Source organism: Oncorhynchus clarkii, chromosome 17 (genome assembly GCF_045791955.1).
Source record: "Oncorhynchus clarkii lewisi isolate Uvic-CL-2024 chromosome 17, UVic_Ocla_1.0, whole genome shotgun sequence".
Taxonomy (NCBI): domain Eukaryota; kingdom Metazoa; phylum Chordata; class Actinopteri; order Salmoniformes; family Salmonidae; genus Oncorhynchus; species Oncorhynchus clarkii.
This window is the reverse complement of record NC_092163.1, coordinates 16,570,680-16,714,858: the sequence shown is the minus strand read 5'-3', so window position 1 is coordinate 16,714,858 and position 144,179 is coordinate 16,570,680. Positions and strand designations below refer to the sequence as shown.

The 144,179-nt window shown below is 44.4% G+C and overlaps 2 protein-coding genes across 6 annotated transcripts; both read right to left on the bottom strand.

Moving 5' to 3' along the window:
• Positions 1 to 37,410: 37,410 nt before the first annotated feature.
• LOC139370355 (septin-9-like) lies at positions 37,411 to 125,550 on the bottom strand. 5 transcript variants are annotated; one of them, XM_071109780.1, is made up of 11 exons: positions 125,200 to 125,550; positions 85,125 to 85,778; positions 54,319 to 54,495; positions 51,667 to 51,795; positions 51,461 to 51,542; positions 51,221 to 51,358; positions 43,150 to 43,267; positions 41,077 to 41,172; positions 40,829 to 40,925; positions 39,080 to 39,131; positions 37,411 to 38,944 (listed from the first exon to the last, which is right to left on the bottom strand). In XM_071109780.1, exons 1-11 carry the CDS (start codon positions 125,222 to 125,224, stop codon positions 38,767 to 38,769), a joined length of 1,746 nt encoding a protein of 581 aa, XP_070965881.1. In that variant the 5' UTR covers positions 125,225 to 125,550; the 3' UTR covers positions 37,411 to 38,766. The 5 variants fall into 5 exon arrangements, with proteins under 5 accessions (XP_070965881.1, XP_070965883.1, XP_070965880.1 ...); XM_071109782.1 differs by lacking the exon at positions 125,200 to 125,550 and adding an exon at positions 103,011 to 103,095; XM_071109779.1 differs by lacking the exon at positions 125,200 to 125,550 and adding an exon at positions 93,982 to 94,212.
• Positions 125,551 to 140,307: 14,757 nt separating this feature from the next.
• LOC139370350 (uncharacterized) lies at positions 140,308 to 143,535 on the bottom strand. The gene is made up of 4 exons (XM_071109776.1): positions 143,459 to 143,535; positions 143,001 to 143,336; positions 142,503 to 142,681; positions 140,308 to 142,248 (listed from the first exon to the last, which is right to left on the bottom strand). Exons 1-4 carry the CDS (start codon positions 143,526 to 143,528, stop codon positions 142,087 to 142,089), a joined length of 747 nt encoding a protein of 248 aa, XP_070965877.1. The 5' UTR covers positions 143,529 to 143,535; the 3' UTR covers positions 140,308 to 142,086.
• Between the last annotated feature and the right edge of the window lie 644 nt (positions 143,536 to 144,179).

Genomic DNA, 144,179 nt, shown 5'->3' with positions numbered 1-144,179 from the left:
AATCAGAGACAGCTGTTTATCGTTGTCTCTGATTGGGGATCATATTTAGGTAGCCATTTCCTCATTTGTGTTGTGGGATCTTGTCTATGTATAGTTGCCTTAGTGTACATCAGTAGCTTAACGTTTTGTTAGGTGAGTTTCAGTTTATTAAAATTATGTGGAACTCTACTCAAGCTGCGCCTTGGTCTCATCATTATGACGAACGTGACAACACTAAATTAGTATTTGGTAGCGTTGCCTTTAAATTGTTTAACTTGGGTCAAATGTTTCAGGTAACCTTCCACAAGCTTCCCACAATAAATTGGGTGAATTTTGGCCCATTCCTCCTGACAGAGCTGGTGTAACTGAGTCAGGTTTGTAGGCCTCCTTGATCGCACACACTTTTTCAGTTCTGCCCACACATTTTTTATGGGATTGAGGTCAGGGCTTTGTGATGGCCACTCCAATACCTTGACTTTGTTGTCCTTAAGCCATTTTGCCACAACTTTGGAAGTATGCTTGGCGTCATTGTCCACTTAGAAGACCCATTTACGACAAAGCTTTAACTTCCTGACGGATGTCTTGATGTTGCTTCAATATATCCACATAATTTCCCTTCTTCATGATGCCATCTATTTTGTGAAGTGCACCAGTCCCTCCTGCAGCAAAGCACCCCCACAACATGATGCTGCCACCCCCGTGCTTCACGATTGAGAAGGTGTTCTTCGGCTTGCAAGCCTCCCCCTTTTCCTCCAAACATAACGATGGTCATTATGGTCAAATAGTTCTATTTTTGTTTCATCAGACCAGAGGACATTTCTGCAAAAAGTACAAATCTTTGTCCCCATGTGCAGCTGCAAACCATAGTCTGGCTTTTCTATTGCGGTTTTGGAGCAGTGGTTTCTTCCTTGTTGAATGGCATTTTAGGTTATGTCGATATAGGATTAGTTTTACTGTGGATATAGATACTTTTGTACCTGTTTCCTCCAGCATCTTCACAAGGTCCTTTGATGTTGTTCTGGGATTGATTTGCACTTTTCACACCAAAGTACGTTCATCTCTAGGAGACAGGACGTATCTCCTTCCTGAGCGGTATGACGGCTGCGTAGTCCCATGGTGTTTATACTTGCATACTATTGTTTGTACAGATGAACGTGGTACCTTCAGGCATTTGGAAATTGCTCCCAAGGATGAACCAGACTTGTGGTCTACAATTTTCTTTCTGAGGTCTTGGCTGATTTATTTATTTATTTTCCCATGATGTCAAGTAAAGAGGCACTGAGTTTGAAGGTAGGCCTTGAAATACATCCACAGGTACACCTCCAATTGACTCAAATGATGTCAATTAGCCCATCAGAAGCTTCTAAAGCAATGACATCATTTTCTAAGCTGTTTAAAGGCACAGTCAACTTAGTGTATGTAAACTTCTGACCCACTGGAACTGTGATACAGTGAATTCTAAGTGAAATAACCTGTCTGTAAACAATTGTTGGAAAAAGGACTTGTGTCATGCACAAAGTAGATGTCCTCACCAACTTGCCAAAGTTTGTTAACAAGAAATTTGCGGAGTGGTTGAAAAACAAGTTTTCATGACTACAACCTCCAATAAAATGACTTGTCAAGTCATTTTATGTAATTACTTGAACTTCAATATGGACTACTGTATAATTATTATCCAATATTCATTCATGCATATGAACAATTTCCTAAAACACAATAAAAAAGGTAAACCATTGAAGATGTTTGTGTCCATTCAGCCAAGAAAAAATACAGTTGTGCTCTTTTTATGAAACGTGTGTGTGTGTGTGTGTGCATGCATTTTCTCTGTGTGTTGTGTGCATGCATTTTCTCTGTGTGTTGTATGCATGCATTTTCTGTGTGTGTGTGTGTGTGTCACGTGTGTAGGTGCGAATTTGCACATGTGTGTGCATGCATTTTCTCTGTGTGTTTGCGCGTTTGTGTGTGTATGTCACATGTGTGCATTCACAGAACACGCATGGTGTATTCATATTGTGGGAAAGCTGAGCGTGAGAAAGAGTGCAGACACAGCAGACGATGCAACGGAGAGGGACACCCTGGCGAGGGACACCCGGTAATGGGATAAGTGGTGGTTTGCAAACTTGTCAACTAGACTGTGAACGCAGTGTTAAGTATGCAAATGAGATGCCAGCCAGTGCCCCGGCATGGCCCGTCTAACCTATCACTGTGACAAACACGTGTGTGTGAGAGAGAGAGAGAGAGAGAGAGAGAGAGAGAGAAATAATGAGTGTGTGTGTGTGAGAAAGGGTGTGTGTGAGAGTGAGTGTGTGTCACAGTGAGGGTTAACATACAGTAACATACTATAAGGGAAAGAGAGGTTTGGTCTTGATTGTCTGGGGTTGTGCCAAGAAAGGTTGAAGGTCAGTTCCATTTCAATTCAGTTCAGTTAAGAGATTAATTGAAAATGTATCTTCAATGAGGTTATTTTCCATGTTTGAATTGAAATTTCAATTCACCTCCTGTATAGTGAGATTGAATTGGAATTGACGCCAACCTAACCCTGGTATCCAGTCAAAGATTATAATGGAAATACATTCAACCAACAATGACCTCGTTCCATAGAAATTGAGTTTTATGAATAACGTATGTCTGACTGTCTGGGTAGTGCTGCAGCTGTCCAAGTTCTCCTGACTTCACAATGAGATGCACTATTCACTCGTGAGTATTGTACAGAAGCTCACCATCGCCACATCTCCATGCTATACAAAACCAAACCGTTCCCACAGTGTATCGTAGCCTTCAGTCACACGCTTGTGATATTTCACCTCATCCAAAATGTATAAAAACCCAGGCAAGCCCAGGATATTCAAATCTTACGACTTTGAGGATTCTCCTCTGGAAATATAATGCAGCCCTGAGGCAGCTCTGATTGTAGGCTAAAATGGCTGAATAGGAGAGGCAATTCAAGGCGGATGTGTTTTAAGATGCCATCCACATACTCCCTCTATATCCCTCCTAAATCACAGGCAATCTTGGCAGTGCTTTGTTTTTTTGTTCTGTGTTTGCATAATCAAAAGCCTTGGCCCAATGACGTCGTTGTGGCTGTTCTGCATTGTGTCCATGTGTTGTGTTGATGGGTTGTGTTGGCAGGTGTTGTGTTGTTGTGTGAAGCCTGGTATCACAGTGCAATATTACTCGGTGAGCCAATTTGCCCAGTGTCTTTTTGATCTGCCAACCTTACAGCAGGGGAGTTTGTTTGTCCCTTTGTCTGTAAACAAAAAAGACGGAAAGGGGAAATTGAAGGCGAGTGACTGAAAAAGAAAAGTATGAAAGAAAGGAACGGCTTCCTGATGAAATGGCCGCGACTCTTTTGAAGGAAAGTCAGGGGCCCTTAAGGTTCAGGAGGAAAAACCTGAATTCTCCTCCTCCTCCTCCTCCGACACATCTTTCTTTGTCCTTTCAGCCCTCTCCAACCCCCTCCTCCATCCTTCCCCTCTCCTCCACCTCCTACCCACCCCCCCCCTTTCTAATTTTCCCGAGGACTGAGGAGCCTGGCACATGACATTGATTTCCATCAGCGCTTGGAAATAACCTCCGCCTGCAGTTGCTGGGGCAACCTGCATTTACCTTTTTGCGTTTTTGCATAATGCTGCAAGTTTTCCATCAGCATCGGAGAGGGAGGCTGAGGCCGGGACTCATAATAAAACGACTAGTCGGGATGACAAATGTGCTCAGGTGGGGCTCGATGTGATGGCAGGGCTGGGGGGAGAAGGGATGGATGAGTGAAGGGGGCAAAGAGAGAAATAGAAACAGATGGGCAGGAGCAGGGGCGCCACAGCAGCTCTCTATTCTGTCATAAGCTGTGTGTGTGTGTGTGTGTGTGTGTGTGTGTGTGTGTGTGTGTGTGTGTGTGTGTGTGTGTGTGTGTGTGTGTGTGTGGGGGGATACGGGGGTTACTGATGGCCTTCCATCTGATTCCGGGGCCGAGAGGGAGGAATAATAAAACACCAGAGCTCTGACACCAATGGACTGCAGCTTCCTAATTAACTCTATATAAGACAAGAGGCAGAGAGACAGAGACTGACAGTGAGAGACAGCGCGCGCACGCGCGAGAGAGACAGCACGCGAGAGAGAGAGAGGCAGCACACGCGCAAGAGAGGGAGAGACAGCGCGCGGGCGCGAAAGAGAGAGACAACGCGCGGGCGCGAGAGAGAGAGACAGCGCGCAGGTGCAAGAGAGAGAGAGACAGCGCTCGCGAGAGAGAGAGACAGCGCGCGGGCGCGAGAGAGAGAGACAGCGCGCGGGCGCGAGAGAGAGAGACAGCGCGCGGGCGCGAGAGAGAGAGACAGCGCGCGGGCACGAGAGAGAGACAGTGCGCATGAGAGAGAGAGACAGCGCGAGAGAGAGAGAGACAGCACGAGAGTGAGAGACAGCACGAGAGAGAGAGAGAGAGAGAGACGTGGCGCGCGTGGGTACGATAGAGAGGCGGGTGCGAGAGAGAGACAGCGCGCGGGTGCGAGAGAGGCAGCGCGCGGGTGCGCGAGAGAGAGACAGCACGCGGGCGCGAGAGAGAGAGAGACAGCACGCGGGCTCGAGAGAGAGAGACTACCACCATCATCATCATTAAACTGCTATAATTACCATCATCATCAGGGTCACGATAGAGAGAGACAGCGCGTGGGCGCGAGAGAGAGAGACAGCGCGCGGGCGCGAGAGAGACAGCAAGTGGGAGCGCAAGAGAGAGAGACAGCACGCGCGAGAGAGAGACAGTGCGCGAGAGAGAGAGACAGCGCGTGAGAGAGAGAGACAGCGTGCGAGAGAGAGAGAGACAGCGCGAGAGAGAGAGCATGGGTACAATAGAGAGGCGGGTGCGAGAGAGAGACAGCGCACGGGTGCGAGAGAGACAGCGCAAGGGCGCGAGAGAGGCAGCGCGCGGGCACGAAAGAGAGAGAGACAGCACGCGGGCGAGAGAGAGAGACTACCACCTTCATCATTAAACTGCTATAATTACCATCATCATCAGGGTCGCGAGAGAGAGAGACAGCGCGTGGGCGCGAGAGAGAGAGACAGCGCGTGGGCGCGAGAGAGAGAGACAGCGAGCGAGCGGGCGCGAGAGAGACAGCGAGCGAGCGGGCGCGAGAGAGAGAGTCAGCGAGCGGGCGCGAGAGAGAGAGAGACAGCGAGCGGGCGCGAGAGAGACAGAGAGCGGGCGTGCGAGAGAGAGAGAGAGACAGCGAGCGGGCGCGAGAGAGAGAGAGACAGCACGCGGGCGAGAGAGAGAGACAGCGAGTGGGCGCGCGAGAGAGAGACAGCACGTGGGCAAGAGAGAGAGACAGCGCGCGGGCGCGCGAGAGAGAGAGACAGCGTGCGGACGCGAGAGAGAGAGAGAGAGACAGCGAGCGGGCGCGCAAGAGAGAGAGACAGCGAGCGGGCGCGATAAAGAGAGAGACAGCGAGAGAGACATCGTGCGGGCGCGAGAGAGAGAGAGAGAGACAGCGCGCGCGAGAGAGAGACAGCGAGCGGGCACGAGAGAGAGACAGCGAGCGGGCGCGAGAGAGAGAGACAGCGCGCGGGCGCGAGAGACAGCGTGCGGGCGCGAGAGAGAGAGACAGCTCGCGGGCGCGAGAGAGAGAGACAGAGAGCGGGCACGAGAGAGAGAGAGACAGCGTGCAGGAGCGAGAGAGAGAGACAGCAAGCGGGTGCGAGAGAGAGAGAGACAGGGCGGAGGAGAGAGAGACAGCGCGAGGGCGCGAGAGAGAGACAGTGTGCGAGAGTGAGTGAGAGGGCGCGAGAGAGAGACAGGGCGCGAGAGAGCGAAGGTAACTTACTTATGATTATACTTATTATTACTATTATTGTTATTACTATTATGGTTGTTTATCATTCCAAATAGTAGTGGTATGGGTAGTAGGGTAATGATAGCAGTTTAATGATGATGATGGTAGTAGTAGTAGTAGTAGTAATGATGATGGTAGTTGTAGTAGTAATGATGATGGTAGTTGTAGTACTGGTGTAATGGTGAAGATGACAGTTATTTAGTTATAAGTTAGTTATAGTTTCATTTTCCATGTTTAGCTTTTTATATTTATTACATTTTACTATATTGTTGTTATTTTTGTATTTAATTTTGTATTATTATTTATAACCATTTTATATTTTTATTTGTTAATGTTTATCATTTTCTTACCATGTATATTGTATACACTGTTGCTTTGGCAATATTGACACAATGTTTTTTCATGCCAATAAAGCAGCTTGAATTTGAAAAAAGATTTGAGCGAGAGAGCTGGGGGGGGGAGACAGGGTTTGTGATGGGATTAAAACAAGGGCGCCAGTACTGTACCTCTTCACGTCATCCCAACACTAACCACCACATCTCATCTTACACGTCCCTTCAACTCTCTGGGGCTTGAGTACACGATGTTCCTCCTCTGAGGGACAGCCTGCAGTAGCACTGGCTACTGTTGTTGTGTGTTTGTGGTGCCCAGGTCATCTGCAGTGACGAGTGACCTGAGTCTACTCTGGGGTTGATTACATCCATATGCTGTTGTTGGTCATGTCATACATTGGTCCAGTGTGGGGGGTGGGTTGTGGTGGCGGAAGGGTACGCGTGTGTGTGTGTGTGACAGGGACAGTGGGTGGGTGGGGGGGGGGGGGGGGGGGGGGGCATAATGTGGTCAATGAGCCAGCGGAGTGTCAGCCAGGAGGGCTAGTGGCGGTTCGCTCGAGACATCCTGAGAAATCCCTTGACTTCTTCACCTTGTATCAACACCCCAGTCAAAGTGCAGCCAGGGAGAAAATTAATTTCTTATTACCTGATTATATTATTAGGTTTGGCTTGGAGTGTCTGTTAAATATTCCACATCAGCGTTTCATCAGCAGCAGGGCAGGCAGACCAGGGCTGAGGCTGGGAGGGGAGGGCTGTAATCACCTGAGCAGTCCCCATGAATATAAAGACTGGCGTTGGCAATATGCTGGCAGAAAGTCATTATCTAGAGCACTATTCCCTCTATTCTACACTCGGCAGGTAAACGTACACACACACGCACACGCACACACACACACACACACACATATCAATGCCCATTCTTTCACAATGGGTCCGGTAAGTTCCGCTCATGCATTTAGGCGCACACGCCCACACGGACACACTCCCACACAGACACACACCCACACGGACACACACCCACACGGACACACACCTACACGGACACACACCTACACGGACACACACCTACACGGACACACACCCACACGGACACAGACCCACACGGACACACACCCACACACACCCACACCGACACACACCCACATGGACACAGACCCACACGGACACAGACCCACACGGACACACACCCACACGGACACAGACCCACACGGACACACACCCACACGGACACAGACCCACACGAGCCGTGGGCTTTCTTTAAAATAAACTTGAGCTGACTGGATACATCAAGCCAGCCCTTAGTCCTCTCTTCGTTCTTTCATTCCCCCGCGCCTCTCCTCCAAACAGCGGGGGTTAAAGACATGTGCCTCTGAGCCCCCCCCCCCCCCCACCCACCAAGATGCTTGCCAACATTCAACAAACACACCACCCTCATGAGCCATTAGATGGGAGGAAAATGAAAAATGATATTTTTAAGACCGCCCCTGGCAGCAACAACCCAACAAAATAAATAATTAAATATACACAGCACAAGAAAGATGGACATTTCTAGCCTTAAATCAAATCTTAGGTTATGTGCCCATGGCTCAAAATAGACTCATAAGAGCTTTAAGGGAGGTAGGGTAAACAAAATGGATCATTACCAAATTCACGAGGTCCAGAAATCCCAAACGTGAGTCTGTATCTTCCTACAGGGCAATGTTATTATTTTTCTCTACCGGGCAACAAATCAGTGTGCTCAGTGACCAAGTCTCGGGAAAAGGGTACATTTGCATACAGTCCATAAGGAAGCGAAAATCTGATCATATAAATGTAAATAAGGTGAGCTTGACTTGTATTTTCCTTGAAAAAAACAGTGATAAGATGAGTGAGAGAGGGGTGGATGGGCTCAGAGCGGGCTGATGAATCAGAAAATGCATTAGTGTCAGAAATAAATTAGCTTCAGCCCATGGTGAGGGTAAACAGGCAGGAGGGTGAAATACTACAGATATACATCAGGGGGCAGTGTAGCAACACTATCAGCAGAGCAATAGCCTATAAGCATGAGCACGGTCAATAAATGAATCCCTGACAAAACATAGGCTGTGAACTCTTAAAATGAATAACAACCTGTCCATTGTCCCCCAAATAAACTGCATTCACAGATTTTGCTCAAAAAATTAAAATTGACGCAGCAATTTGCTTCAGTTTCACAAAAAGAAAAAGAGTTGTACCGTGCATTCCTGATGTGACTGCCCAGAGAAAAACATCAACCTTCGGAGAAAACGAAAGGACACAGCCTGAAGCACCGCTGCCCATCTTAGATGGCAAGAAACACAAATACAATCTGTGTGGATGCCAACCCGATCCATCCGTAAAACTGCCTATTTCATTGACATGACTTTCACGGCACCATTTCCTCTGGTTTTTGTCCTTGGTCTATGTGGCCACCCTTGGCTTGCACCTGCCCACCCCTTACCAACCCCCTACTCCCATCTCAATACAAACAGCCTTGATAGGGTTGTCTCCCTACTTTCATCATTTGTGATTTATTATGCACCCCCCGCCCCCCCCCCCCCCCATCCTTAACACATTCCACTCGAGCTGGCTGCATGCCAACAGTCCCACCCTCCTACCCTCACCCACCCCTATGGCCTCACAGTGTACACACCCACCCATACATCACCCACGTCCCCGTAGGGGGCCCATACAACACCCCCTTAGCCCTCAGGGACGGCAAAGAGGACAAACTGAGGAAGACAACACACTCCGTGTCAAGTGTTGACGATACATGAGGAGAAAGCAAGCTCTGCTTGACTTGGCTCAAGGACGGTGAAGCGAAAGCCGCACATTTCACCTGCCAGTGTAACCGAACCTGAGACGTTGCAAAGCGTCTCTGACGTCACAGAACCACTGCATTCTTGCGTCCGTCTGCGATTTCACTCTCAATTTGTCTTGCTATCGTCACACATCACATTACTACAGTGTTAGCTTTACCCTCCAACCAATGAGCCAGTGTGGTCCATTACCCCCCAAAGCAGGCCCTGGGCAGCTCTTTTGTTCCACTCTTTTAGCTCCCTGTTTCCATCTGAAAACAGCAAACACTCACAACATTCACTAAGCTAAACAACCCTCCAGCTCCCTAGAGATGCAGCATGCCTCATCCTTGCTTCCTGTGTGTGTGGTGCCAAGTTTAATCAAATATGCAGCTGTCTTTTAATCAAAACTAGGCTAATTTGTATACAGGCAGGGCGGGGGCGGCAGCCCCTCCTCTCCGAAGTCCATCTGAGGGCTGGCTACGAGCCAGGAGATGGAAGCCCAGGGAGTGTCCTGACGTGGTTATGAATGCCGGTAATGAGGTGTGTGTGTGTGCATATGTGTGTGTTTGTCGATGGGTGATGGAGGGGGTGATAACGTGGCTGGAAACAAGCAAAATCAGAATTAAGCAAACGAACAGATGGACGATGGGGCATTAACATAGATCAACAACAAACAGGGGTACGGAACTCTCAGCCCGTTCGGGGAGCGGGGCTTTCAAGGGTAAAATGTTCAGAATAAGGGGGCGACTGGGTGTCTGTTGGGGGGGGGGGGGGGGGGGGGGGGGGGGGGGGTCCCGCCGCCACCGGACAAACCCGGGGTGTCGAAAACCACCCAAAACACAGATTTTCAAGCGGCTTATTAACAAACAGCGAGGGACAGAAAAACAAAGCATTCATGCATGCTTTAAATGCGATGCCATTAACAATCCCGCAATTAATTAGCGACAAATTACCTTGTGTTGATTATTTGCGTCGGGAGGGGGGAGAGGAGCGGGCGTGGCTGGCGATCTTTTGTTTTGGTGGCGATCGTTTGTTTAGGCTTGAATGGGCTGTTTTTCACAGACGACGAGGATGGGGAGTAGTGTCGACAGACTGACTAGACGGACTTCTCCTGTGCTGCGTGTCTGAACCTCTGGAAGAGAGACCGAGGATGAGACTCACTGAGGAGGATGTGGGTTAGAAAAGAGAAGGAAATTCTCTCTGGTGCAATATTACCAATACAGGCAGTGTATCAGCCTATCAACTATGCCTAGCAACGACATAGCAAGCAATCAGTACGACTACATGCAGAGTGATTGTAGAGGCACCAGACAGTCAGCACTGTGACTGTATGTACGCCATCTTCCCTCTCTACCACCCAAACAATGCTTCCTCTATATGACGACACGTCTGTGTATATACCATGATAGGATTCAGAAGTGAACCGTCTCGGTGCCAAACGACCATGGCGCCATGCCACATTAAAGCAATATGTTGTGAATACGGTGTGGCTGGCAGTCTGGCACGCAAGGATGCGGTATATGAGTCCCTATAGATCGAACCCCCTGTTACACTTGGCATGAGTACCAACGTTGACTCAGCACTGGAGGAAAAAGGTGTGGTTTGGTCAGTTCCCCTTTGATGAATGCCACCCTCAGCTCAACATTTGTGCTCAAGACGCCATCCCTCACTCTCCCATAGCATAGTTTCTCATGACAGACTGACTGTTAACATAAAAGGTTAACAAAATCAAGATTTAGTTCTGGGTTACCCAAGATTACCCATTGCATTTATTGAGTAACACCACTATCAATGTCAATGCTTTATTTATGACAAAGAAATCATTGCATTCCCAAAGCAACAATATTGAACTATCCGACTAACTCCCATCCACTACAAAAGGCACAGATAGTCAACCACAGACCACACACCCTGTCAAAAAATAACTGAAACCCTATTGAAACCCTGCCAAATGTGCATGTCGACGTCTGCTGCCCCCAGCCTCCAGCTTATGTACATTAGACTGTGTGACTGTCTCATTAATGCAGACCACCCAGTGATTCTCAGTGTACCACAGCGTGTTGACTCCCCTGGTGCCGGGTAACAAACAACACTGGAACTGCAGCAACACGGGGGCATCACCCTGACACATACGCAGCTGAGGAGACACACACATCACACACACACACACCCACACACCGCCAGAGAGAACTGTCTGGGAGACAAGACTAGGGCTCCCTTGAGCGCTATAAGCTCAATGGGGTTTCTCGCGCTGTCTGACAAGGGTCGCAGATACATGGTGTAAAAACAAACCAATCTACAGCTGTTTGATTACTAACTAACAAGTATGGCGCTACACTGCCCAGCCGCTCGCAAAACACAAACACATAGACACACACACACACACACACACAAACACTCCATTGAGTCTCTGCGCCTGAAAAGGTTCACTGAATGGCAAATTAATTTAATTACACAGTGACACAAAAGCGGTGCTTTGGCAAATATAAAGGTAGGGGAGGAGGGAGTGTGTGTTCGGGAACAGAGTGAACACTCTGCTGCCATGGATCTGAGAGCAGCACATCTCTCTCCCTCTCCGTCTCTAAGGGATACGCCGGCGGCACCGTGCTGGAAAGAGTGTGAGATAATGAGCTGCTCTTTACCTGGCAGTGGCAGACAGAGCAAAATCCAAAACCTACTAGCCAGAGGAAAGGGTGTGAGAGAGGGATAGAGAGCGCCCACCCGGCTGGATGGTTCAGGGAAAAAAGGTGAGAGAAAGAGCCAAGGTGGGCGCCATTTTGAGTGCCGCCCGACCCCGACGTCTCGCCATTTTACAAGAGAAGGGGTATGAAAAGTCCCTGACCCACACACACTTCTAAACAAAAGCATTTGCATACCAACACAATAAGCGTCGCTCTTCACTGCCAAGAGGACTCCGTTAATTAGCCAACAGACAACTTGCGTTGAGTACAGAGCGTTTTCAAGGCATCCTTTAACGATGGTTGGGGAGTGGTTGAGATAACTACTAAGTTATTCTGCGTTCATAACAAGTGGGGAACTCACTGTAAACTGGGCGCAACGAGTTGTGTGCGTTCACGTGCTTTGAACTCGTTGAGAATGCCATTTGGCTAATGGCAAACAAGCTCTGTCAACTAAAAAGAAAAAGTACAGCTTTTGTGCTCATGAACAATTTATAGAGTACAAATACACTATAAATAGATAGCCATTTATTTCATAAATAATGTTTTGTTGTTCCATTTAACTGCTGAAAATGCTGTTATCAAGGTCATTTCCTTAGTCGGTGACGTCAGAGCTCAGAATGTGGGAGAAGTTGGAGCTCAGAGAGGAGACAAGTTTACCACTAGTAATTACGAGTTGGGGGGGCATTTGCTCATATCTGCGAATTTACGAGATGTTATAAACACAGCATTAGGTACCATCCTAGTATATGTACCACTATATCTACATCATGGCAGGTGTCATTCGTATATACAACATTTACACAGCCAGCACACCTTATTAACATGAACACAGTTGTGTATAACCCATCACCCACCTCTTATACCCTAGTGGTAGTCAGCATCAATGTCAGTAGAGCCTAGATGACTAGGCGTCTTCAATGTTCAGGCAGGTCTTCCAAAACTAGTCTGGGGAGGCAGGGAAAGGCATAGAGTGAAAGTGTGAGATAGACTGACCTATTCAACTGAACAGCTAGTAAAACATGCCAACGTGGATTGAGGGAAGATGACAGGAGAGGTATGAATGAGTGTACCCAGCGTTGCGTGAACAAGGTGTGATTCGTGAAGCTCCGGTTTGAAGCGTTGTTATGGCCTGTCGTGAGCTAGTTGCTATTTTCCCACTCTACCTGTCTGGCCTTGAAAATTGAAGAGTTGTCAGAACAGCAATTCTACTAGGCTACTGTAAAATTAATAAATTCGTTCTAAAAAACAAAAAGTAGCCTAATGTCTTCTGTTATAGCCCAGGCTCACACTTGTTTGCCTTGGAACATTTTGGAATAACTTTGTAGTTTCTCTATTGTAGTTTATTATCCAACATTGTTTATTAGGCCCATAAAGGCAAATACATTGACCACCTTCCAATCCTAGAATAGTTCCATTAATTATATTCCCCAAAGACTGATGTTTACTTGCAACGGTACAACTACATCATCACCAAACTAAAGATATTTAGAAGTTTCATTGCAATTCGGTAGGCATATTTTACCCACATCATTCCACTTCCAGTATCATATTGTTTGATTGTTTTGTAAATACCTTGTAATTTAGTTCTCCTCATTATAACTTTGAAAAAAATAATCCGCCATGACAATAAAACCCAAACTTCAATGGTAAAGCTTTGGTAAATAGCCTTTCTGGTAGTTTTCGAAATTAACTGTGTTTCGCAACGATTCAGAAGTGCCAAATTGCGTATGAGGAAATGGGCTTTTGTGATTGGTTGAGTCAGATGGATAATTGGCAATCAAGAGAGAATAAGTGTAAACAAGAAAATAGTCTATTTCTTTGAGATACATTAAGATGCATCTTTGATACGCTATCATACCATAAATTACACAACAATAAACATTGTATTACCTATCGTCATTTTTTTATGTTACGTAAGCTACATTGCTGAATGAATAGTACTCTTGGTTTTGACCTCTGTCCATGAGTTTTTGGCGGAGTGAAGAATTGTGTTTGGCAGAATGGCACATTTATGACTTAGGAATAAATGTTTAGTAGGGAAGATAAGGGAGTTAAACATCGACTACACCGGGAATGCAAAACTGTCCGGGAACTAAATATTACAAGCGGTGTATGTAGGCTACATATTACTGAGGTCCTATTCTGTATCATGTCCAAAAATACAGAATGTAAATCTAGATTCATACAATTCCCTATGAATAAATGGGAGACAGAGTATGAGGGCAAGGAGATACTGATAAATATAACCAAATGGGGTCTACATAGGTTTTCCTTGCCTGGCTACCCAGACGCAATGGCTATGCCAACGGATGTTAGTTACTTCTCCATAGCGAAAGAGCGAGCAGAAGAATTCCAGGAGAACAACGGGCGTATTTAGAAGCTGGTAGCCTATGAGCATCATCTAACTCAATTAAAAGTGAGTACATGAAGGGCATAAACAGAAAGGACATGTATTTGGTTTACAGAAGAGAAAGCACATAGGGAGAAAACAGGTGTGTTCCCTACACCCAAATCTAGCTAAAAACAACACAATAATATATTATAATTATAATATTATAATAACAACATAACAGTAAATGTAAAATGCACTGTCACAAATATGACATTAGTATATTGGTATAGACAGGATCGTTTGGCAAGAGGTCTTACATTTCTGAAAACACAATGGAAAAAAGACAAAGGGATTTCAAAGCATCTCCACACTGCATTGCTATTTTACTGGACAGTGCAGATGAGTCAACATTTACAAAGAACCTAAACCCTAATATCTAGACAACACCATACAGCACAACATGGACATAGACCAGGTCTTTCAAGATGAACTAAATGTGCTATACTTAGATAGCTGGTCTGTACACATCTGTATGCTATAATACTGTGGCATCCCATTTCCCTAGGGGACATCTTGCACTGTTTACCCAACAGCTCTGACCGACAACGACCTACACTAGAACTTCCAGCTAACAGAAACTATGTTTAGCAGTTGATCATGTAAAAATGGTTATACAACTTGATATTGGTATGTACAGTCTGTCACGTCAGCCAGTGATGATGGGGAGATGTCGGAGGAGGCTCAGTGTGAGTGGATGTGTGTGTGTGTCACGTGGTGTTTGCATGTTTGGGTGTGTGTGTGTGTGTGTGTGTGTGTGTGTCACATTAGTTGCCAGCCGTTAAAGATATGGGTTGTTCCACAAAATGAGTCCCTTTTGCATCCCTTTGATATTTAAAGTAGAAATGTTGCATAAATTAAAAAAGCCTGTTTAAATGACTGAAATAAAATTATATTTTTTTTTATATGAATAAGACTTGATTAAGTGCCAAAATTCAGCATCTTGACATGTATCTCTGTGCATGCTCTGTGATTTCTAGTAAGATTTTAACCCCAACAGTTTTCAAGTGTTCACCATCATTGCAAAGCCCTAGTTTTTTTGTTGCTTTGACAGAGTCATTTCTAAAGAGTATTATGTATTTCATGTGATTAAGTGATTCATTTTAAGGGGAAGAAATTAAGAAAACATGTTCCTCGTTTTAAGTTGAACCCTGTTACGTGAACTGAACTCTCATTTTAATGATGAAACTATTATATTTTTTATTCAAAGAAACATGAAAATAAATAAACTGAGCGGGTCGAGCACAATACGTACGTACACCTTATTACCCATATATAGACAGGCAAAAAATGTTTTAACAATAAAAAATACAAATGTGAAGCTTGCATTGAATTGCCCCTCCCTGTTGCACACGCGCTTCCATTCCCCTGTTAGAAAGTGATTTATGAATAATTTAAGATTAAATAGTCAATCCTGTTACCGTCAACCCTGTTATAATAGGTACTTACTACAGTCATTTTTTTTATTTAACCTTTTGAGATGGGGAAAACGTGCATTTTTTATTAAGTTGAACATGTGCTCTTTATGACAGAATGTTAAAATTAGGTCAAATAAAACTCTTCAAGTCACACTACCCAAAAAAGGGTCTCATTTTGTGGAACAACCCATATGTGCATGTGTGTGTTTCTGGGGTGGTTAGACGTCTACATCTCATGGGTCAGAACTGTGCTGCCACCCCGTTGGCCTGATGTGGGTTGACCAGTGTGTTGGGTGGCTGGCCATTGGGCTGGGCGTTGGGCTGGGCGTTGGTCAAATCAAATCAAATGTATTTATATAGCCCTTTGTACATCAGCTGATATCTCAAAGTGCTGTACAGAAACCCAGCCTAAAACCCCAAACAGCAAGCAATGCAGGTGTAGAAGCACGGTGCTTAGGAAAAACTCCCTAGAAAGGCCAAAACCTAGGAAGAAACCTAGAGAGGAACCAGGCTATGTGGGGTGGCCAGTCCTCTTCTGGCTGTGCCGGGTGGAGATTATAACAGAACATGGCCAAGATGTTCAAATGTTCATAAATGACCAGCATGGTCCAATAATAATAAGGCAGAACAGTTGAAACTGGAGCAGCAGCACGGCCAGGTGGACTGGGGACAGCAAGGAGTCATCATGTCAGGTAGTTAGTCCTGAGGCATGGTCCTAGGGCTCAGGTCCTCTGAGAGAGAGAAAGAAAGAGAGAAAGATAGAATTAGAGAGAGCACACTTAAATTCACACAGGACACCGAATAGGACAGGAGAAGTACTCCAGATATAACAAACTGACCCTAGCCCCCCGACACAAACTACTGCAGCTTAAATACTGGAGGCTGAGACAGGAGGGGTCAGGAGACACTGTGGCCCCATCCGAGGACACAAGGCCTAACAGGAAGGATATAACCCCACCCACTTTGCCAAAGCACAGCCCCCACACCACTGGAGGGATATCTTCAACCACCAACTTACCATCCTGAGACAAGGCTGAGTATAGCCCACAAAGATCTCCGCCACGGCACAACCCAGACATGGGGGGGGGGGTCAACCCAGACAGGATGACCACATCAGTGACTCAACCCACTCAGGTGACGCACCCCTCCCAGGGACGGTATGAGAGAGCCCCAGTAAGCCAGTGACTCAGCCCCTGTAATAGGGTTAGAGGCAGAGAATCCCAGTGGAAAGAGGGGAACCGGCCAGGCAGAGACAGCAAGGGCGGTTCGTTGCTCCAGAGCCTTTCCGTTCACCTTCCCACTCCTGGGCCAGACTACACTCAATCATATGACCCACTGAAGAGATGAGTCTTCAGTAAAGACTTAAAGGTTGAGACCGAGTTTGCGTCTCTGACATGAGTAGGCAGACCGTTCCATAAAAATGGAGCTCTATAGGAGAAAGCCCTGCCTCCAGCTGTTTGCTTAGAAATTCTAGGAACAATTAGGAGGCCTGCGTCTTGTGACCATAGCGTACGTGTAGGTATGTACGGCAGGACCAATCAGAGAGATAGGTAGGAGCAAGCCCATGTAATGCTTTGTAGGTTAGCAGTAAAACCTTGAAATCAGCCCTTGCTTTGACAGGAAGCCAGTGTAGGGAGGCTAGCACTGGAGTAATATGATCAAATTTTTTGGTTCTAGTCAGGATTCTAGCAGCCGTATTTAGCACTAACTGAAGTTTATTTAGTGCTTTATCCGGGTAGACAGAAAGTAGAGCATTGCAGTAGTCTAACCTAGAAGTGACAAAAGCATGGATTAATTTTTCTGCATTTTTGGACAGAAAGTTTCAGATTTTTGCAATGTTACGTAGATGGAAAAAACTGTCCTTGAAATGGTCTTGATATGTTCTTCAAAAGAGAGATCATGGTCCAGAGTAACGCCGAGGTCCTTCACAGTTTTATTTGAGACAACTGTACAACCATTAAGACTAATTGTCAGATTCAACAGAAGATCTCTTTGTTTCTTGGGACCTAGAACAAGCATCTCTGTTTTGTCCGAGTTTAAAAGTAGAAAGTTTGCAGCCATCCACTTCCTTATGTCTGAAACACATGCTTCTAGCGAGGGCAATTTTGGGGCTTCACCATGTTTCATTGAAATGTACAGCTGTGTGTCATCCGCATAGCAGTGAAAGTTAACATTATGTTTTCGAATGACATCCCCAAGAGGTAAAATATATAGTGAAAACAATAGTGGTCCTAAAACGGAACCTTGAGGAACACGGAAATGTATAGTTGATTTGTCAGAGGACAAACCATTCACAAAGACAGGTCTCGTTTAGCCTGCGGACACGGTACACCTCGTAGTGGATGCTACTGGCGATGTCCTTGATGTTCTGCATGTGGGTCCTTACAGAGAGGAAACACAGAGGGGATTTAGTGATAAATGTTACCTAGAGAAACATCAACCCAAGGACGGACCAGCCATTATATCGAAATTATAATTTTAAGCATGTTTTGAGGATATAAAGTGCTTGCCTAAATTTACGTTGTTTACAAAGGTTGGAGTAAAACAATCTTATATTTAGGGTTCTGATGAGGTACAACAGTTGAACTAAGCTCATGAGGCATTCATAAGTTATATTCTCGAAGAACCAATTGGTATATACATTAAGTATTAAGCAACTGCAGATTGCCCCTTTAATAATACACGTTTACCTTTTTAGATAATACTTTCTGAACGCACATAAAATACTAACACCCCTTGACCTTTCCCTATGACAGCTGCTGGGCACGTCTACGCCTCTCTCTTCCTCTCACTTGCTCCCTCCATACATCCCTCTCCCACTGCCTGGCCAGGGGGCAACCACATTTCTCACATCACATGCTCCCACAAACATACCTTTGTCTTAAGTTCAATTAAAGTCCATGTGTGTTTTAACCCCATAGAGTCTAAGCCTTGGGGCAAAACAAATAGTAAAAAATGTCATCACAAGGAAGTATGTTTTGAAGCGTCTGTCCTATATTTGTACCCATATTTATCCCCTTTTCGGGGCACAAAATGACTTCCATACACAGACGACTCTTGTGAAGCTTGTGGGTGTCGTAGAGAAAAACAACATGTACGTGTCCGTGAGTCTCAGCTTTCGATAGTGGGGTCGTAATAGTTTGTAGCTCAAAGCGTTCAGATTCTACAGACCGAAGTTGGCACAGTCAGTACAGACTTCAGATGAGTCCCAGGAAGCTAGTGGGGGGTCATGGAGAGTGGGGATCGTGGAGCAAAAAATGCCCAAACTCTGAACACTGCAGACCTTTTAGTGAGAAAAATACATTTTTCGGGATGTCTCCTGGTCTGACAAACACCGCTGCAATTCTGACACCTTCCAGCGCAGATGCGGAAGGATGATTGAGAAGCTAATGTCTAGCTTGAATAGAAAGATTTGTATTCTTATGCTAATTAGAGGAGCTTCAATCGACTATGGGGTAGGAGACCTTGACAGTTCCAGAACAGGACCTAAGTACTAGAACTCTAGAAAGCTATGTATGCTAAGTTCTGGTTGGTTTGTCCTTTGAACAGACCTAACAGCAAGAGGTCCAGAATAATATAGTTGTTCTATACAAGTATGGAGTGATGAAAGGAGCATTCACCAAGAGCCAAGAGGGGCCCTGGAGGGGCCAGGTGCAATCTGGGAAGAAGATAGTCGGCCCTCCAGTGAAAAGGAGCTGTGACATTCCCCCCCCCCCCTCTCTCTCTCTTTTCAGACCTCCTCCTCCTGTTTGTTCATCACCTCCATCCCCCCTATTCCCCCCAGTGGTGAGTCATGGACGCTCACTTGATATGACCCCCAACTTGGCAGTAAGAATGATTAAGGCAGTCCAAAAAACATAAACACTATGATAGTTTGTGTGTGCGAGTGCACGCATGCTCTCAACTACAGTATTGTCTGTCCACACCAGTGTCTGTCATAGACATTCAAACCAGTAGATAGTGATAGCGCTGACGTCATCCACGTATTCCTATGGAAAACTCCCGATGGCGCATGAAGCCGGAAATATTCTAATTTGAAGGGCACCATATTGCTGAATGGGACTGAATGACACCAAATAAAAATCCGCTAAGGATCATGGTGAAAGTGACCGTAACTAGCAGAGGAACATGGTCGATGTAGTCATTTTCATCCTGCCTGAGAGAGTCAACCGTAATGTCTACAGCACGAGGGCGCAAGCCTCCTCGTAGCCTGCCGGCTCGTGATTGGACTGTGTCAGCACGTGGTCCTTAGTGGGCAAATGTAGTAGTCAGAATGGATCACTATTTGAAATATGCATCTCGATTGGTAAAATAATTCACAGTGGGAATCGAACTTGATCATAATAAACACATATTAGAGCCCAAAACGACGATTGCATTTTTTTGGTGTGTGGTTGGGGGGGGGGGGGGTCGCCCTAGCAATTGTAATTTACATAGGACAAACCAAGGTTTGGCACCGCTAGGTTGCTGTGCAGTAGCCGACCAGCAGAGCTCATGACATCACATTCCAGACCGGACGTGGCAGGCCTGGTGTCTGTGCACAATTTCCCCCATTATGACCCGGATTCAGAAGATTCGGTAAATCGTCCTCCTCGCGTCTATTACTCCTAAATCTGTTTAGTCAAAGACAGACCAGAGAAACGTGGATATGAGTCAGACAACAGATGTTTAAATCAGTTGGCTGGGATTGAAACAGGTACTGGCAGTAGTAACATGCATGGTTGATCCACTGTACTGTGCAGTCCAATCAGGCAATGGCAAATCTGCTTCAGCCCATTTGACATGATTAGTATGACAGGGATAGTAATGGTTGTGTGTGTGTGTGTGTGTTGAATTACCTTCTATGGCTACCCACTTTGTTTGTGCCCAGAATAATCTTTCCATTGACCAGGTACTACTACTGGTTGCTCCCCACCACAGCAAATGGGATCATCTCCTGACGACACACAACACAGGGTTTATAATGAATCCATGTGTCGGTCGGTCGGTCGGTCGTGTGTGTGTGTGTGTGTGTGTATTTACAACGCTGTAAACGCACCCTGATTTTCTCATTGATCCATCTGGTCATCAGAATCCTCGTCAAACTCTTTCTGAGGGTAGACGTCGATCCCGTTGGCTCGCAGCTCTTCCCTGATCTGCACACACACAGAAACACATCAGAATCTAACACCAGGTTTGCACGGTTTCATCAATGTACTGTAGAACAGCAGTCAGGGCTAAAAAATGGTTTCCACCTCATGTCATCTACCAAGCCATCTAGTCCTGGAGGTGGAGGAGTGTGTGTCCTGCCCAGTACAACAACATCACACACCAAAGCCTTTCACTCACCACCAGAGGAAAGACCAGGGAAGGGAGGCTTTGTCACATCATAACAATTCTTCAAGCAGATCTCCAGATACCCTGATTGTTTGGACCAGTAGAAGGTCATCATGATTGAAACGATAAATATACAAGTATGAAATGATTGACTACACACTGTTCGCTCACTCGGATTCCACCATAAATACTCCATGTTGTTAAGGCTGGTGTGGACCTTAAACAATCTATATCATGTTCTCTAACATGGAGACTTACTGTGGAGGTTAACAACCATTAAACAAATATACAGTCAGACACAAAATGGCCGCCTTCTTTACAATGACGAACACAGACAGGCTTCTTCTGCCAGCAGTGATGGCCTTTAAATGAATGACCGTTCCGCTCACAATTACTACTTTGACAGTTTCCACTTGGTCGATGATCAAACAGATTTTCTACATTACTCTGTTTATACTTCTTGGAAAGTCTAAACTTGTAACTTTAACTTTCTCAGCCTTAGGCCTACATTATAGGATGAAATGTAAACTGACTACATTTTTTAAAGCTATAACAGAGCACGCACGTTGACATGCATACAAAGGGAACAAAATAGCTTTTTATTCTGGTTTTGCCATCTGTGTCCAACAGTGTGTGATGGCCTGTTGGACACAGATGGCAAAACCAGAAAAAAAAGCTATGTTGTTCCCTTTGTATGCATGTCAACTGCTACAGGGAGCAGAAAACTAGAAAGAAACATCAAGAAAAATGTAAGATCACAATCCCAGGGTCGTACATTGCCCAGCCCATGCAGCCAACCAAAACAAGCTGGTTACAAGCCCCAGAGCTTCCATCTCGCTCTGCCTTGTTCTCATTGGCCGTTGTCGGGGGAACGGTAGCCAAGTCGCCCAATGTGTATCCTCCTCCAGAATTAATAAAGCTGTCACAGGATGCCAGAGAGTGGAGACTAGCGTCCCTGGAGAGAGGGAATGTGCATGTACATGTGCATGTCCTTTTCTTCTTTGTGTGTGTGTGTGTACATGTTCATTTTCTTCTCCCAGGCTGACCACTGGCCAACAGAAACAGAGCGGGGTGCAGAGGCCTCTTTAAACTGAGCCAAGCAGGTAGTTTAGGCCTGTGTATCCTGGTATGGTGCAGAGTTAAAGTGACAGGAAGCAAAAGTAGCATTTGGGAATTCCATTGAATTCTAAATCATTTAAACTTCCATTTAAATCAGCAGAGGGCCTCTAGTCTCTATAACATAAGCATGAGTCAGTCATCAACATCAAGGGTTATGCATTCCATTATGGAGGAGTAGGTACTAGACAGCCTCTACCAAGTAGTTACTAGACAGCCTCTACCAAGTAGCTACTAGACAGCCTGCTACAGTACACTGGCATCTGTGCAGACGTCAGCTGCCTCGGTTTACAGAAAGCTGGAATACTGTAAATAAATCACTTCTTAAAATGCTCCTTTCTAGCTAAAAACATCCGTTAAGTGTTCCAAGGTTTCATACCACTACTCCTCAGACTGGGCAGAGCACAGTAGTTTATCCAGATGGCTGCTGTTTGTAATGCCTGGCTTCGCTTCATACCGGCCTGTGTGTGATCTTACCCTCTCGTTATCCTGTGTGTGTGCACGCGGGTGGCGTGTGTGTGATCTTACCCTCGTTACCCTGCTGTAAAAGCCTAATGTCAGCCATGTCAGGTTGTTGTAGTGCAAAAGGGACTAGTTTAAAAGCAAATCAACACATCAATGTCATAGGCTTTTTGTGTACACACACGTGCCTGTATACACACACACACACACACACACACACACACACACACACACACACACACCGTACCGTCTGTTTGAAGAAGTCCCTCTCCTCCAGGGTGAGTGTGTCTGCCTTGGCGATGACAGGGACTATGTTGACCACTTTACTCAGACGACTCATAAACTCCACATCCAGGGGCCTCAGACTGGAGAGAGACAACATGGAGGGAGAGAGATAAGGGGGAGGAGAGAAAGATGGAGAAGGAGAGAAAGATGTTAAGATATTTTCTGATTGGTAGGTTATATTGTAATGCAGCACTGTGGTATAATTGAAAGCATGTCCAAGACGTTTATTCAACCACAAAGGACATTTCTTTTGAGACGTTTGATAAAGCAGTTGTGGGGCAATGAATGTCACATCCACTGAAGACTTTTCAGTCATGGATGATATGAGACAGATGTACCACTAGGGGGCAATGATGGTCCATTGTCATTGATCAGAAAATAATAGACGATGTGATTTTGCAGCAGTGTGCCAGTATAACCCTCATTCTCAAATTTACAAGACGAATCATAACCTCTTTCCAAGGTTAAACACAAAATGGTTAAGAACTGAAACTGATAAGCCTGGAAACAGATAATGGTCCTCAAGATTTGTCATGGATGGCAGTTTTAGGAGGTAAAATGTGGGGATAATGCAATTGAATACATACATACTAGATCTAGAGACATTGTCCTCAACTGACCACTCACACAAAGCTTGTACATCATACTCACAAGTTGTCAAGTCTTAGAGCTTCTCTACTATATCCTATAAACCTTCTCTCTTCCCCATCTCATCTCTTTCTATCCTGTATACACTCTCCTATCAGAGGAGAATGCATGAGAATGCTCAGGCTAGCCTGGCAGTGGCTCTGGCTGTTCCATATGGAGTATGTCTAGAGTCTGAAACACATTTACACATTCATTTATTCAACATAAAAAAAATGTGAATATCTCCAAACCACCATTTTTGATGATTTTAAGACATATCGTTTGGAACAATGCACTACAAGTACATCACATTTACAGAGTGGGCTCTCTGCTCATTCTGAATTTCTTATCAAATGTATGAGCACCACCAACACAGGGAACGGTAAATGGATTCCAAAAGAAACTCCCTTTGCTGGTGAGTTGCTGAATGTGCAATCCTAAAGGTGGGCTGTGATTGGTTAATGACCTATAATGTTAATTTCTGTGTATAAAATGGGTCGTACCAGAGAGCCCACTCTGGAAATGTGATGTGCATGAAGACTATAGTGTTCCACACAATATGTCTAAAATTAAGGGAAAAACAGATAATTGAGATATTCATAGATTCAATGAACAAATGTATATTTCAGAATATAAACATACTAAACATACTAAACATACATAGAACACTATAAGAAGTATAATGACTCCAAGATGCCTGTATCATGTGAAATATTACTAGGTCTTTAAGAGTTTATTCGGAAGATAACAGCTCTATAAACACTCTTTCGTGGTGCCCTGACTTTAGTTAATTACATTTACATGATTAGCTCAATCAGGTAATATTAATTACAGAGAAAGGATTTTATAGAATAGCATGTCATATCACTTAATCCGGCAAAGCCAAAGACACGACACACTCATAGTCTTGTGTATTTATCGCAAACTGCTCAAGCTAGTAAAAGGAAACCTTGAAGCAAATTGCTGACACTAAACCAAGGACTAATCAATTCAATTAATGAATATTCAGAGTAGTGTCTACCATCAAAAAAAATATATTCTGCTTGGGATTTCTCTATTATGGACATAATGGCACCAAAGCATGGAGCTATCCAAGACACATGGGTTAATTCCCAAATGGCATCCTATTCCCTATGTAGTTCACTACTTTTGACCAGAGACATAGGGGCCCTGCTCAAAAGCAGTGCACTACAAGGAAAAGGGTGTCATTTGGAATGCACATATGGCTTTGGCATCGTGTCTATGTAATTGATTAGAGGCCCTTGTTTCAAACATTAACCGACAGACGATATTCCATTTGTGAAAGCAATGAATAAGGAGGGAAGAAAAAAACTGAGAATGAAGAAGGGGGAGTATTTGGGTTTTGGGGAGAATTGTTTTAATAGTTCCAGAAGCTTCTTAAGTCTAGACCATGAACCAGGTTCCACCGGCAGTAAGATCTATATTGCTTAAAGAACACCAGAACACCAGGATTGAGAGTTATACCCTCATATTGCCCTAAAGAGCAGCATTGGCTACTCAACACATTATTTTAGTGTCTCTCCCCTCATCGCCTGTCATGCCATCTGTTTTTGCTGAGACAGTGTTTTGTGTCGTGTTGTTCCTATTCATGTGCCTCAACACCAGGAAGGCCCAACCACCACTCACCCATGTCCACACTGCACCAAAATATGTGGCTCCCGGCTCAACCAAGACCCAAAAATAGAATATCCACAAATATTAGACCCTACGGGCATGAGTGAGACTACCCAGGGTGCACTCAAGGACACTTTAATCCCTGTTAAATGAATCTAACAAACTGCAGACGTGAGTAAAGGGAACATTTGCTAAATCACTAGCAGAGCGGCATGAGGCAATGTGGTTGGTATTGCTGAGACATTAAGAGTGGGTTTCTATACAAACGTTATTCAAAATTAAACAAATAGCCACCACTTGGGTGTTTAATCTGAATATATTCGCTGCTAGTTACTCACTAAATTAACCGTGATGATTCACAAGCATGCTGACGTTTTAAGGTTTAATTTTCCACTGCTGAAATCACAAGAAATAGCACATTTTAAACATTAAAATGGTTTTGTCTCCATTCCTAGTCATTGTTAGGCACCTCACACACTATTCCCACCTGAACATGTACAAACTGATTCTAAATGCTTTGTCATATACATTGTCTCAGTCTCCCCATCACTCCCTGCCTAATGTTTTCTAGACTGGGTACTATAGTCTACAAAAGTATCTGCAGTCAAAAGGAGTCTTTGTGAAACTTGATTCCTAAAGCGATACCTCAGTGTCTCTGTGGACAGAATGAGTTCCACATGTGGTCGAAAGAGAGAGGGAAGGGGGAAGAGGATAGTGTAGGAGTGAAGAGGGAGGGGAGGAGAGGAGAGGGAGGGGGAAGTTTAGAGGAAGTGGTGAGGAGCATCTAATTTGTAAAAATGTTTGCAGTATTAAAACTAAAACTTTTTCAATTGCACAGGAAATGAAGTTCTTCTCTTTCTTGTGATGCAAGTGTCGAGACGATGTGTTAAAGCCCAGGTAAAGAAACGGAAAGACAATATTAGATTTTTTCGTCGACTTTATTCAACTTTTTTTGTATTTCATTGAGTGTGTTTGACAGGTCATGACAAACATTTCTGCGGTCATAACGTTAACGTGAAAACAACTACAGGCACAAGCAAAAGTATGAAAGAGTCGTAGTAGTAAAATGAAAACAATCAATCCATCAAGATTGAAGTGACAATTGGATTTTGCTCCCCTCAAATGCAGGAAATAAATGGCTGAAACAGGTGGGAATGCACATTGCTTGTATAAGATTTATGGCATATTTCATTGTAGCATATATAGGAACATTTGAGGATATCGTTCAAAATTCCCTGATCCGTGACTTGGAGGTGGGAGAGGGTATTTGTGACAAGGGTGCCCTCTACCCAACTCTATGGTCGCGTGAGTAATGAGGGCACTCATAGCAGGTGTGGCCTCTATATTACTCTATGGACAGGAATTTATAAGGGATGATCCGAACTTCCTCACACTCGTGTGAGTAGGGGAATGTGGCGAGATGTCTCTCATAATATCAGAGAACCGTGGTTACGCAAGTAACCCTAAATTCTTTTTAAATTATTTGTTTTGACATCTCATAGTGGGATATAACCAACTCCCATATCACACATGCTCTCTGGAGCCAGGGAGTCTCCATTCCCTTTAATGGAAATTCCCTCTGGACAAAACATCTGCTCCTATGTTCAGTACATGAGTCGGGCGTAGGGGCAGTACTGTAGGTGTGCTCTGCTCCACAGAAAAATCCTGACAGATAATCTAAGAGTAGGGAGTGAGTGCCATCCAGGCGCATAATGTACTCCACTACAGTCGTATTGTCCGTTCTGATCAAAACGTGCTAATTCTGAAGGGAGGGTAAAAAATGTTTCAGTGAAAGAAGCACCATCAGCAATTTGAGGTCATTTATGTGAGCAATGCGGATTAGTGGGGTCCATACTCTGTTTATTACATTTCCCTTGAGAACTGCGCCCAAGTCTGTGAGTGACGCATCTGTCCTCACCACTTTCCTCGTTCCCACGACCCCTAGGGGAGTGCCCAGTGTTGCCAACTTAGCGACTTTGTTGCTATATTTAGCGAGATATCTAGCAACACATTTTCAAAAAAGTGACTAGCAACAAATCTAGTGACTTTTTCTGGTGTTATTGGAGACTCTGACGTGAAAGCATGTATCGTTCTTACTCTTCTCAACGAGCCCGGATAAAGGAGGAGGGTTGGAATTGTGAGATTTAAAAAAAAAGTTCATTTGTAGTTCTAAGCATATTTAGGATATTTTTTACTCACTTTTTGTCTCTCCCATTACGTTATTCCTCTCTCCTATAGCATCCATCACAATTACATGGCCAATTATGAAAATTATGTGATGACGTCATTTAGCGACTTCTAGGACAGCCAATAGCTACTTTCCTTACTGCGGAGTTGGCAACACTGGGAGTGGCAGAAACGAAGATCGAGGGGCTCTTCCAGTGACTGGGAGCTGAGAGACATGCGGATGTCACCTCTATCCGGCGATTGACAAACAACAGGCAAAACCCTCAGTAGGCTGAGTGGTACTACTGAGATGGTGGATGCCATCAAACCCAGCACTTGGAGGCACGTCTCGAACATGACCGATGCGAGGCGATGCAGTCTTCCGAGAGTGTTGCCCGATAAGGGAGAGTACCCAGAATTATGCCAAGGTATTCTATTCTCTGTGTTGGCATACTTCCCAGTCAAAACAGTTCGCACATATGACAATTTGACGTTTTGGTGTTCTGCATCATTCGGCAGGGGTTTTTCCTGGCATGTTCGAGCACACAACCATTTCTCTTGAGGCAAGCCAAAGTTTGGTAGCCGAAGTCTACGCCCCTTCGTTGGTGATTGGTCAACAGTAGGGATTCTTCAATTAAGTGTTTGTCATTCAACGACAGAGGACTAGTTGCCATGCACATTTTGTCACTTGCAAACATCTTAAAACCTCTGCAAAAACTTCAAAATGAATGACATATTTCTTGACTTATCTTTGATTAATTCTAACTATTTTTAGGAAGTGTTACTACATGTTATTCTACATGGCGAGGGACAAACAGTAATATTGCTGTTTTTTTAAGGAAATGTCTATCTATTTAAGGGAATATGCGAGGCACAAATCGAATCTCCTTTTCATTGTATTTTCAACCGGTGTATGTGGATGCCTGGATACAGCAGAGGCTTTTTTTACTGAGGAAATAAAAAGAGTGAATGCATAAAAATGGGTCGCTGCACAAAGGGAAGGGTTTTAGGAGCACAGATGTGCCCCTCCCTCATAGTGGGGTGAACTGTTGGTTGCCCCGCTCTGCCGTGTACCCCTAGGTTGGGCGCCCATTCCCTGCAGGGGAATCAAATGAGCCGGACATCAACACGGCTGCAGGGAAGGACGTTTTCCCCACTGTCAGCCCATTAGGGGATCCGAGCTGTGGGGTCCAAGACCAATGTGTCGCTGGGGGCTTCTCGCAGAAAGTTTCTCTCTCTGGCATGAAGCCTTGCCTTCTGGAGGGGTTGGCCGGGTAACCACGATTCCCAGATCTACAGAGTTCGCACTTCTGCCGAATGATGGCGACAGGTGGTCTAAACAGTCCTTTCAGCATGACAGGAACGTGAAGGAAATGTATTTTCTCCTTGTCCGTTAGCCACAGGCCTCTCTCCCCTACCACTGCAAGGCTCATGGCACAACCACAGGCTTGAATGGCACAACCTGGAGGCTCGGAAGTGTCGTCTATGAAGACACCGATCTCTTCCCAAAGCTTTGGATTAGGATTGCCAATCGATAGGAGATTATGCATCTCCAGCATCAAATCGGCCTGGTAAGCCAGTAGTAGGGATGTAACGTTCAACACCCGTGAAGAATGTGCAGCAAACACATTTTAGTAGATAGATGCGGAGAAGCGGTTCGTCTTAACAGGGAGAGAAGTGTACATCTTTGACAAGGTACTGGGGTTGAAGTGGTTGGTCAGTGACTGCTCAACCACCGGTGGATTGTCCTTGACGTTCATTTTGGCCAAAAGTCTGGTTTGGACATTGCTAGTCAAATCAAATGTATTTATATAGCCCTTTGTACATCAGCTGATATCTCAAAGTGCTGTACAGAAACCCAGCCTAAAACCCCAAACAGCAAGCAATGCAGGTGTAGAAGCACGGTGGTTAGGAAAAACTCCCTAGAAAGGCCAAAACCTAGGAAGAAACCTAGAGAGGAACCAGGCTATGTGGGGTGGCCAGTCCTCTTCTGGCTGTGCCGGGGGGAGATTATAACAGAACATGGCCAAGATGTTCAAATGTTCATAAATGACCAGCATGGTCAAGAAATAATAATCACAGTAGTTGTCGAGGGTGCAACAAGTCAGCACCTCAGGAGTAAATGTCAGTTGGCTTTTCATAGCCGATCATTCAGAGTATCTCTACCGTTCCTGTTGTCTCTAGAGAGTTGAAAACAGCAGGTCTGGGACAGGTAGCACGTCCGGTGAACAGGTCAGGGTTCCATAGCCACAGGCAGAACAGTTGAAACTGGAGCAGCAGCACAGCCAGGTGGACTGGGGACAGCAAGGAGTCATCAGGCCAGGTAGTCCTGAGGCATGGTCCTAGGGCTCAGGTCCTCTGAGAGAGAAAAAGAAAGAAAGAGAGAAAGAGAGAGAGAATTAGAGAGAGCATACTTAAATTCACACAGGACACCGGATAAGAGAGGAGAAGTACTCCAGATATAACAGACTGACCCTAGCCCCCTGACACAAACTACTGCAGCATAAATACTGGAGGCTGAGACAGAAGGGGTCAGGAGACACTGTGGCCCCATCCGATGATACCCCCGGACAGGGCCAAACAGGAAGGATATAACCCCACCCACTTTGCCAAAGCACAGCCCCCACACCACTAGAGGGATATCTTCAACCACCAACTTACCATCCTGAGACAAGGCCGAGTATAGCCCACAAAGATCTCCGCCACGGCACAACCCAAGGGGGGGCACCAACCCAGACAGGAAGATCACGTCAGTGACTAAACCTACTCAAGTGACGCACTCCTCCTAGGGACAGCATGAAAGAGCACCAGTAAGCCAGTGACTCAGCCCCTGTAATAGGGTTAGAGGCAGAGAATACCAGTGGAGAGAGGGGAACCGGCCAGGCAGAGACAGCAAGGGTGGTTCGTTGCTCCAGAGCCTTTCCGTTCACCTTCACACTCCTGGGCCAGACTACACTCAATCATATGACCCACTGAAGAGATGAGCCTTCAGTAAAGACTTAAAGGTTGAGACCGAGTCTACGTCTCTCACATGGGTAGGCAGACCATTCCATAAAAATTGAGCTCTATAGGAGAAAGCCCTGCCTCCAGCTGTTTGCTTAGAAATTCTAGGGACAATTAGGAGACCTGCGTCTTGTGACTACGTATGTACGGCAGGACCAAATCAGAAAGATAGGTAGGAGCAAGCCCATGTAATGCTTTGTAGGTTAGCAGTAAAACCTTGAAATCAACCCTTGCCTTAACAGGAAGCCAGTGTAGGGAGGCAAGCACTGGAGTAATATGATCACATTTTTGGTTCTAGTCATTCTAGCAGCCATATTTAGCACTAACTGAAGTTTATTTAGTGCTTTATCCGGGTAGCCAGAAAGTAAAGCAATGCAGTAGTCTAACCTAGAAGTAACAAAAGCATGGATACATTTTTCTGCATAATTTTTGGACAGAAAGTTTCTGATTTTTGCAATGTTACGGAGATGGAAAAAAGCTGTTCTTGAAACAGTCTTGATATGTTCGTAAAAAGGGAGATCAGGGTCCAGAGTAACACCGAGGTCCTTCACAGTTTTTTTTTTTTGAGACGACTGTACAACCATCAAGAATAATTGTCAGATTCAACAGAAGATCTCTTTGTTTCTTGGGACCTAAAACAAACATCTGTTTTGTCTGGGTTTAAAAGTAGAAAGTTTGCAGCCATCCACTTCCTTATATCTGAAACACAGGCTTCTAGCGAGGGCAGTTTTGGGGCTTCACCATGTTTCATTGAAATGTACAGCCGTGTGTCATCCGCATAGCAGTGAAAGTTAACATTATGTTTTTGAATGACATCCCCAAGAGGTAAAATATATTGTGAAAACAATAGTGGTCCTAGAACGGAACCTTGAGGAACACAGAAATTTACAGTTGATTTGTCAGAGGATAAACCATTCATAGAGACAAACTGATATCTTTCCGACAGATAAGATCTAAACCAGGCCAGAACTTGTCCGTGTAGACCAATTTGGGTTTTCAATCTCTCCAAAAGAATGTGGTGATCGATGATATCAAAAGCAGCACTAAGGTCTAGGACCACGAGGACAGATGCATATCCTCGGTCTGACGCCATTAAAAGGTCATTTACCACCTTCACAAGTGCAGTCTCAGTGATATGATGGGGTCTAAAACCAGACTGAAGCATTTCGTATACATTGTTTGTCTTCAGGAAGGCAGCGAGTTGCTGCGCAACAGCTTTTTGTAAAATGTTTGAGAGGAATGGAAGATTCGATATAGGCCGATAGTTTTTTATATTTTCTGGGTCAAGGTTTGGCTTTTTCAAGAGAGGCTTTATTACTGCCACTTTTAGTGAGTTTGGTACACATAAACAGAAGTTTATTATGTTCAACATAGGAGGGCCAAGCACATGAAGCAGCTCTTTCAGTAGTTTAGTTGGAATTGGGTCCAGTATGCAGCTTGAAGGTTTAGAGGCCATGATTATTTTCATCATTGTGTCAAAAGACATAGTACTAAAACACTTGAGTGTCTCTCTTGATCCTAGGTCCTGGCAGAGTTGTGCAGACTCAGAAAACTCAAAGGTTTTCAAAACTGCATTTGGCTTCAGCCATGCACGCTGAGAGGAGTTGTTTTCCTGGGACGGTCCTAGAGGGAAGTTCAACTCCTGTCGTACCAGTCCCTTGCTGATGCCACCCCCCATGGGTTCAGGCCACTCAATATGCTGCCCGTTTGCTGACATCAATGAGTGAATATCTCATCCGCCATCGATGCCCAGCTAAGCTAGCAGGTTCCATGGCTCCAAAAAACAGCTGAAAAAGTGAAACGTAACTAGCGTTCATCACTTGGGTTAGTAGCCTAGCTAGCTAAGACAGTGCTGTCCAGAAAAGCTAATCCTTTAACAATGTGAATGTAGCTAGCGTTCGCCACGAGGGTTAGTAGCCTAGCTAGTTAGCTTCCTTTGGCTAACTTTGTGCTATGTTGGTCTTGCAACAAACGAAAGCGTGGCTCTTGACCAATAAGCAGTGACGCTAGGATGGCCGGTCTAATCAATGCCGATTAAGGGTCAAACTAACAGAGAACAAACTAGTAATTCTACCCTTCCAAGTAGAAAAGCTAGTCGTAGGATAGCTAGCCTTGCAGCGAGCTAGCCAGGTTACCTAAGCATGGCAGCTAAGCTAGCCAAGTCTCCGCAGTTAGTCGTGTGATGCTAGTTACAAAAGGAAGACAAAGGAAGAAAGGCACTGAGGCAAATTATTACTCGAAAATGTCACCCAACACAAAAGACGTGAGCTAATAAGGTTACGCCACCAAGTGCAGGGCTAACGGCACATGAACAGTTAAACAGGAAAAAGTATAAAGTCGTGCTCAGGAGAGCCAAGTAGAACTCTTCTGTGAGGAAGAGGGGAGAATGAGAAGAGGGAAGGTGAGTGGCTCTTTGGTATGAGGGCTCCCTCATTCTCCACTTGACCGGTCTGATTAGTACTTCAAGCTACTTATGTCGAAACAAATAATTGAAAGAGAACCCGTGTGCGTCTTTGACATTTAAGTCACATTTATCATGTAGAAGAGGATAAGAATAGAACTCCCTCACCATTGTTGTTCATAGGCCAAAGAGCTACAGTATATTTTCCTCTCATCCAACAAATGTAAACAGAGTTTGCATGGAGTTAAACTAGAATTTTCAAAACAACATTGGCATTGAGTAGAACAGGTTAGTCAGATGACATGAAAATAGAGCTCTTTGGCCACGCACGCCAGTTGTGGGTTTGGCATCGAAATGAGAATGCATGAACAGAAATGAATCCCATACCTACTTTAAAAAATAGTGGTGAAATGTATTGAACCTTTATTTTATCAGGGAGTCATACTGAGACCAAGGCTTTTTTTATTTTTTATTTTTTTACAGATGAGCCCTGAATTACATCAATTACAGAAAATCAATATAAATACGAAATGCAAGAAGGAAACCAGGTCATAAAAAATAAACACATTCATCGGTAAAAATGTCCTCAGTCAGCTTTCTGACTTGCCCTAGAGGAGGAAAAACATCAAATGTAAGAACATTTTCAAGATTGTTCCAGAAATAAGGTAAGAAAACTAAAAGCTGATTTACCTAACTCAGTAGAGAGCAGAGGATTTTCCAGAGTTAGCCATCCCCGAGACTGAGTGTTGGCTTTATAAATGAAAACATAGCAATGCATCAACCTACATGTTTGGGCCATTAGGCTTCCACTGGTCCTGGGACCCTTGTTAAGGTCAACAGCATAGTGAACTTTACCCAGTACCAGGACATTTTAGCCAAAAAGCTGGTTGCCTCTGCCAGGAGGCTGAAACTTGGCCACAACTGGCTCGTCCTGCATGACAATAACCCCAAGCACACATCAAAATCCACTTAGAAATTGTTAAATTGGCCACAAATCAACATTTTGAAATGGCCGTCTCAGTCTCTGGACTTGAAAACTTTTGAAAGCCTGTGGTTTGAATAAAGAGGGCAGTCCATAAGTGCAGACGAATTATATATTTTTTATTTTACCTTTATTTAACTAGGCAAGTCAGTTAAGAGCAAATTCTTATTTTCAATGACAGCCTAGGAACACTGGGTTAACTGCCTTGTTCAGGGGCAGAACAACATATTTTTTTACCTTGTCAGCTCGGGGATTCAATCTTGCAACCAGGGGTTAATTAGCTATAGCTCTGGACGGACAGACACGCACATACACAATCTTCCTAGTTCATACATGATAGCAATGAGAGAAACGAATACCTTTTGACCTTGCCCAGATAGGTCTTCATTGACTTGGTGTCATGAGATGCCACCCTTATTTTAAACATTTCCCAATCACTGTTTGTAATGGTTTAGGATCTCCTCAGAACCACTATAACATATAGTATATATACAAGACACAATCCCGCAGGGCTCCTATACAAACACACTATATGTGTGTGTACGTGCATGTGTGGGCATTCTCTCTTCTCTACCAGCATCACCACACAAACATAAATACATGGCTAGCAGTACCGGTGCATCAAGTCTGACACCAACAGGCTCATAAACAGCTTCTATCCCCAAGCTTTAACCAACAGAATGAATTTACCCTATTTTTTCACTGACTCTACACACTCACACATTTATACCGACTCCACACACACACCTGACATTAAAAGTTGAAACTTAAAACACTGAGTGATGTCTAAGCTGGGAAGGAAGACTCAAGGTTTTTCAACATGCTCTTTGTAGCGTCAATCACTTCTCAGTGTGTTCTCATCCTCCTAGATCCATCTGCTGGCTCAGGCTCTGCACACTCTTGGATTGCATCCTACCTGGCAGGTCGCTCCTAGGTGACGTGGAGAGGATCTGTGTCTGCACCACATGTCTGCACCACATGCGCTCACTACCGGTGTCCCCCAGGGCTCAGTTCTAGGCCCTCTCCTCTAAACACCAAATCACTTGGCTCCATCATATCCTCACAGTTGCACCTATCAACTACTTTTCTCCTTCCCACCCCTTCTGACAGGTGGCGACATGCATCTCTGAGTGCCTGGCAGACATCTCAGCTTGGAAGTCAGCCCACCACCTCAAGCTCAACAAGAAGGAGCTGCTCTTCCTCCGGCGGGGAAGGCCTGCCAGATCCAAGAGCTCTCCATCACTGTTGACGCCATGGGGTCCCCCTCCCAGAGTTCAAAGAACCTTGGCGTGACCATGGACAACAATCTGTCATTCTCAGCTCTTCTCTGTCCTGGCACCCCAATGGTGGAACGAGCTTCCACCTAACGTCAGGAAAGCAGAGGGCCTGCCCATCTTCCGAAAACGTCTGAAACCCTACTTCTTCAAATTGTATTTGTTACTTGCGCTGAATACAACAGTGTAGACTTCACTGTGAAACGCTTACTTATGACCCCTTTCTCAAAAACGCAGAGTTAAAAATAAACATTTGCTCAATAAAAAAGGAAATAGTAACAACAAAATAACAACAATGAGTAGTTACTCAGACGTAACGCCGTTCCCTAGCTGTTCCCTAGCCGTTCCCTAGCTGTTCCCTAGCCGTTCCCTAGCCGTTCCCTAGCTGTTCCCTAGCCGTTCCCTAGCCGTTCCCTAGCCGTTCCCTAGCCGTTCCCTAGCTGTTCCCTAGCTGTTCCCTAGCCGTTCCCTAGCCTAGGGCTCTCCACGGGGACACACTTAACTCATACACCAACCAGGGTGCCCCAACTGGGGATTTTATTTGGCCTCCCAAGTTTGTTGTTGGACATAAGACTAAAAACACCAGCAAATCAGCTCCAAGTGATTTTAATTCAGGAAATGTTTTACGAAGTAGTCCCACAAATAACACTGTAAAATAGATACATGCAATCGTATACAAACGTAAGCAAGGTTTGAAACATTATAACGTTTTAGTCAAATATTATATCCGTTTGGACTTCTTGCCGTCAGTTTGCAGTCGACAAATTATTTGTAATAATGTTCTGCCCCCCCCCCCCCCCCCCCCCGACCATCCACTCAAAAAAAGTATAATTGGCCCAAGGCTGAATCTAGTTGATGATCCCGGTCAGACACATATGCGGGCGCCTACACACCCACACAAGAAGCACATGCACAATTTAAAAAAGGCAATGTTGTAAGACACTGGGTTTATGAGTCCCTATTCTGTGTGTGTGAAAGGCACATATTTGGTGGTGGCTTTTAATTGGCCCTTTTGAGCTGTTGATGTTCTCTTAATGAGAGTCTGCTAGAGCTTGTCAACATTAATGGGCATCATTACTCCACCATCTCTCTCTGCCTGACAGCTTTCTTATATCTACTGAAGGATGCATGCCACTACGTGTAGTGTGTACCAATCTCAGGGGCACTCGGGGTAATGGTTCCCCAATGGGGTTCCATGCTAGTACTCGAAAAACAAACTGGAGTGTGTGTGTGTCTACGTGCATATTAAATGCCACTCACCCACAACCATGTCTAAGAAGAGTCCAACTTTAGCCACAGGACTAAACACTCATACTCCAACACAAAACATTGAATGAAATGACTGACACCATCTTTCACCTACTAAAATTGAAAATTGATCCCTTGGGGATCTGCAAACCGAGTCAACAACCTGCTAAAATGCAAGATTCCAGATCCCCGAGGGTTCAAACCGAGCCAACAACCTGCTAAAATGGAAGATTCCAGATCCCCGAGGGATCAAACAAAGCCAACAACCTGCAGAGAACAGTAAATCACACAGAGCAGTTTACAAAACACATCCGCTCCCTAGCGTCGCATCAATCTGAAGATATATATTCAACCCGTCATGCCTTCCAATAGCCATTCATTTTGTTTGGATTCAGACTGTTGCATTCCCCAGAAGAACATTTGGTGAACAATGATGGGAAGCTGTAAAGTGGAGTGTGTGTAGCTGGCTGCAATGTGTGTTGTGGGTGTGTGTGTCACTAGGAGGTGACGTCCAACTGCAGTTGTTCTCAAACCTCTCCTCAGGATCCCCCAGACATTTTACCATTTTCTTGTAGCCCTGAACTAACTCACCTGATTTACCCAGTCAAGGGCTTGATGAATAGTCAACAAGTTGAAATCAGGGGTGCCAGCTGTGGGACGGCTGGGCGTCCCCGAGGAGAGGTTTGAGAACCCCTTCAGGCAGCCTCGCTGAAAACTGAGAGACAGGATACAAATAGGCACTAATGATGATATTAAAGTTCAATCTATAGCCATCCCGCCCCTGGATACCACAACAGTGCCAGTCAGCTTCCCCTGTGCAATCTGCTGGGTTATGTGACATCTGTGTTCTCCAAGAGCACACTTACTGTATTCCCAGCCCTGAACATTCAACTGTCTATGGGAACGTTTCCCAAACTTGGTCCTGGGGACTCTAAGGGGTACACGTTTTGGTTTATGCCCTAGCACCACACAGCTGATTAACATAATCAAAGCTTGATGATGAGTTCATTATTTGAATCAGCTGTGTAGTGCCAAGGCAAAAACCAAAACGTGTACCATTAGAGTCACAAGGACTGAGTTTGGGAATCGCTAGTCTATGGGCCCTTGGCCATGAGCTTGTAGACATGAAAAAACATTGGCATCTGAAGATCCAATCACCTGACTAAAACGGACCAGTGAAAATATGACTACACATTCTAAATTTAGCTCATGCAGAGGACCCTAATTTGATGTAAAAACCCCTCCAATACACACTGTATTTACCTCAATTCACCCACAGATTGTTTGAAATAACTTTATGACTTTGCAAAGACACTTTATGACACTAAAACCCAAACTTTGATGGCAAACACTACATAAAGGGTATCCTTTTTTCACACAGTTTCAGACATGCCAAATTACATGCCCAAAGGGACTTTTGTGATTGGTTAAGAGAGGAGTCACCTGCACAGGTGAAATGGATTGGCAATCAAGACAATTGTGAACAATAAAAATATCAATCTTTATTTATTTGACATAGCATATCAAAGATAAACCATACTCTCATCATACTATAACAAATTACACAATAACTATACAACAGTAAACATTGTATTACCTTTTGTAATTGTTTATGTTACGTAAGCTACATTGCTGAATGAATAGTACTCTTGGTTTTGACCTCTGTCCATGAGTTTTTGGCGGAGTGAAGAATTGTGTTTGGCAGAATGGCACATTTATGACTTTTTGGAATAAATGTTTAGTAGGGAAGATAAGGGAGTCAAACATCGACTACACCGGGAATGCAAAACTGTCAGGTTACTAAATATTATTACAAGCGGTGTATGTAGGCTACATATTCAACCTACCTGTAGTCATATTCTGTATCATGTCCAAAAAGACAATGTAAATCTAGATTCATAGAATTCTCTATAAATACACGGGAGACAATGCATGATTGCAAGAAAAATACAACCAAAGCGGATCTCTGTAGATTTTCCATCCTCTCGGAGAACAACGGGAGTGTGTAGGTCGACTGGTAGGCTATATGAATATCTAACTCAATTATAAAGTGAATACATAACAAGCATAAATATCTATTTATAAATCAATTCTATATATTTGGCTTCTCTTTAAAACAGAAAGGACATTTATTTGGTTTAGAGAAAGTTCGGAGAGCATAGGGATGTCTGTTCCCTGCATCCAGACAACAACACAATAACATTATAACACAACAGTAAATGTAAAATGCACTGTATGAATGAACATTATACGGTTAACAAGATACAACATTGGCATAGACAGGATGGTTTGGTAAGAGGTCTGAAACATATGAAAACGCAACAGAAAAAGACAAAAGGGATTTCAAAGCTGCTCCACACTGCATTGCTGCTTTTCGGGGCAGTGCAGATGTGTCCAAAAATATACAAAGAACCTAAACCCTACCTCCTAATATCTCCAATATCTAGACAACACAACCCAAACATAGAACAGGTCATTCCGACCAGTTATTTATAGTTGAGCTAATTGATGTGCTATACTTCGATAGCTGGTCTGTACACATCTGTATGCTATAATACTGTGGCATCCCATCTCCCTAGGGGACATCTTGTACTGTTTACCCAACAGCTCTGACCTTGGCAGTTGATCATGTATGAATCATTATATACTTGATATTGGAATACAGTTTGGAGTGTGTACAGTCCATGTCAGCCAGTTAGGATGGGTGTGTGTGTCACGTGGTGTGTTTGCATGTGGTGTGTCACAGTTGCCAGCCATTAAAGATATATATATATATATATATATATATATATATATATATATGTGTGTGTGTGTATTTGTCTGCAGATGGTCAGACATCTACATCTCATGGGTCAGGACTTGGTGCTGTGCTGCCACCCCGTTGGCCTGCTGTGGGTTGACCAGTGTGTTGGGTGGCTGGGCGTTGGGCTGGGCGTTGGTCTCGTTTAGCCTGCGGACACGGTACACCTCGTAGTGGATGCTACTGGTGATGTCCTTGATGTTCTGCATGTGGGTCCTTACAGAGAGGAAACACAGATGAAGATTTAGTGAGAGAAACATCGACATTACCCAGAGAAACATCAAGCGTCATCAAAAACACTGGTCAAACACAGTCAGTTTCACCATCACTTAAAACACAGTTAATATTCACCTGATGAGAAGGTCTCGCAGGTAGGCAAACTCACAGTGTGCAATGTTCTCAACTGCAAAAAGAGAGTAAAGAAAATGAAATTGCATTCTATGGGATAAACAGCAAGTGTTTTCTGTTTACAGTTACTCAAATAATATACAATAGCCACGTAGCATATATTTTGTGTATCAGGGTGTGCATATCAAGTTAAATGCCATGTGCTATTCTACACTGTCACAAGATGGGAGTGTTGCGCCAAAGACAGGTCAAGGACGCCCATTTATCTTGACATCTGCAGCAATTATCTTAAATAAAGGTTACACCTTCCACTACAAGCAATTTAATCCATCTCAGCAAGTCAGATTGTTTAACTAACTCTCCACGACAATTTGCTGGAGTCTAGAAAGGGTCCAACATGTTTGAACGATCGATTATGTCAAGTACACAAAATGAAAAAGGAGCGTTATTTATGTGAAATCGCAGCACAGGAAATTAAATTCCATTTCATCCCTCTTAGGGAGGGGCGGGGGAGAAGAGGGTGCCGCTGTGTGACCACCACAGTCTGTGGGTGTACTGATTCACGTGGTGGTAAAAACCAGGCTGGTTTTTAAATGTTTCTCTGGCTAACACTTTCCTCCACCTATTACAAACAGGGGAGTAACACAAGAACACACAGAGACAGACACGTTGTATATGTAGCTGTATAGGTACCAGCCCTCTAGATAAGTATGACTTATGGAATGAGGAGGGGGAGAAAGAATTTGATAATGAGGTTGATAATGAGAAAGAGAATGACATTGGGGCAGTGGTAGAGGAAAAAAGAGAACGTAAGAGATGACAGAAAGAAAGAGGCGAGAGAGAAAGTGAGAACGAGTAAGACTATCAGCGAGAGAGAGAAAGAAAAGAGGAGGAGAGAGAGAAGGAGAACGAGGAGAAAGAGGTCCTTGCTATGAGAACCCTGGGCCCACAGGACTCCCTCCTCTTGTGGCCTAATTTATGATAGCAGTGCAGACAGGTCCTTCAGCTCCCTCCCTCCCTCCCTCCCTCCCTCCCTCCCTCCCTCCCTCGCTGGCTCGAGTCAATGTTCCCTCAGCCAGGGGACAACCACATCTCACTCTTATCACACCCGTGCTCCGACAAACACACCTTTGTCTTAGAGTTAAATTACAGTCCATGGGTGTTTTAAGAACACCTTGACAGTTCCAGAACAGGACCCAAGTACTAGAACTCTAGAAAGCTATGTATGCTAAGCTCTGGTTGGTTGGTCCTTTGAACAGACCTAACAGCAAGAGGTCCAGATTAAGATATCTGTTCTACAGCCATCTGTCGACAAGTGTGGAGTGATGAGAGGCGCATTCACCAAGAGCCAAGAGGGGCCCTGGAGGGGCCAGGTGCAATCTGGGAAGAAGACAGTCGGCCCTCCAGTAAAAAGGAGCTGTGACATTCCTCTCTTCCACCCCCCCTCTCTCTTTCTCTCTAGACCTCCTCCGGTCTGTCCTCCACACATCACCTTTCCCCCCACTGTGTTATGGATGCAGACGGCTCAGTAAATCCTCCATGGGTCTGTGACTTAGAAATGTCTTGAGTCACAGACCAGAGAAACGTGGATATGAGAAACACTCGCTCATAGTCACACAAGACTCAAATCAGTTGGCTGGGATTTAAACATGTGCTGGCAGCAGTAACGTGCATGGTTTCGCCAACATCTGCTTCAACCCATTTACATGACTAGTTTGACAGGGAGAGTAATGGTTGTGTGTGTTGAATTACCTTCTATGGTTCCCCACTTAGTTTTTCTGCCCAGAAGCCTCTTTCCATTGACCTGGTACTCCTGGTTGCTCCCCACCACAGCAAATGGGATCATTTCCTGAACACACACACAGTTTAAGACCAACAATTGCTTTGTAATGAATCCATGCGTCAGTGTGTGTGTGTGTGTGTGTGTGTGTGTGTGTGTGTGTGTGTGTGTGTGTGTGTGTGTGTGATTCTGCATGCCTATACACACATTGTATACCCACCCTGATCTTATCATTGATCATCCTGTCATCAGCATCCTCGTCAAACTCTTTCTGAGGGTAGACGTCGATCCCGTTGGCTCGCAGCTCTTCCCTGATCTGCACACACACAGAAACACATCAGAATCTAACACCAGGTTTGCACCGTTTCATCAATGTACTGTAGAACAGCAGTCAGGGCTAAACAATGGCCGTTTCCACCTCATGTCATCTACCAAGTCATCTAGTCCTGGAGGTGGAGGAGTGTGTGTCCTGCCCAGTACAACAACATCACACACCAAAGCCTTTCACTCACCACCAGAGGAAAGACCAGGCCAGGGAGGCTGAGACTTGTATCACATCAGAATCCATCAAAAGTAAGTAAGCAAGCCTACTCATTCTTATAACTTAACTTTCACTGGCTAACCTCCAACAATAACAACATAAATGATTCATGCAGATAGCCAGATTGTTAGACCAGTATGAGGTCACCGTGACTGAAAATATAACAGAATAGGAAAGGACTGACTACAATTCTAGAGTAGCTCACTCCGAGTCCACCGTAAACACTGCTACGGCTGGTGTTGACGTTAAATGGTCATTTAATGTTCCCTGACATTGAGAGTTAATGTGGAGGTTAACCACTATTACACAAATATACAGCCAGACACTCAGGTTTACAAAATGGCCACCTTTCTTCTATGTCTTTATAATGACTGGAACACAGACAAGAGACAGAGTGAGAATGACGGGCTTCTTCTGCCAGCAGTGATGGCCTTTAAATGAATGACCGTTCCGCTCACAATTACTACTTTGACAGTTTCCACTTGGTCGATGACGAACAGGTTTTCTACATTTCTCGGTTTATACTTCTTGGAAAGTTTAAACTTGTAACTTTCTCAGCCTTGGGCCTATATTATAAGCCTACAACAGTCGAGGGAACGTGACCAGAGCACACACACGAACGCCCGCAACGAACTGTGGACACAGAGGGTAAAACAATAAAAAGCTATTTTGTTCCCTTTGCATGCATGTCAACTGCTGCAGGGAACAGAGAACAAGAAAGAAACGTTTAAAAAAAACATTAAGATCACAATCCCAGGGTCGTACATTGCCCAGCCCATGCAGCCAACCAAAACAAGCTGGTTACAAGCCCCAGAGCTTCCATCTCGCCCGCCCTTGTTCTCATTGGCCGTTGTCGGGGAAAACGGTAGCCAAGTTGCCCAGCGTGTTTCCTCCTCCAGAATTAATAAAGATCTGTCGCAGGACGCCAGAGAGGGGGAGACGAGCGTCCCTTGATGTGTGTGCGCGCGCGCAGGCATGTTATTTTGTTCTCCCAGGCTGATCACTGGCCAACAAACACACACTGGAACAGAGGGGGGTGCAGAGGCCTTTTTAACTAAGCCAAGCAGGTCGTATAGGCCAGTGTAATCTGGTATGGTGCAACTTTCAAGAGACCGCAGGAAGAGAAAGCAGCAACAGTGAATTCCATCGAATTCTAAATCAGTAGAGATGGCCTCTATACCATAGACATGAGTTATCAACAGAAAGGGCTGTGCTTTCGTTCATGGAGGAGTGGCTACTAGACAGCCTCTGCCGAGCAGCTACTAGACAGCCTCTGCCGAGTGTTGCATAAACCTTACTCTAAACTCCTTATCTGAGGTCCTGTGTGGTTTCTCCATCTCCTGTACCCAGTAGCGTATTGCTAATAAGAGACTAGCCTGCTACAGTACACTGGCATCTGTGCAGACATCAGCTGCCTCGGAGGTTTATAGAAAGCTGGAATACTGTAAATAAATCACTTCTTAAAATGCTCCTTTCTGGCTAAAAACATCCGTTAAGTGTTCCAAGGTTTCATACCACTACTCCTCAGACTGGGCAGAGTACAGTAGTTTATCCAGATGGCTGCTGTTTGTAATGCCTGGCATCGCTTCATACCGGCCTGTGTGTGATCTTACCCTCTCGTTACCCTGTGTGTGTGCACGCGGGTGGCGTGTGTGTGATCTTACCCTCGTTACCCTCGTTACACATCAATGTCATAGGCTTTTTGTGTACACACACGTGCCTGTATACACACACACACACACACACACACACCGTCTGTTTGAAGAAGTCCCTCTCCTCCAGGGTGAGTGTGTCTGCCTTGGCGATGACAGGGACTATGTTGACCACTTTACTCAGACGACTCATAAACTCCACATCCAGGGGCCTCAGACTGGAGAGAGACAACATGGAGGGAGAGAGACAACATGGAGGGAGAGAGGGGAGGAGGAGAGAGATGTTAATAAGATTACTCTTAAAGTTAAGGAGATATTTTCTGATCAAATCAAATTTTATTGGTCACATGCGCCAAATACCTTACAGTGAAATGCTTACTTATAAGCCCTAAACCAACAATAATTTAAGTTAAGATTTTTTTTACTTAAATAGAAAATAAAAGTAACAAACAATTAAACATCAGCAGTAAAATAACAATAACGAGGCTACATACAGTTGAAGTCGGATGTGTACATACGAGTTTTAATGACTCCAACCTAAGTGTTTTTCAACCACTCCACAAATTTCTTGTTAACAAACTATAGTTTCGGCAAGTCTGTTAGGACAACTACTTTGTGCATGACAAGTCATTTTTCCAACAATTGTTTACACACAGATTATTTCACTGTATCACAATTCCAGTGGGTCAGAAGTTTCCATACAAATGTTGACTGACTGTGCCTTTCAACAGCTTGGAAAATTCCAGAAAATTATGTCATGGCTCTAGAAGCTTCTGATAGGCTAATTGACCTAATTTGAGTCAATTGGAGGTGTACTTGTGGATGATTTCAAGGTCTACCTTCAAACTCTGTGCCTCTTTGCTTGACATCATGGGAAAATCAAAAGAAATCAGCCAAGACCTCCAAAAGAAAATTGTAGACCTCCACAAGTCTGGTTCATCCTTGGGAGCAATTTCCAAACACCTGAAGGTACCACGTTGATCTGTACAAAGAATAGTACACACAAGTATAAACACCATGGAACCACGCAGCCGTCACACTGCTCAGGAAGGAGAAGCGTTGTCTCCTAGAGATGAATGTACTTTGGTGCGAGAAGTGCAAATCAATCCCAGAACAGCAGCAAAGCCTTGTGAAGATGGAGGAAAAGAGTACAAAAGTATCTATATCCACAGTAAAACGAGTCCTATAACGACATAACCTGAAAGGCCGCTCAGCAAGGAAGAAGCCACTGCTTCAAAACCGCCATAAAAAGCCAGACTATGATTTGCAACTGCACATGGGGATAAAGATCGTACTATTTGGAGAAATGTCCTCTGGTCTTATGAAACAAAAATAGAAATGTTTGGCCATAATGACCATTGTTATATTTGGAGGGAAAAGAGTGAGGCTTGCAAGCTGAAGAACACCATCCCAACCGTGAAGCACGGTGGTGGCAACATCATGTTTATGGGGGGGCTTTGCTACAGGAAGGGCTGGCGCACTTCACAAAATAGATGGCGTCATGAGAAAGGAAAATTATGTGGATATATTGAAGCAACATCTCAAGATATCAGTCAGGAAGTTAAAGCTTGGTCAGAATGAGTCTTCCAAAGGGACAATGACCCCAAGCATACTTCCAAAGTTGTGGCAAAATGACTTAAGGACAACAAAGTCAAGGTATTGGAGTGGCCATCACAAAGCCCTGACCTCAATCCTATATAAAATGTGTGGGCAGTACTGAAAAAGTGTGTGCAAGCAAGGAGGCCTACAAACCTGACTCAGTTACACCAGATCTGTTAGGAGGAATGGGCCAAAATTCACCCAACTTATTGTGGGAAGATTGTAGATAGCTACCTGAAATGTTTGACCCAACAATTTAAAGGCAATGCTACCAAATACTAATTGAGTGTATGTAAACTTCTGACCCACTGGGAAAGTGATGAAAGAAATAAAAGATGAAATAAGTAATTATTTCTACCATTAATCTGACATGTCACATTCTTAAAATAAAGTGGTGATCCTAACTGACCTAAAACAGGGAATTGTTACTAGGATTAAATGTCAGGAATTGTGAAAAACTGAGTTTACACGTATTTGGCTAAGGTGTACATACATTTCCGACTTCAACTGTACACGGGGTACCAGTACGGAGTCAATGTGCGGGGACACCGGTTAGTCGAGGTAATATGTACATGTTGGTAGAGTTAAAGTGACCATGCATAGATAATGAACAGAGAGTAGCAGCAGCGTAAAAGAGGGGTCTGGGTAGCCCTTTGAATAGCTGTTCAGGAGTCTTATGGCTTGGGGGTGGAAGTTGTTAAGAAACCTTTTGGACCTAGATTTGGCGCTCCGGTACCGCTTGCCGTGCGGTAGCAGAGAGAACAGTCTATGACTAGGGTGGCTAGCATCTTTGACCATTTTTAGGGCCTTCCTCTGACACCGCCTGGTACAGAGGTCCAAGATGGCGGGAAGCTTGGCCCCACGCACTACCCTCTGTAATGCCTTGTGGTCCGAGGCCGAGCGGTTGCCATACCATGCAGCGGATGCAACCAGTCAGGATGTTCTCGATGGTGCAGCTTTTGAGGATCTGAGGACCCATGCCAAATCTTTTCAGTCTCCTGAGGGGGACTAGGCTTTGTCGTGCCCTCTTCATGACTGTCTTGGTGTGCTTGGACCATGATAGTTTGTTGGTGATGTGGACACCAAGGAACTTGAAGCTCTCAACCTGCTCCACTGCAGCCCCGTTGATGAGAATGGGGGCATGCTCGGTCCTCCTTTTCCTGTAGTCCACAATCATCTCCTTTGTCTTGATCATGTTGCGGGAGAGGTTGTTGTCCTGGCACCACACGGCCACGTCTCTGACCTTCTCCCTATAGGCGGTTTCATCGTTGTTGGTGATCAGGCCTATCACTGTTGTGTCATAGGCAAACTTGATGGTATTGGAGTCGTGCCTGGCCATGCAGTCATGAGTGAACAGGGAGTAAGTACAGGAGGGGACTGAGCACGCACCAATGAGGTGCCATGCTGATCCATGTTGAGGATCAGCATGGCGTATGTGTTGTTACCTACTCTTACCACCTGGCAGAATCATGTCAGGAAGTCCAGGTTCCAGTTGCAGAGGGAGGTGTTTAGTCCCAGGGTCCTTAGCTTAGTGATGAGCTTTGAGGGCACTATGGTGTTGAACTCTGAGCTGTAGTCAATGAATAGCATTCTCACATAGGGGTTCCTTTGTCCAGGTGAGAAAGAGCAGTGTGGAGTGCAATAGATATTTGGTCCTCTGTGGATCTGTTGGGGCGGTATCGAAATTGGGGAGAGTCTAGGGTTTCTGGGATAATGGTGTTGATGTGAGCCATGACCAGCCTTTCAAAGCACTTCATGGCTACATACATGAGTGCTACAGGTCGGTAGTCATTTAGGCAGGTTACCTTAGTGTTGGGCACAGGGACTATTGTGGTCTGCTTGAAACATGTTGGTATTACAGACTCAGTCAGGGACATGTTGAAAATGTCAGTGAAGACACTTGCAAGTTGGTCATCGCATGCTCGGAGTTCACGTCCTGGTAATCCATCTGGTCCTGCGGCCTTGTGAACGTTCACCTGTTTAAAGGTCTTACATCGGCTTTGGAGAGCGTGGTCACACAGTCGTCTGGAACACTGATGCTCTCATGCATGCTTCAGTGTTACTTGCCTCGAAGCGAGCATAGAAGAAATTTAGCTCGTTTGGTAGGCTCGTGTCACTGGGCAGCTCGCGGCTGTGCTTCCCTTTGTAGTCTGTAATAGTTTGCAAGCCCTACCACATCCAACGAGCGTCAGAGCCGGTGCAGTACGATTCAACCCTAGTCCTGTATTGATGTTTTGCCTGTTTGATGGTTCTTTGGAGTGCATAGCGGGATTTCTTATAAGCTTCCGGGTTAGAGTCCCACTCCTTGAAAGCGGCAGCTCTACCCTTTAGCTCAGTGTGGATGTTGCCTGTAATCCATGGCTTCTGGTTGGGGTATGTACGTAGTCACTGTGGGAACAACATCATCAATGCACTTATTGATGAAGCCAGTGACTGATGTGATGCGCTCAGAAGGATCCCGGAACACATTCCAGTCTGTGCTAGTAAAACAGTCCTGTAGCTTAACTTGGTAGGTTATATTGTAATGCAGCACTGTGGTATAATTGAAAGCATGTCCAAAACGTTTATTCAAAGTATTTTCAGTCATGGATGATATGAGACAGATATACCACTAGGGGGCAATGATGGTCCATTGTCTATTATTTTCTGATCAATGACAAGGTAATTGTGCAGCAGTGTGCCAGTATAACCCTAATTCTCAAATTTAAAATACGAATCACAACCTCTTTCCAAGGTTAAACACAAAATGGTTAAGAACTGAAACTGATATAAGCCTGGAAACAGGTAATGGTCCTCAAGATTTTCGTCATGGGGGGCAGTTTTAGGGGGTAAAATGTGGGTATAATGCAATTGAATACATATCTAGATCTAAAGACATTGTCCTCAACTGACCACTCACACAAAGCTTGTACATCCTACTCCCAAGTTGTCAAGTCTTAGAGCATCTCTACTATCTCCTATAAACCTTCTCTCTTCCCCATCTCATCTCTTTCTATCCTGTATAAACTCTCCTATCTGCGCTCTGAGGAGAATGAATGAGAATGTTCAGGCTATAGCTAACCTGGCAGGTCCTCTGGTTGTTCCGTACGTCTAGATTCTGAAATACACATTTTCACATTCATTTATTCAAAATTGAAAATATGAATATATTGATGTTGTTCATTTTAAGACAATACTCTCTACAAGTACATCACATTTACAGAGTGGGCTCTCTGCTCATTCTGAATTTCTGATAATAGTATGAGCAGCACCATAGCTGGCCTGGCAGTACCTCCTCCTCCTTTCTATAGGCTCCCTCTCTTTTCAGTCTCTCTCTTTATGGTATCACCACTCCCTGCTTGGCTGGGAGGTTGTTCCCCTCTCCAGCTCCTCCTTATGGTCTCCTCTCCCCTCCAATTATCCCAGCCATGATGGGTCACCCTGGATCAAAGACCTGGAGCAGCTGGATTATAGAGGGGCCCCCTCAGGAGAGGGGAGAGACATGCACACGGAACGGGGCAGGAACAGAGAACACTACGCGTGTCAATACACGTCATACTACATGCCAAGGGTGTCCGAGAGAGACCCACGTGACATGGTAAGAGAGAGAGAGAGCGCGAGGAGCGAGAAAGGGGGAGAGGAGGAGAGCGACAGACACAGAGAGACAGCACGACAGACACAGAGAGAACACCACTTAATGGAAAGAAAGAAAGAGGAAGAGTGTGAGAGAGAGAGCTCCCATAGGTCATAGCCCTGCTGCAGCTCTCCTTGGCTCCGCCTATAATTTGATCTCCTGTCCCCTCAGGAACCGTGACCTCAGCTTTGTGGACTGTAAGTCAGACACACACAGGGTTTCATGTGCATCAGGGTTATGTAGGTCTACTGTACACAGATCAGTGAATACATACGGTTGATGTTTGACTATGAAGATGTTCACACGCCTCTGAACAAATCGATGAGACTGAGGTTCACTGCACATGTGAATCACATATCAAGTCAACAGACACGCACATACCACAGATAGACATGCACATGTGAATCACATATCAAGTCAACAGACACGCACATACCACAGATAGACATGCACATGTGCACGCACAATACAGCTATACTCCAGTTCAATTATCAACAAAAAAAGGTCAGCACACACAATGCCCGCCTACACGCTAAACATATGCACTGTACATATTTATGCACACAGAGATGCCATATGCTCTAATTCTCCACTTCAAAAAGGGGAAATAGTCAACTTGGTAGCTGTGTCTGCAGAGGGAGGGCTGAGCTGTCAGTTTAAATTCTCTGAGAACTGTTCTGTGGTCAAAATGGAAGCAACCACGTAGAGGAAGGGGGGGGGGGGGGGGGGGGTGACCGCACTGTAGACTGCTCTCTTCCCTCCTCTTTCTCTGATGTCTTTAAAACCACCTCGCGGGTCAAGAGAGTCCAAGTGCAACATTGCCTGGCGTAACCGTGGGATACCCTGGTAGTTCTCAAAGAAAGCATCCTTCATGAGGTAACAAGAAGACAGCCTTGAGGGAAAGAGTGTGGTCAACCATTCAGTCAACGGCTGCTAGGCAGTCAAGACTGCATCCGCTTCCATTTGCTACAGGTGCGACATAAATGGCATCCTATTCCCTATATTGTGTACTACTTTTGGCCATAGCCCACAGAGCATAGGGTGCCATTTGGGACGTATCCTACATCTATTGAAAACCAGTCTAGCTACTAAATGAAACCCTGAAGCAAATTGCTGACACTTAAAGTACTCCAACTAACCCAGGGTCTAATACCTTCAAATTGCAGTCAAGAAGTTTGACAATAAAAAGAGCCACAACCATTGGGCTATAAAACTTGATGTCTCTGCTATTATTTGGTGATATGAGATACCAGTATTACTGAATATTCAGCGTAGTGTCTATTACGGACATAATGGCACCAAAGCATGGAGCTATCCAAACGGCATCCTATTCCCTATGTAGTTCACTACTTTTGACCAGAGACATAGGGGCGCTGGTCAACAGTAGTGGACTAAAATAGGTAATAGGGTGTCATTTGTTACGCAGCCATGGCCTTGGCATGGTGTGTTAGTAATTGGTTACAGGCCCTTGTTGCAGACCTCAAGTCATTTGTGAAAGGAATGAAGAGGAGAGAAGAACGGGAGTTGGGAGAATAGTTTGAGTCTAGACCATGAGCCAGGTTCAACCCACAGGGTTTCATCCTTAGATTGTCCTGTAGAGGAGCATTGGCTACTCAACACATTATTATTGTGTCTCTCCCCCATCCCCTGTCGTCCCATCTGCTTTTGCTGACTGTGTGTGTGTGTGTGTGTGTGTGTGTGTGTGTGTGTGTGTGTGTGTGTGTGTGTGTGTGTGTGTGTGTGTGTGTGTGTGTGTGCTCGTGTTTTATGCATCCCTATGCCTGTTGCTTGTGTTCTCTAGCCCAGTGCCAGGTTGTAGCTTCAGCCCCACAGTGAGTGGTGGTGAGTGGAGGGATAGGACATCCTCTTTGTGCTCCTGCTCTGAAGTCTCCTGGTGGCAGTTAATAAGATCCTACTTCCTGCTCCCCCTGTTTCCAGGCCTGATTAAGAGGTCCCTAGAGGGGACAGGTGCTTGGAAGTTTCCAGGAGAGCCTGTTTGGGGGAGGGGGGATGCACTCGAGGTCAAGCGGGTGAGAGAGGGAGGGGATTGGCAGGGGAAGTGAGTCATTTTAGCTTTTGGGACGAGAGAACGAGGGAAAAAGCTTTGGCTCGTGCTTTGCGAAAGAGGGTCTGGACAATGCACTGACTGTAGAGCTGCCACATAGACAGACACACACACACACACACACTGCAGCTGTGGTGTCATAAGGAGGAGGTGAGGGAGTGTGTCAAACAGTGGGATACACACACGCAATACACTCCATAGAATAACTAGTGGACAACTGTTGAGCTACAGGTCAAGGAAATGATGTGGGCGGATGGAAGAGACAATTGTGAGCCAGTAGATGGAGTCCTGATATGTGCTCAGACAGTGTGTATGTGTATACACACACACATATATATATATATATGCAAGTCCACCCAGGGTGCCCACACAGACACTTTCATCCCTGTTAAATGACTAAAACTGCAGACGTAAAGGAGTATTATTAAACCTTTATTTAACTAGCCAAGTCCGGTTACAAGTCCAACGCTCTAACCACCTGTCGCCTTGAAAAATGAAACAACTAGCCACCACCTGGGTGTTTAAAACTATTCTGTTAGTAATGCATACACGTCTAGAAGACTGTCAGAATCTTTACATGCTCAGAGACAGACTGAAGCCACTTAACCATTTCTCTGGATTGGGTACTGTAGTTTTCCAAGACAGTGGGTACTATAGTTTTCCAAGACAGTGGGTACTATAGCGTCTGCAGTCAAAGGAGTCTTTGTGAAACCTGATTCCCAAAGCGATACCTCTGAGTCTCGGTGGACAAGATGACTTCTATAAGTGGTCGAAAGAAAAGGAGGGTAGTCTAGAGGAAGTGGTGAAGTCCCAGACAAACAGAGTGTGTGTGTGTGTGTGTGTGTGTGTGTGTGTGTGTGTGTGAGAGAAAGAGTGAGTGAGTCCATAACTCACCAGTGTCCAGTAGGTGGTATGAAGTACATGCAGCAGTGAACCCGTGAGTCTGGGATTCTCTTCTTCCTGTCGATGTTGATCTCCTCCTGCAGGTACTGCTCATACTGGTCGTTGATGAACTTCATGATTGGCTGCCAGCTGTTGGGGGGGGGCACATGGGAAATGGATTTCAGAGACAGGCGACGACGACACAGTCATTCACTCTGCGGTAGGGATAATTAAAAAAAAACTACAACTCACCAGTTCTCGTTGTTGATGTGGTCCCCAAAGCCGGGAGTGTCGATTACCGTTAGTTTCATCCTCACGCCCTTCTCTTCGATGTCTAGACAGAGACACAGGAGATATCCATGACATGTATACTGCATACCATACATATTACACAAATACATATTATAATGTATACTGCATACCACAGATCCGTTTGTATGTATGTGTGTGTGTGTTACCGTGACTGATGGACTTGATCTCGATGGTCTTGGGAATCCTCTCCTCGGGGGTGGACACCACCGACTTCCTGCTGACCTTAGACTTGAACAGGGTGTTCATCAGGGTCGACTTCCCCAGACCACTCTGACCTGTTAAAGACCAACACGGGGTGAACTATAGGTCTAGACACACACAAAAACAGAGGGGCTTATCTTCAACCATGAGGCTCTTCTAACCTGTCGTGAATGTACAATAGTTTTCCTGACTCCGAACAGAGACCCTACACACAAGTCATATGACAGACCGAGCTAGACAAAGAGTGTGTCCTCATGCACTCACTGACTATGACAACAGCATGGCAGCTGTCGGGCCATTCCAGCCTGCTGTCGGGCCATTCCAGCCTGCTGTCGGGCCATTCCAGCCTGCTGTCGGGCCATTCCAGCCTGCTGTCGGGCCACAGAGGACAGATGGACCAGCCACACACACTCCTCACCAAGACCCTGAAAAGGACTGGCCACCGCTCAGAACCTGGTTCCTCTCTAGGTTTCTTCCTAGGTTCCTGCCTTTCTAGGGAGTTGTTCCTAGCCACTGTGCTTCTACATCTGCATTGCTTGCTGTTGGGGGTTTTAGTCTGTGTTTCTGTTTAAGCACTTTGTGACATCTGCTGATGTAAGAAGAGCTTTATAGATACATTTGATTGATTCCTCTACCTCCCCATAGGCATCCATTAGCAGCAGTCCTGACAGTGGGCATCGGCAGCACAGCTGTGCCAGCTTAATTAGCCTTTATGCATAGGGGACACTGCTGCGGTCTAAGGGGCTTTAGGGCTGGGATTAGGGTAATACATCTCACAGAGGGGCCTTCAGAGATTGGAGTCTGATTACATCTCCACTGACCTTCCTCACAATGCCTTTAGAGAGGGACAGAGACTACTGCTGCTGTGTCAAACTCTGTCCTGGGGCTCCTTATGGGTGCACGTTTAGGTTCTTGCCCTAGCACATCACAGCCGATTGAAAAAAATCTAAGTTTGATGATGAGTTGGCCATTTGAATCAGCTGTGTAGTGCCAGGGCAAAAAACCCAGAGGGGGCCTCAGGACCGAGTTTAGGAAAGACGGTCATAGAGGATAGCCAAAATGGCCAATCCAAAACCAAATCAGAGTTAGGGGCTTGTACAGTAGTAAAACGACTTCACATCAAGTTTGACCCTGGATACTGTAGGTCATTGGATCAACTATACCCCTGTAAAAAGGACAACCTTATAAAATGTCTTCTTTATCTTAATCATCAGGACTTGGACAGATCCTATATGTACAGATAGGGATGCATCAACAACAACACTACCCTCTATTCTAACCTGGCCTTTATCATGCGAGTCATGTCTCTCACACCAATAGCGACTATAGCATGTAAGCGCACAATTGCACAACATAACCTGGGCTCATGAACACAACTATCATTCACTACAAGTCTGCCTTTCTCCAACGTTCCGACTCCACTTCAAGTGGGCACATTCGTCTGACGTCTCTGATGGAGCGCTGGCTGAATGCTGCCCTTTGCCGAAAACAACTATGAGGGTTGTGATGCATGTCAGTGACGGCGTGCCAACAAGGAAAAGATACAGCCTAGTCAGAGATTATGAAAGTCTGGCGTACTTTTTATTTCATTGAATTGATCTTCCTACATGATAGCAATGAGAGAAAATGAATACTTTTTGACCTTGCCCAGATACGTTTTCTTTGACTTGGTACCATGAGATGCCACCTTTATTTTAAACAAACACATTCCAATGGTTTAGGATCTCCTCAGAACCACTATGACAGCTAGTATGTATACAAAACACACTCCTGCAGGGAGTACTGTGTGTTCTACTCTACCACCGTCCCCCACTGACTGCCACCAAACACAAAAAGAGACATCTAAGCTGGAAGAGAGACTCGAGGTCCTTCAACATGCTCTTTGTAGCTTTCAATCACTTCTCAGCGTGGTGGTAAAGTACAGGTAACTGCCATAGTGTGTTGCTCCACCACGAGCTGCCAGAACAGCTTCAATGTGCCTTGGTATCGATTCTACAAGTGACTGGAACTCTATTGCAGGGATGCAACACTGTTCTTCCACGAGACATTCAATAATTTGGCGTTTTGTTGATGGCAGTGGAAAACGCAGTCTCAGGCACTGCTCCAGGATCTCCCATAAGTGTTCAATAGGGTTGAGATCTGAGATCCGGTGACTCGCGAGCTGTGGTGAGCTGAGGGCAGGGAAGTGTTTGCTAGAGCCTGTCAACGTTAATGGGCATCATTACTCCACCATCTCTCTCTGCCTGACTACTTTCTTATATCTAGTGAAGGATGCATGCCACTATGTGTAGTGTGTACCAATCTCAGGGGCACTTGGGGTAAGGGTTCCCCAATGGGGTTCCACGCTAGTTAGTCCTGGAAGATCAAGCACTCACTCCAGGCTCATTTCCAAATGACAGCGTGACTTTGAAAACATTTAAATAGAGTGTATAGAAAAGAAAGTGTGTCTCGCTCTCTCTGGGGATGGGTGGATGTAACAGAGGATGTGTGTGTGTGTGTGTGTGTGTGTTCATGCGTGTTTAAAACCAGTCACTCACATCCATGATCTCAAAAGGGTGTGTGTTGCATGCGTGTGTTCACTGTTCAACACCACTCACCGACGATCATGATGTTGAGCTCAAAGCCCTGTTTCATGGCCTTCCTCCTCATCTGCTCCAGGATGGCATCGATGCCCACGTAGCTGAAGTCGCCAGCGGCATGTGACGCTCCCTTGGCAGGGGGTTGCGGATGTGGTGGGGCGGACATGTTGCTGTGGCTCGGATTGACCTCTGACCCTGATGATGAGAGAGAGAGAGATCAGTGTTCAGCATTGAACATTTTAAATAGGAGCGTTCCATGCTGACAAACATTCTGATGAATATTTTCCATCCTACTCGTCACAAATGTTCGCTGAATTCCAGCTGTACTGAACGCAAACTACACCGGACAAATGTAAGTTATCAGACTGATTCTACACAACAGTGGTGGCATGTTTGAGGAATAATGGATGCTATGCTTCAGCAGTATCAACACGGATATCACAGTTAACAACCCCACCTCACACAATAAGTCACTCTAACAAGAGTCCAACTGTAGCCACAGGACAAGACACTCATACACCGACACAAAACATTACATGAAGTGACTCAGAATCCCCCCCCCCCCCCCGTCTAAAGGAGACAAACACAGATCCCTGTGGAATTAAACTGAGCGAGGCAGCCAACAACCTATAGAGACTTTAACCCAATAAATTACACATAGAAAAGCAGACAAAACACATCCGCTCCCTACATCAACTAAATCTGAAGATGTACGTGCGTGTCTTACAATAACCATTCATTTTACTGTGTTATGGTGAACAATGGTGGCAAGCTGCAGCTGTAAAGTGGATGTAGTTCTCACAATATTTCAAACTACCTAAAAAAAAGGTACACAGACTCGTGTTGTAGAATAGTAGCAGTTTCAAGTTACAACCCATTTGAGTGAGTGACTGGGAAACAGGTAGATGAAAAGTACAGTCTACGCTGACGTAGACCTAAAATAGTCCAAAGTTGCTGAAGAGAAGGTGTGACTGCCAATTGTAGCAAGGCTAACTGCCAAAGCAGTGTCTGGACGAGCCTACTAAACAGACAACAAGCTGCTTTCACCTGTCGCATGTGCACACACACGTTAGCCCTGCAGGGGTGGGAGGAGATAGTTGGGTGTGATATTCCTTTGACAGCGTGCTGTGGTATCATATACTGCTCAAGGTTTTAAGACACTCCAAACCACAGACAGAGACATATCACAGCCGCCAAAAATAGCTGTGAATGAATTCAAACATGCAAGCAGAAGATCCACAGACAAACTTCAAGACGAATGTACACGCTGTTAACACGGACCACTATGAACGTGCTTCCAGATACGGGGAACTGTGGCTGTCGTTTCCAGTGCTTTACATTCTAGTTGTGTGTCCATACAGTACACTCACAGTAGGAGAGAAAGTAGAACTCCCTTTTGGAGTTTGACAACGTCCGCTCTGGCTGTCTGTGACACGTCATTCTGACCCCCCTGCTCCTGTAGCTGTGTGTGCATGTTGAGCTGATGAATATGGATGAGTATCAACAGCCACGTCTGTCTTTACAGTGAAACCTTCACCGCAGTCTCTGGGTTTCCTGTTCATCACACTCGCATCCACATCGTCTCGCTTTAGCTGGCTGGGCCTGATGATTTAAGTGTTGCGTTTTGCTCCACCTTGCACACGGGAAGTCATTGTTATTTCCTGTCCATGTCTGATAACGGCAGTAGGGAGCCCATACAACATGCTGCCTCAGATCTGACACTAAGTTCAATGGCACGTATAGAAACTTCTCCAATGGCTTTCTACACAATACGGAACCATTTTGTGGAACCACTACAGAAGGAGCTTTCTTTTATTTGGACTAGGAAGGCCCAGACTTTCCACAAGGAGGCCCTGGGAAAAGAGCTGCAAATAAACTTTTAATAAACACAGTGTTCCCAACTGGTCTATCGGAGCTAGAATTTCAGGGCCGAACCAGGACCCTCGTCCAGTGACTACCACACACGGATACATCACCTATAAAGGAACCAATATACACAGGCAGTTAGGAAAGCTAAGGCTAGCTTTTTCAAACAGAAATTTGCATCCCGTAGCACACACTCAAAAAAAGTTCTGGGACACTGTAAAGTCCATGGAGAATAAGAGCACCTCCTCCCAGCTGCCCACTGCACTGAGGCTAGGAAACACTGTCACCAATGATAAAGCCACTATAATTGAGAATTTCAATAAGCATTTTTCTACGGCTGGCCATGCTTTCCACCTGGCTACCCCTACCCCGGTCAACAGCCCTGCACCCCCCACAGCAACTCGCCCAAACCTTCCCCACTTCTCCTTCACCCAAATCCAGATAGCCGATGTTCTGAAAGAGCTGCAAAATTTGGACCACTACAAATCAGCAGGGCTAGACAATCTGGAGCCTCTCTTCCTAAAGTCATCTGCCGAAATTGTTGCAACCCCTATTACTAGCTTGTTCAACCTCTTTCGTATCGTCTGAGATCCCCAAAGATTGGAAAACTGCTGCGGTCATCCCCCTCTTCAAAGGGGGAGACACTCTAGACCCAAACTGCTACAGACCTAAATCTATCCTACCCTGCCTTTCTATGGTCTTCTAAAACCAAGTTAAACAGATCACCGACCATTTCGAATCCCACCGTACCTTCTCCACTATGCAATCTGGTTTCAGAACTGGTCATGGGTGCACCTCAGCCACGCTGAAGGTCCTAAATGATATCATAACCGTAATGGATAAGAGACATTACTGTGCAGCCGTATTCATCGACCTGGCCAAGGCTTTCGACTAAGTCAATCACCTCATTCTTATCAGCAGATTCAACAGCCTTGGTTTCTCAATTGACTGCCTCGCCTGGTTCACCAACTACTTCTCAGACAGAGTTCAGTGTGTCAAATTGGAGGGCCTGTTGTCCGGACCTCTGGCAGTCTCTATGGGGGTGCTACAGGGTTCAATTCTCAGGCCGACTCTCTTCTCTGTATACATCAATTATGTCGCTCTTGCTGCTGGTGATTCTCTGATTCACCTCAATGCCATACAACTCTCCTTCTGTGGCCTCCAACTGCAAGTACAATTAAATGCACGCTCTTCAACCGATCGCTGCCCGCACCTGCCCGCCTGTCCAGCATCACTACTCTGGACAGTTCTGACCTAGAATATGTGGACAACTACAAATACCTAGGTATCTGGTTAGACTGTAAACTCTCCTTCCAGACTCACATTAAGCATCTCCAATCCAAAATTAAATCTAGAATTGGCTTCCTATTTTGCAACAAAGCATCCTTCACTCATGCTGCCAAACATACCCTCGTAAAACTGACGATCCTACCGATCCTCGACGATGTCATTTACAAAATAGCCTCCAAAACTCTACTCAACAAATTGGATGCAGTCTATCACAGTGCCATCCGTTTTGTCACCAAAGCCCCATATACTACCCATCAGTGCGACCTGTACGCTCTCGTTGGCTGGCCCTCGCTTCATACTCGTCGCCAAACCCACTGGCTCCATGTCATCTATAAGTCTTTGCTCGGTAAAGCCCCGCCTTATCTCAGCTCACTGGTGACCATAGCAGCACCTGCCTGTAGCACTCGCTCCAGCAGGTATATTTCACTGGTCAACCCCAAAGCCAATTCCTCCTTTGGTCGCCTTTCCTTCCAGTTCTCTGCTGCCAATGACTGGAACGAACTGCAAAAATCACTGAAGCTGGAGACTCATATCTCTATCACTAACTTTAAGCACCAGCTGTCAGAGCAGCTCACAGATCACTGCACCTGTACATAGCCCATCTGTAAACAGCCCATCTACCTACCTCATCCACATACTGTATTTATATTGCTCTTTTGCACCCCCAGTATCACTACTTGCACATTCATCTTCTGCACATCTATCACTCCAGTGTTTAATTGCTATATTGCAATTACTTCGCCACCATGACCTATTTATTGCCTTACCTCCCTTGTCTTACCTTATTTGCACACAATGTATATAGACTATGTTTGTTTATTCCTTGTGTATTCCATGTTGCTTTATCTATGCCAGGTCGCAGTTGTAAATGAGAACTTGTTCTCAACTAACCTACCTGGTTAAATAAAGGTGAAATTAATACAAATAATAATAATTTAAAAAAACATACTTCTAAACCCTCACCCCAGAATGAATATCTGAAACTGTAAATCTCTGAACTGAATGTCCTTTTCTCCTCCACTAATAGTCAGATTGAGACACCACAATAGAAGAGAATGGGTAGGTGGTGCCGGTTGAGTTGGACCACACCTTCACTTGCCAGTATCTGTGTGGAGCTGCAGTCTCAACCTTCAGTTTCCCAGACCCTGTGATGATAGATGGAGGCTAAGATACCACAGAGCGGCTTGGCTGAAACGTCCTGGGAACATGAACTTTATAGAAGAAAAATCCTCTTTACCGTCATCGATCAACGCACATCACCGTCAGAGTATTGGGTTTTGTTTTTGTATTCCCTCAACCGGCAAAGCACTCAACTTCTTTATGCGCCTTCATTAAGCTCACATTAAACATTCGATCAAATGGGGAAATGTGAACCCGTTGGTTGGTTGAAACCGCATTAGTCCCTACTGTATGTAAGAGCAGATGTGCTGTGCTGCTATTCCTGTTGAACAGACAATCCCCTGTAGTGGGAATAAGATGTAGAAGTACACACAAAGTGCTAATTTGATGTTAAAGGGGGAGGGAAAGCATGACACAATGGCATGTACAGGGCCTTTGTTGATGTTGTGGTGTCATGTGCCTACCTACCTGCCTGCCTGCGTGCATGCAGCATATCACCCTGCATCCCATTACTGGTTTGCCTCTGAAGCTAAGTAGGGTTGGTCCTGGTCGGGAGACCAGATGCTGTTGGAAGTGATGTTGGAGGGCCAGTAGGAGGCACCATTCCCTCTGGTCCCAACAAAAATAAATATCCCAATGCCCCAGGGCAGTGATTGGGGACATTGTCCTGTGTACGGTGCCGCCTTAAATAAATAATAGGTTAAATAAAATGAAACATTTCAGATGGGACGTTAAATGGATGTCCTGACTTTCTGTGGTCATGGCACATAAGAGTAGGGGTGTTAACCCCGATGTCCTGGCTAAGTTCCCAATCTGGCCCTCATACCATCATGGCCATCTAATCATCCCTAGCTTCCAATTGGCTCATTTATCCCCCCCATAACTATTCCCCAGGTCATTGCTATAAATTAGATGTGTTCAGTCAACTTATCTGGTAAAATAAGGGTTAACAAAAAATAAAAAATAACAAAAAAAAAAGAGTACGGACCCTACTGTGCAGGAAGCAGCCTCTCTAAGAGGCAGGACACAAACCAGCACTAATGACATATTAAGGGTCTATAAGCCATCCCATGCCTGGGTACCACAATGCCAGCTCCCCCTGTGCCATCTGGTGGGTAACGTCTGGGTTCTCTAAGAATAGAGACCACACACACACAGAGCAAGGAGAAAAAAGGGTGCTGATGGCAGTGGCTTAACCGGACTGGGAATCTGCTGTCTGAATTCTCTGTTCCGGCTGGACTGGCACAACAGACGAGAACCATCAGTTTCCCTCTCCTCAACAGTGACCACTGATCAAATCTTATTGGTCACATACACATGCTGTTGCGGGTGTAGTGAAACATTTCACCTTCCTCATAATTTATGAGCTACAAGAAAAACATTGGTGTTTGAAGATCCAATAGAAAGCCTTGCCTTCTTTTTATGAGTCAGAATAGCAGACAGGCATAAACATGTTTTATACAGAGCTCTGGTAGCCTTTGAAGCCTGCTGGGTCTCTGGCTGATTCACCGGATTAAAAAACTGACCAGTGAAACTATGACATTCTAAACTTAGCTCACGCTAAATTACCCTAATTTGATGTGAAGCCCTCTCCAATACACGTTGCATCCAAACTGAAGACGAAGGGCCCCTGAGCCCCCAAAAAAGCAGCTGTTGCTTATTCAAAATAAATAAGTTATTTGACCTGTAAAAACACCTAGCTGACCCCAGAATAAATCCCTCAAACACAACAAACTTCCACTTTCTTAACCCTTTCCAACTGACTACCATTCACAGTGTTTACCAGAACTCTGGGGTTGAAAAAAAGGCTAACTGACATTTCTGACTTGAGTGTGAAAAGAGATTTAAGTATTAAGGGAAAGAATGTGGAGCTTTGCAGAATGGATATAGTGGAGTTTAAAGGTTCAGTCCATCCTCATTTTCCTTGCATGCATGGATTAATTAATGGATGTATGGATATGACCCTAACAGCTGCTGATTCCAGACTACACACCCAGATTTGCTCCAGAACCACCTCTGTTTCATCTAAACACTGGTTCGTTACTCATCCTAGATCAATGGGGACCATGTGGACAATCATCCTAGATCAATGGGGACCATGTGGACAATCATCCTAGATCAATGGGGACCATGTGGACACTCATCCTAGATCAATGGGGACCATGTGGACACTCATCGTAGATCAATGGGGACCATGTGGACACTCATCGTAGATCAATGGGGACCATGTGGACACTCATCCTAGATCAATTGGGACCATGTGGACACTCATCCTAGATCAATTGTGACCATGTGGACACTCATCCTAGATCAATTGGGACCATGTGGACACCCATCCTAGATCAATTTGGACCATGTGGACACCCATCCTAGATCAATGTGGACCTTGGTCAAATGGGGAGGATTCTATTTAAAAAGACATGAACGAACAAGGGTGGATATAAGATGTTTATATGTTCAATTATCTTGTGTAACGAAGCGGTTGAGATCTGAATGTTGAAAGCTAAATTATGCTACACGGTATGATCGGGACTGCATTGGTGGCGGTTATGGTATGGGATAGTACCAGTGTCTGCGTGCCACATCTAACCTCTCTACTGTCATGTATAATGAATGTTAATACGGGCTCATACAGAGATATGTATATCTGTGTTCTCTAGTAAGGATTGCTCACAAGCTACATTTTCCAACCGCATATGTTAGGTTTCAGGCTCTGTGGTAGATTCACGGTTTCCTGTTTGTCGGTAGAGGCACAACGGAAGAGGCCTAGACGAGAGAGCGAAAGAGACATCAATGAGAAATGAGTCAACTCATACGCCACCTGAAGACTATAAAAATCAACGTGTTTAAAAAAATAAAATAAAAAAACAAGCACTGCTGATTCATTTCAAATGACAACTACACTGACCATTTCCTTCAAAATAATCCCCCAGTTTCCCTGTTAATCATGCCAGCTGACAGCAGTGCTGCACTAGTACTACTATAGCGTATCAAACCATCTTAAAAAGCACAGCCACCACATTCCCCACTCCCCTCAAGAGTTGGGGTCAATTCCAATTCACTTCAGTCAGTAAACTGAAATTCCAATTCTCCTCGTTGAAAAGCAATCCCCTTACCCTACATGCACCCTGTGCCCACCCGGTGCTCCTGGCCAGCCAACACGGCGTTCCCAAAGGAATGTGTTCTCTCAGGAATCTCTCCCACATCCCATTCGGATACAATCTGCCCACAGTCTGCACCGGAGGATCATTTACATGCACCCATTACCAAATATTGTTCTGCTTTCATTCTGCCGTTCAAACATTCATAATATCCGGCCCGTCCTGACCCAAATACAACATTCAAGGAGTGTAATTCATACTATGAATTTCATTCAAAACTTGTTTGTAGAGTTATGAAGCAATGGGTTGGTTGATTGCGGAGCGATGTGTTTTCGGTTTGTTTTGGTTTCTATATATTAAATATAATACAATACAATACAATTCGGCGAGACCTTGTTCAAAACGTGTTAAAAACCCATAGAAGACTCCAGAACTTTTCCAATTAAACCTCAACCTCTTTAGTTGCCTTTCTGTTATGAATTATACAACAGTGATTTTTTTCCTTCTCCGTTCTTTGAGGCAAATCCAACCTTTGATGATACCAGAACTCTGGATACCACAGAGAAGGGAAACATGGATGAGAGAGACCATGACAATGATTCATCTCCTGCACGACGTCTAATTTGGCCTGATGTTGGGCCATGATGTTTGAATTGTGTGGCCAATGATTAAGCTGGTCCATCCGGGACTGGTCTGTGGGAGAGAAAGAGAGAGCGCTCTTATCCAGGACCACATGTCTCTTCACAAGACAACAGGCCATAAAGAATGAGAACTCCACAGCACCAGTCATCCAATCCACTTTGAAGGTCTCTGGACTTCTGAGGAGATCACAACAGTTAAGCTGCTTCCTCATAACTGGTGCAACACACATTGTGACAGATTCTATTTGCATGGCTCAGATAAGAGACAGTATATGCCTTCTCTACAACCCTTTAGCACATGGATGCCAAGGATGTCTTTGGGAAGAAGCCTAGGCATCATCCGCTTCTTGGTCACACACCGTTACCGATCCGCTTAACACGGTCTGCTCTTTTAAAGTCCCAGTAGCCTGGTCCCAGATCTGCTTGTTCTGTCTTGCCAACTCCATGTGTGTCAATGTCACACCAGGACTTGGAGTTGGCAAAACAGCACAAACAGATCTGGGACCAGGCTAGGGTCTCTGCCCTGTACCGACCAAATGGTCTGATTCTCTCTCTCTCCCCCTCTGTCTCTCTTATTCACCCCACCCCCCCCCCCCCCCTCTCTTTTACAGGATATTACATTTCCATAGCTTTGGCGGCTGTCTCTCTCGCTCTCTCGAGGAGGAAGCAATCGTTAAGTTGTATGCCTTCTGCTGTCTTGAGCAGATATGTGGATGGTAGGATTACATGGGGCAGTGTGGGAGAGGGCTGACGGACAGGCACGGCAGGATGGCACCGGATCCTACTATTGGACATATTGCAGTAGTCACTACTGCCCTAAGAGCAACTCCTCCTCTGTATAGCTTACTGTACAAGACACGCATGCAAGAGGCATTGTAGACTAAATAGAGAGAGAGAGTATTGTAAAGTAATTTACAAAGTTCAATCAGAAAGGCTGGTCTGAATGCAGCCTAACACAATTCACTCGTTTTCCTATTATTCGGTATAGGGAATGAATACAAAACGTATCATCATCAGCATGGCGTTTTGTTCTGCTCTTCCTATTAGTCATGTGTGGAATGTCATTCACCTTACAGCCTATAAGCACGGCCCAAAAACTTGCTGTTTAACCTTAGCCTCACTCTTGCAAATATCACTTTCCTCTCTCTGAACCAAGGGGTGTAAATCTTGGGGTGTATTTATGTCAACTTACCCATGTTCTCTCACTTCCTGTTTTTCAGCAACAGTTTGACTACCACCCACCTCCCCACCACCACCACCACCACCACCAGCTATAATAACCTTCAGGTCTGTCATTGGAACTCATTTCTGGGTTCGATGCCAGCTGCACAGCAAAGGGCTACCGCTCAACAACTACATCATACCAGTCATCCAACAGATTCCCATTCAGAGTGACACACAGAAGCATCCAGGGTCAATGCCCTGCTCAAGGGAACATTGACCGATCTACCACCAGGCCGAAAAACGTGAACTCGATCCCTTCACAGTTCCCCAATAGCTGTCCCTCAACCCATCGAGACCCGTCCCACAGCCCCCCCCCCCCCCCCCCCCACCAAAAAAACAAAAACATTCCCTACCCCCAAGAACTCCACCAACCAAGAGAATGAACTAAAGAGAAAAAAGACAGAAAACAGCAATCAACAATGCAAAAAAATACAACAAAATAATACATTTAAAACAAAGGACATCAAGGACAAAGAACATCTTAACAGCAATGTCAACTGTATATGTTTGTGTGGATGTCTGGCACTATTACATATATGTGTGTGTTCTTGTAAGCGTTTATTTTAATGAGAGTGTGTGTATATGGATGTGTACAAACACCTGCACGGCATCAGCCTCAGGCAAACTGGCATTAGCTTAAAAAAAACATTCAAACGTTCTTGTAATTATGTTAGAAAAATGTTTTTACTTTTATCTCCCACACAACAACTCCACTCCCACCTAACAACCCTCAGCCCATCCCATCTATCTCTGCTGGCCACCCACTTCGGGTTCCTACGCAACATATATCTTTCAACTATGCAGTGATGTTTAACGTACAATTTCAATCTATATAACCGAATAGAATCCACAAATTGTGAGTTGAAGATAAATACTTTTACTAAGAGAATTAGTATATTAGTAATTGACTGACCTGGTCTCTCCAGATCTCCTAACAGTACTATTTATAGGGTCAATTTTAGATCAATGCTATGCATTTTCAGCCATTCCTGAACCTGAGACCAGAAACAGGCTACCTGAGGGCAATACCAAAAGAAATGGTTTATTGATTCTGTATCCTCACAACAAAATCTGCAGAGCTTCGGTGATTTTATGCCCCAAATATTCAACATTTTGTTGGTGGCAAGAATTCTATATAATAATTTAGCTGAAATTCAAGATTTTGTGCTTCTTGCGTTTTTATATACACCCTCTACCATGGAATCGGTACATCAAAAATCTATTTCCAACTATTTTGCAATCTGTATGGCACAGTTGTCAACATCCTGGTCCTCAAATGAAACTGGTCTACTTTCCTATATGCTATTTTTATTCCTCTGCCAGTTTTGATCCTTTATATTGGGCAGACAGACCAGTTCCCTAACTCCTTCCGTTGCCACGTGCCTCCTCCATTTTTGGGGTAATGCTGTAATCAATTGGTTGTACTCTTGGATTGAGCAGACCTTCCCATGCAATTCTCATAACTCCATGAAATACATAACTATATCATTCCAATTTACAATATCATTTAAAAACAAAATACCCTTTTCAAACATATTTTCCATAAATACAGGTATTTTATCAACCAGCACATTTGAGTTCAGCCATAATATTTGTTGTAATATTTGTTCTCTCTTGTCAGGGGGATGAAATTGAAATTGTAGCCAGCTCTGCAATGCTTGTTTGAAAAAGATACTTTGAAAAAAGTATCATTTTCAATTAATCGAAAATGAGACATTGCGATCTGCACAAAAGGCAAAAAGGCCATTTTAAAAAAAATGGATGAGCTTTTCTTAGTAATCTACTTGAGAACCATTTAGGGTTTTAGAGAGAGGTTTAGTGCTTTTATATTTAGTAATCTCAACCCACACAATTCATATTCATTATATAAATAGACACGTTTTATTTTGCCTGGTTTAGCGTCCCAGATAAAGCAAAATATATTTTGCTCATGATTTGAAAAACGAATCATCAGGAGTATGCAGCGCCATAAGTGAGTAAACTGAGATATGACTAAGGAGTTAAATCAGGGCAATTTTTCCATAAATAGACAGGTATTTACCTCTCCATGGTTGCAGGATCTTGTCTATTTTTTCAAGTTCTCTGTTGAAAATCATTGTGGAGAGTTTATATCTTTTGTGATATGAATACCGAATATGTCTACTTCACCACCATCCCATTTTCTAGGTAAACTGCAGGGTCATGTAAAAGTTGTATTTAAAAAAAAAAGATCCAATACTTAATATTGTACACTTACCATAACTAGGTTTTAGTCCAGAGAGCACAGAAAAGTTATCTAGCTTGCGGACTTAATATAACATTTGAGTCATCGGCATACATGGACACCTTTGTTTTTAAGCCTTAGATTTCTAATCCTCTAATGTTGTTATTGGATCTGATTTTAATAGCTAGCATTTTGATGGCCATAACAAATAGATATGGTGACAGCGGGCACCCTTGTTTAACTCTTCTTGACAATTCAAAACTCAGATGTAGTCATAATTTACTATTTTACACCTGGGGTTGCCATACATTATTTTCCCCCATTTTATAAGAGAATTACCGAAAGTGAAAAAAATCCAGGCTTACAATATCAAATGCCTTTTCAAAATCCGCTATGAATACCATTCCTGGCTTCTTATGTTTCATGATGTTCTATTATTTCTAGAATTTGTTGTATATTATCTCTAATGTATCACCCATGTAAAAAAAGTCTGATCAGGATGAACAATGAGTGTTATACATTTCGCTAGTATTTTTGCATCACAACATTGAAGTGTAAGGGGCCTCCAGATTTTTAGATACACTGGGTCTTTATATTTTCCATTCCATTCCTTTAATAATATAAAAATCAGACCTTCCTGCTGAGTACCTGACAGACTACCATTTCTATAGGAATAGTTAAAACAATCTAAGAATGGAGCTTTTAGTATATAAAAAAATACTTGATATACCTCTACCTGTATGCCATCAAGCCCTGGTGGTTTTTCCAGACTGAAAGGATTTAATAGCCTCAAAAAGTTCTTCCTCTGTAATTTGGTCTCATCCTCTTCCACTGATCTTTCTATACATTTGTTCATTTTCCATGTTTTACATTCCTTTGGAAAAAAATCCTTATGATAATCTTCATTCAGTGGGAGAGGATGAGACGGAATAGAGAACATCTGCCTAAAATAATTAGCTTCCTCTTAAAATATAATTCAGACAATCATAGATGACTCAGTCTTCAGTAACGAGTTTCTGCAAATTATTTTTGTTAGCGTTCCTGTATTGGAGATTCAGGAAGAATTTTGTGCATTTTTCTCCATATTCCATCCAGTTTGCTTTATTTTTGTAATAGATTACATTAGATCGTTCTTGAATACGTTCCTCAAGTTATTTTTGTTTCCTCTAACTTATTTTGTATCTCTGAAGTATCATTTTTATTGCTATTTACCTGTACTATTAGTTTAGGGATTTCCCTTCTTAGTCTCGTCTCTAAAGCCAGACACTTATTTTATTATTGGATGAATGACCCCTGAAGGTACATTTAAAAGTATCCCAAACAATAAGGGGATTTGCTGAACGTATATTACACTGGAAAAATTCAGTTATACATTATTGTCTTAGTTAAAAATAAGTTGTCCTCCAGTAAAGTTGGATTAAATTACCCCAAACTATTTAATAACATTCCATATTGCATTCTGTCTCTGCTGTTCAATCAGTGAGACATGTACTTGATTGAACTTGGGTATCAAGAAACATTCCGATTGTAAGGTAGGAGATTATCTGGTCACTTCTCCTGTTTGGTTAAACCCATGCTGGGTACTGTAAAAGTCCTCAAGCAGAAAAAAGTGGAGAGCAATGCTGGACATCCTGTTTCCCAAGAGGACCAAGTCAAGTACAGTGTTTCAAGTTGTATTTGTCATATGTACAGGATAAACAGGGTACACACACCGTCCAACAAAAAGGCTTATTTTCAGGTTCCTTCGGCAACGCAATAATAACAACTAATACAATATAAAAAATAAAGTAAATGGCTCAGTAGAATAGAACAAACATTTTAGCATTAAGCATAATACAGGAAGGGTGAATTATGTGATCTGTGTGATTGAGATAAATAGGCAATGTTTCGGTTGGTAAACACCTGGGGGTCAATGGAAGGCTGAAACAGTCCGTAGAGATGAGGCTAGGTACACTAGGGGGATATACGTAACTGTTCTGTAGTGTACATCCAAGAGGATATCCCACTCACTCAATCTCCCATCCGTCCTTTGAACCAAAGAGAACCAGCTGATTAAGAAGGTCAACGTGCCGCTTTACTGCAATAACACCATAGCATGCGATAGTGTGCTTGAAGAATAGAACGGTGGACAGCACACACGCTTCAGATTAAGGTGGGTGAAGAATGCTACCGGCTCACTTCATCTTTCACTCCTGCCGTCACTCGTCGTCCCCTGAGAATGTGACCTTTGGCCCTGCGCGGCCCAAAGCAGATTGTGTTAAAAGACAGCTTTCCACACGGGAACTTCTGGAACACAAACGATAATGACCTGCCCCCTTTACCCACCAGAGACAGTGGCAGAGAGTGAGAGAGAGAGGGATGGAGGGAGACAATAGAGAGGGCATGAGAGGCGAGGCAGGCCCATGCTGTAAATACAGCGAGTGAGAAAAATGGAGAGAAGGAAACAAAGTTGAGGAAAATATAAGGGGAGGCCCATGCTACAAAGACAAGGTGAAAGACGGAGAGCAAGAGAGAGAGCGAGAGAAAGCGTCAACTAGAGATGGAGTATATGAGAAAGGAGAGAAAGGCCCAGCAGAAGTGCAGCCATTATTGTGCTGTTGAGTGCCATGGCGGACACTGTGTGAGAACCAGCTGCTTTAAGTCATATACCTACCACAACACTATAAAACCCTACAGGCCTCTGAGAAAGAGGGAAGACAGACTGAAAGGAACCCAGCCACAGAGTCATCCAGAGCAGCATTATAGGGAACTGGTGTATGGCAGACACACAACCATGAAGTGGGAAGTTGGGTGGTTTAAAATAATATTGTATCCCCACTGAAAACTGTTACTCTTCCTTATAAGAGGAAAATGTAATTACGTTCAGAGTGGAGCAATGAGACGATAAGGTGCCCTGAGACAAGGCCTGAGAAGACACGGTGGGGAATATTTTTCCAAGATATTCGTTTCATTTCATGCTGCAATTAGCTACACATAAAAATGTGTTTCCAATTAGTTTTATTAGCCAGCTGCCCCCTTTATATTTCCACACATTTTGTTATTGGAAGATATGCAATTATGATCACTCCCATTGCCAACAACAACCACAGAAGTCAAATTAATATTCCTTCAAGCGTTAATAAGGGGCTTAAATAGACTTAAGAAAAAAGGGTTTACAGATGTCTGGACATGAATCAAGTTGTTTGCTCATATCTCCTAAGTAGTGTGTTCTACAGGGCCAGAAACATTGATCTAATTTCCCTGTTAACGACCTGACCGTGTTCCACTACGTAAGAGTCATCACACAACAGGGTTCAAACAGACTGTTGGCTGTACCCTTCAGGCAGCACAAACAGAGGCGGCCAGCAAAGAGGACGTACGGGAATCGAAGGAAGAAATCCTGCTACACCAGAGCTAGACCTAATAGTCTCCAATTCTGATCTAGAGAGAGCACTGAGGAATTAATGACGGCTGCAATGACTGGCTAGCTAATGTCAAGCTAAGGTTACACATAACCCAGAAGCTATTCCTCTAAAAAAAATAATAATAATCATTCGGACTGATACTTTGACACTGTAAATGGAGTCAATAGATAGCAGGCATGTGTTGTTGACGAACACCGCGCCAACGAGGACCATGTGTACTTCATCACCTGGTACTGTTAAAAACAATCATGACGGACGTCCTATCATGTCGTTGTCATCATGACTCTGTGTAGCGGTCACAAGGCAGGGGGGGGGGGGGCATAGCCTGCTGTGCACATGCTGCCACAGGCCCCTCGCTGTCTCGCCCTGCACACCAACAACTGTCGCCCATAGCAGGAAATGACATGTTTGCCGTTCCTCCCTATCTTGTCCTCCTTCCACCCACCTCTCACATACACTAACAGTAGTGTTAACCTCGCAGTGGGGTCTGGAGGATGGACTCCTCTGTCATTGGATGAGAAAAGGAGAGGCTGTTTAAGAACACGATTCATTGTGGTGTTTATGGCATAACAGGCCACAGATCCACCTCTTAAGAGCTCTCTACCCCCAGGATAGTCACCCGAACAGGGTCTGGCTCACTAGAGGGAAAACATGACCTATTTATTTTAATAGAGTGAAATGGGACAGATTTTTTGGCTTTCCCGTTGTAAAGTGTTTAGCCACGTTCATTCCTGCCACCTTGCCTGAATAGTAACGAAAGCATGAAACAATGGCGGACGTATTAGCGAAAGGTTACACTGTAATCACAATGCAACTACTCCCTTGTGGGCTAATGTAGCTAATTAACGGTTGGTTTATTGTGTTGATGGCTAATAACTGTAGCGGCTAGCCTGGAAGCTGTAAACACATTACAGCTTAATAGGTTTTAATGTTAGGTCAGTGTCTCCTACTCTAAAGCGTCGGTGAAAGAATGAATGATGGACTAAAGACATGGAACAGGGTTGGTTATGTTCCCTCTTGACACTGCAGAAATACGTATTCGAGGTTTCTGTATTCCTATTTGTTGGTTGAGTTTACATATCAACAAGGTGTTATGACATTGGCCATGCTTGCAGATAGTGGGAGATGTGGAACGTAAATTCTTCCGGGTCTGATATTGACACGCAAGCGGTAGGTCACGTTCTGAAATAGAATATTCTACTTTCATATTTACAATGTGTACCTATGTACCTGTCCTGATGTGTATACACACTGAGTATACAAAACATTATGAGCACCTGCTCCTTCCATGACAGACTGACCAGGTGAAAGCTATGACCCATTTTTGATGTAACTTGCTAAATCCACATCAAATCAGTGTAGATGAAGAAGAGACCGGTTAAACGTGGATTTTTAAGCCTTGAGACAGTTGAGACATGGATTGTGTATGTGTGCCTTTCAGAGTGTGAATGGGCAAAGACCATGAAAATCTAAGTGCCTTTGAACAGCATATGGTAGTAGGTGCCAGGCACACCCAGTTTGTGTCAAGAACTGCAACGCTGCTGTTTTTTTTTTCAGGAATGGTCTACCACCCCAAGGACATCCAGCCAATTTGGCACCTGTGGGAAGCATTGGAGTCAACATGGGCCAGCATCCCTTGTGGAACGCTTTCAACACTTCGTAGAGTCCATGCCCCAACGAATTGAGGCTGTTCCGAGTGCAAAAGTGTGTGACCTCAGTGTCACTCCTTGGCCATATAGGGATATAGTGTGGCTGACACCAAGGCAAGGACATCTAGAACATCTGACTACATGCTACACTGCTGCGTCTTGTTCTACTGTCTTCAATGATAGTTGTCCATTGGTGGATTGTGTACAATACAACCTGTTAAAGGCTGGGTAAAATGGAGGTCATGTGACCAAAGCTGGAACTACTGCAAATGGAAGCAATATGGCTGATATTTTAACAGCAGAAACAGGGAACGGAACATGGTCAGTCACATAAGGTGGGGCACAAACATGGTTCTTTCTTTCTTGAGGAGGCAAGTGAAGCGGAGGGGCTGGGTTGGAAGGAATGGAAAAGTCTCATGCAGAAAATGTGTCCTGACGCTTCAACTCACCTTGAACTTGCTACAGCAATCCACCAGAGAGCAGATGCATGGGGTTGCCAAAATTAAATCATGTCGAAAAGTTGGCCTCTACATCTTACTTACTAATCCACTGTAATGTATCAAAGTCAAGCTAAAACAATCCCTGATGGGATAAAAAAAAAAAGAGGGAACTGAAGAAAAAAAGAGAAACATACCAGGGACCTTAAAAACACAGGGAGCAATTAAGACTAACATGATTGGTCAATAAATACTCCCCCCATCCATTTTAGCAGATTGATTATTCAATCTGAATGGAGCCGAGCAGACAAAGGAAAGAGGGAGAAGACAGTGGGGGATGAGAAACAGAGGGGGTAACCTAAAGGAGGGGGAGCAGTAACCCCCCCCCCCCCCAGAAAGCACAATGGAACAAGAGAAAGACAGATAGAAAAAGGTCTGGTCTGAATATTGACACCTTTCCAATCCCTGACAAATACAGCTGTCACACACTACACGCTTCAGCTCCAAAACCCAGTCCAGACAGGACACCTGGCAAACTAACTTTGACAAACACACACTCGCACGCATTCAACTACCCCTCTTTCCCTTTCTATCACTCCTCCAGCTTCTCTACAGAAGGAAATCACACACGGTCAGAGAAACAAGAAGCCGTAGCATGTTATGAATGAACAGAAAACCAGAGACACTCACCCCAGCCTCACTTTCTCTCTTCCTCCTCTCTTTCCTCTCAACCACCCTGATTTCTGCTCCAGCTGGGCAGGCTCTGCTTCTGCTCCCAGGCCCCGCCCCCACAGCCTGGTCACATGACCCACCACTCTACACCCCAGCCAGGCGGCCAGCAGCAGGCATGCCACACCCCTCATTCAGGGAGAGTTGAATGGGGAGCATTGTGAATGTGCTGGACACAGCCAGTGTGTGTGTATATATGTGTGTGTGTGTGTGTGTGTGTGGGGGGGGGGTGTTTGTCAGGAAAAGTGAGTTTGTGTAAGAGGTGGAAACGGAAATATTAAACAGAACATGTGTGACAGTTTGCACGTGCTTGAAAAGGAAATATATGTTTTTGTAACAAATGTGTATTCAGTGAAGGGGTGTGTATGTGTGTTGATTTCTATCTGTCCCTTCCCTCCCAGGGCAGTGTGTCTCTCCCTGTGTGTGTGTGTGTGTGTGTGTGTGTGTGTGTGTGTGTGTGTGTGTGTGTGTGTGTGTGTGTGTGTGTGTGTGTGTGTGTGTGTGTGTGGGGGTGTGTTTGTACTGTGAGGAGGACACTGGGTCATCTCTCCTCCTGGCTCCTTCTCCTCCTGGGCTACAATGAGTCTCCATCCATCACATTAATGCCTGCCTCTCACAGCCCCATGACTAAAGGAATACGTCCCAGATAACAAATGAATGCCATCCCATAGAGTCATCAGACTCAGCATGAAACATTCTATGGGAAACAGCTCTGTCGACTTTAATTCGAAACATTATGAACTGTCGAAGAGTACAATGTGTGATTTCCTTTTGGTCTCATACGTTCACTTGTTGCATGCGATAACTGCTTGGTTTTTCATCATGTACATCTACATACACTGAAATGAATTAGTGTGGTATTTTCATAGCTCCATTCACTTGTTGTGTAGGGCTATCCATGTGTGGAATTGTGTCTATCGGAAATCTGCATTCACACAATAAAAGACACAATCCTTTCAACGCTGAAACAACACGCCTCTTTCTTATCCGATTGCTGGAGTTAAGAGATCATTTGTTTTATCTCAAGCGGGTGGAAAGATGGAAAGAGAAACATCTCAGTACTGCACTTATCCAACAAGCTCCCCCCTCCCCCCCCCCCCCCCCCCCCACACACACATTTGCAAGCTGATGCGAGGCCCAAGAGATGTTGTTTTCTCATATTCAGCACAAACGCCTACCTTCCTGTCATGGTTTCGGTGGTTTGTGTATGTATTGGACCACATGGTTTGTGCACCTGGCCCTATTGGCATCCGGTCTCAGTGAGAGATAGATATGAGAGAGTATGTTGTCTTCTACTGAACTAATACAGATCATCACCTGCATGCTCTTCGGTTGAGGCTGTGTCTGTTTATTCTCCCAAGAAAATACTCATATTGAAGCTAGGCAGTTGCATGTGGTTTCTGATTCAATGTAGGGCAGGTTCTGCAGTATGCACTGATTTGTCCATGATTTGTTCATCCGCAGCGTAAAACACTGCAGCACAAACGTTGTTTGTTTGTTTGTTTGTTTGCTTTCCCTTGTCTTGTGAGAACCCAGAGATCATGTGACTGAATCAATGACCGCCATGCATTTAGTTAGTTCTGTGGAAAAGCAGCTAGTTCGGGATAATCGCCCTGTCATAATGGGCAAATTCTAATTGGAACTCAAGCTTTGCTCATTGACTGAGTCTATTTCAGTGCTCCAATTCATTGCAAAATAACTAAGTCACCGGCCCATAGAAATAGACGCCCTAGAACAGCCATCCTTCGATTACTAGTGTTCGCTCATGACCATAGCAACTGATCCGAGTCCAGCTCTTCAGCCCTTCAGCTAATAGACCTCAGAATACCTTTTTGGCAAAGAGAAGCTCTGTGGGTGAGAGATCACATTGACTTCCGTCCTTATCTTGATTACATGCCACGATAACGAGATGAGACCCTGGAGCCACTTCCTTGTTTTGCAGTTGCAAACAAACATTTGAATTATTGTGCCAGAACCTTATTAAATGACCCAGCTCTTAAGCGGCTGTTGCTCCGCTGGCTGAACATTTCTCCAGAGCTTTGTTTGTCATTCTGTTTGTTTTGTCATTTACCCCACTTCTGGAGGCCATTTTGAGGCCAGATTCGTATAATCACATCAAACTGTGTGGGCCGAACAGGCAACTGGAGACCCATGCAGGCACAGCCCCAGAGGCGAGCTCTCTGATTGGACTAGAGGTCAGGTCTGATTGGAGGAGGCCCACACAGTGATTAGAACACATGGAGCTGATTAACCAAGTCACCTCAATGACTCAGCAGAGAGAGTGACTCACACAGACATACAGCCTCCCACCCAGAGAGATGGAAGAAGGGATGAAGAAGGGATAAAGAAGGACAGCGGAGGAGGAGGGAGAGAACATCTGGCCAAGCTTATCTGGGAAGGAGAGAAACAAGCGACTTCCTGTTGAGCTGTAGCCGAGGCTGCTCTGCTCCCCTGTGATACAGATGGAGACCGCATGTGAGGATGCATGCAACCAGATGAAAACAGCTGAGGCCTGGGTGCATCTCTCTAGTCCAAAGTGGCTTCCTCTCCTTGTCTCCTTCTCTCCGTCCACACTTATCTGAGGGAACCGGATAAGTGACAGCAAATTCCCACTAGGATTAGATCAGTGTAGGTGAAGGAAAGCAGACGGAGAGAGGTAGCCCCTTTACACTATTGACATGAACCCATAATCTCATGGCACCACATAGGAGACATAGTATAGGCAGAAAAAGGCCAGTTTGGAGTTCATTTTAGGGACAGACTTATTCCTGACTGTGTGAACAGAACAGGATAAACTCTGACCTTGGTCACATGGTCAGGAAAATCCCTAGCCCTACTTGTTCTTCTCTCGCTACCCTGAAGACATGACGTTCGTGCAGTCCATTTCTAATCCTCCTCCATATACACACACTGTATTACTTCCTCGGGGACTGTGCTGCACTCCAGCAACGCTACACGATCCCTCCAACTCTGCTCCTGACTCACCTCAGACCTCAGCTTGTATGTTGCTCTTCAAGGTTACAATAACCCTGGCCTTGTTTGCTTTCATCTGCACACACACACACACACACACACACACGCACACACACACACACACACACACACACACACACACACACACACACACACACACACACACACACACACACACACACACACACACACACACACACACACACACACACACACACTTTTGAAAGACACATGCGCCTGTTGTTTGAACAGCGGCCGCAAAGTAGATAAACTGTTGGAATTTGTGGTCAGAGGTTTGTTTAAGCCAAGGTGTTTATCTAGTGGCTTGTTTCCCCTCAGTTTTATAGTGTTAGGATACTTCCCAGCTGTGTTACTTAACAGAGCCAAATAACCCCCATATAGATAGATACATACACTACCGTTCAAAAGTTTGGGATCACTTAGAAATGTCCTTGTTAGTGAAAGAAAGGCACATTTTTTTGTCCATTAAAATAACATCAAATTGATCAGAAATACAGTGTAGACATTGTTAATGTTGTAAATGACTATTGTAACTGGAAACGGCAGATTTTTAATGGAATATCTACATAGGCGTACAGAGGCCCATTATCAGCAAGCCTGTGTTCCAATGGCACGTTATGTTAGCTAATCCAGGTTTATCATTTTAAAAAGCTAATTGATCATTAGAAAACCCTTTTGCAATTATGTTAGCACGGCTGAAAACTGTTGTCCTGATTTAAAGAAGCAATAAAACTGGCCTTTAGATGAGTTGAGTATCTGGAGCATCAGCATGTGTGGGTTCGATTACAGGGTCAAAATGGCCAGAAACAAAAAAAAATATTCTGAAACTTGTTAGTCTATTCTTGAAATTAAGGCTATTCCATGCTAGAAATTGCCAAGAAACTGTAGATCTCGTACAACGCTGTGTACTACTCCTTTCACAGAACAGCGCAAACTGGCCCTAACCAGAATAGAAAGAGGAGTGGAAGACCCCGGTGCACAATTGAGCAAGAGGACAAGTACATTAGAGTGTCTAGTTTGAGAAACAGACGTCTCACAAGTCCTCAACTGGCAGCTTCATTAAATAGTACCCGCAAAACACCAGTCTCAACGTCAACAGTGAAGAGGCGACTCCTGGATGCTGGCCTTCTAGGCAGAGTTCCTCTGTCCAGTGTCTGTGTTCTTTTGCCCATCTTAATCTTTTCTTTTTATTGGCCAGTCTGAGATATGGCGTTTTCTTTGCAACTCTGCCTAGAAGGCCAACCTTAACAAAGTCTACACTGTATTTCTGATCAATTTGATGTTATTTTAATGGACAAAACATTTTTTTGAAAGAAAAGCACAAGGACATTTCTAAGTGACCCCAAACTTTTGAACGGCTAATAAAAGGCCCAGGCCTTGTTTGCTTTCATCTGCACACACACACACACACACACACACACACACACACACACACACACACACACACACACACACACACACACACACACACACACACACACACACACACACACACACACACACACACACACAGTAGATAGAGAGAGCTAGAGAGTGAGAGAGAGCGAGCTGTTGAGTCTGCTATACTGCAAGGCTAGCATGTACAAGGATTCCATCAAACCCACATTATAAGCATGCAGACTCAGACATAACACATACTGTGTATATGCACAAACTATTCAACTCCACTATCGACACAAGGAAATTCTTAGTGATACATAACTCAACTGTGGACATGGAGCCTTAACGCAACATACAAGAGTAGCACGAAACTGCACAGATGACAAAACAACACTTCAAGGAGAGAGAAATCAATGCAGACCCTATGCGGCCTCACCTCATCTAAACTGAGGTTTTAGGGGGAGGAGAGGAACTTATTAAAAAGTATCTTGGGATGTCCCTGAATCCCTTTCCATTTACTCAGCGTCTAAAGTAGAGTTACACAACATGTAGCCCTGATTGGCCTTAATAGAAACCAGTTGTCTCAGTCACACCAGTTGCAACAGCCCTCCCCCTTCCTTCACCAAGTTTGCATCCCAAATGACACCCTATTCCCTACATAGTGCACTACTTTTGACCAGAACCCTATGGACCCTGGTCAAAAGTAGTGCACCATGTAGGGAATAGGTTACCAACAGCCATACTCACAGAGGACCTCCATCTCAGGGTTAATGTGCATCTCTGCACCACATGCAGCCATGTCTTCCAATCGCAGTCCCAGTCGAAGCATCACAGAACAGACTATTCCGACGTGGAAGTACAAAAAAAATCCTCAATAAAATTCCCAACTGCTTCCCAAACCTAAACTCTTCACTGTGACAGCTGGGAGTGACTGGGAGCGCTTGAGATCTAATGCCCTATTTCTGTAACTCTCCCTCTTCCCGATGTTCCCAACTCAACGTTTCTTACCCGGAGCCTCAAGACTGAACAATAAACAGAGCTCCACGGATCGGATTGGCCTTCCGGGGGAATCCCTGCCCCTAATTCCAGCTGGAATTCTAGGGGGAGTCAGATGACTCAGCTTGGAATGGAGGAGAAGAAAGAGAGGAAGACGGGACTCTGATTACATACTTTCTCTCTGTGCGGTCGTTCCAGAAAACTTCCCAGAGTTATGAGGATAATTATCCATAATAGAAACCTTGCCATGTGCTGAACTGGGAGAGACACAGAGAGAGAGAGCTTATCAGTGTTACAGTAAATTAATACCAAAAGATCTAGTCATAACATAAGTTGTCAAAGTTTTTTCCAATTACAGCTTTACTGTAAGTTGGATGATTTAAATGGTGTAGCCTGTTTCTAAAAGATATATCAGTACAGTCTAGAAAGGGAGAACAGGACTAACCGTAGACGTGTGTACTACTGTACTCAAAACAGCCTCTACTTTGTCGGCAATTCAATGACTTTACTTAGCTAACCAACACTGCATACTGTCAGAGGCAGTACCGTTGCCCTTTCCCCTACATCTTCAGCTGCTCTTGTTTGTTCCGTCTTCTCTCCCCTGTGTCTCATCACTGAGTACAAAGGTGAAAGTTCACCCAGAGTTCCTCTGAACTTTAGCTAAATTGAAAAAGCTAGCTACGTCCACAGGATAATGACTCCCAATGTAGCGGTGTTAGCTGTGCTTAGGCAATAGAGGACTAGCCGTTCGCCATGGAGGTGAGAAGCCAGTCAGGCAACTAAGCAGTGTGTGTATGTGCGCGTGCGTGTTCGTGTGCGTGCTAACCCAGTGTTGTTTGATCTAGGGCTGTTCAGAGGGGATTAGGGTTTAAGTCTAGTCATAATATGACCCCTGTCAAACACACCTCGAGGTACTGTGCCGTGCGCCAATGGGTGCGATGATGACTCCATTATGAAGAGTGGTCTCATTCACCTCAATGTAAAGTGAGCATCAGCTAGGAAGTAGTTGCCGTGGCGATTATCAGCATGGGGCACCAGCCTGTTTAACTGACACCATGTTGGCCCTACAGTACTTCCATTACTTCCTGAGGAAATTGGTTGAATGACAGATCACATCAAACAAACCTGGAGGGGCCTATACGACCAAATCAATGAGATCTGTCAGTGAGACACTTATTTAACATGGATTCATGTCTTTGTGTTTTACGTTTTTTAAATAATTGAAGATGAGTAAACGATTGATCATAAAAAGTAACTGGTTTCCACTTCTATTGAACGTCTAAGGATCAATAACTCCTTGCAGTACTGTGTCCCCCCCCCAATGGCTGATAAAATTAGGATCACAGAACATAGACTTGAATGGGGATGCCCGTTCTAGTAATTATATTTCTATGGTGGCTGATGACTATTATTATGGTACCTCCTTAGGAGAGGTCCAGCAGGGAGAGGTGGTGTACTGACCCCACACATACCCTGCCCAGCCCCCCCATCTGCCCCCTGCCCAGCCTAGCAGATGGCACAATAGCGGTACGTATTGGCCATCTGTCCAGTGCCCACTCACAATTTGTGTGCACACACACTCACACTCACTCAATCTCTGGCCACACAGCAACGACCGCTGGTTACTGCCCAAGACAAGACCTATACATGACGTCAATATCTGGGAACATCGTATTGTTAAGGTGAAAAAGAGAGTAATTACAGCAAAAACACCATTATCATTCCAAACATGGCCCTTATCAGCCAGAGAATGAGGGAAACCTCATTAGCAGAGGATGTTGAGAGCTGAGGCACTGACCCAAAGTGGACCTTCTCTTTGTTAACCAGCTGTACAGTTGGCAAAAAGGAGAAATACTGAGCTCATCCTGGTCAGCCCGTAGCAGCTGGGTGCAGTTTATAAGCAGGACCAGACAGGACCAGACAGTACCAGACAGACACCTCTTCAAGATAAACCAGAATAAACGAGATAAAAGACTGTGGTAGAGGCAGGGGAGGGTCCAGACACTGGTAGTGATGATAGTTTTTGGCTGGTGGTCAGTGGGTCAGGAAAAGGTCCTGGCCCTACCTATTTTGTACGGTTGTGACTAGTGTCAGGCCAGCTTGACCAGCATTCAGAGAACTCACTGAGGAAGACAAGGGTGGGGACTGGGAGATAGTGGCTCAGGGAGACTGGAAATAGGAGGAAGGGGGAACTGGGGTTGCTTTAGTGGAGTGTATGGGCGTGTGTGTGTGCTGCATGGGAACCTTCTTTAACCCCTGATTTCCACCAGGCGGAGCAGAGTAAACAGAAGCTTCCGGAAACCTTATCTGGGGGACCCTGTCTGGTTTCCACTTCTCTCAGCTCAGCTCTACCCTCAGGGGAAGCGCTCAATACACACAGGCAGACACAGGCTTTCCACTGACCCAGTCAGAGTCCACAGCCTCCAAAACACGTTCAATCACATCAGGAATAAATCCTACAAAACACAAGCAGACACATTCATTCAGTTTTTATAGAACAATGTGTGAGTGAGAGAAGAGAAAGGCGGGAGAGAATGAAAGAAACAGAGTAGATAAGAGAATAAGAGATTACTTAAGAGTACTTAAAAATACACCTTTAATTACTGTCTACATGCCCTCAGCAATGTCCTATATAAGATGCAAGCATTACCTGCAAGCCAGGTCCCATAGCTATCTCCCCTAAGTCATACCCTAACCCTACACTCCACCTGTCATACTGCACCTCCTGCTGGCCACTCTGAGCTCTGCGCCCACAGACAACATCATGAGCAAACGCTGCTATCCCTCAGGGGAGCTGAAAGTGAGTGGCCAACACTGCAGTCTAATGACCTCAGTCTGTGGTTTTCCTAGCCCGCTAACGCTAACCCTGAGAGGTTTGGAACCTGTAAACAGTTTAACATGAGCCATGATGATACGCTCTGGCAGACAGCCTCCTCTACTCAATTCAATTTCAATTTAAGGGGCTTTATTGGCATGGGAAACATATGTTAACATTGCCAAAGCAAGTGAAGTAGATAAACAAAAGTGAACTAAACAATAGAAATTAAGGGTAAACATTACACTCACAGAAGTTCCAAAAGAGTAGACATTTCAGACATCTCTCTCTCTCTCGCTCTCATAATGACACAGCAGGTCATGCTGAGTGCAATTAAACTGTGAGACGCCTGACCACTGTCTGAGGGGGTGTGTGTGTGCGTACGTGCATGTGTGTGTGTGTGTGTCATAGTCCTTCCTTGTCATCAAGATGTGTTAAGAACACCCAATAAGCATCATTTCCAGTTCAGTATCTGCCTGGTTAAAATGAGTGGGGCCTCCTTTCTCTCCTCGTACCATAGTGACTTGGTGAATGACTTCATGAATACCCTGCGAGCGAGAGAGAGGCATCTCTTGCTATGATGGATACCAGGGGCGTATTCATTACGCCCGATTCTGTTGCAACATTTCTTTTAAGCGGGAAGCAAACGAGACGGGACCGAACTGAATTAGTCCAATAGAAACTATAGTTTTGCTCCGTTTGCTTCCGTTTGGTTCTTAAACGGTAAACGGTTTCCGTAATGAATACACCACAGGCCCTGCTGTCAAGAGCTGCTTTACTACAGCGACTTTACCTGAGATACCAATCGGAGTGCTTCAACTAAGACTAAGAAGCTGGAGAAGGTTTAAAACCACATAGCGCTGTAGGTCATTCTAGTTCCACATATGTGACAAGGCATGGAATGACATGGGGAAGGGGAAACTGAATACAGTACATTAGAATCCTAGGGAATTAGTGAGGTAAAGGTAAAGATTCTTACTTTGGGAATGTTGACACTCGATTTCACAGTACAGGCCCAGTGTGTGTGTGTGTGTGTCAGAGACTAACTAGCGCGATGTTAGCCAGATGGGAATGGCGGTCCCCCTATTCCCTAAACGTTCCTCTTGGGGGGTCCACTGCTAATCATGTTAATCAGCCTGGGATCTCCCTACCCTTCTGTCTCTCTCACTGTGTGTGTGTGTGTGTGTGTGTGTGTGTGTGTGTGTGTGTGTGTGTGTGTGTGTGTGTGTGTGTGTGTGTGTGTGTGTGTGTGGAGGGATTCTGTGTAGAAAGGGGATAGTGGGGCCCTCATCTGGTGTGACGCTGCAGAAGGTCACATGGGGGTACAAGGGTGTAGGGGACCGGGACAGACAACACACAGGCAGGCCACCAGAGGAGAATGACGGGGCATGGAGGAGAACAGTGAGAGGAGTGGGTCACGGAACAATCAAAATCCTTCGTCACAACTTTGTTGATCAATCAAACATGTCAGTTCAGGGCCAATGAGACACTATGAGGATTTATATAAACAAATCCAATGCTGGGTTAGAGGGCTTGAAGTGGCAGAACTGATGGCATAACCAAGCACCCACCAGGACAGAGTGGTCAAGTTGAATCTCAATGGGAATTCCTCCCTGTATTGTTACAGTATAATATAACAGTAATCTGCAGTCTAATGGACCTCTGGTTCTACGGAGGTCAAAGGGTAGCCTAGTGGTTAGAGTGTTGGGCCAGTAACTGAAAGGTTGCTAGATCGAATCCCTGAGCTGACAAGGTAAAAATCTGTAGTTCTGCCCCTGAACAAGGCAGTTGGCCTACCGGGGAACAGTGGGTTTTCATTGTAAATAACAATTTGTTCTTAACTGACTTGCCCTGTTAAATAAAATAAAAAGGGTAGTCAATCAAGGCAAATCATAACCCTGTCAATTTACTGTTTAGTTCAATGTAGATGTGTGATTGGGAGCAACAGTGCACTGATTCAATTAAAGAGTCTTCCAATTTATTCTGCAGGACATATAAAACATGTTATTTTGTGTTCTACAAACATTAGTTACCTGTTGATATTTAGAGCCACCTACAGAGATCAGAGACGGACATTTTGATCCTAGAAACAAACAAAAAATGTATCCAGATGTACTCTGTTGTGGTGAGATCACACAACTGGCTGGAAGTGCAACTGACTCAGATCACATGACCCAGGCTGCGAGAGGAAGAGAGGCGAGGTCAGGACGAGGGGAAACAATCGCCCTGACGGACAGCACACGGAAGGAAGCCCGGGAAACCAGAGTGTGTGTCCCTGATGTCACTACCCGTTTGAAAAACTGAATGGACAGGAAAACGGCTTATCACTCAGAAAAACACAGCTGACAGTTACTTGGAAAATTTCAAACAAGGCACGGAGTCAACCTTCTGTACACCAATGTAAAGAGTTTCATATCCACCATTATCTAGTTGGATGAAAGAGGATCAATCTCTCTTATAAGTCACTTGTGAAACCACCACATCTATCACTCATAGTCACCTATTGAAATTAATTAGGGCCTACTTGTGTATTATGTTGGAGCCAATTTCTCCTACTTGACACAAAATCTGATGGAAACAACCCACTAGCAGTCCACTACAGTGCTGTGTTGTTCACGTTTCTGCTCCACTGACGCCATCTCCCCACATTGACAGATGGAGCGGGACAGAGCAGGGGTCAGAGTCCCTCAGTCAGGGTGGGCGACGGCCTCAGGCCCTCCAGGCAGGTCACCCTTCATTGAGAGCCCTAATAAGGCCCTCTCCCTCTGGGAAAATAACTAGCCCAGACCTCCGTGGCCTGAGTAGGAACCAGGCTACAAGAAACACACACACACACACACACACACACACACAATCGTCCCAGCAAATCTGAGCTCCTAATATTAGAGTATAGCCTACAAACTCGTACCGAATGATAAAGTATGGTCATTTATACTGTTCCAGTCCACAAACACATAATGCTAAACTGGTCTGTGTCGACAGGAAAAAAAGCCTACAGAATTAGAGTTCATTAAGGCCAAATAAGACATGGAATACTTGGCAATATCGCTAATAGCACTGACTGGAACATACTGGTTTATTAAATACTGAAAGCCATGATTCATTTGATAACTGCGGAGTTCGAGTTTGAGGAAGCGAACGAGCAAGGCTAAGTAGAATGCTTTTCTCCATTTGTCTGTGTCCAACATTCTGTGTCCAAAATTGCACCCTATTCCCTATATAGTGCACTAGCTTTGACCAGAGCCATAGCCCCACTATATAGGGAATAGGGTACCATCTGATAAACAAACCAATGCATCTAGCAGCTGTAGTTTCCCTGCAGCTGGCCCCATGCTGTGTGCTCCCTCAGTCTCAGGTCTAAAACGTTGTCTAAGCGTTATTTATACATTCTCTAAACGCTTTCTAAATATGGCTTGAATGCCGTCTAAAGACTGTGTAAATGCTGACACATTAGGTCATATTTGGCTCCGGGTTTTATCCCTCAGTTTACAGGAATCTAACTTGGCTCGTGTCGGACGCCCCTTCTGGGGGCCTGAGACACGCTCAATCTGCAGAGGGAGGAAAGAAGAGGAGTGTCTGTGCGCGTGTTGTCAGAAAGAGAGAGGAGGAAAGAAGAGGAGTGTCTGTGCGCGTGTTGTCAGAAAGAGAGAGGAGGAAAGAAGAGGAGTGTCTGTGCGCGTGTTGTCAGAAAGAGAGGGGAGGAAAGAAGAGGAGTGTCTGTGCGCGTGTTGTCAGAAAGAGAGAGGAGGAAAGAGAGGGATAGACAAGGAAAGTACAAAGCAAAGGAAAGTGAGTAAGTGGGAACCCAAATGTGTCCGATGCTGCCGACTGCTAAAACACGCTGGTTTTCTTAAGGACAGGGTTCCTTTATACATTCATCACTTGCATATGTAGGAGAATAAAACAATATTTGTTGTTATCTCACAGTCTACCAAGAGTGTATGAATTGAAGAACAAATTGCCTGAATATTTTTTGTACATGCAGCGATAGGGGACTGAGTTGAGAGGGAATTGAAGAACAAAGCAGCCGAACATTCATTGATCGGGGACTGAGACGCTGGGCTCCAGACAGAGCAGAGGGAGGGACAGGAGAGACAGGCCGTAGTGACAGACAGGCCCAGGCTGGGCTTTAATCAAACAGACCTCTCCTCTTACAGGCCCACTCCGGGGACCCAGAGCTCTCCACTCTGTGTGCGATTGCATCGTCCAGTCCCTCTGTGAGGTAGTAGAGGAGGGCAACTGCAGAGGGATGATGTGTTGTGGAAGATGTTCTGTACCCCCACCACTGGAGTTGTGAAAATGAAAAGTGTATCCAAAATGTGGATACCTACACTACCGTGTACTGCGGAGGTATGTGCATATTGCCAATAGTCTTAAAACAGAAAGCTGACATGAATGCAGGACCATAGTACACGTTTTCTATATATACACCTAGCCTCACTGGTCCCAGATCATGTTTGGCATGACAAAAAAACGACTTGAGTTGGCTAGATAGCACGAACAGATCTGAGACCAGTCTACGATGCACTTTGCTTACTCATACCCTTTTTACAGAGTGGCATCTCTCCACCAAGGCAGGCGGTATCAGACTGGAGGCACTCAGCCTGTGTTGGAGAGGCCACTCCTAGAAACAGTCCCCAGATCAGTGGTCTGCTTTCTCATACCAAAGCCTCTGCTCAGAAGCCTGTGTTATGCCACGGGGAACTCCAGCCCAGATCAAACACACACACACACACTACCAAACACACCAGATCCTATGATTAGTGGTTAGCAACACACACACACACACACACACACACACACACACACACACACACACACACACACACACACACACACACACACACACACACACACACACACACACACACACACACACACACACACACACCAGAGTGACTACATCCAGGATCACATGAGGAACCTAAGGACTTATAGGGTTCATGAGAAGAAACCTAGGGTCAGAGGTTACTCACTGTCAGGGTTTGGGGACTTGGTGCGGTTGGGCGAGGAGCAGCGGATGGTGGTGACGATGGTGTTGTGGTGGGGGTTGGGATGGTGCGGGTGGTGGACCGGTGCATGATGACCATGGTTCTCGTGGTTGTTCTTTCCATTCCCCGTTGTCTCGGGTGCTTTGGTGACGCTGATCCCTGGTGTGGTCCTCACGGCCGGGCCATCCCCCAGACTGAGGGGCTCGAACCTCCGGGCATGGCTGGGTGGCTCGGGGGTCCGGGCCCCTGTGCGAATCACCACCTCCTGGGGCGTTTTAGAGAAGGCCACCTCCCGTTTGTGGCCCACCTCGGGCGTCTTGGAGTGGCCTAGGACCTCGGGTCGTTTCGCTCCCAATCGGAGGGAACCAGGGCTGGTTGGATCTACCTGCTTGGAGGAAATGTCGATGGAGAGCTCCGTGCGTCCCCGGGATATGGATTCAGGAGGCTTGGAGCTTCCCCCTCCCATGATGGTCTTGGAGATGGAGCCGTTGTTGTTATTGCTGGCGCCCAGTTCACGGTAGTAGATGCTGGTGGGGGACATGACGGGGCGGTGGTTGGTGTTGTTGGGCACCCGGCGGGAGCCTGGCGAGGAGTTGACCGAGGTGTCCACATCCTCCACCTCAAATGACCTCTTTAGAGCTGCATGGAGGGTGAGATGAGATAGACACACTCAGTCAATGAGTCATCCATACTACCATTTCTGACATTGATGATAATCAGAGTGCACTTAGGGCCGGTTTCCTAAACAAACATTACTGCTAGTCCTGGACTAAACAAATACAACAGCAAATATATGAACAGTGTATTCTAATTCCAGAGGAGCAACATGAACTGTTTCGACGTTCCTGGCATCGTAGCTGCTTGAGGTTAGTGGGTAGAGAGAAGCTGGAAAAGCAATCTCAGCAACATCACAAAGGAAAATGGCAGCAACAAGCAATTAAGCCAAGCTCAAATCATTTCAATAACTCGTTATTAGTGGTGCCAATCTGTCACTACATACGACTGCAGATGGCACTCTATAAGTTTATACAAGTTTAACTGGTGCCAGTTGTATGACACAGTGTGGTACTGTATGTTATAAAATGTGGTCCAATTTATACACCCACTTGCACGGCCTCAAATGGCCTTAGACTTCAATAGCCTTATATAAATGAAAGTCATATATCTGCCTTGTATTCTCTACATGCATTCTTGAATATTGTATGAGATATGGATGAGTACAATGCATTAATACCAAATTAACAAAAGGAGACACACCTCCCCCCAGGGTACTGGTGGCTTTGTGAGAAAATCCTAAAAATAAGTTTGAACAAAAACATGAGGCTAGTTTGGCCTTGTAGGCATTGCCTCTTAGAAGTCAACTTGAATCCCATGGAGAAGATGCTAAGCTAGTCCCTGTGGTTACGAGTTGGTTATGACATCACAGTCACACACATCCATGACCCCACTGTACTACTCAGTAACTCCAAGTTCAGTTCTGTTATGGCCTAAAGAGTGTGTGTGTGTGTGTGTGTGTGTGTGCGCGCCTACACGCGTGCATGCATGCAAGGAACTCTACCGTTCAAAAGTTTGGGGTCACTTAGAAATGTCCTGTTTTTGAAAGAAAAGAAAAGCACACAAGACGCCTCACAAGTCCTCAACTGGCAGCTTCATTAAATAGTACCCACAAAACACCAGTCTCAACGTTAACAGTGAAGAGGCGACTCCGGGATGCTGGCTTTCTAGGCAGAGTTGCAAAGAAAAAGCCATATCTCAGACTGGCCAATAAAAAGAAAAGATTAAGATGGGCTAAAGAACACAGACACTGGACAGAGAAACTCTGCCTAGAAGTCCAGCATCCCGGAGTCACCTCTTCACTGTTGACATTGAGACTGGTGTTTTGTGGGTACTATTTAATGAAGCTGCCTCAAGTGTCCATGATGTCTATATGCTGTCGTATGATTGGTGTTGCTAGTCCCCTTCCCTCTGTATCTCTCTATTTAAACACTCACTGCTGCCATGGTTACCTTATCTTTCCATTTTATTTTGCTGATCTGCCTTTCCTTGTTCTTGCATTCCCTGTGCATTGAAAAGCTAGCTAACCAACGTTAGCATAGCAGCGTTAGCAAACTGCTAAACCTCCTAACTGTATTTGAAGGGTCTCATGTGTACATCCTGTAGGTGCTAAATGCTCTTAACAACCCCCAAAACACCTTTTAAAAAAGGTTCTCAACTAAACATTTATTTCCAAAGACTAACTGTTATTCTCTCATGCTTCCTCCATCACGCTCTCATGATTTGGGGAATATTAGAGTTCAATTCCGGAGTCTACGAGGCATTATAAAAACATTTTAGCCCTCCATTTTAAGGATGTGTGTTGCTTTGGCTGTTACTAAAAACACGTCCCATCTCCCATATCTTCAATTAGAACGGGAGACCCAATCCCATATGCCGCTTATAAAACAGAACAAGTTATTTCCATGTCCAAACCACTTTGCCACTGGACTCCATCCCCCATAACCCCCCTTTCCCCCTCTCGTGTTCTATGATTGTGCTGAATGATTCCAAGGTTATGGCTACTTTCAACTCGGTCCAGGACTAGGATTTGACCTGCCAAATCAGTCTGCTGCTTAGTGCATCGCAAACAGTGAGCTGAAAGACCATTGGTGTATCCAGTGATCTGAAACGTTCTGAACATTGCAGACAGAAACAGAATGAACAGAGCTGACATGATTCCCTATTCAATCTGACAGACAGCCCCATCTTTTCTACCACGTACATTTCTATCTGAATGTTCTTTAACGTTACATGCTCTTGAACAGGCTCCAGGGTTGCCTGCATAGAGAGACAGTCAGTATAAGCCTAACACTGATAGGACTTAAGTGTTGTCATAACATCCAAGATGGCTGCATATGATTTAATATGACCTAGAGATGAAACTTTCTCAACGGTCGCCATATGCCTGGCAAGGACTTCAGAGAGAGGCATTACGGGAATTACTATAGCGAAATAGGAATGTTCCTCGACTCAGTTCTACCATGCGGTTTTCCCACGGTTTTCTATACATTCAGAGGTCACTCTTTCAAACATCATTCCACTAGAAGACAGAGAAGAAGGATCACGTGTTTCCGAGGAAGCATTCAAGGATATCCCTGTCATGGATTTCACACGTGCTGGATGGACCTGGGATCCCGGAGAGCCAGTATCCCGACGTGAGCGAAGGCCAGACGGACGATACCGTCTCATCCCCCAAGTGAAATGGCATTCCCAGACAATGAGCTGGAAATACAGAACGTCTCTGCGGAATCTCCTTAACAAACAGAGCCTACTTCTCTCTCTCCCTGTGTAGCCTACCTCTTGGTGTTCTGTGTCCCACAGTCTCTTGCGAGGGGGATGACCATAACAATGGCCACAGGGCCTGGCATTTTTCCTGACCAAGAACAAATCTGGGCCCTAGTCCAGGCCTATAACTGGGCCAACAGAGTTTTCCCTGGCCAGATGTTGTGGTTAGGAAAACTCCTGGTCCTAGCATAGCACAACACGCTAAGATGGAGGCTCTCTCCCACCTGACCTAAATAGTAGGGCCGGGAAGATACCAGTATCGCAAAAACATATCCATGGCAACAATGAAAACACGAAGCAGACTCAACTCTTTGGTCCTTTAAAAACCAGCTGTATGTAAAATATTGTGTACTATAGCTTGGAAAAGAAATACATGTGGCTCTGGATGACAACATAATGATGTCTGTTTTCAACATTAGGACTGTTCCCTTAAAGAAATCTGCTTTGTGTTTTGTTTCCCTGCCATGACACTAACGAGTATCGCGATACTGCTATCATCCCCGGCCCACCTAAATAGATTTCAATAGAGAGGAGGAAACAGACTTTTGTTCTCTCTCCCTCCCTGCTAGGCCCAGGTGCTAGCCTTGACTTCCTGTCCCTGTGTGCATCACTGGCATTAGCTCATCTCCTCAAGGACACACAGATAGAGTAATGGACAACAGATACTTGTACAGCTCTGATGCAGCTAGAAAGAGATAGGCTTATGATAATTCTACAGTTATGCAGATGCTTTTATCTCATGGTTTGAGTTAACACAGTCAGTATGCGTTTCACTGTCAGTCTACACCTGTTATTTACGAAGCGTGTGACGCTTAAAATTAGATTTTTTTATGCAGGACCTGTGAAATGTAACTATGCTCCGACCAAACGAGCCAATCGAACCACGACGATTGTTTCCTGTTTACAGTCTCACGGTAGTTATAGAACGAGACTGACTTCCTGGTTGTGTTGGTTCTGACTGAGGTCCGAAAGATCAAAGTCATCACCGCATCCTTTTGTGGGGTTTAGTGAGGCTAGAGAAAAGATTGAACACTGAGGAAAGAGAGGGCGAGAGAGAGAGACCATAGACGTATACTAAAACTGACTGAAAAGGTCAAGACATGAGGTTGCGTTCTCTAGGGCCCACTGTTGCACTACAGCTCATCCACATCAGCACACTATCCTACTAAACAAGGCCAATGGACGTCATGGTGGCCTTCATGTTAGAGTCCCAGGCCTTGTTCAATACTCCTTCACTGAGACGCTTGGTGAGTATGGGCCCTGAGCTCCATGGCATGTCGTCTGAGTCCTGATGTGACCGACTGGATCAGCTTCCTCAAAGAAAGGGGTCTAGACGGGGGCCAGACGGCCTTCAGACCGGCCTGTTAGAACTGAAGAGTGAAGGGAGCTCTCCTGGGGACCTCAACTCTGAGGCCCAAATGCTAGAGTTTCATCAGTGTGTGTGTCTAGTCTAATTTACGTCTATTGGGCCGGATGTACAAGTGTGTGTTTTGAGGGTTAGGGCAGAAAAGGTAAAACTGTACTGTAGCAAATATATAGTATTACACACCATCTATGGGATACTGAAGATATTGGCAAATAAAATTGCTGACATTTCTTTGCTCATAACAACATGGTTTTAAATCTGTAGTCAATGGTTGTAGCACTGAACCACTTACCCATCTCTTACATTCCAGACTCGCTCACTTCCTGATCAATATCACATGACGGTGGAACAATGAGAACACTGACAGTTACTGTAATACTGCCAGATTACGGTCTATGAAAACATAAGAGGCATGATGATATAATGCTAGCATTTAAAACTGTGCAGTGTCAGACATTTACTACTGTACATACAATGCCAAACCCACTGGCAAAACAGCGATTATGGCTTGAATGAAATGTACATTCAAGTTGACAACACTTTATCTTGATACACTAACACAAACTGTAACGGTGAAGTTGAGCTCCGTGGCACTACATACGCACACAGCGGTTCTGCCAGTGTCAACAAAAGCGGGCTACAACATTATGCAGTGGAATTATAATATCATAGAAATCTTTCAAAACCAAGTCTGACAAGGCAAGGCCATCGACTGACCGATAAAGTTACTCAAACCCTCCCCTTATATTCCACTTGCTCAGTCCAAAGGTTAGCCACCGCTAATGGTAGGGTGTCAAATAACCACTTCCTTTTTGTCTTCTCTGGACACTGTTGGGTTTATGCTGACACACGGCGTGTGTAACTCGCTCGTGTTCTGGCTGACACCAGGTTCAGCACAAAATAATTCTAGTAGAGAGAGTGAGCGACAGAGGCAAAGAGAGAGAGAGAGAAAGAAAGATATGGAGGAACTCAAAGTGAACGCAGCTGTTGGTAGTTCAGTAGTGCTTGGCTCCATACCTTTCAGTCTGAACCCCTGGGTGCTTGGCAGGTAAGGCATAGTTCATTCCTTTGAACAAGCAACACCCATAGGTTAACGACTAGAAAGCCTTCTGTACTGCAGGCTACTGCCACCCTGATTTACATCCCTTGTTGACCACAGGAGCCGTTTCCAATGTTAGAAGTATCAAGAGTGGACAGATTCCAGACAACACCTGCAGCTATTTCAAACTCCACAATAGCAAACAGACCGTGAGAGGACTATTCACTGTTGATGAGTAGGCCTATTCGCTATCGAGTCGATTCACTGTGCAGTTGATTCACTATGCGGTTGATTCACTATTCAGCTCATTCAGTTTATCAGAGAGCGGTATACGAGACCAAGGCTTTATGACTTGATGTTGATCTCAGATGCACTCAAAGAGAAGAAATACACATCCATACCGACGCACTGACATAAACCACACAATCTAAAAACACACACTGTCCACAAACAATAAGCCTCTGGAAAATCCCCACACGTTTAGTTTGAGCTGAGAGACAGACAGATAAGAGACCAGACTGGATTTGCCAGTAAATGGAAGAGTAGACCTACGACAGCAGTGCTTCAGCAGCAGTGTGTGACAAGTAGTGATATTTCTACACAGCCCCCAGATCAGATACCAGGGAGAATCAGATACAAGTAGTGATATTTCTACACAGCCCCCAGATCAGATACCAGGGAGAATCAGATACAAGTAGTGATATTTCTACACAGCCCCCAGATCAGATACCAGGGAGAATCAGATACAAGTAGTGATAATTCTACACAGCCCCCAGATCAGATACCAGGGAGAATCAGATACAAGTAGTGATATTTCTACACAGCCCCCAGATCAGATACCAGGGAGAATCAGATACAAGTAGTGATATTTCTACACAGCCCCCAGATCAGATACCAGGGAGAATCAGATACAAGTAGTGATAATTCTACACAGCCCCCAGATCAGATACCAGGGAGAATCAGATACAAGTAGTGATATTTCTACACAGCCCCCAGATCAGATACCAGGGAGAATCAGATACAAGTAGTGATAATTCTACACAGCCCCCAGATCAGATACCAGGGAGAATCAGATACAAGTAGTGATATTTCTACACAGCCCCCAGATCAGATACCAGGGAGAATCAGACACAAGTAGTGATATTTCTACACAGCTCCCAGATCAGATACCAGGGAGAATCAGACACAAGTAGTGATATTTCTACACAGCCCCCAGATCAGATACCAGGGAGAATCAGATACAAGCAGAATCCACAACTGCCTGAGAGGACAGGCTGAGTGACAGGGTGGCTGACATCATCCTGCTAACATGGCACTGATATAGTCTTTTTCATCCATTTGATCATGCAGTACTGCTACTGAACACATAATCACTCACCAAAAAAACATAAACCTACAGATGTGGGAGACAGAGTCTGGTCTGTCCAATATGGAGAGATCACCACAATCCTTTCTCTCAAAAGAGCAATGTCTTACAAGGTCTGACCGATACTGTTTTAAGGGACTTTCTAAAACAGGACCACACATCCAGAAGTGTAATTCTAAGGGAGTGAATGAACATTTAGACTGATCTGACCAAGAGAGCGAGAACCCGACGCTCATCAAGTGCTGGACTGCGTCCATATGGCCCTAAACCAATGAATTAATAATACTGAAATGTTTAACTGTGTTCAGTCACACATTCAGTTTCTCAGATCTGACGGAGTAAGCACACTTTCAGTTCAATGTGTGTCTGTTTTGGTTTTACTGTCCTTGTGGGGATAAAAATAAAAAACCTGCACACTGCTCGATAGTACCACTGCTCTTTTAATAACCTTCACGTAATCGGCCTCCAGAGTCCTCACAAGGATAGTAAAACAAGAAAATTCAGACAAATGGGTACATTTTGTCAAGCCCACAAGGAAAAAGTTTTTTTTAGCCTTAGCGGTTAGGTTTAGGCTTATAATTAGGGTTAGAGATACAGTTAGGGGTTACGTTTAGTTTTAGGGTTAAGGTTAGATTAAGGATTAGGGGTTAGGTTTAGTTTCAGGGTGAAGGTTAGATTAAGGATTAGGGGTTAGGTTTAGTTTCAGGGTGAAGGTTAGATTAAGGATTAGGGGTTAGGTTTAGTTTCAGGGTGAAGGTTAGATTAAGGATTAGGGGTTAGGTTTAGTTTCAGGGTGAAGGTTAGATTAAGGATTAGGGGTTAGGTTTAGTTTCAGGGTGAAGGTTAGATTAAGGATTAGGGGTTAGGTTTAGTTTCAGGGTGAAGGTTAGATTAAGGATTAGGGGTTAGGTTTAGTTTCAGGGTGAAGGTTAGATTCAGGATTAGCGGTTAGGGCAGGGTTTCCCAAACTCGGTCCTTGGGACCCCAAGGGGTGCATGTTTTTTTTAATGCCCTAGCAGAAAACAGCGGATTCAAATAATCAACTAATCATCAAGCTTTGATAATTTTAATCAGCTGTTTAGTTAGGGCAAAAACCAAAACCGTGCACCCCTTGGGGTTAGGGAAAATAGGAATTTGAATGGGAATCAATTGTTTGTTCCCCACAAGGATAGCAAAACAAACGTCAGTGTGTGACGGTCCTGTCAGACCTCTCACAGCTGGAGGGAAGGACACACTCGGACCGGAGGAGGAAGAGGAAAGGAGGAAGAGGACAACAAAGGAAATCAATGTTAGCTTCACAGGACAGCTAGGAAAACAAAGGAGAGAGAGGGGACACACTGAGGAGTTGTGAATGAATGGGGGTTTGATGCGGTGGCCAGATGAGGCTTTGCTATGAGTCCCTTTAATGCTTTCAGTTGGAACGTTTCCTGTGGTGGAGTAGCACTGTCAATACTGGGGTGCTCTACTGATGTAACTAGGATATGATCAATAACAGACTCAGATTAAGAAACCGAGGGGAACACATGCCCAATGCGCACACACACACACACAAACAAACTCGAGAAACAAAAACAGAGCGAGAGAGAGAAGTTAAGTGAAGAAGGCTAGTGACTCAATTGTAAATTTGATCTGGAAATAGTATTTTGGACATCAGTTGTCTTCAGTCGTTAGTCACCACTGGCTGTCGATGGGAAGGTCTGTGACAAGTAAAAGAGAGTGATCAAAACAGAGAATTCAAAACATGACAAACCTTCAAAGTCCGAGATAATTCCGTCCAAGTGAGCAGTAACCTTGGAGTCAGACATGTTGCTGGTTTGATATAAAAGTAAACAGAATTTCCAAATCCCTTCCCAATCAAGGTAACGTTCCACAGTCCCTCTACTGATTCTAAATAAATCCCAAATTAGGAGCCAGTGTAAAAACCAGAGTGCTGAGTAGTCGATCTGATCCAAGCCCACAGCTTTCTTAAAGGAGCAACTTCTTTTTCTCTGCTTCCTCCAATGCCTGGCACTACATCGCAGCGTTCAGTCTTCAGAGAGTGAAAGGCAAGCCCTCCTCTCCTCCCCTCAGAGAGCCCTCCCTCTTTTTTTGTGCATCTCCCTGACTGCCGTCTCCCTCTCAATGAGTGTGTGTGTGAGTGTGTGTGTGCGTGTGCGTGTGTTCGTGCATGACTGTGTGTGTGTGAGTGTGCATGACTGTGTCTGTGTGTCAAGTCTGATCCCATAACATTCTACAACATGTAAAAAGACATGAGCCAACAGGGGAAATGTCACACAGCCACTTAACCAACTTCCTGGCCTCATGTAATCAACCAGCAAGCTCCTCTTCCCTCAGCCAACCAGTCAAAAAGTCAGGCCCTCAAAAATGGCCTTCATAAACCTCAAGCCACTCAGTCCCACTCCACTCGAGCTAACATGAACTGACCACCTCAGAAAGTACCTCAGTAGTTATAGATAAACATGGAATTCGGCCTCACGACCACTAATTAAAAAACACTCACTTCTCTGGTACTTTCCTGACACAAAGTCTGACAGAATCTGCAATGGCACCCTTTTCCCTATATAGGGCCCTGGACAAAAAGGTAGTGCTCTATATGAGCCCTGGACAAAAAGGTAGTGCACAATATGAGCCCTGGTCAAAAAGGTAGTGCACTATATGAGCCCTGGACAAAAAGGTAGTGCACTATATGAGCCCTGGTCAAAAAGGTAGTGCACTATATGAGCCCCGGTCAAAAAGGTAGTGCACTATATGAGCCCTGGTCAAAAAGGTAGTGCACTATACGAGTCCTGGTCAAAAAGGTAGTGCACTATATGAGCCCTGGTCAAAAGGTAGTGCACTATATGAGCCCTGGACAAAAAGGTAGTGCACTATATGAGCCCTGGTCAAAAAGGTAGTGCACTATATGAGCCCCGGTCAAAAAGGTAGTGCACTATATGAGCCCCGGTCAAAAAGGTAGTGCACTATATGAGCCCCGGTCAAAAAGGTAGTGCACTATATGAGCCCTGGTCAAAAAGGTAGTGCACTATATGAGTCCTGGTCAAAAAGGTAGTGCACTATATGAGCCCTGGTCAAAAGGTAGTGCACTATATAGTACAGTCCAGGCTGCATCACATCTGGCAGTGATTGGGAGTCCCATAGGTCGGAGCACAATTGGACCAGCGTTGTCCAGGTTTGGCCTGGGTAGGATGTCATTGTAAATAATAATTATTTCTTAACTGACTTGCCTAGTTAAATAAAAAACAATTAAAAAGGATTATATATATATATATATATATATATATATATATACATATACACACACACACACACACACACACACACACACACACACACACACACACACACACACACACACACGTAATAGGGTTCCATTTCAGACTCATCCTTTGACTCACTACCTCTCTAATTAAAGAACACTAATTTCTCTGGAAGTTTCCTGACTGATTACACTGTAGGGCCTAGGGTGGCTAGGGAGCGAGTCACACACACACTCACTCCATGTTAAAAAATGGTTCCGAGAGAAAACACAGGAAGTTAAGATCTGTGGGGATTTCGTAGAGTGTGTAACCTAATAACACAACGCGGGAATGAGCTTGATAAGACAGCATTTGATCGGAGTGGTGATTACATGTCCCTGGGGACTACTTTTTTGGGGGTGAGTACCAAGTTCTGAAGCAAGCTTGGAAAAATGTTGATATAAAATAATAGAAAAAGACAAAAAATAACATATTGTTGTCCTTGTGCTTCATACTAAAGTCTGCACCGCAGTCACCTTGCAGTAATTAGCATTAGGACGCAATAGTAGAGCTATTTGCATATGATCTCCCGTTAGCATTCTACGCTAACAAAGCAATAGTAGAGCTATCTGCTTATGATCTCCCGTTAGCATTCTACGCTAACAAAGCAATAGTAGAGCTATCTGCTTATGATCTCCCGTTAGCATTCTACGCTAACAAAGCAATAGTAGAGCTATCTGCTTATGATCTCCCGTTAGCATTCTACGCTAACAAAGCAATAGTAGAGCTATCTGCTTATGATCTCCCGTTAGCATTCTACACTAACAAAGCAATAGCGTAATTAGTGATGAGCGACTCATGGCTTTTCCAGAGCAACTCACTTCCAGTTTGGAGCCAGACATGTTGAGACCTACAGGAAGTCACCATTGTAATCACACAGTGTATTTCACCCTTAGTTGAGCATATGGACCATATAGAGGACACCTCTGATGCCAACAAGCAATTTCCGTCTTGTGAATGTGTACTATGTGTACTAGCCGGCTGTATGAATGAAAAGGTATTTTTGAGAAGGTCAATATCATCATAGGAATCTGGGCCCACCTATTGGCTGGCGTTGCCTCACCCTAACACCTTCAGGTCAGGAGCGGTACTCTTGTGTTTTATTGTGTTCTGGTTCCTTTCTATGGCGAGTGTCTAGGGACCAGGGCCAGAGGCTGTCAGGTAGAGTGTGTGTGTGTGTCCAAGGACTATGGAGTGTGTGTGTTTATGATATATACCAGTTATAGGATTGGAATACTTCTGCTAGACTGCTACCATGTTTACCACTTGTGCTGTGTTGCAAAGGTTACAGTCTTCTATGGATTGTGTACGGTGCCTCTTAGTGCTGAAAGCAACCATGGGTTGAGTCAGCCTCATAAGTACTCACATACCCACATTCTGTGTGTCATACATCCAGTAAACCTGACAGCTGTGTATAGGTGTGTGGTGTGTGTGTGTTGCAGGACATCCTCACTAACCCATGCATGTGCATTCATGTATGTATATTTGGTCAAATGTAGCAGTGTGTGGCCCCCTGGTACTCAGCCCCAGTGGCAGTACTGTAAACCATATGCCACACAGCCTCAGTCCTCAATTAAACCTAAAACACACCGTGTGAAATACGCACCTCCCCAGCCATCATATATTTATCTAAACACGCACGCAAACACACACGCACACGCAGATGATGGCTCCCTTCCAGGCATCGGGAGACAGATTTTCAAAACAACATCTGGAGCGCGTGTGTGTTTCAGTACCCCTGAAATGTACACTAAACAATGTTTGAAGGCTCAGGGCTAAACTGTAGAAAAATCTCCACCAAAACAATACAGCCTGGTCCTGGATCATGGCAGAGAGAGAGAAAGAGAGAGAGAGAGAGGAGACAGGAGAGCTGTGGTGTCGATGCATGTTGTTTGTGTAAACGGGTGCCGGTTTGGGTCAGTACAATGCACTTATAGGATAGGCTGGTCTAGGACTCTTCACATATTCACACGGACTATATCACCTCATCTCTCCCCAGTATATGTGGGTTAGCTTTGTCACTTACGGTGTAGGCCTCCTAATACTTGACTGGTTGTACCTGCAGACTTAGTTGTCAGGCAATTTCAGAAGAATAGGAACACACAACCATAGACGTTCATCACCAGGAAGTGACACAAAACCAGTCGCCCCACATCAATTCCTTTTATGAGTGTGTGTGTGTGTGTGTGTGTGTGGGATTAGACAGTTTCTCTAAAATGACACCTTTTAAAACGTGATTGTCCTGACCTTTCGGTCCAGACAGCATGGCAACACTGCGCTTGATGACTGCTGATGAAATTGACGGAGCTAAATGAACTTGGCTTCAATAAAAGCTTGAGTAGAGAAACTCTACGGAATTAAACGGGATAATAAAACTCAGAGAAGGAGTGAGAGAGAGAGAGAGAAAGCAAGAGCGCGTGAGAGCTGTCCAACTAGAAGTCGTAAACACGCCAGGACTCCTAGCCTGACTGGATCATTTCACGCTTTTCCCATCAGGCATAAAACACACACTGTGCGATGAAGTGTGCCTTTCCACATGTCACGTTATGATGCATTTAGACGAGGGCCGCAAAAAAAAAACATCATACCAGTCATCAAATCAAATTTTATTTGTCACAGGCGCCGAATACAACAGGTGTAGACTTTACTGTGAAATGCTTGCTTTCGAGCCCTTCCCAACAATGCAGAGTTTAAGAAATTAGAATAAAAAAGAAAAATAGTAACACAAGAGGAATAAAATAAAGTATACAAGAATGTATATACAGGGAGTACCAGTATCAGATCAATGTGCAGTAAGTAGTATGAGGTATTTGAGGTAGATATGTACATGAAGGCAGGGTAAAGTGACCAGGCATCAGGATAGATATTAATAAGGTATATGAGGTAGATATGTACATGAAGGCAGGGTAAAGTGACCAGGCATCAGGATAGATAATAATAAGGTATATGAGGTAGATATGTACATGAAGGCAGGGTAAAGTGACTAGGCATCAGGATAGATAATAATAAGGTATATGAGGTAGATATGTACATGAAGGCAGGGTAAAGTGACTAGGCATCAGGATCGATAATAATAAGGTATATGAGGTAGATATGTACATGAAGGCAGGGTAAAGTGACTAGGCATCAGGATCGATAATAATAAGGTATATGAGGTAGATATGTACATGAAGGCAGGGTAAAGTGACTAGGCATCAGGATAGATAATAATAAGGTATTTGAGGTAGATATGTACATGAAGGCAGGGTAAAGTGACTAGGCATCAGGATAGATAATAATAAGGTATTTGAGGTAGATATGTACATGAAGGCAGGGTAAAGTGACTAGGCATCAGGATAGAACATTTATTTTTTATTTAATTTCACTTTTATTTAAGGTAGGCAAGTTGAGAACAAGTTCTCATTTACAATTGCGACCTGGCCAAGATAAAGCAAAGCAGTTCGACACATACAACGACACAGAGTTACACATGGAGTAAAACAAACATACAGTCAATAATACAGTATAAACAAGTCTATATACGATGTGAGCAAATGAGGTGAGATAAGGGAGGTAAAGGCAAAAAAAGGCCATGGTGGCAAAGTAAATACAATATAGCAAGTAAAACACTGGAATGGTAGATTTGCAGGGGAAGAATGTGCAAAGTAGAAATACAAATAATGGGTTGCAAAGGAGCTAAATAAGTAAAATAAAATAAATACAGTAGGGAAAGAGGTAGTTGTTTGGGCTAAATTATAGGTGGGCTGTGTACAGGTGCAGTAATCTGTGACCTGCTCTGACAGCTGGTGCTTAAAGCTAGTGAGGGAGATAAGTGTTTCCAGTTTCAGAGATTTTTGTAGTTCGTTCCAGTCATTGGCAGCAGAGAACTGGAAGGAGAGGCGGCCAAAGAAATAATTGGTTTTGGGGGTGACCAGAGAGATATACCTGCTAGAGCGCGTGCTACAGGTGGGTGATGCTATGGTGACCAGCGAGCTGAGATAAGGGGGGACTTTACCTAGCAGGGTCTTGTAGATGACATGGAGCAAGTGGGTTTGGCGACGAGTATGAAGTGAGGGCCAGCCAACGAGAGCGTACAGGTCGCAACAGTGGGTAGTATATGGGGCTTTGGTGACAAAACGGATGGCACTGTGATAGACTGCATCCAATTTGTTGAGTAGGGTATTGGGTATATAATAACAAGGTATTTGAGGTAGATACATGTATGTACATGAAGGCAGGGTAAAGTGACTAGGCATCAGGATAGATAATAATAAGGTATTTGAGGTAGATATGTACATGAAGGCAGGGTAAAGTGACTAGGCATCAGGATAGATAATAATAAGACAACAATAAAGAACAGAACATAGCGAGACAAGAAAGCAAGCAAGATGGTGAAGGCAAAAGCAAGTCAGCACAATGGTATGCGTTGCTATGGTGATTTCAGTAAACAAACAATGCAAATCAACATCCGGTAAAAAAACGACGATATGGCAGACGGCAAAAGTTGAATTTTTTTACCTCTGGCCGCAAGTCCCATCTACCGTGGCGGCTGACGGCATTCACCGCCAGCCTCAATGACATTTACTGTCGTGCTCTCATTGAAAACAATGACATCGGCTTTGCCATCTACCGTCTACCTCGTACCATCTAAACACACCATTATTGTAGCATTCCCTACAGGTTACATTAGCATTTCCCACACCTTCAATGAATGTTCCACTGGTGCAAGGCCCAGTCAGACCCGTAGATCATACAAGGGTCACACGAGAGCTGGCCCTTGTCGTGATACACCTTCAAGACTACTAGTATCCATTGACGAATATATCATGACTAACCTAACCCCAGATTTGACCCCTGTTCCGTCATTTCCATATAATAGCCTAGCACCAGCCAAACTCCCAACACCAAAAGGTGGGGCTGCCTGCCCAGTTTCCTTCTTTCCTGTTCTCAATGTCCAGGGCCATGTTCTTTGGGCCCGGTCTTATCCTAGTGGAGAAATAATAATATTAGCAGACAATAAAAGGTAGGGTGCAGAGAGGTGGGAAGGTAGAAGTGTCGACAGCTGACTCATGGAGGAAATCCTGTGCACTGCTTTTATGGAACACAAAGAGCCTTGCAACATCCTCTACAGGGGTTAGCCATTGGGTAGTGTGCATGTGTGTGGGTGGAGTCTTGCATGTGTTTGTTGTGCTGTGTCTTAAGGGTACTGCATTGGCTATCGCCTGCATTCACTGCACTGTTTACATTGCGCAAAACCCAAACAAATTCAAAGGAAAATTCACACACAGCAGCCGAAGGATGAGTAAGCTGACGTGTGACACACTGAACAGGCCTTGTGTTGATCCAGAGCATGTAAGAACCAGTGTTCAGAGCAAAGCCCTATCGTCACCTCCCTCCCTCCACATTGACCTCAACTGGTCTATCAACTACCACCTCAGCCACCAATAGCCTGCCATGGCTGTGATGAGAGCATCACCCAACAGGATATCCTGTACTGATCATATCTCTATTTAAAATGTCACAATACAGACAGTTAAAAGGCATTTCTGATCTCCTCTCAATTCCACTATTAATCATCGGTTTTCATTTTTCCACTGAAGCACCAGCCAGACACATTGAGTGAGTCAACTATCTGCCATTATAGCACAATGTGCTGCCCATACGTAGAGATGATCAATAAGACATCACATTGAACATATTATCTTAAATCCAGCACAGCCGAGGGTACTGAGGCTACACCACGGCCGTAACTCTGAGGACTGACGCTACGGTTTATAGCAGAGAGGTTTGAAACACTACAGAGCCAAAACGGAGAGTGGCGACAGAGGCTCAGATCACGGGTCCAAAATGTCCAGCTGAGACTTAATACTGTAGCTCATATCACTCTTAAAACAAGTCGTGTTTTTTGTGAGGAAACGTTGATTGGCATAGCAACACCTAAAAACAACCCCACAAAAACAAAATGAAGAGTTGAGCAGAAACAGGAAGTTGCTCAGCCCAGGGCTTCCTGGGTGAAAGGCGACTGCTGCCACCAAACGCTCGAGCTGTGGAAAAACCTCACACTTCTCCTCGCCCCCGCCAACGTCCGACTTGGCTAGATTCTTCCAACTCACACAAGAAAGAAATCCCCGTCTGCAAAATATGAATCATCCACATGGAACTTTTCACAGAACTCAGTGAAATGGTGGTGCACTCCACTGACTGCCTGCAGAGACAGATGGCTAAGGGAAAACTCACATAGCAACACTGCCTCCCTGTGGTCTAATCTAGAACTATACAGAGTCTGCACAGCAGATCAGATGCACTCGGAGCTGAAGCGGAGCCATCTCATTAGCAGCTGAATGAAGGCAAATATTCAGAGTGACGCTCAGTTTGACGTCCGACGCTAATCTCCACAAGCCTGTTGGATTAGCCTTATCGTTTTAATCCAGTCTGAGCCCATACGGGCCAGTTTAGAAGCCCCTCTACACGCAAAACGTACCAAAAAAACTGAAAATCCAATGAAAGATTTTGATTAGGCAGATCTATGGATCAGAGATAGCTTCAGTCGTAGCACTGTGTGTAAACAGAGAAGGTGACATGAACAGGGGAAGTGGAGGAATATCAACCCTGAAGTTGAGAGCAACAGCGGGGAGGACACAGCATGACAAGACACGCAGTCGGGCGGGACACAGTGTGTGGGACGTGCCAGGTTTTCCTGAAAGACGCTGGCGGAGGCCACAACTGGGGAAAAAGCATATTATGAGCTCATGCCTCATCCCATAATTAAAAATAGACTTTCCCATCAACCATAGTTAATCCAGATGACTGAAATCAAGCATAAACTCCCTTGTACGCATGGCCATGACATTATTCAGAGTGAATCATGTCTGTAGTCTAGCTCCCACATCAGGGTCAGCTGAAGTAAATCATTAGTCCCTCATATCCAATGCAATCCTACTGCAATGCCTCAGTCACAAATTGCAGATGTTTGTGGCTTTTCCACATTTCTTTCCGTAGTAGTGTCCAGGATACCTTGTAGTCATAGGGCTTAAGACACTTCTTCACATGATGCCCACTCACTCACTCACTCACCCACTCACTCACTCGCCCACTCACTCAGTAAAGGCAGCCGTACACTATCTCACAGCTGACAGTGTCAGAAAGAGACAAAGACAATCACCCGCTGTAGAGTAAACTATTACATGTCAACGCTTAAAAATGGAGAGAATTAGAGCCAATGATCATATTATTGTGGAATTTACTAGCAAGATGAATTGGTTAGTCCTAAACTCTTCAAACAGTAGTGAGGCAAGCGGACTAGACAGACAGCGTGCCCCAGCGTCTACTGTACTGCCCGACTAAGCAAACAGAACCTCGAATGACTCGTGGCTTCCTCTACACAGGCAAGGCAGCAAACTAAAGTTACCAAGTGAGTTAGAAAAGAGAGAATTAAGCAGCTTTTCTTCAATGAAAAAGACTCCAAACTACGCAGAAGAAAAAAGTTTGAGAGCCCAGAACTTACCGGCTATTCTGTCTCGCTCCATTACTTGCTCACAGCCTTAGCCACATGTAATGCCTGTCTTTTTTCTCTCTCTCCTTTTTTTGCTGAAGACTTCCCCTTTTTCTGTCTGACTTAGTCACATCTCTCCCCCTCCCTCCCTCTTAGGTCTAATGTCTTCAATCTGCCGTGATAATGCAGTTTTAGCACTGTGTGACGATGCAGTGTTAGTACTGTGTGATGATGCAGTGTTAGTACTGTGTGATGATGCAGTGTTAGTACTGTGTGATGATGCAGTGTTAGTACTGTGTGATAATGCAGTGTTAATACTGTGTGATAATGCAGTGTTAGTACTGTGTGATAATGCAGTGTTAATACTGTGTGGTGATGCAGTGTTAGTACTGTGTGATGATGCAGTGTTAGCACTGTGTGATAATTCAGTGTTAGCACTGTGTGATGATGCAGTGTTAGCACTGTGTGATGATGCAGTGTTAGCACTGTGTGATGATGCAGTGTTAGTACTGTGTGATGATGCAGTGTTAGTACTGTGTGATGATGCAGTGTTAGTACTGTGTGATGATGCAGTGTTAGCACTGTGTGATAATGCAGTGTTAGCACTGTGTGATGATGCAGTGTTAGCACTGTGTGATGATGCAGTGTTAGTACTGTGTGATAATGCAGTGTAAGCACTCTGTGATGATGCAGTGTTAGTACTGTGTGATGATGCAGTGTTAGTACTGTGTGATGATGCAGTGTTAGCACTGTGTGATGATGCAGTGTTAGCACTATGTGATAATGCAGTGTTAGTACTGTGTGATGATGCAGTGTTAGCACTGTGTGATGATGCAGTGTTAGCACTGTGTGTTGATGCAGTGTTAGTACTGTGTGATGATGCAGTGTTAGTACTGTGCGATAATGCAGTGTTAGTACTGTAAGATGATGCAGTGTTAGTACTGTGTGATGATGCAGTGTTAGTACTGTGTGATGATGCAGTGTTAGCACTATGTGATAATGCAGTGCTAGTACTGTGTGATGATGCAGTGTTAGCACTGTGTGATGATGCAGTGTTAGCACTGTGTGATGATGCAGTGTTAGTACTGTGTGATGATGCTGTGTTAGTACTGTGCGATAATGCAGTGTTAGTACTGTGCGATGATGCAGTGTTAGTACTGTGTGATAATGCAGTGTTAGTACTGTGTGATGATGCAGTGTTAGTACTGTGTGATGATGCAGTGTTAGTACTGTGTGATAATGCAGTGTTAGTACTGTGTGATAATGCAGTGTTAATACTGTGTGATGATGCAGTGTTAGTACTGTGTGATGATGCAGTGTTAGCACTGTGTGATAATGCAGTGTTAGCACTGTGTGATGATGCAGTGTTAGCACTGTGTGATGATGCAGTGTTAGCACTGTGTGATGATGCAGTGTTAGTACTGTGTGATAATGCAGTGTAAGCACTCTGTGATGATGCAGTGTTAGTACTGTGTGATGATGCAGTGTTAGTACTGTGTGATGATGCAGTGTTAGCACTGTGTGATGATGCAGTGTTAGCACTATGTGATAATGCAGTGTTAGTACTGTGTGATGATGCAGTGTTAGCACTGTGTGATGATGCAGTGTTAGCACTGTGTGTTGATGCAGTGTTAGTACTGTGTGATGATGCAGTGTTAGTACTGTGCGATAATGCAGTGTTAGTACTGTGCGATGATGCAGTGTTAGTACTGTGTGATGATGCAGTGTTAGTACTGTGTGATGATGCAGTGTTAGCACTATGTGATAATGCAGTGCTAGTACTGTGTGATAATGCAGTGTTAGTACTGTGCGATGATGCAGTGTTAGCACTGTGTGATGATGCAGTGTTAGTACTGTGCGATAATGCAGTGTTAGTACTGTGCGATGATGCAGTGGTAGTACTGTGCGATAATGCAGTGTTAGTACTGTGTGATAATGCAGTGTTAGTACTGTGTGATGATGCAGTGTTAGTATCGTGTGATGATGCAGTGTTAGTACTGTGTGATGATGCAGTGTTAGTACTGTGCGATGATGCAGTGTTAATACTGTGCGATGATGTAGTGTTAGTACTGTGCGATAATGCAGTGTTAGTACTGTGCGATGATGCAGTGTTAGTACTGTGCGATAATGCAGTGTTAGTACTGTGCGATGATGCAGTGTTAGTACTGTGCGATAATGCAGTGTTAGTACTGTGCGATGATGCAGTGTTAGTACTGTGTGATGATGCAGTGTTAGTACTGTGTGATGATACAGTGTTAGCACTATGTGATAATGCAGTGCTAGTACTGTGTGATAATGCAGTGTTAGTACTGTGCGATGATGCAGTGTTAGCACTGTGTGATGATGCAGTGTTAGTACTGTGCGATAATGCAGTGTTAGTACTGTGCGATGATGCAGTGTTAGTACTGTGTGATAATGCAGTGTTAGTACTGTGTGATGATGCAGTGTTAGTACTGTGTGATGATGCAGTGTTAGTACTGTGTGATGATGCAGTGTTAGTACTGTGCGATAATGCAGTGTTAGTACTGTGCGATAATGCAGTGTTAGTACTGTGCGATGATGCAGTGTTAGTACTGTGTGATGATGCAGTGTTAGTACTGTGTGATAATGCAGTGTTAGTACTGTGTGATGATGCAGTGTTAGTACTGTGTGATGATGCAGTGTTAGTACTGTGTGATAATGCAGTGTTAGTATCGTGTGATGATGCAGTGTTAGTACTGTGTGATGATGCAGTGTTAGTACTGTGCGATGATGCAGTGTTAATACTGTGCGATGATGTAGTGTTAGTACTGTGCGATAATGCAGTGTTAGTACTGTGCGATGATGCAGTGTTAGTACTGTGCGATAATGCAGTGTTAGTACTGTGCGATGATGCAGTGTTAGTACTGTGTGATAATGCAGTGTTAGTACTGTGTGATGATGCAGTGTTAGTACTGTGTGATGATGCAGTGTTAGTACTGTGTGATGATGCAGTGTTAGTACTGTGTGATGATGCAGTGTTAGCACTGTATGATGATGCAGTGTTAGCACTATGTGATAATGCAGTGTTAATACTGTGCGATGATGTAGTGTTAGTACTGTGCGATAATGCAGTGTTAGTACTGTGTGATGATGCAGTGTTAGTACTGTGTGATGATGCAGTGTTAGCATTGTGTGGCGATGCAGAGTTAGCACTGTGTGACGATGCAGTGTTAGCAATGTGTGATGATGCAGTGTTAGTACTGTGTGATGATGCAGTGTTAGTACTGTGTGATGATGCAGTATTAGCACTGTGCGATGATGCAGTGTTAGTACTGTGCGATAATGCAATGTTAGTACTGTGGGATAATGCAGTGTTAGTACCATGTGGCCATGTGCTCATATAAACATTCTCTCTATCTTTCTCTAGAAAGATCATGGAACTCAAGCACTCCGCTACCTCCATTTAACAGTCCCCAATCTCTCTCTCTCTCACACACACACACACACACACACACACACACACACACACACACACACACACACACACACACACACACACACACACACACACACACACACACACACACACACACACACAAATGTACTCTCTGGTACTGTATGTGTAGTGACCTTCGACACCATTCTAAGATGCCATGGTTACAAGGTAAGCGGATGAAGAATACTCCCATAACAACATCACACTCAACTGAGTGAGTTATAGAGAAACTTTAACATTTCCTGACCAGAGACTGTGTATTCTATCCTCCCAGAGTATCTCCAGTTCTAGTGACTGGGGTTTAATCAGGAAAAACAAACACTGGAGTCACTTAACAGACCCGGAGCATTCCGTAGTGCCCACCCCTAACCCCACTCCCTTTCCAACCCCTCCCCTGACGCCAGGAGAGCAGGACGCACTATGGCCTCTGAACCTCCACCTTGCTCTCAGGAGAGGTCACTTAGCGAGCTGCCGTCTGGGCGAGAAAACGGCCAAACAAACACACGCGGCCCAAGTTACAAGCACTTCACTTCCCTTTCCATTTGTTCTCAAAGGGACATCCAATCCCTCCCTAGATAGCTAAGTCGCTAACTCTGCACTATCTAGATAGATTTACCGTAAACATAATTGGAGACAAACCCTTTGGCTCTTTCAGGTAGATGTGACCTGTCCTGGGCTGTTTTAGTTTAATCTACAGGAACCGCGGCTGGGTGAGGACAGTGATATGCTACAGTTGCGATAGGGCAAGTTGTTTATCTTGGCTCGCCCCGATGACAAACGCCCGGCTTTATCTGAGGTGAGGTGATGATACAAGAGACGGGGCTGGGGATGGTGTACGTGTCGAGGGGGATTTATTGTACGTTGTCAAAAACTTAAACCGGAGCCAAACTTTGCAGTCTCTCTGCCAAGGAGTGTGATCAGAAGTGAGTTCACAAACATTCATAACAACCTTCTCTGGGTTTTTCCCTCTGTCTTGTAAGAACCTCTTTTTAAATTGCTTCATCTACTGTATGGAGGGACCCAAGGAAGTTGGAACCAGTCATGAAAGGGTGCCCCATGGCCAACAGATGGGACACACACAAACACCCCAATCTACACACACACACACTGGAGCCCAGTGGGAATGAGACAGGCATGAATGAGCAGTGGGGTTATCTGTATCTACATAGCCATTTTTACAGAAACCCGTTATCTAGGGTCCCTTCTAACCCAAACCAGCTCTGTGGAGTTGTATGTCTCTCCCCCTCTGATGCACCTCATTCCCCTGGCTCTCCTTGCTCCCCCACTCTTCATGTCATATGGCCATATGTCTGTGTGGGGGAGTAGAGGGACTGGATGGAGGGATAGGGGTGTGTGTAGATTTGTAGGTGTGTGTCCATGTGTGTGTTTAGGTGTGTCTATTCTTGCGCTCACACACACACACACACACACACACACACACACACTGTGTGGTTACTAAAGGTCACTCAAAGAAACAGATCAGAGCTACATTCTGGATACATTTTCACCTTTATTAAAGAGGAACTCAGTCATAAGGAAGAAGCCAACTTCCATCCACATGGTGTTTGTCAATGTTACTCAAGTCTGTCAAAAATTGAGGGTTTTAAGGCTGTTAAAGCTGTTGAGCAATAACAAAGTTAATGGAATGCAGTGACTGCTTATGACATGTTTTAATTAAGGAGAACTCTTTAGGGCAGTCAAATGGCAGCGCTAACCCGGTCTACCCTGGACCTAGTCAGTCCTCAGCTGGTCAGGCGAGACAGCCAGACCCTTGGCCTGAGCCCAACAGCACTGTGGACTCTTTCACACAGACTCATGCAAGCAGGCACGCTTGCGACCACACGCACAAACACACACACAGAAACACACGTGACAATCTGTGACATCCTATTTGTGACACTCAGGCAACTAACAAAGCAGCAGTATCTTTTGGTGTCACACTTTTTGATTTGTGATATGTGTACGGTATTTAAACAGTGGTGCTGCGGTAAGCCAGCTCTGATTCAACGTTGGTTTACTATAAGCCTCAACAGGGCTGTACTGTAGTGGCTCCATGGTGAGACCTAATTGAGGAGAGGGAGACCAGCTCCAGTGTCCATCTGTAGAGAGAAGAGAGAGAGAGACCAGCTCCAGCGTCCAGCTGTAGAGAGAGGAGAGAGACCAGCTCCAGTGTCTAGCTGTAGAGAGAGGAGAGAGACCAGCTCCAGTGTCTAGCTGTAGAGAGAGGAGAGAGACCAGTTCCAGTGTCTAGCTGTAGAGAGAGGAGAGAGACCAGCTCCAGTGTCTAGCTGTAGAGAGAGGAGAGAGACCAGCTCCAGTGTCTAGCTGTAGAGAGAGGAGAGGGACCAGCTCCAGTTTCTAGCTGTAGAGAGAGGAGAGAGACCAGCTCCAGTGTCTAGCTGTAGAGAGAGGAGAGAGACCAGCTCCAGTGTCTAGCTGTAGAGAGAGGAGAGAGACCAGCTCCAGTGTCTAGCTGTAGAGAGAGGAGAGAGACCAGCTCCAGTGTCTAGCTGTAGAGAGAGGAGAGAGACCAGCTCCAGTGTCTCACTGTAGAGAGAGGAGAGAGACCAGCTACAGTGTCTAGCTGTAGAGAGAGGAGAGAGACCAGCTACAGTGTCTAGCTGTAGAGAGAGGAGAGAGATCAGCTCCAATGTCTAGCTGTAGAGAGAGGAGAGAGACCAGCTCCAGTGTCTAGCTGTAGAGAGAGGAGAGAGACGAGCTCCAGTGTCTAGCTGTAGAGAGAGGAGAGAGACCAGCTACAGTGTCTAGCTGTAGAGAGAGGAGAGAGACCAGCTACAGTGTCTAGCTGTAGAGAGAGGAGAGAGACCAGCTCCAGTGTCTAGCTGTAGAGAGAGGAGAGAGACCAGCTCCAGTGTCTAGCTGTAGAGAGAGGAGAGAGACCAGCTACAGTGTCTAGCTGTAGAGAGATGGTTTCACTCATACGTTTCACCACCTACCCTCTACATAATCCAAACCTGCCTGCTGGAGGAGAACCTCCCACCACACTAGGGCTGCCCCCCCCCCCTAGAGTCATCTGTTCTTTCGACCAATATATTTAGTCTCATAATAATGGCTGGAACAGAGTGAATGGAATGGCATAAAACATATGGAAACCAGCCATTACTCCAGCCATTACCACTAGCCTGTCCTCCCCAATTAAGGTGCCACTAACCTCCTGTGATAGACACACCTTTAGTGTTTTAATAAAATCCACTTTATATGCATTGAGCTTGTCTGATGCTTTAAGCTCACTGTTTGATGAAATAAGACACAAATAACTCAAGAAGGAGCCAGAGATCAAGAAAAAAATTCCTTAATCTGTCCCAACCATCCAACTCCCGCTGGCTTTCACAGATTCTGCTGTTACTCTCCTGAAGTTGCCGGTAATAGGCTACACGAGGAGTCGGCCAACTTTCTCACGAGGAATGCCAATTTATATTCAAATTTTTACTGATCTGTGTACCAGTTATGGTTTTCATATTCACATTTTTCATGGAACAATTTCATTTTATTTATAATAATGTCTTTGTATCTCAAAATCATTGTCATGTGGTACATCAAAACTCTATCCAGTTCTATATGAAAATGATATAAACTTAAAATGTAACTTCTATTGCCAACTATGTAAAAATAGCCTATAAAGCCAACAAATAAAAACATTGCAGCCTGCAGTGTCCACACATGGCCTGTCTGCAACGAACTTGAAACATTGTATGAACTCTTAACTTGGGTCTGGCCTGAAGCTCCTTGCAACATTGTATAAAATATTCTGTGCCATCAGCTGTAGGCTATTTGCGCAAGGGATAAGTAATAATCAGGTAGGCCTATTTATGATGTTTCCACTGGATCAGACAGAGCATGACATTTTTCCTTTTACACTGAATGGTTATGAAAAAGGGAGAGAGCTGGAAAGAATTCTCAAATACATTGAGGAACAATTGTTAGTCTGAATGGATGTAAAAACAGACTTTGCTTCCTAGCTGTTTGAGGTGAAGAAAACATTACTTTGAGAAGCCTATAGGCCGGCCTACTTCTATGCGTAATCAGGTGCACGCCCTTACTCAACATTGTCTTTTGTTTGGAGTGCTCCTGACAATGACTAAATGGACAGAACTCGTAAATGGAATGGACTAAACCAAAATGTGTTTCTTACAAGTGTAGCATAGGTTATGCGCTCTGCAAACAACGTGTCCACTCCGACAATGAGAGCGGTAAACGACTGGAATAATAATTATAATAATAACGTCCCTTTTTCAGGACCCTGTCTTTCAAAGATCATTTGTAAAAATCCCAATAACTTCACAGATCTTCATTGTAAAGGGTTTAAACACTGTTTCCCATGCTTGTTCAAGGAACCATAAACAATTAATGAACATGCAGGTGTGTCACAGCGTCTTCGGACTGAGCTTGTTGTCATTGCAGGCAATCTCAACGCTGTGCGTTACAGGGAAGACATCCTCCTCCCTCATGTGGTACCCTTCCTGCAGGCTCATCCTGACATGACCCTCCAGCACGACAATGCCACCAGCCATACTGCTCGTTCTGTGAGTGATTTCCTGCAAGACAGGAATGTCAGTGTTCTGCCATGGCCAGCGAAGAGCCCGGATCTCAATCCCATTGAGCACGTCTGGGACTTGTTGGATCGGAGGTGGAGGGCTCTTCGCTGGGGAACTTGCAGGTGCCTTGGTGGAAGAGTGGGGTAACATCTCACTGCAAGAACCGACAAATCTGGTGCAGTCCATGAGGAGGAGATGCACTGCAGTACTTAATGCAACTGGTGGCCACACCAGATACTGACTGTTACTTTTGATTTTGGCCCCCCCCCCCTTTGTTCAGGGACACATTATTCCATTTCTGTTAGTTACGTGTCTGTGGAACTTGTTCAGTTTATGTCTCAGTGTTTGAATCTTGTTATGTTCATACACATATTTACACACGTTAAGTTTGCTGAAAATAAACGCAGTGCACAGTGAGAGGACGTTTCTTTTTTTGCTGAAATTATTTTGAATGCATTAACAGACATTACCGTAACCAAACAAACATTGTAGATTAGAAATGACAGGAATTATCTGTAAAATGTACTACTGGTGATCTACTGTATGTAATGGGGAATTGATAGACACTACCAATGAAACACAAAGTTATGAAACAATGAATGTGCACAAATTGGCAGGAGAGAGCTCATTCTGGAGAGAGAAGTGCATTGTGCAGCCACACTCCCCATCTTCTTTGATGTGCTATCCCCACGGCCTCCGCAATGGATTAGTTCACTGAGATGATTAGTTCACTGAGATGGTTAGTTAACTGAGATGGTTAGTTCACTGAGATGATTAGTTCACTGAGATGATTAGTTAACTGAGATGATTAGTTCACTGAGATGATTAGTTCACTGAGATGATTAGTTCACTGAGATGATTAGTTCACTGAGATGATTAGTTAACTGAGATGATTAGTTCACTGAGATGATTAGTTCACTGAGATGATTAGTTCACTGAGATGATTAGTTCACTGAGATGATTAGTTCACTGAGATGATTAGTTCACTGAGATGGTTAGTTAACTGAGATGGTTAGTTCACTGAGATGATTAGTTCACTGAGATGATTAGTTCACTGAAATGATTAGTTCACTGAGATGATTAGTTCACTGAGATGATTAGTTCACTGAGATGGTTAGTTCACTGAGATGATTAGTTCACTGAGATGATTAGTTCACTGAGATGATTAGTTAACTGAGATGATTAGTTCACTGAGATGGTTAGTTCACTGAGATGATTAGTTCACTGAGATGATTAGTTCACTGAGATGGTTAGTTCACTGAGATGATTAGTTCACTGAGATGGTTAGTTCACTGAGATGATTAGTTCACTGAGATGATTAGTTCACTGAGATGATTAGTTCACTGAGATGGTTAGTTCACTGAGATGATTAGTTCACTGAGATGATTAGTTAACTGAGATGATTAGTTCACTGAGATGATTAGTTCACTGAGATGATTAGTTCACTGAGATGGTTAGTTCACTGAGATGATTAGTTCACTGAGATGATTAGTTAACTGAGATGATTAGTTCACTGAGATGATTAGTTCACTGAGATGATTAGTTAACTGAGATGATTAGTTCACTGAGATGATTAGTTCACTGAGATGATTAGTTCACTGAGATGGTTAGTTCACTGAGATGATTAGTTCACTGAGATGATTAGTTAACTGAGATGATTAGTTCACTGAGATGATTAGTTAACTGAGATGGGCGCGAATAAGAGGTGTGCCAGAAATCTTTTTTAGATATTTACTACTGCTCGACAAAAACATCATAATTTCTGTCGACCAACAGCCTATCGACCAAACAATCGACCAATCTAATTATGGTTTCAGTCCTACATCGCACACACACACCGCACACACGCGTGCGCGTATGCACACACACACTCGCACATATGCACACACATGTGCACGTATGCGCACACACATGCATGCATGCGCACACACGTGCACACACGTGCACGTATGCACACACGCGCACGTATGCATGCACACACACACACGTATGCACACACACGCGCGCACGCACACACAGGCGCATGTATGCACACACACATACACACCCGCAGACACGTGCACGTATGCACATAAACACACACACATATGCACGTATGCACACACACACGTATGCAAACACAGGCGCATGTATGCACACACACATACACACACGCACATATGCACGTATGCACACACACACGTATACACGCACACACACACGTATACACGCACATACACATGCGCACGCATAGGCATGCACACACATACAAACACACTCATATGCCGACACACACACCACCATCACCACCCAGCCTGGGGAGGAAGGCTGTTATCCAGAGCAGATTCCTCTCGCATGACCGTACATCCTGTAAACACACACACACACACACACACACACACACACACACACACACACACACACACACACACACACACACACACACACACACACACACACACACGTTGTGCAGTAGGGCATATGGGCATAGAAAGCTGACAGCCATGTACGCAAAAGCACCCATGCAAGACCAAAAAAGCTGTAGGCTAGACGATGACTGACGTTGCATGGTGAGCCTAAGGGTTCACATTAAAATGTAAGCCGTCACTTTACTACATGACCTATGGCCAAACGCCTGACCCCAACATGCTACATTTAGTTACATAAGAGTCAAGGACTGGACCAGCACACAGCGGACCACTAGTATGGACATGCCTGTGGGGCGGTGATGCACTATGAAGGACACAGAACAGTCAGAAGGAGATAAAAGATGAGTGGGAAGAGAAAGGAGAGATATAAGAGAGGAGGAGGTAGTGAAAGGACTGAATGTAAATGGACAGGAAGAAGAGAGGAGTGAAGGTAAAAGGGAGGAGAGATCAGGAGGTTCCCTCTGCAGGAGCATGTCTTCTGCACATCTGGGTAAGGGCCTCGGGGGGCCGATGATATACACACAGGCATAAACACACACACACACACACACACACTTTTAGACCGTCTTTCTAAACCTACAGTAAAGAGCTGATGATGCAGAATAAAGGGGGAACGAGGCAGAGAAAATAAAACAGACTGTGCCCGATTCGTCGCTGCAGCCACAATCTATGACCTCATCTCAGCGCTACACAGCGCAGCTCCCCTATTCTCTGTTAGACACAGACAGGCCTGTCCTTCTCATGAGTCTACTGCCCTGCTTTTACAACCAGACCTGCTGGCCTGGGGATCATTCACAACATTGGGGCGGCAGGGTAGCCTAGTGGTGTTGGGCTACGAACCGAAGTTCAAATCCTCAAGATGACAAGGTACAAATCTGCCCCTGAACAAGGCAGTTAACCCACTGTTCCTAGGCCGTCATTGAAAATAAGAATTTGTTCTTAACTGACTTGCCTAGTTAAATAAAATTCAGGTTCTAAAAAGTCTCACTATCCTGAATAAAAACCCTGCTACGACACATCCAGCAGCTGTTAATCTAGGGCCTATGACACACACACACACACACACTCTGCCTGATTGAGGGACCTTGATTTGATCCAATCACCTGATTCTCTCTGCTCCCGATGGCAGCCACATGCTCATTCCCAATCCCATCCACATATTCCCCACTGATGGTGTCCAAATGCTGAGGGAGGGGGGGATGAGTGAGTGGGGCTCACTGGGGCTTTGGGGGAATTGACACGGATTGAGATTGTGATTATGCGGAGTCAGTGTGGTTGAGTTAATGAGCACGTTCAATAAGACAGTGATTAGACTTGGTCTTTGACGTTTCTGTTTGCTATCAATTTCTCGTGGTTTTCATTGGTTAAAGATGACCTGGTGTAAACCAGTCAGAGAGAGAAGTTACACTTCCCACTTCATAACCAAATAGAGAATGAATTTCATGGCCAATATATAGCTGAATAAGTAATGTCCCAAAGGCTGAGTAATTACTCTGGAAATGGCAGCTCACAGTACAAAACAGATTGTAGATACTATCTAACCCACTCCCCTCAGGACAATCATTTCTCAACTCGAACTCAAAGACAGACTTTTTTTCCTTTCCAAAAGTCTGACAACCCCCAACCCCAATTCCAGGTCAGTAAGAAGTTAAATCAAAGTGTTGTAAAAGTGCTTGGACTGCAGTCCGTCCGTCTGTCCTTCCCAGCGTGGCTGTGGTGGTACTGGGACATCTGTTGGATATTTGCTCACCATAAGGTAGTAATTAGAGCCTGGAGGAAGCTGGCAGCAGACAGAATGGGATATATCCTCACAGTGTCGGGTCCACAGGCCCGGGAGTCTCCGGCTCTACATAGCCCAGACCTTGCCTCAGTCTCTGATCTGTTTGTGTTCCAACTTGTTTGGCATGACACTCATAGAGAAATGGGAGTTGGCAAGACAGCACAAACAGATCTTGGACTCAGGCTATAAAATGCCTAGGTCAGAACCACACTTAGCATTTTGAATGACTGATAGAACTGACAGATGGAGTTAAATACTGACACATGTTGACATTGAGAAAATGGATCATCAACAGTGGCTTGGATGCCTTATCAACTTACTAAGTACTGCCTAACACAGCAGGGTACAGAGTGCATGGACAAACAAGACTGAGGGCTAGGTAGTCAACAATAATGTGTGTTTTGGGATTACACACACACACACACACACACACACACACACACACACCCACCCACACACACACACACACACACACACACACACACACACACACACACACACACACACACACACACACACACACACACACACACACACACACACACACACACACACACACACACACACACACACACACACACACACACACACACACACACACACACACACACACACACACCTCTGTCCTGTCCCTGCGAATTAGACTAAACTGAGTCATGGTGAGGGAGTGAGTGAGCGAGCGAGTGAGTGAGAGAGAAATAGAGGGAGAGAACAATAGAGGGAGAAATGGAGAGGCAGAGAGAGAGAAATAGTTCCTGTGGTTCCTTGTGGCTTGTGCCCCTGTAATCAGCATGGCAGGCTGCTGATGTCTAAATCTGCTGCACTGACCCAGACAGTCTCCACACACACACACACACACACACACACACACACACACACACACACGAGCGCTGTGGTAGTGCCTGTGCATTTGGAGTTTGGTCAGAGAGCACTCCCAGATAAATACGAGACCACAGAGCGTTAAATATGCCCTACGTGGCTTCTACTGAGACATTATGCAACTATTAATTGACATGGCCATCCACATTACCTACCATAGTACCTTAAAATCGACTCTTTTAATAACACATGCTATTACTGTTTTTAATGCATCTGCGGAAATGCAATAAAGGGAGAAAAGAAAACGTTTTTCTTGATTACCCCCTAATATGACTGCCTACATTATGTTTACAAGCTAATCTGCATGGCAATAATGACTAGCTCATTAGTCATGCCATGTTAATGACATCTGCTCTCAACAGAAGGTGTGTGTGTTTTATATAAGCTATATAACTAAATAATGGATAACACTAGAGAGGGGGGGGGGGTTCTAGGCTTTAAGCTGAAATGTCATCCGTGTTACACAAATCAACATCCCTATATATAGCTGAACTCTGACACACAGGCTAATGATGACACAGAGCGCACCACAGTATTTCCGGCGTTATTGACGGCATTCCGAAACAAAACGTCAGTGGGCATTCCTGCACAGCGAGGCTAATCATAGAGGCATCTGGACCTGGGGAGACAGGAGACAAATGAGCCATAATAAGTAATGGGTTACTTCCTATAGGGGGGGGCGTAAGATTAGGCTAATGAAAGCTTAAAGCTTCTCCAGCAGGAAATGGAGATAGAACCATTTGTGCGGATATGCAAATTCACAGAACACCAAGTCCCGTTGAGAACCACAGGCTAAGTAGTGGGAGTTCTGGGTGGGAGTTCTGGGTGGGAGTTCTGGGTGGGAGTTCTGGTGTGATACTCATCAACGGGAGAGGTTAATACGTTCCTTAGCAGACACTTTATTCTAAAGAGACAGAATTTGTCAACATTATTAACAATGACACAGGACGAACATGAAAAAAAATGGCCCATGTGGGAAATCTAATCCACAACCCTTGTGTTGCCAGCACCATGCTCGAACTCAGTGAACCATTGGAAGCACGATCCACAGTGAGTTGGGTTTGGTCCAGTACAGAGTGTCTCAGACTCAGGGAACGAGCTGGCTTCACTGTAAGACAGCATTGTTAAGGAGACATAAAGAGCAGCATTGACTCCTCATCTGCTGCTTGGTCACTACGGGACCTGGATCTGCCGTTGTGCTACTGAGTAGGAGGATGGCTGACACACTGGAGCCTAACGGGAAAACTAGATACAAAGGTCCTTATTACATACAGGGTTGCTCAACTCGTCCAGCCACACGGAGGGTTGATACACAGCATCCATTTACTACGGCTTTGCTCCATTCTGGTCCAGGGACACTCACACAGTATTCAGGCCTTTGTTCCAGCCCAGCACTAATCTGATTCTGCACTTACACACCTGATTCAACTGGTCAATGGCTCGTTGATGAATTGATTCAAGAGTTAGTGTTTGGCTTGAACAAAAGCCTGCACTCCCTGTGTGGGGGTACCCTGAACCAGAGTTGAGAGACTCTGCCCTACTTTCAACTGTCTGTGCCCAGGAACCAGAGACGCCTAGCGGTCCCAGTTGACCCCGATGCGACATCTGAGATAATTTGTCACTTCCTCACATCAATGACATCACCGGGAGTGCTGCCCCATTAGGAACGACTACACCACACACAAATAATCTGACAAACACAAACACTGTTACAGATTAGTAACTCATACGCACTAACAATACATTTATTTCTGGTCTCTCTTTCCTGTTAGTACTAACTTAGCTGAAGACTAGAATATAAAACGCTGTAGGTCAGGATAACGATTTTCCTGATGACAAATCATGCTGATGGGGACGTTACGCTTCACCGATCCATTTGATTCGCTATAGGTCTTTGAAAGGCTTGCTGCTAATGCACATCAGAGACCTGACACCCACTTCATTATGGAGGCCTGCATCAAAAAATAGCAAGTGTAACAAGTTCATAACACCCCCTTGAGCAACTCCTTAGCACAAAAGGTCCATTCAGTGTACGGACGAATCCTGAGAGGAGTCAGTGTACAGTGCAGCTGACTGGGTTCGCTCACATGTCCAGAGAGAGAGATGGGGAGTGCATGCTCAGCTGAGCTCCCACCACGCTTTCATTTGGAGTTTGTTACTGGGAAATAGGCAACAACATAGGTACATCCAGCCCATTAGTTCTCAATGTGTATCCCAGACAGACAGACAGAGGCCTCTGTCCAGATGAAGATTCCCTGGCCTTGCATTCATAGGCGACATCAGACACAAAACAAAAGTCTTCCTCTGTGTGGAAGAAAATTTTGAATAATATCTATGCCCACTGGTTGTTAGTAATGGAAGACTGAGGAGGAGAGTAGATGAGAGAGAAGAACCCCCCACTGTAACACAGCGATGCAAAATAGAGCAGCACTAACCACAGGGATGGGAAATAGAGCAGCGCTAACCACAGGGATAGGAAATAGAGCAGCGCTAACCACAGGGATGGGAAATAGAGCAGCGCTAACCACAGGGATGGGAAATAGAGCAGCGCTAACCACAGGGATAGGAAATAGAGCAGCGCTAACCACAGGGATAGGAAATAGAGCAGCGCTAACCACAGGGATGGAAAATAGAGCAGCGCTAACCACAGGGATAGGAAATAGAGCAGCGCTAACCACAGGGATGGGAAATAGAGCAGCGCTAACCACAGGGATGGGAAATAGAGCAGCGCTAACCACAGGGATGGAAAATAGAGCAGCGCTAACCACAGGGATGGGAAATTAGAACACACTCAAGAACCTTCAGAAGCTAACCAGCTAACTGGCTACAAGCTATTTAGTCATTGTTAGTTTTCTAACCTGGATAACACTCGCCAGTCCAGCTTCCCTGCCCCATCCACCGCTGCCCCTTGGACACTGATCACTTGGCTACATAGCTGATGCATGCTGGACTGTCCATTAATTCACGGTAATCCATTCTGCTTGTTTATGTTTTATCTGTCGGCCCCAGCCGCACTTAGGCTCTGTGTGTAGTTAATCCGACCCTCTCTGCCTAATCAATCGCCATTCTACCTGCTGTTGTTGTGCTAGCTGATTAGCTGTTGTTGTCTCACCTACTGTTTTAGCTAGCTCTCCCAATTCAACACCTGTGATTACTGTATGCCTTGCTGTATGTCTCTCCCAAATGTCAATATGCCTTGTATACTGTTGTGCAGGTTAGTTATCATTGTTTTAGTTTACAATGGAGCCCCTAGTTCCACTCTTTATACCCCTGATACCTCCTTTGTCCCACCCCCCACACATGCGGTGACCTCACCCATTACAACCAGCATGTCCAGAGATACAACCTCTCTCATCATCACCCAGTGCCTGGGCTTACCTCCGCTGTACCCGCACCCCACCATACCCCTGTTTGCGCATTATGCCCTGAATATATTCTACCATGCCCAGAAACCTGCTCCTCTTATTCTCTGTCCCCAACGCCCTAGGCGACCAGTTTTGATAGCCTTCAGCCGCACCCTCATACTACTCCTTCTCTGTTCCGCGGGTGATGTGGAGGTAAACCCAGGCCCTGCATGTCCCCAGGCACCCTCATTTGTTGACTTCTGTGATCAAAAAAGCCTTGGTTTCATGCATGTCAACATCAGAAGCCTCCTCCCTAAGTGTGTCTTACTCACTGCTCTAGCACACTCTGCTAACCCTGATGTCCTTGCCGTGTCTGAATCCTGGCTCAGGAAGGCCACCAAAAATTCGGAGATTTCCATACCCAACTATAACATCTTCCGTCAAGATAGAACTGCCAAAGGGGGAGGAGTTGCAGTCTACTGCAGAGATAGCCTGCAAAGTAATGTCATACTCTCCAGGTCCATACCCAAACAGTTCGAACTACTAATTTTGAAAATTACTCTCTCCAGAAATAAGTCTCTCACTGTTGCCGCCTGCTACCGACCCCCCTCAGCTCCCAGCTGTGCCCTGGACACCATTTGTGAATTGATCGCCCCCCATCTAGCTTCAGAGTTTGTTCTGTTAGGTGACCTAAACTGGGATATGCTTAACACCCCGGCAGTCCTACAATCTAAGCTAGATGCCCTCAATCTCACTCAAATCATCAAGGAACCCACCAGGTACAACCCTAACTCTGTAAACAAGGGCACCCTCATTGACGTCATCCTGACCAACTGGCCCTCCAAATACACCTCCGCTGTCTACAACCAGGATCTCAGCGATCACTGCCTCATTGCCTGTATCCGCTACGGAGCCGCATTCAAACGACCACCCCTCATCACTGTCAAACGCTCCCTAAAACACTTCTGTGAGCAGGCCTTTCTAATCGACCTGGCCCGGGTATCCTGGAAGGACATTGACCTCATCCCGTCAGTTGAGGATGCCTGGTCTTTCTTTAAGAGTAACTTCCTCACCATTTTAGATAAGCATGCTCCGTTCAAAAAATGCAGAACTAAGAACAGATATAGCCCCTGGTTCACTCCAGACCTGACTGCCCTCGACCAGCACAAAAACATCCTGTGGCGGACTGCGCTAACATCGAATAGTCCCCGCGATATGCAACTGTTCAGGGAAGTCAGGAACCAATACACACAGTCAGTCAGGAAAGCTAAAGCCAACTTCTTCAGGCAGAAGTTTGCATCCTGTAGCTCCAACTCCAAAAAGTTCTGGGACACTGTGAAGTCCATGGAGAACAAGAGCACCTCCTCCCAGCTGCCCACTGCACTGAGACTAGGTAACATGGTCACCACCGATAAATCCATGATTATCGAAAACTTCAACAAGCATTTCTCAACGGCTGGCCATGCCTTCCGCCTGGCTACTCCAACCTCGGACAACAGCCCCCCCCCCCCCCGCAGCTACTCGCCCAAGCCTCTCCAGGTTCTCCTTTACCCAAATCCAGATAGCAGATGTCCTGAAAGAGCTGCAAAACCTGGACCCGTACAAATCAGCTGGGCTGGACAATCTGGACCCTCTATTCCTGAAACTATCCGCCGCCATTGTCGCAACCCCTATTACCAGCCTGTTCAACCTCTCTTTCATATCGTCTGAGATCCCCAAGGATTGGAAAGCTGCCGCAGTCATCCCCCTCTTCAAAGGGGGCGACACCCTGGACCCAAACTGTTACAGACCTATATCCATCCTGCCCTGCCTATCTAAGGTCTTCGAAAGCCAAGTCAACAAACAGGTCACTGACCATCTTGAATCCCACCGTACCTTCTCCGCTGTGCAATCTGGTTTCCGAGCCGGTCACGGGTGTACCTCAGCCACGCTCAAGGTACTAAACGATATCATAACCGCCATCGATAAAAGACAGTACTGTGCAGCCGTCTTCATAGACCTTGCCAAGGCTTTCGACTCTGTCAATCACCGTATTCTTATCGGCAGACTCAGTAGCCTCGGTTTTTCGGATGACTGCCTTGCCTGGTTTACCAATTACTTTGCAGACAGAGTTCAGTGTGTCAAATCGGAGGGCATGCTGTCCGGTCCTCTGGCAGTCTCTATGGGGGTGCCACAGGGTTCAATTCTCGGGCCGACTCTTTTCTCTGTATATATCAATGATGTTTCTCATGCTGCGGGCGATTCCCTGATCCACCTCTACGCAGACGACACCATTCTATATACTTCCGGCCCGTCCTTGGACACTGTGCTATCTAACCTCCAAACGAGCTTCAATGCCATACAGCACTCCTTCCGTGGCCTCCAACTGCTCTTAAACGCTAGTAAAACCAAATGCATGCTTTTCAACCGTTCGCTGCCTGCACCCGCACGCCTGACCAGCATCACCACCCTGGATGGTTCCGACCTTGAATATGTGGACATCTATAAGTACCTAGGTGTCTGGCTAGACTCTAAACTCTCCTTCCAGACCCATATCAAACATCTCCAATCGAAAATCAAATCAAGAGTCGGCTTTCTATTCCGCAACAAAGCCTCCTTCACTCACGCCGCCAAACTTACCCTAGTAAAACTGACTATCCTACCGATCCTCGACTTCGGCGACGTCATCTACAAAATTGCTTCCAACACTCTACTCAGCAAACTGGATGCAGTTTATCACAGTGCCATCCGTTTTGTCACTAAAGCACCTTATACCACCCACCACTGCGACTTGTATGCTCTAGTCGGCTGGCCCTCGCTACATATTCGTCGCCAGACCCACTGGCTCCAGGTCATCTACAAGTCCATGCTAGGTAAAGCTCCGCCTTATCTCAGTTCACTGGTTACGATGGCAACACCCATCCGTAGCACGCGCTCCAGCAGGTGTATCTCACTGATCATCCCTAAAGCCAACACCTCATTTGGCCGCCTTTCGTTCCAGTTCTCTGCTGCCTGTGACTGGAACGAATTGCAAAAATCGCTGAAGTTGGAGACTTTTATCTCCCTCACCAACTTCAAACATCTGCTATCTGAGCAGCTAACCGATCGCTGCAGCTGTACATAGTCTATTGGTAAATAGCCCACCCATTTTCACCTACCTCATCCCCATACTGTTTTTATTTATTTATTTTTATTTTTCTGCTCTTTTGCACACCAATATCTCTACCTGTACATAACCATCTGATCATTTATCACTCCAGTGTTAATCTGCATAATTGTAATTATTTGCCTACCTTCTCATGCCTTTTGCACACAATGTATATATAGACTCCCCTTTTTTCTACTGTGTTATTGACTTGTTAATTGTTTACTCCATGTGTAACTCTGTGTTGTCTGTTCACACTGCTATGCCTTATCTTGGCCAGGTCGCAGTTGCAAATGAGAACTTGTTCTCAACTAGCCTACCTGGTTAAATAAAGGTGAAATGAAATGAAAAAAAAAAAATAGAGCAGCGCTAACCACAGGGATGGGAAATAGAGCAGCACTAACCACAGGGATGGGAAATAGAGCAGCGCTAACCACAGGGACGGGAAATAGAGCAGCGCTAACCACAGGGATGGGAAATAGAGCAGCGCTAACCACAGGGATAGGAAATAGAGCAGCGCTAACCACAGGGATGGGAAATATGGCTGAATCCGGAAACTATCATCTCAAAAACAAGACTTTTATTCTTTCAGTGAAATACGGAACCGTTCCGTATTTTATCTAATGGGTGGCATCCATTAGTCTAAATATTCCTGTTACATTGCACAACCTTCAATGTTATGTCATAATTACGTAAAATTCTGGCAAATTAGGCGGGCAAAACTGTTGCATATACACTGACTGAACGCAAGAGAAGTGACACAAGTGACACAATTTCACCTGGTTAATATTGCCTGCTAACCTGGATTTCTTTTAGCTAAATATGCAGGTTTAAAAATATATACTTCTGTGTATTGATTTTAAGAAAGGCATTGATGTTTATGGTTAAGTACACATTAGAGCAACGATACACACCGCATCGATTATATGCAACGCAGGGCACGCTAGATAAACTAGTAATATCATCAACCATGTGTAGTTAACTAGTGATTATGATTGATTGGTTTTTATAAGATAAGTTTAATGCTAGTTAGCAACTTACCTTGGCTTACTGCATTCGCGTAACAGGCAGTCTCCTCATGGAGTGCAACGAGAGGCAGGTGGTTAGAGCGTTGGACCAGTTAACTGTAAGGTTGCAAAATCTGTCGTTCTGCCCCTGAACGAGGCAGTTAACCCACCGTTCCTAGGCCGTCATTGAAAATAAGAATGTGTTCTTAACTGACTTGCCTAGTTAAATAAAGATTAAATAAAGGTGCAAAACAAATAAAATGTACAGTTTCTAAAAAAAAAAATCGGCCAAATCGGTGTGCAAAAATACCGATTTCCGATTGTTATGAAAACTTGAAATCTGCGCTAATTAATCGGCCATTCCGATTAATCGGTCAACCTCTAGTCTCAACCTCACAAACAGAGCACTGGTATCAGTATAAGCAGATCTGAAGGCTCTCGATAGGTTTCAGCAGTGTGGTGGGGGACCTTCCACCATATTGCTAACAACCTACAGATTTAACATCGAAAGGATAAGCCAGAGGAGAAGGGTTAGTGAGTGTTTTGGGACAGGCTGTCTGGTTTGTCTCAACACCACCACTATGAGAGGGCTGGTATCAGTATCAGAGCTCTCCCAGGAGCCGACATACAGTGATAATCACTCAAAGCACTCCATAAACTGCCGAGGATAATGCTATGTAGGAAAAGGTCCTGCTTTAAAGGCCATTCTCCTTCCCTCTGAAAGGTCACACACTGACTTAATGATGCTTAGCCTGGTCCCTGATTTGTGCTGTATTGCCAACTGTAACCTGAGCATGAATCCCAACACACTAAAAAACACTTTGGCATCAGCATGTGTTATTTTCCGATTTTCTGATCCACTTGATCCCAGGAGCCCGTCCTGTGGTCCTGAACGTTGGGAACGAGTGGGAAGCACAGATGGGGTCTGAGAGGAGCCAGTGAGCAGAGGTATGCTGTGACACACACACACACACACACACACACACACACACACACACACCACTATGTGTATTAATAGAGCCTAGAGAGGGCCAGCATATCACAGCCATAGAGAGCAGGAAGGAGAAGGACAAAGGGATGACGCATAATGGGACAGACAGAGGCCTTAATGGCTAGAGAAGTCCAGGAGGCTCTCCTCTAGATGGAGAACAATCAGTCTGCAAACACACACTGGTCAGAGGGGAGAGACGAAAAATGCAAAAAGAGACAGAGAAAGATTAAATAAATAAAAGGAGAGAGTCTCAATAAAAAGGAGAGGAAGGGAATAAAGGTGACTGACCTGTACTGCTCCCTGTGTTAAAGTTTAGGCTCTTTGATTTGTCTAATGACAAGTCATGCAAGTAATGAAAATACAGGGAAATCCAGGCATATGGTACACATGTAGACATGTAGGGAAAAACACTAGCCTATAGATCATTCAACGAAAATGTATTCAGAAATGTAGATAAAAGAGGTTCAAATTAAAATAATTAAAATACAAAGGAATCAAACTAAGTGCTGAAAATACATAGTAGACAGACATGCACTCAAACATATCACATCATCTACAACAAGCCTCCAAGATCTCGTGGAAATAAAGCAACTTGAAATTGAGGGGTGGGCGCACAATAGTGTATTCCACAATAATAACACATTTCCCAACATACCTGAATTCGCAGGACTTTTCTTCATGTTCTGGTCGTTTGGGCGACAATTGGTCAACGTTTTCCCCAACAAATGAATAGAGTATTCGTCCAAGTATTCTTGTACTAGATCGCGCTTGTCCTTTCACTGTTCTAACTGTTGCCGCGGCTCATGCGTAACCGTTCGCCGTATCCCAATTCAAACCATCGAGTAGCCTACTCTAACTATCTTAGCCTGTATTATTTATTGTCACTGAATGTTTCACCAAGCCTGATGTGCACTTCGTGGGATGCTCCAAGTTTCAGACCACACTAGCGTGCATACGGAATCACGGGTGCATCAGTGGCACGAATGGATGTTGATGTGCCTTTTACGCACGTCCCTCTTATGACCATGCTGTTATTTTAGTGTTCGGCTTTCTATGCATGACATCATCCGTGCGTATTCAATCAATCCATGTGAAGAGAGAGAGGTCGCAGAGACGACGTCAAAGGTTGTTGACGTACGGAATACTTTTGTTTGATCTCATTGGCGTCCCCAAAATGTCGCTCTACTGACCATTACATGGAAGATTGAGGAGGTTCTATTCGTAAATTAGAACACATCCATTGCATTTTTTTGTGGTGTAAAATGTCACAAACACCCAATTTAAATATAAATATAAATATGAATGACTCAGATGTTTCTATTACTGAAAAAAATATTAAGGCAACATGCAACAATTTTACTGAGTTAGAGTTCATATAAGGAAATCAGACAATTGAAATAAATTAATAAGGCCTTAATCTAAGGATTTCACATGACTGGGCAGGGGCACAGCCATGGGTGGGCCTGGGAGGGCATAGGCCCACTAAATTGGGAGCCAGGCACAGTCAATCAGAATGGGTTTTACCCCACAAAGGGGCCTTATTACAGACATAAATATTCCTCTGTTTTATCAGCTGTCCGGGTGGCTGGTCTCAGATGATCCCACAGGTGAAGAAGCCGGATATGGAGGTCCTGGGCTGAATTGGTTACACGTGGTCTGCGGTTGTGAGGCTGGTTGGACTTACTGCCAAATTCTCTAAAACAACATTGGAGGTGGCTTATGGTAGAGACATGAATATTCAATTCTCTGGAAACAGCTCTGGTGGACATTCTTGCAGTCAGCATGCCAATTGGACGCTCCCTCAAAACTTCAGATATCTGTGGGATTGTTGTGTGACAAAACTGCATATTTTAGTGTCCTTTTATTGTCCCCAGCACAATGTGTACCTGTGCAAATGATCATGCTGTTTAATCAGCTTCTTGATTTGCCACACCTGTCAGGTGGATGATTTTATTATATAATATATAATATTCACTAACAGGGATGTTTTATTTTAGATAAATACGCTTTTTGTGCATATGGAACAATTCTGAGATACTTTATTTCAGCTCATGAAACATGGGACCAATGCTTTACAGGTTGCGTTTATATTTTTGTTCAGTATAGTAGTAGTAATAATGAAACTATAGCCTTTTTGATTGTCAGCTGAAGGTATGGACCACAACTGGCTCTATGTGAACTACAATCCCAACAATCTGTTTTAACGTTTAGAAACGTTCATAATCTTAGCTCGCAATACGGTTTTGGAAACTTTTGGAACTGAACTTTTGTACCAGTGAGTAAGAATATAAGATACTCTTACTGTAAGCAGTTTAGAAAGTTGCACCCAGCTGTAACAGCCTTCAGCCATGGAATGACACATCCTCTCACTGTGCACTCACATTTCCATTGGACCCTTCCATTCCACATTTCCGGTCAGAAGCAGGTGTTAATCAAAACACAGCTGGCTGCAACTTTGCTATACTATGTCATGTATGCAGTAAGTGTATCTTTTGTGTTTGAAAAATGTTGTCATTCATATTAAAGTTAAGTTACAAATGTTTCCAAACCTGTTTCACGTGTGAGGTGTATTTGCGATTAGATAGAGGATTTGGGCAGCGTCTAAGAGTTGGGGCATTTCCCTGACAAGGCTAAAGGGGACGTCCAATGACCCAATCTAGTGCAATTGAATTGGTGTAATGATAAGGGCTAAACCCACACTATCTTTAGGTTAAGACATGATTTGGGCTCCTCTTGAGAAGCCTAAATGAAACACTTACCTTGATGAAATACAGTACTTATTCAAAGAAAATGGTTAGTTCCAACTCTGACCTTTTAAAACAACAACATTTTGATCCAGTATGCCCATACATGGTCTGCGGAGGAGGCTGGTGGAAGGAGTAATAGGAGGAGGAAACGTGGTTTCCATATGTTTGTGTTTGATACCATTCCATTATTCCATTCCAGGCATTACAATGAGCCAGTCCTCCTATAGCTCCTCCCACCAGCCTCCTCTGGTAGTTTTTTATATGAATGATATTCACCTATCTGCCGCTTCAATGTGCAAAAACAAAATGCCATATAGGCCTCGTGCAGCCAATCAGAATTGATTAAGCTGCTGATTTTAAACGTAAAACAGCTCCCGATTGCTTAAAACAAAGGCTTTGACAAAATACTCACTGTGTGTGGGGGGGACCCAGGCTTGAGTTTTGGACCCCCCTTGACTAGATCACGTGTCAAACTCCTTCCACAGAAGGCTGAGTATCTGTGGGTTTTCGCTCCTCTCTTCACTTGATGTATTAAGTTCACTAATTAGTAAAGAACTTTCTTCACCTGGTAGTCTAGGTCTAAACTGAACGTTTTAAAATAACCTGCAGACCCTAGGCCCTCCATGGAATGATTTAGGCATGGTCTTAGCTGCAATAGGAAGCCTGTTGAGGGGCTGTTAGACTCGCTGTCATTTTTGTACGTTTTCGTATCCTGAATATTACTGCATGTCATTTCATTGAAATGACGTTGAAACAATGTTGATTCAACCAGTGTGTGCCCAGTGGGTAGGCTTCTGTTGGCCTTCTAACGGCCATTTTAGTTTACAAGCTGTAACTACATTTATGGAGGTCTGTTGTTTTTAGACATTTTTCTCACAGCAAATGTGAATACCAAATGAGCCCATTGAATGCATAGACAATTCTGGGTTCCTATGCTTAGACATTTCTGACGCCTGACAGATCTTACAATGCCTGGATAGGTTTTTTAAGTATCAACTAACCATATGTTGTAGCAATTTGTCAGTCAATGGCAAGGCACACAACCAGTGGTTAATGCAAGCAACTGTCTGTGCAGGGGAATGCGACCATTGGGCTTGTTCGACATTGCAGGCGACTGCCTAATAACTGATCTACAAATCACCTTGCATCATAAATAACTCCTCATAAATGTTTGTAGATCAGTCAGTCACCATTTACCCACAATGCATCATGCATTTAATGCTCTCAAACATGGCAAGTGCCATCCCCTCATACCCCTACATTATCATGGTTTTGCTTCCCTCTAGTGAGCATACCTTTAACAACTACAGTTTCTGGTACTGTCTGAAAAATGACAGTCACATCTTTTCTGAAAACTGTAAACTTTAAACACATCTTATACCTGTGTGTGTTGACGCAGCCTTAGCCGGTCCTTATCACCATTTTAAAAGGTATTTCATGAAGTTAATATCTAAAATGCTTGAAAGTATATACATGTGTGGTTTGGATTAAGTGAACTAGTCCATTGCCATGCATAGCTAGCTGCCGTTTTAGGTGGGCCTGACCTTAATTGTTTGCCACCAAGTTGAATGCTCAGGTTGAAGCCAGGTGTGGTGAGCGATGTAATTAGCAAGCAGCTCACATGCTTTCAGTCTCTGAGGAGTAGTTCTAATCATGTTCTACTTGATGTAGTTCTATGTCTTTTAAAGTAAAGCCTATTTGACTAATTATGGTAATTTTAACAAATGAATGTTAGTAACTGAATTTGTTTTTCATAGTATTGCCTGGTCTAATTAACAAAGTTCAGCTAATTAAATGTACACTCATTGGTTAATCGATGTGGGAATGGTTTAGGAGCTAAGGTAGAAAGGCTATCATTTACTCTCAGCTCAGGGTTGAACACCATTTTACAATTTGCTCCATAGCAGCTTGTTGTAGAGCTGATGAAGAGGTAATCTTTGGTTACGCTGTTTAGCCTGGACATTTTCCACATTTTGTTACATTACATCCTTATTCTAAAATGTATTAAAGAAATAATCCTCAGCAATCTATACATAATGCCCTGTAATGACAAAGCAAAACAAGGATTTTTGCAAATGTATTAAAAATAAAAAACAGATACCTTATTTACATAAGTATTCAGAACCTTTGCTATGAAACTCAAAATTGAGCTCAGGTGCATCCTGTTTCCATTGATCATCCTTGAGATGTTTCTACAACTTGATTGGAGCACTGTCAAACCATAGTTGTCAGAGCAAAAACCAAGCCATGAGGTCGAAGGAATTGTCCGTAGAGCTTCGAGACAGGATTGTGTCGAGGCACAGATCTGGGGAAGGCTACCAAACAATGTCAGCAGCATTGAAGGTCCCCAAGAATACAGTGGCCTCCATCATTCTTAGATGGAAGACGTTTGAAACCACCAAGACTTTTCCTAGAGCTGGCCGCCCGGCCAAACTGAGCAATTGAGGGAGGAGGGCCTTGTACAGGGAAGTGACCAAGAACCCGATGGACACTCTGACAGAGCTTTAGAGTTCCTCTGTGGAGATGGGAGAACCTTCCAGAAGGACAACCATCTCTGCAGCAATCCACCCATCAGGCCTTTATGGTAGTGGCCAGACGGAAGCCACTCCTCAGTTAAAGGCACATGACCGCCTGCTTCGAGCACCTTGAGACTCCCAGATCCTGAGAAACAAGATTCTCTGGTCTGATGAAACCAATATTAAACTCTTTGGCCTGAAAGCCGAGCGTTACACCTGAAGAAAAATTGGCACCGTCCCTACAGTGAAGCGCAGTCCTTGCGCAGTCACAGCCATATAAGGAGACATTGGAACAAAGCACATTCAAAATCTGGGGCATTTCCTGTTTGAAATTACATCTTGGTTTCGCCTGTAGCATCAGTTCTGTGGCACTCACAGATAATATATTTGCAGATTTGGAAACAAAGCTGTCAATTATATGCATAGTCGAGCATCTTTTCGTGACAAAATATCTTGTTTAAAACGGGAACGTTTTTTTATCCAAAAATTAAAAGAGCGCCCCCTATATCGAAGAAGTTAATGCAACCGCTGTGTCAGATTATGGAAAAACTATAATCTGAGAACGGCGCTCAGAGCCCAATCCAGCCAGAGAAATATCCGCCATTTTGGAGTCAACAGAAGTTAGAAATAACATCATAAATATTCACTTACCTTTGATGATCTTCATCAGAAGGCACTCCAAGGAATCCCAGTTCCACAATAAATGACTGATTTGTTCCATAAAGTTCCATAAAGTCCATCATTTATGTCCAAATAGCCACTAGTTGTTAGCGTGTTCAGCCCAGTAATCCATCTTCATGAGGTGTGAGCACTTCGTCTAGACAAAAACTCGAACATTTTCGTTACAGCTCGTAGAAACAAGTCAAACGATGTATTGAATCAATCTTTAGGATGTTTTTAACATAAAACATCAATAATGTTCCAACTGGAGAATTCCTATGTCTGAAGAAAAGCACTGGAACGAGAGGCAACTCTGTCGGGAGCGCGCATCATGAGACCAAGGCACTCTGCCAGACCACTGACTCAAACAGGTCTCATGAGCCCCTCCTTTATAGTAGAATCCTCAAACCAGTTTCTAAAGACGGTTAACATCTAGTGGAAGCCGTAGGAAGTGCAACTTGACTCCATAAACACTGTATATTCGGTAGGCCAAGCTTTGAAAAACTACAAACCTCAGATATCCCACTTCCTGGTTGGATTTTTCTCAGGTTTTCGCCTAGCATATGAGTTCTGTTATACTCACAGACATCATTCAAACAGTTTTAGAAACTTCAGAGTGTTTTCTATCCAATACTAATAATAATATGCATATATTAGCATCTGGGACAGAGTAGGAGGCAGTTCAATCTGGACACGCTATTCATCCAAAAGTAAAAAACCAGCCCCCTATCCCAAAAAGGTTTTAATCAAACTCAGCTCATATCTCTTCTCACGCTTTGCATCAGAATTTGAATGAGAGGAGAGAATTCCCTCTAGTGGACATGTTGCTTCTGTTCAGTGTCACATGTCTAACTTCAGTTCAATCAATCCAGGGTTGTATTCACAAGGGACCAAATGAAAGCCGATGTAGAGGGACCACCAGACCATGTCCAATAAGAAACTTGTTTTCGTTGTCCACTGTAAATTGTTTTGCTACTTCCCTGTACTGTCACCGGGCTAAAAAAAAGTAGTCTTTAGGTACTTTATCCACTTCTATAATACTTCATGTCCAAATAGCCACTTGTTTTCAGTGTGTTCAGCTCATAATAATTAGAACATAATAATTAGAACACATCCATTGCATTTTACTGTGGTGTAAAATGTAACAAACACCCAATTTAGCCATATAAATATGAATGACTCAGATGTTTCTATTACTGAAAAAAATATAAACGCAACATGCAACAATTTCACTGTTACATGTAATATTAGGGAATCAGTCAATTGAAAAAGTTAAATTATGCCCTAATCTATAGATTTCAGATGACTGGGCAGTGGCGCAGCCATGGGTGGGCCAGGAGGGCATAGGCCCACCAAATTGGGATCCAGGCCCAGCCAATCAGAATGGGTTTCGGGTGGCTAGTCTCAGTGGCTGGTCGGGGGCTGGTCTCAGACGATCCCACAGGTGAAGAAGCCGGATGTGGAGTTCCTGGGCTGGCTTGGGTACACGTGGTCTGCGGTTGTGATGCCTGTTGTAAGTAGAGCCAAATTCTCTAAAATGTCTTTGGAGGTGGCTTATTGTGGAGAAATGAACATTTCTCTGGCAACATCTCTGGTGGACATTCCTGTAGTCAGAATGCCGATGGCATGCTGCCTCAAAACTAGAGACATCTGTGGCATTGTTTTGTGACAAAACTGCACTTTAGTGACCTTTTATTGTCTCCAGCACAAGGTGCACCTGTGTAATGATCATGCTGTTTAATTCGATTCTTTATATGCCACACCTGTCAGGTGGATGGATTATCTTGGCAAAGGAGAAATGTTCACTAACAGGGATGTAAACAAATTTGTACACAACATTTTAGATAAATAAGCTTATTGAGGGTATGGAACAATTCTGGTGTATTTTATTTCAGCTCATGAAACATGGGACCAACACTTTACATGTTGCGTTTACATGTTGCGTTTGTTCAGTAAAGTTGTAGCAATAATGAAACTAATTCAGTGAAGGCATAGACCTAAAAATGTTGGCCTTGGTCTCGCTGAAATTGATTTCCCCCCCCAAATGCAATGTGTCATCATTTCTTTAGGCCACTGACAAAAACTTTAGCTCCAAACTTTTTATTATAGCACATGAAAAAGGAGAATTTAATATGGATGAGATTAGTCATTAGCTTAATCTTTTATACTCATAGCTTAAGTTTCACATTTCACTTGAAATAGGCAAGTGAGCTCCTATTGTCTGAGCCTTATCTTGACTTTGGGTTGTCAGCTGAAAGTATGGACCACAACTGGCTCTATGTGAACTACAATCCCAACACTCTGTTTTAACGTTTAGAAACGTTCATAATCCTAGCTCGCAATACGGTTTTGGAAACTTTTGGAACTGAACTTTTGTACCAGTGAGTAAGAATATAAGATACTCTTACTGTAAGCAGTTTAGAAAGTTGCACCCAGCTGTAACAACCTTCAGCCATGGAATGACACATCCTCTCACTGTGCACTCACATTTCCATTGGACCCTTCCATTCCATATTTCCGGTCAGAAGCAGGTGTTAATCAAAACACAGCTGGTTGCAACTTTGCTATACTGTGTAATGTATGCAGTAAGTGTATATTTTGTGTTTGAAAAATGTAGACAGAAAATAGACAGAGCATTTGGGCAGCGTCTAAGAGTCAGTCGGGGCATTTCCCTGACAAGGCTAAAGGGGACGTCCAATGCCCCAATGTAGTGCAATTGAATTGGTGTAATGATAAGGGCTAAATCCACACGAGCTCTAGGTTAAGACATTATTTGGGCTCCTCTTGAGAAGCCTAAATGAAACACTTACCTCGAAGAAATACAGTACTTATTCATTTAAAATGGTTAGTTCCAACTCTGACCTTTTAAAACAACAACATTTTGATCCAGGCTGCCCATACTTGGTCTGCAGAGGAGGCTGGTAGACGGAGTTATAAGAGGACGGGCTCATTTTAGTGGCTGGAATGGAGTTTATGAAACGGAGTCAAACGTGGTTTCCATATGTTTGTGTTTGATACCATTCCACTTTTTCCATTCCAGGCATTACAGTGAGCCCGTCCTCCTATAGCTCCCCTCACCAGGCTGTGACAAAATACCCACTGGGCACAGACGTCTACTCAACTTTGGTCCAACGTCATTTCATTGAAATAACGTGGAACAACGTTGATTCAACCAGTGTGTGCCCAGTGTGTAGGCTTCTGTTAGCAATTTGTAAGTTGATGACGAGGCATTCAACCATTGGTTAATGCAAGCAACGTCAGAGCGGGGGAATGCGACCATTGGGCCTGTTCGACATTGTTGGCGACTGCCGAAGGACTGATCTACAAATCACCTTGCATCTTAAATAACTACTCATCAATATTTGTAGATCAGTCAGTCAGTCACCATTTCCCCACAATGCATCATGGATTTGATGCTCTCAACAAAGCAAATGGCATCTCCTCATACCCCGTATAGGCCTACATTATCATGGTTTTGCTGCCCTCTAGTGAACATACCTTTAACAACTACAGTTTCTGGTACTGTCTGCAAAATGACAGTCACATCTTTTCTGGTTTACAAGGGAGAGGCCACAGCAGAGCATCTATCACTGTAAACTTTAAACATCTTATACCTGTGTGATGAAGCAGCCTTAGCCGGTCCTTATCACCATTTTAAAAGGTATTTCATGAAGTTAATATCTAAAATGCTTGAAAGTATGTGTGGTTTGTATAAAGTGAACTAGTTCATTGCCATGCATAGCTGCCGTTTTAGGTGTGCTTGACCTTAATTGTTTGCCACCAAGTTGATTGCTCAGGTTGAAGCCAGGTGTGGTGAGCTATGTAATTAGCAAGCAGCTCACGCATGCTTTCAGTCTCTGATGAGTAGTTCTAATCATGTTCTACTTGATGCAGCTCTATGTCTTTTAAACTAAAGTCTACATGACAAATTATGGTAATTTAAACAAATGAATGTATTTATTTTTTTGAATTTTTACCCCTTTTTCTCCCCAATTTTCGTGGTATCCAATTGTTGTAGTAGCTACTATCTTGTCTCATCGCTACAACTCCCGTACGAAGGTTGAAAGTCATGCGTCCTCCGATACACAACCCAACCAGCCGCACTGCTTCTTAACACAGCGCGCATCCAACCCGGAAGCCTGCAGCACCAATGTGTCGGAGGCTACACCGTGCACCTGGCAACCTTGGTGCGCGATGAGACAAGGACATCCCCACCGACCAAACCCTCCCTAACCCGGACGACGCTAGGCCAATTGTGTGTCGCCCCACGGACCTCCCGGTCGCGGCCGGTTACGACAGAGCCTGGGTGCGAACCCAGGGACTCTGATGGCACAGCTGGCGCTGCAGTACAGCGCCCTTAAAAAATGCGCCACCCGGGAGGCAAATGAATGTAATTAAGTGAATTTGTGTTTCATAGTATTGCCTTGCCGATCCTGTGGGGAATCCCAGGGTTGAGTTTGGGACCCCACCCCTTGACTAGATCACCTGTCAAACTTATTCTGTAGAAGGCTGAACTATCTGTGGGTTTTTGCTCCTCTCTTAACTTGATGAATTAAGTTCACTAATTAGTAAATAACTTCCCTCACCTGGTACTCTAGGTTTAAACTGAAAGTTTAAAAAAAACCTGCAGACACTAGGCATTCCATGGAATGATTTAGGCATAGTCTTAGCTGTAATAGGAACCCTGTTGAGGGGATGACCTTTAGTCTCGCTGCCATTCTTGGGCGTTTTTGTATCCTGAATGTTACTGCTACAGACAACTGTTTTTCAATTCAAGCCATGTATCCTGAACTCTGCAATAAATTCAAGTATTGCTTTTCTGCAACCACAGGTCCATTCCCACCTATCACCTCCCTTGGTTACTCTGGATCTGCTATTCTACAACCTGTCATTTTCTAGCTGCTTGCTCTAAGGCAAACCACAATCTCTCCAAAACATCTTAGGTGTTAGTTTCACTCAGCTGCATATGTTTTCAGGGTTGAGAGAGAGACTTGCTGTCGGTTAATATGTAGATTTGATTACTTTCTAGTTATGAATAGATACATTAGTTCATTAGTACTGTGTTTTTGTGCAGGTGTATTGTATATTCAGAGGAATGGGAAATATTTGTATAGTTTTTCTTCCGTGCCTTGAAAGTGGAAAGGAAATGGGAGCACAAACTCTCCAACTGGATTCCTATCTTTCCTGTCCTCTTACCGAATGGAACACCTGATCCAAGTATCTCCTCCTACCTTACCCAGTGCATTCTAAATAGCAAACCTGCCTTTTAAGTTTCTCACCTCCTTATTTACATATAGGTTGAAGTTAATGGGTATCTTCAACCTAGAATAACAAAAGGTGTACAGGCCATGTTTGCAAGACAACAGAATTAACAGGAAAACAACAGCTAAGAATAGAGATGTAAAGTCTCACAAAAGACAGGGCTGCTTCACCACACTTTTCACACAGTTGATATAAACATACTTTGACTGTATTAACACATACGTCAGGGGAAGGCAAATAGACTCAGCTGTCAGTGGGGTCGGAAAATAATTATAATAAGTTGTACATTGCAAAATGTAGGCCTCATTTTAATATTGATTTCACCAAAGATGTTTACAAGCTTGAGTGATGAAGCTCAACTTGAATGCAAATATACACTGCTCAAAAAAATAAAGGGAACACTAAAATAACACATCCTAGATCTGAATGAATGAAATATTCTTATTAAATACGTTTTTCTTTACATAGTTGAATGTGCTGACAACAAAATCACACAAAAATTATCAATGGAAATCAAATTTATCAACCCATGGAGGTCTGGATTTGGAGTCACACTCAAAATTAAAGTGGAAAACCACACTACAGGCTGATCCAACTTTGATGTAATGTCCTTAAAACAAGTCAAAATGAGGCTCAGTAGTGTGTGTGGCCTCCACGTGCCTGTATGACCTCCTTACAACGTCTGGGCATGTTCCTGATGAGGTGGCGGATGGTCTCCTGAGGGATCTCCTCCCAGACCTGGACTAAAGTATCCGCCAACTCCTGGACAGTCTGTGGTGCAACGTGGCGTTGGTGGATGGAGCGAGACATGATGTCCCAGATGTGCTCAATTGGATTCAGTTCTGGGGAACGGGCAGGCCAGTCCATAGCATCAATGCCTTCCTCTTGCAGGAACTGCTGACACACTCCAGCCACATGAGGTCTAGCATTCTCTTGCATTAGGAGGAACCCAGGGCCAACCGCACCAGCATATGGTCTCACAAGGGGTCTGAGGATCTCATCTCAGTCATTCTGACTGCATGGTAGCTGGTAAACAACCTCTCCATCAATGTCACAAAACAAAGGAGCTGATTGTGGACTTCCGTAGGAACCAGCCTGGACAGCCCCCATCAACAGGACCGCGTGGAGATGGTCAAGAACTTAAAGTTCCTCGGCGTACACATCTCCAAGGAGCTGAAATGGTCAAACCACACGGACGCCGTGGTGAAGAAAGCACAGAATGCTGAAGAAATTTGGCCTGTCCTCGAGGGCCCTCACAGAGTCCTACAGGAGCACCTTCGAGATCATACTGTCGGGCTGCATCCCAGTCTGGTATGACAACTCCATCGTCATGGACCGCAAGGTGCTACAGAGGGTGGTACGCTTAGCCAAACGCACCATTGGGTGCACATGTGACAGGTTAAATTAAATATTCATAGCATGTAATACATTAAAAAGTATTAGTAAGTTCATAGTATGTGAGGATCTTAAAACATCTAAGAAAAAAATATCATGCATTCAGTATTAGTTGATAGAGATTGATAACTGTTACAACTTCTAACAATGGTGAGTGGAGGAGTCAAGCGCAGAGAGCAGGTAATTCAGTACGTGGATATTTTATTCCATAGACTGTGGAACCACGACATGCAAAACACCAGGGCGCATGAAACAACCCGTCCCAAAATACAACGGACTAAAAACTGTCCGGAAAAATATTGATAACACGAATACATAGATAACAGGAAACAAGCCCGCACAAATACCCAGCGGGCCTAGTGCCCTTAAATAGCCTACAAACAAACACTAACTCAAAACAGGTGTACCCAATTAAACCCAATAAACAAAAACAAACGGAAAGGGAATCGATGACAGCTAATAGGCCGGCGACGACGACCACCGAGCGCCGCCCGAACAGGAAGAGGCACCATCTTTGGCGAGATTCGTGACAATAACGTTCATATAATTGTGTTAAAAAGTTCAAATCCGCCAAGCGTACAAAGGGTACGAATTGTGAGAGGAATGTGTAAACGTTATATTGATTACTTTATTTTGTGGTGCCTAATGGAAGGGTAAAAATGTTAATCTACGAGCCTAAGATCGATTGCTCTGGTGTCCACCCGTAGCTGCCATTTCATGTCGATTGTGAATGAACATGTGCGTTGTAAATAAGATATTTTGCGGTGTTATTTGTATAATGGTTTTTCAAATACTTTATTGCCTGTTGATAAATTGAGTTATGGTTTACTGAGTTAAAGCTTTGTGCTTGACAGTTATATTGGCATTAGTATCTGTTTCAGTGAATTAGTGTATACTGTTGTGACTTGAATAAGCCTTGTACCCTAAAAACTATCTATTTCCTGTAGATCTGGTGTTCTGTAAAACGTGTTACTTTTGTAAAATGATTGCACTAAAAGTTATTATTGAGGAAATGATACCGTATCACTCTCCTGATTATTTCTCCCCTTTTTCAGGGGCGTAACACACACTGCCTGACCTCCAGGACACCTACAACACCAGGTGTCGCAGGAAGGCAAATAGGATGATCAGGGACCACAGTCACCTGAGCCATGCCCTGTTCTCCCCTCTTCCTTCACTCAGACACAGGCAGTACAGCAGCATCATGGCATAAGCTTCTACTCCCCAGACCACCAGGCTGCTCAATAGGAGCCACTACATTCTTCATCCCTCTGTTCCATGCCTCTGCCAGCAAAGTGGATCAAGGTTGATATTAGGTTGACTCCAACATCATTTCTGATGTTCGCCGATAGCCTGATGCTCTAAAGCAGAGTGGCTGATATTCCAAACCTGGAGAGGTACTTGGAATATCTCGTGGCAGTGAACACCTCAATACGGGTTCCAGACCAATGCCTGTCTGACCACGAGGAGGTCCTGTTGATCCAGCGAGTGATGGGGAACATTTTAGAATCATTAATCATCATCCTCATTGAGGTCCAGACCTCAGACCCAGGTACCAACATGGAGGAACTTGTCGAGGAGATGGAGGAGTAGCCCTTGGAAGTTTATGGCTGTTGGAAAGCCAGAGGTAGATTTCCTCAGCCTTCACAAGCATCTTCTGGTGACACCATAGGTTGCCAACGAGGAGGTGAACACAGAGGTAAGAAATAAGAGCCATCTGAAAAGGCCTATTATTATGATAGTCTTTGAATGAAATTTCAAGCAATCCTGCAGGTTTGGACGTAGACAACTTGACAATGTAGATATGACTTCGATATGTTTTGTAAAACTGCTACTAGGTTCCAATAGTTATATGCGGTATGTCTGTCTGTTTGCAGAAGGATTCCACAGAGAATGCAGACCTCAAACATTTAGGCACCATTCACCAAGGAGTAATGTGCCTGGAGATTAAATCTGAGCATCTCGCTCTGGGCAACACCGACAGCGAAGACAACTGTAACAAAGATGTCCTCCTCCTGCAAAGAGTCGGAGAAACAGGAGGCTATGATTTATACCTGGCCCTCGACTGTGTCCAAAGTAATATCATATCACAAATTTATATTACAAATGAGCAACAATTATTTTCTTTGGATGTCTGTGGTATGTTTTGTGAAACAGCTACAGTAAAGATTGTTGTTATTTCTACTCTTACAGTGCTCTCGTCTGTCTGTTTTCAGAACACTGAATGCCTGCTTAAGGCCGTAACTCAAGAACTTATGTTAGCGACGGTCTCAGGTCTGTTGTTCTATATTCAAGGCAACACAACCCATCTCTATTGAAGCTCATACAACAGACATGCTTTCAAAACATTTATTTAGGCAATGTACATCAACATGGCAAATTGTTGCAATACTCAACGGTATTTCATTGTTTATAGAGGACGGAGCTGGAGGCAAATAGCCGAAGAAGCAAAAGAACTTCATTAGGAAGATCTTCAGCCGCATCTGCAGGATCATACCATGTTCCTCTGGGATCTCCAGAGAGGACGACAACTGAACTGCCTCCATTGAAAATAACTGTTTTACCAGTTGCTACCACCAACTGTAATATCACCAATTATATCATTGTATTTAAATAACCCAAAAATAAAAACTCAATTTTGCCAAAAATAAACATTCTGTATGTGCATTTTCATACTATGCTGTTATAAAACACGCACAATTTTTGAAGACATTTTTAAATCAGAAGAGAGTACCACTTAGGCCTTGCGCATTCTGATTTAAGAATGAGATTTACACAAAGACAAAGTCGTAGAGTGTGAGAATAGGGATACAGCCTATGTTCAATATTCATATGTCATGCAGGTCATGCTGTGTGTGTTTGGTTGTTGTGGAGGGCCTTGGAATTGAGGTATTCACTCACTGTGGTTGGTTTCTGAAAATGGTGGGCGTGTTAAGCGGAAGCACTATGCTTCCCTGGGATGGTGGATATGGTTTTGCGTGTGTCTGCTGCCACCACATCAGAAATCACTGTCACCAGCAGCACACTGAGGTCTGGCTTACATGGGTCTGTTTGACATTTATATTGTACTTGACTTATGGATATGATTGTAGAATGTAGTGTCAAAAACAACTTAATGATGCTGCTCATGTATACTGAAACGTTAATTGGACATTAAAAGTGATTCAGACCGGAAACGTCATATTTGTTTAACCATTTATTATAAAAAGACTACAATACAGTCAATACGTTACTCTTGGCGTTAGGCTCTGCTCCTTCGGGGTAGCTCACTGCCAGAGCATGCATAATGATAACATAATAACAAACAGAGAGCCAAGTATGCTATACCAATCTCCCTGACTGAAACAAAAGCAGTGCCCAAACAGGGGAGTCTGGGGTGGGTGGTCAGAAAGCAGACATGCAGGGTGAGTACCGCATGTTACAGCATAGCATGTCACCAAGAACACCAGTGCATAGCTTGCGTGCAGCAGACATCATGAAATGATGTGCATTACCTGGTTAACTAAATAGACCGCCATATTACGGTAGAGTGAATCTAATTGGTTCAATATCAGCAGATACAAATACTCTGGTTTCCTGTCTGAACTTTTCTTCAATTGATACTGTAAGCAATATAGCTGAACATCACCAATGCATGCCAGAAACACATACACAAATACAACATAAACATGACATACACAAGTGGAATATCACATGACTATCAATGATGTATCAATATTTTGATTAAAATGGAAAATGGTGAGAATATTTTTCTTCCTTTAAAAAAAATACAAAACACATTTACAGCTATTTAAAGTGAAAATAGCTGTTAGGAAGTTGAAAAATAAGTCAAAAAAACAGTGACTCGTAGTGTAAAACAAATACTATGTCACTTGGTAAAAATAGTTTTTCCAACCACAAGACGCACTCATTACTCCGTACCAGCATGAAAACAATGTACTCAGACCATTATGGTTGAACCTACTAGCTATCTCAACTAAAACCATAGATTAATCAAATGTAATTATAAAAATTGCTTATATCCTAATGTACCTGAAAGTTTAGGCAGCTAAAATATTTGTACCTATGATAAAATATAATAAAAGTCTTAACAAAATGTTCTCATTTTAACATTGAAGCTCTTTTGACTTTGTGTGCAGACAACATGCACAGGAACAGCTTGATGAGTGGTCCAGTGACCTAAAAACACTAAAAAAACAGCAACATAAATCTTATTACCTGATCTATTGAAAAAAGTTATAGGGAGGCCTCCATCGCTATCAACTGTGCACCTTATGGACTAAAACAAGGATATTCAACTGGCGGCAGCGGGCCAGATCCGAACCGTTCAGTAATTTAGACTGGCCCCCTGATCAATTCTGAACATTCACAAAAGATCGGCACCAAACTCCGACGTTCAGTGCCAAAATGAAAAGCACTATGGTTGCTGTCTGTTATTTATTGAGATGCTTTAGTTGTCAGATGATTTTCAAATCACCTAATTACTTCAAAGAATCTTTCAATAGTTCAAATGGTGAGCAAGCATTGAGCCGGTTTCTTTTCAATGAGGACCACATTGTTTGGTTGCACCTCAACTCACGTTGATCGAGCACTTTTCACTTCTTCCCTAACTACTATTAGCAACATTTCATTAGAAGAAAAGTGCTTTATTGGTGTGTGTGCGTCGCATGTGGAAAATGTCCGGCCCCCCTGAAATGAACCTTTTTTTTTACATCTGGCCCCCGTAAGAATATAGTTGAATAGAACTGGAAAATAACACTGGATGTTCCCTCTTTTGTTGAAATATGAATACTATCCATATAGAGATTTTATTCACACACATAAGCATGGTATGACGCACACACATACAAACCATTTACCAATAAGACTTGCATTGAGGCTAGAACTGCGAAAAACAGCAGAACAGGTTTGTCAATTCTGAGAAAGTAAAGAAGCAATATTCAGAAAAATCATTTGAAGAAGCTACACAGTGGTCCTACTTCCTCCTTTGGTAGACACAGAATAGGGGTACGATTCTACCTGCTGTGTGCCTGGTGGATAAATGCGATTCCGGGCCATGTCTTCATAGACCGAGTCAGGAAAGACCTGTGCTGTGTATCCTCCCTGGTTACAGCACCTCTTCACCTGTGAAACAGGAATGTTGCTTCATTCATATCTTCTGATGCGCTACAAGAAATCAACTACATTGTCTAATTCAACCACTTTAATTATTCTTGGACGACATTGTGTTTTGAGAGTTTAGAACAAAATGTAGATCTGCGTACTGGTAATATGCATTGAACGTGTTTATTAGGACAGGACAACTTGTTAAAAAAGGACAATGTTTTGACAGATATGCGTCATTGACCCATCACCTGGGCAACCTTCAGCACACTCACCAGTGGAGCGACCCAGACGAGGAAGATGATGGCACATATCAGGGTGGTCAAGATGCTGGTGATGATGATGATGATGATGATGCTTTCCACGCCGGATGGGCATGGCTTCTCGTTGACTGGGTGAAAGGGGGTCAGTGTTACTGCAGTAGCTGTGGAGCATGGCAGCTGGAGGGCATCGTCTATGGAAGACATCACCAGATGGGAAAATCTAATCAGTATGCTGCGGTATTAACACAAAATAACTATCGGAGACAGAATTGTACAAAAGAAAAGCCACTGAAAGACAATTTCTAAACTTTTTGGTATCGAGACCTGCAGGCTTTGGTTGTTTAGATTGAAACTAACACTTGAGAGTTGACTAAATTGGTCTGAAACACTGCAGGGACCGCTGCCAGTTCATGAACCAAAGACTGAGAAACACCCGTCTGAATTCTAGATTGCACAAATGTTTTCTACATGTGAAATTGACTGTTCATTCATGAGAAGAGTAAAACATACATCTACCATTCACCACGACCAGAGTGGAGCCTCTTCCTTGGTTGATGTCATTTTCATATGTGGCTTCATTGAATTTTGTGTAAACACACCAGTAGACACCTGTGTCCTCTATGGTCAGGTTACTGATGGTGATGGTCAGTTGGTCCACAGGTCCCTCAGTCTTCACTCTGTCCCAGTAGCGTTTCCTGGGGGTCAGCTTGGAGTCACGCTGGTAGTAATACAGCACCTCCCTGTCCCTGTCCAGCCCAACATACAGGTACATTCCTTCCTGGTCTTTTAGAGTGGTGGAGCATTTCATGGTAAACTTCTCCCCCGTATTCACCCAGAGAATGGCTTCTAAAGAAAAGACAGGGAAGAAAGTGAAACCATGGTTGTTAGATTCAAAGATACATATGTACCATACTGATGACGTAATACAGAATCAACCTTGATTGGTGGGAAGAAACAGCTTGCCTTACCTGCTGCTGTGGTCAATTCATTGAATGAGAAGTAGAACAACAGAAAACTCCTCAGCAGTGACATCACCATTACCACAGCTGGCTGTGTACTGCTGTCTGTCTCTGTCTGACATCTACTTATAAAGAACAGGAAATAGAATACATCTGACATCACAGTCCCTCACAGTCAACCACACCTTCATGTATTACTTCAGTGGTTTCCAACCTTTTGCGGTTACTGTACCACCAACTGAATTTTGCTCTGTCCGGAGTACCCCCGAAGTACCCCCTCGTGCAATTTACCAGTAAACCTATGGTCTAATCATGAGTCTTAAGTTCCTGCTGTGGATAGGCCAAGTACCTCCATGGTTCCTAGTACCCCTGGTTAAGAATCTCTGTATTACTGAACACTATACACAATCTAATTTAGATTTCTTTACTGAATCAAATTCTCTATATATGTTATTATAATTTCAATGGTTTATTGTGTTAGTGTGTTGGACATGAAATATGGTGAGTGGAGAGTTTAGATGGATTGTATTGTTATAGAACCACAACAACATATCCAACTGTAAATGAACTTCACTGCATTCACATTACAACAGGCATGTTAAAAAAACATATCAAAGTTACATCATGTTGTGTTCATGTTATTCACCTTCCAGATGTCGATTCTTCTCAATGTTAATCCAACTCAGCTCATATCTCTTCTCACGCTTTGCATCAGAATTTGAATGAGAGG

What these genes read in the sequence shown, in the direction of transcription:
- LOC139370350 (XM_071109776.1), bottom strand. Translation starts at nt 143,528, where the DNA reads ATGGTGATGTCACTGCTGAGGAGTTTTCTGTTGTTCTACTTCTCATTC. An exon ending in TGAATTGACCACAGCAGCAG is followed by an intron (nt 143,337 to 143,458) that starts GTAAGGCAAGCT and finishes TCTTTTCTTTAG; the next exon opens with AAGCCATTCTCTGGGTGAAT. An exon ending in TCGTCTGGGTCGCTCCACTG is followed by an intron (nt 142,249 to 142,502) that starts GTGAGTGTGCTG and finishes CCTGTTTCACAG; the next exon opens with GTGAAGAGGTGCTGTAACCA.
- LOC139370355 (XM_071109779.1), bottom strand. Translation starts at nt 94,036, where the DNA reads ATGTCTGACTCCAAGGTTACTGCTCACTTGGACGGAATTATCTCGGAC. An exon ending in CACATCAACAACGAGAACTG is followed by an intron (nt 51,359 to 51,460) that starts GTGAGTTGTAGT and finishes CCCCCCCAACAG; the next exon opens with CTGGCAGCCAATCATGAAGT. An exon ending in ATACCACCTACTGGACACTG is followed by an intron (nt 43,268 to 51,220) that starts GTGAGTTATGGA and finishes GTCTCTCTCCAG; the next exon opens with TCTGAGGCCCCTGGATGTGG.